This window comes from Rattus norvegicus, chromosome 4 (genome assembly GCF_021556685.1).
Source record: "Rattus norvegicus strain SHRSP/BbbUtx chromosome 4, alternate assembly SHRSP_T2T, whole genome shotgun sequence".
Lineage (NCBI taxonomy): Eukaryota > Metazoa > Chordata > Mammalia > Rodentia > Muridae > Rattus > Rattus norvegicus.
The window spans coordinates 157,585,462-157,712,249 of NC_141537.1; the positions used below are offsets into that span (position 1 = coordinate 157,585,462).

At 43.3% G+C, this 126,788-nt stretch overlaps 1 non-coding gene and 3 pseudogenes across 1 annotated transcript; 3 read left to right on the forward strand and 1 right to left on the reverse strand.

Moving 5' to 3' along the window:
• Nucleotides 33,620-52,954, reverse strand: A2ml1-ps1 (alpha-2-macroglobulin like 1, pseudogene 1; annotated as a pseudogene).
• Nucleotides 65,598-65,882, forward strand: LOC147995053 (alpha-ketoglutarate dehydrogenase component 4 pseudogene; annotated as a pseudogene).
• A 7,186-nt stretch (nt 65,883-73,068) lies between these two features.
• On the forward strand, nt 73,069-73,135 carry Trnaa-agc5 (transfer RNA alanine (anticodon AGC) 5). Its single transcript has one exon. It is a non-coding gene; the product is annotated as a tRNA-Ala (tRNA).
• A 9,525-nt stretch (nt 73,136-82,660) lies between these two features.
• On the forward strand, nt 82,661-83,205 carry LOC120102380 (small ubiquitin-related modifier 1-like; annotated as a pseudogene).
• The last annotated feature ends 43,583 nt before the right edge of the window (nt 83,206-126,788 follow it).

Below are 126,788 nucleotides of genomic sequence, written 5' to 3' on the forward strand. Positions count from 1 at the left end.
CACAGTCTTGCACCACAGGCTACCTTGTTTCTCCCCACCCTGGATAGGAATCATCACTCAGGTGCCACAACATACTGCCACCTGTCAGTCACTTAGCAAACTGACTCCAGGTCATGGCTTTATCAAGTTATTCGGGGTCTCTTATTAGTTATTAGTTATTAGTCTCTTTAATAAATAATAATAATTAAACCGCCTCACAAGGAAGCTCAATGACCATTTCATAGAGCTTAATAGAAAAACAAGGCAAGCAAGCTATAAATCTCTGTGGCTGCTGAGTGGAGGAAGCTGGAGAAGAGTAAGCCAGGCTTTTGAGTCAGGGTCAAAAAGGCCGGCATGTTCAGCAGTGGAGGTCAGTGAGCAGCTGCCCAGTGGAGGGGGAGGGTTGGGAGAGTCAGAGACCAGGCAAGAAGCCTAGAATGTCAAGGAAAGTGGAGTAGAACAGGAAAACAGTACTTGGGCTTTTAGAAAAGGACAGAGATTTAAAAAAAAAAAAAAAAAAAAAGCTTTTTAAATTTAGAACTCAAAAGGCCAGCAGGCAGAGAGGCAGGTGGGTCTCTGTGAGTTCCAAGACAGTCAGGGCTACACAGAGAAACCCTGTCTCAAAACACACAAACACAAAGCTGGCAGACTTAGCAGTGGAGATCCATCCAAATGCTACTGCTTTGGTAGGGGTTTTTGACAAAGCTAAATAAACACATTATCTCTTTAAGAGGATAGTTATTTCTCTGGTCTTCTGTGCATCTTCATGTGACTCAGCTTTCCCCAGGGTTAAACTTTTGGACAGATGATGGACAGGTCCTGCTGGATTAACATTTTTGTTGTTTGGGGTGTTTTGAGACATGATCTAATTAAGTAGCCCTGGCCTAGAACTCAATCCCTGCTTCTGCCTCCTGAATGCTGGGATTGAAATTGTGAACAACCATGCGGGGGTGTAGGTGTCCAGGCGGCTGAATTAATTCTTAAGGGAGGAGACAATAGTATGTGATTAATTTTTTAATCTTTGGAGCAGAATTAAGAACAGTTGTGAAGTTTTCCTTCCTAGTGTTACTGGAGAAATGGGAGGTGGAGAGCAAGGCTGGCCATGAGGGAGGGGTTATCCTCAATGGCCCCCAAGGCTATCAATCCCTATCTAGATACCCAGCATTCCTCTCTCAAGAGCTGAAACCCTAAAATCATATCTGAGATAGGCTGATATCATAGGGGATTTCACCATGGAAATCCAGAGCTCCAATTTCAAAGCTGTCTCTAACAGGGACAGGGTCTGATGGAGCAGCCTCATCACAGCTTCCAGGCAGCTGTGATGTCAGAGAGTGATAAGAAGCCAGAGTTCCTTCTGGTGCTCTTGTCTCCAGCCAGGACAGGCCCGAGGGCATTTCCAGCTTCTGGACAAGGATAAGAGTGAAACCTGCCTGAGCAGTATCTGTATCCTCTACTCTCCCTGGTCACAGTCCCTGTCTTCAAGAAAGCCTTCTCTAGTAACCTAACACAGCTCAGCGCCGAGGACTTACCTCAGCCCACCTCATTCACTGTCTCATACCATCCGAAGCAGATGAGGGCAGTAAAATAAGACAGGTCAGACTACATTTGCATGACCTTCCTTGAAGCACGCGATTATGATTGGTCCGTTTTATAATGACTAATCTCTTACTGTATCAGCAAGTGACACTATCATGTTACATATGTATCAGGAACAAACAGCGTATATAGGGTTCTGTATTAGCTGCGGTTTGTTTCCAGCAAGCATGAGATGTCAGAGAACATGTCCCCTATGGATTAGCGACCAAGACTTTATTTTTAAAAGCCACGGGGCTAGGTGTGGCATATTGTAAGTCTGTGCTAATAAACAAGAGCACAGGAATCCTCTCCTGTGGCAGCTTTCGGTGATGTGAAAAATAATTCCGAACTGTTCTTTTCAAAAAAAGGTAGGTTTACAAATTTACAATGAAGGTCAAAGACTTCATGTTGATGCAGGAAGCAGTATTGAAGTCAGCCCACATGCATTTGAGAAATTTGTGTGTTTCCAGAATTAGTAAGAATGACTGACAGAGGCAGGTGACTGGTCTGAGCACAACTGGTTAGTGACCCACATGAACCATAATCTTCAGGGTTGTCTTTTCACAGAGATGGGAATTTGAAACACTTGTTTCAACAGCGACAAAGATGAAACACGTGTATCTATAAAATAATCTATACCCCACTCTGAGTTATAAAGGGACTGTGTCCATAGGAAATCAATCAAGTGATGAAGCCCAGACAGAACCAACAGAGAGTAACTTCCGCCTTCTAGTTCCAACATCCAGGTAATTGTTTTAGCAAGTAAAAATCTGAGTAACTGTTAGAGTTGCTGGAATCAGAGAGATTCCAGTCACAGCAGGGCTGTCTCCAGCCTAAGCTCAAGGGTGATAGTTTATCGGTGTTTCCAGCCAACTCGCTTCCCCCTCACCCAAGGCAGAAACCCTGGGACTTTCATCCATGCATCACCCCCTACATCTGATCCATCCTTTCAGGCAAAATCAGCAAGGCTGTGTTGCAGATCTCCTAAGAGACTCTGTGTGGATGTCCATCGAGGCAGATGAGACACAAAGCCTCCTCCCCCTCCTGGAGTTTGTATTACAGTGAAATAGAAGAGGTAGAAACTGCATACAGAACCTCAGGTCTCTTACTTGATGACCAACTCAACAGTCAGGCCTACTGCTTCTTAGACGCTGACCAATGCAACACTCAGGCCTGCTGCCTGTTAGATGATGACCAATGCAACAGTCAGGTCTACTGCCTCTTAGATGGTGACCAACTCAACAGGAGAAAATGCTAAGGGCTGTTGTTGGGAGAATTGAAGGCTGAGTCTTAGTGTTTAAGAGAGGTGACCAGGAAAGAAGACCTTACAGAGAAAGCAGCATCTGAGAAAAGATGTGACAAGGAGCAGACAGACTAGTCAGCAGTTAAAAGCACTTGCTTTTCCAGACATCCCCAGTTTGATACCCAGCACCCATATGATGACTCAAAATCATCTCTACCTCCGGTTCCAGGGAACCCAGGACCCCCTTCTGACGTCTGAGGATACCAGGTACACTCATGGCCCACAGACATATATGCAGATAAACACTCATACACACAAAAATAAGTATGTCTAAAAGGGATTTTTGTAAAGAAAAAACGTGGCAAGGCTGAGAGGAAGGCCTGTTTGTCTGCCCCCAGGCAGAGGGACATATTCAGTGGGCTAAAGAACAAAAATCAATATGACCATACCAAGTGACACAGGAAGCCCTGGAAAGGAGGTCAGAACCAGAGGAAAGTACAAATTATACCAAGAATTACTAGATAATTCAATGTTTAAAGAAGGGCCTAGACACTCACAGGACAAAGGAAGAGCATAAGGGATAATACTGAGAGAAGCCCAGAGATGTCCCAGAGATGCTGACCTGACCTGAGGGACAAGGATGAACTCGGAAATGACCGAGTGTCCTTGCTAAAGGTCATCCTTATTCCCCACGAACCCTCACCCCATTTCTCCATAACCTCATGTCTAAGATGGGATGATGTTTTAGGGTATTAACATGGAACCTCAGACCAGTGGCTCTCCAAATAAAATGCACCCTGAAGATTCAATTCATAGGCTGGAGACATGGCTCAGTGGTTAAGAGCACTAGGTATTATTCCAGAGGACCCAGGTTCAATTCCCAGCGCCCACTCACTATTCGTTGACTCCCAGTAAGAGCAGCAGAAGCTCTAGGTATCCCTTAAAGTCCCTTAAAGTATACAGTGTCTGTCCCCTAATGAACAAGTCAGTAGCTCTACTCAGAACAATTTACTGTCCCAGTGTACATCCGTAGTGTGGTTTGTTGTTTGAGATGGGGTCTGAACTAGCCTTGAACCTTATAAGGCTATAAGGTTTATGCTAACCTTGATCTCATCTTTCTGCCTCCCTAGTACAGGCACGCACCAACATGCCCAACTCCCCCTCCCGTGTGTGTGTGTGTGTGTGTGTGTGTGTGTGTGTGTGTGTGGTGTGTGTCCTGTTTACATTCATGTGTATGCACACGTGTGCATGAGGAGACCAGAGGTTGACTCTGAGTGTCTTCCTCTGCCTCTGCCCATGTTACTTTTTGAGGCAGGGTCTCTCACTAAACCTGACTCATTAATTGGTTAGACAAGCTGGGCCGCAAGATACAGGAATTTGCCTGTCTTCAACCCCCTCACCCCCATCCAAATGTTGACTTCTGTGGTCATGTATATTAAATACCTCTGCTAGCTGATTTTCATTTTTTTAATCAATTTAACTTTCTCTTATGTCCTGAGAGCTCATTTTTTGGTACCTGCTTTAGCTTTGGAGTTTGTCAATAGGCCTGTACTTCTGAGTGTTTTCTGAGATGCTTGCCTAGAAACCCTTAAAAGAAGCCAGATCCAGAGAGGAAACACAGTAAATAGGACCTTGCAAGTCACTGACTCAAGTTAGAAACAAGTTAGAGATTCTAGGAAAGAAGATTGAAATTTATCAAAGTCTTCAGTTGAGGTTTAACCCAGCCAGCCGAGGAGTAAAAGAGTTTTCAGGAGAAAATAATCAATATCTGTCTTTAGCACACTTAGTTCTCAATGCCGCAGTAGACGTGCGGGAAAAGTAGAGAGCACTGCCCGTCTTGCAAAAGCTTACACCGTGGTAAGGTAGAAGATGAACGGCTGCAGCCAAATCAACATGCACATTTTGGATCTAAATATAGTAAAACCATGATACAGTGTCACTGGGTGGTAAGTGCAAGCCAAAAAGAAGGTCCTGTAGGGCTGGTTGGTTCTATTAACGCTCTTAATCTTCTCAAGCTTTCACTGAAGAAGCACTGCTTTCTCCTCTTCAGAGATGAAGGTCCTGAGTCAGATTAGAACGAAGAACGAGGTTCTTCTAAGCACATTCTAAATCCTTTGTGCCTTTGGTAGATTGAGGGAGGCTTCAAAGTTTGTCACAAATGTCCCTTCTGAGCACATGGTGGGATCACACTTCCCCACCTCCCTGAACTCTGGTCCATCCATGTGTGAGCGAGCATGAGGCACATCACTTCTGGCAGAAGCATCAAGAGTCCGCGCATGGTACTGGTTTCCTCTTTCTCCTGACACAGCACGTGTCACGTGAGGTGTGATGTATTCCTATGAGGGTGCCTGTTCAGTCCACCTTCCATTCTCAAAGAAGAAGAAAGAGGAGGAGGAGGAGGAAGAAGAGGAGGAGGAGGGGGGAGGAGGAGGAGGAGGGGAGGAGGAAGAGGGGGAGGAAGAGGAAGAGGAGGAAGAGGAGGAGGAGGAGGAGGGGAGAAGGAGGAGGAGGTGGAGGAGGAGGAGGAGGGGAGGAGGAGGAGGGGGAGGAGGAGGAGGAGCAGAAGAAGAAGAAGAAGAAGAAGAAGGAGGAGGAGGAGGAGGAGGAGGAGGAGCAGAAGAAGAAGAAGAAGAAGAAGAAGGAGGAGGAGGAGGAGGAGGAGGAGGAGGGGGAGGGGGGAGAAGGAGATTCACAGCCTCCATCCAAACATCTCAATAAAAATATAGAATGAGGAGTATAGCATTTGTATACAAGCACCAAGTGTTGAGGCTTGGATTTTAAATGTCTCCTGAGACGTGTGTGTCCAATCAAAGCTTAGTCTTCAGCCTGGGTATTACAGGAAGTTGTAGGACCTTTGGGAACTGGGACTTACTAGAGAGCAGTGATGTCACTGAGTGTGGGTCCTGAGTGCAGGTCCTTGTAGATAAGACTGGGATCTGGGCTGTCCTGTTTTCTGGGCCACTACAAGGTGAACATCTTTGCTCCAAGGCAGGTTGATGCTCTCCTTGCTACAGACGCAAAAACAACAGTGCCAACCAACCATGAATCCAAATAAACCTTCGGTCCCTCAAAGCTGATCTTATCAGCTATGGTTGTCATGACAACGTAAATCCAGCACAGCAAGGCTTGAGATTATTTACTCTGTTTTTTTTTTTTTTTTGCTTGTTTGTTTTATTAGTTTTTTTGAGATGGGATCTCCCTATGTGGCCTTGAACTAACAGTCCCCCCATCTCAACTTCACCAGTTCTGGGATTACTTGCATGACAAGTCAACCCTATTTATTTTAACAGTTTAAGCCAACCAGCCTTGACTAGTTGGGATTTGACTAGTTGACACTTGTGCTGGCTTAGTTCTGTTGTTGTTTGTTAGTTTGTCAACTTGACACAAGCTAGAATCATCTAAGAGAAAGGAACCTTAGCAAAGGGAATAAAATGCCTCTGGGGCTGGAGAGATGACTCAGTGGTTAAGAGCACTGACTGCTCTTCCAGAGGTCCAGAGTTCAATTGCCAGCAGCCATAGGGTGGCTCACAACCATCTGTAATGAGATCCAATGTTCTCTTCCGGTGTGTCTGAAAAGAGTGACAGTGTACTCACATACATAAAATAAATAAATCTTTAAAAAAAGCCTCTATAAGATTGAGTTGTGAGCAAGCTTATGGGGAAGGTTCTTTTTTTGTTGTTTGTTTTTTCTTTTATTTTTGACTTTTTCACTTTACATCACGCTCACTGCCCCCTCCCAGCCACTCCCTCCCACAATCCTTCCTCCCTTCCCCCCTTATCCTCAGAGAGGATAAGGTCTCCCTGGATATCACTCACCCTAGTACATCAAGTTTCTGTGAAGTTACGTACATCATCTCCTACTGAGGCAAGACAGAGCAGCCCAGCTAGAAGAACAAATCCCAGAGAGAGGCAACAGCTTTTGGGAGAGCCCCAGCTCCAGTTGTTCAGGAACCACATAAAGACCAAGTTACGTATCTGCAACCTATGTGCAGGGTCCAGCCCTTGTATGTTCTTTGGTTGATGGTTCAGACTCTGAGAGCCCCAAGGGTCCAGGTTAGTTGACTCTGTTGGTCAGCCTGTGGAGTTCCTATCTCCTTTAGGGTCCCCGCAATCCTTCCTCCTATTCTTCTACATGGAGGTCTCCAACCTCCATGTACTGTTTGGCTGTGGGTGTCTACATCTGTCTGAGTCAGCTGCTGGTTGGAGCCTCTCAGAGTACAGCCATGCTAGACTCTTATCTGTAAGCATAACAGAGTATCATTAACAGTGTCAGGGATTGGTGTTGGCCCATAGGATGGGTCTCAAGTTGGGCTGGTTATTGGTTGGCCATTCCCTCAGTCTCTGCTCCATCCCCTGTCCCTGCATTTCTTGTAGACAGATAAATTTTGGGTCAAAAGATTTGTGGGTGGGTTGGTGTCCCTATTGCTCCACTGGGGTTCCTGCCTGGCTCTAGGAGGAGGCCTCTTCAGGTTCCATATCCCTAGTGTTGTAAGTCACAGGTAAGGTCACCCCCATTGATTCTGGGGGGGGGGGGATTCTTGATTAAAGATTGATGTGGCCTCTGACAATTGCAGCTGGTGGTACCCTTAGGCAGTGTTAGGTCTCAGGCTAAGACACATGTAGTCCCGGGGTACATAAGACAATAAACTGAGCAAGGCAGGAGGAGCAAGTCAGCAAGCATCACTCCGCCATAGTGTCGCTTCAGTTCCTGCCTTGCGTTCCTGCCCTGACTTTTTTCAGTGTTGAACTGTGGTGGGGACACTGTTTGGTGAAACAAACCCTTTCCTGCCTAAGTTTCTTTTTTATCTTTTCTTTTCTTTTTAAATCACAGCAATAGAAACTCTATTAAACTCTTTAAAATGTCTCAGTGTAGACCTTCTATCAAAATTTGGAGGCCTCAGGTGCCTGCAATAAGTGAGGAATAAGTGCACGCTAAGGACCAGTTAGTGAGCAGTGAGGAAGCTTCCTGGTGATGAAAAGTCTGGGGAGAAGTCAAATGTGTGTAACGTGGCTATTGGACTTTGTGATCTTACAACTCTAGAGAAAGGAAGGAAACATGATTTTAGGCTCATGCAGTTGGATCTGACAAGGACAACAAGGAAGAAATGACCCAAGCAAAGACTAACTCTCCTTGGTTTGTTTTGGTCTGTTTTAGTTTGGATTTGATTTTTTTCAAAGATAAGATCTCATGACCTCAAATTCATGATCCCCCTGCCTCTGTCTCCCTAGTGCTAGAAATACAATTGTACGTCGATGTGACTGTCTACCAGATGAACTTTAGTCAGAACAAAAGCAGATTAAGAAAGAGAGAGAGAGAGAGAGAGAGAGAGAGAGAGAGAGAGAGAGAATGCCTTGTGTATTGTATGGATGCATCACCTGTCAATCAAAAAGCCTATAGCCTATGGCTTAGGCAGGAAATGGGAGGTGGGACATGCTGGAGAAGAAAAAAATTCTGGGATAGAGCCAGATGCAGGAAACTCGGCCCTGGATGTTGGGAGGAGACAGACAAATGGCACCTGAGCACAGGTAACCAATCACGTGCTAGAATGTAGGTAAAATACATGAGTTATTTTAAGTTCCGATCTGCTCAGAGAAGAGCCTAGATACATGGCCAAGGTATTTGTAAATATATTCTGAGTCTGAGTCTTATTTCTGGGAGCATGGGGCTGGGAGAAAGGAGTGGGTTCAACTTCTGCAATCATGTATTTGGAGACTTGTAGGCAGTTTTGTAGAGTAGGACGTGAAGAATGAAGTCTAATTAGACCACGGCTTTGTGGTAAGATGGAATCAAAGTGCAATCGTTGTAGGCTTGGAACGGGTTCACGTGCTACTCAACAGATCCTTTCCCTGAGATACTTAGATAAAATGGCTCAAGGAAGAGCTGTCAGGCAGCTTAACCAGCCCAGCATACCTGTAATTAAATTGAGAAAGAGCTAGGAGATGAAGGAAATATAGAGGCAATGACTGACACACAGACCCCGAGAAGAGTGAAATAGTCTAGAGTCTGACTACGTTCTGAAACCGTGGGCCAAGATGAAGAAATCTAAGGCTAAAATAAAATGGCTGTTGCATTTTTAACCTTCTATACTATAAAAACTGTCCAGCAACCCAGTGGCCAGTAGCAAATCAGCATGACACCCTGAAATATGCCACTCTGGCACAAGGGTTCTTTTGAGCTGAAGGCAGTTGAGGAAAAACAAGCCAGAGACAACCTCTCCTCCGTCCCCGAACCCAAGAAAACCAGGCTTCAATTTCTGAGAAGGCGTTTCCTTTTCTATAGCAGGAAGAGAAGAATAACCCTGTCACCAGAGTTGAACATGGCAGAACAGTCTACACAATAAGACTCCCAAATTACCAAGTTGCTACAAGATAAAGCTATACAATAATAATAATTAATAATAATAATAATAATAATAATAATAATAATAATAATAATAAAATGAAACACTGTGTCTCTTCCAAATTAACTGATTTGAAAAAAATAGTGGCACGTCTTAGCATGAAGCAGAGTGTGGCTTACTTTCTTTGATGATGGCAGCATAAAATATTTCAAAACCATTTTTAAGAGTTTGGCATTATCTCGCAAAATCAGATTCAAGAATCTGGTCTAGTCAATGCAATGACATGAACCGAGAATATGACAGGCAGTAACATGCAGTGCTATGGATGGATACTAAGTGACTCACAAGATATGAGACTCAAAGGATGCAGTGCTGCAGTGTAGTTCAGTGGTTATCACTCCCTCTCGGGCTCAGGGGCCTTGGTTCAATCCTTAGCACTGTAAAGAACACACAAAACCAAAGACTTGTCTACTGACACCAACTTCAAAACCACACCAATCTTCCATATTTGGAAACACAAACATGGGTACTGTGACGGTTTGCATATGCTCAGACCAGGGAGTAGCACTATTAGAAGGTGTGGCCTTATTGGAGGAAGTGTGTCACTATGCATATGGGCTTGGAGACCTTCATCCTAGCTGCCTGAGGATGCCCAGTCTATTCCTGACAGCCTACAGGTGAAGAGGTAGAACTCAGCTCCTCCTGCACCATGCCTGCCTGGGGGCTGCCAGGCTCCTGCCTTGATGATAATGGACTGAACCTCTGAACCTGTAAGCCAGCCCCAATTCAATGTTGTTCTTTATAAAACTTACATTGGTCATGGTGTCTGTTCACAACAATAAAACCCTAAGACAGGTACTAAAACTATAGCTAAACCAAGGTTGCGATGCTGGCCAAATAGGAAGTGTGAAGATATTGCTTACCTCTGAGGATGGCAAGGGTTGTTTTGGTTTGGTTTTGGTTTTTTGTTTGTTTTATTTTGTGTTTTTAACATTTTATTCTCTGTGAGTTTGATTGACATCATGCACCCCGAATTCCACTCATCTCCCCATCCTCTTATATCTGCCCTCTGCCCTTGCAACAACCCCCCCCCCCGCCCAAAGTAAGTAAAAACACAAGAAATTTTTAAAGGGGAGAACTGGGTGGTTAAGAGTACTGTCTGTTCCTCGGGGGTCCTGAGTTCTAATCTCGCAATCACATGGTAGTGAAAGACCCCCCTCCCAGAAAGGGAATTGTACAAGCCCAAGGCCCTCAACTATAGAAGTAAAAAGTAAGTTTTTAGATATGTGGGACAAGCTGACCCAACATTTAGACAAAATAGCCCAGAAAAGAAAACAAAATGCAGAAACCAGACTAAATTATGGGCATTGCTCCATGGGCCACCTGGCAGGGAAAAAGAAACAGTCCCTGACCCCCCGGGAGACCCGACCACCATGTGCTTTTTGCTAACTCATTGTTATGATTATAGCCAAAATAGGTGATGTACACGTATGTTTCATTTACTCCACCAATCACATCCCTGTAACCATGCATCTGCTTCTGTAAGCCTGCTTCTGCTCCCCAAAATACTATAAAAAGCCCACCCTGGCTCTGCTAGGCGCGCCAGTCTTCTGAATTGACTGGGACGCCCACAGATACCTGTGTATCCTGATCAATAAAAATCCTCTTGCACATTGCAGCCTGTGGACTCGGACTGGTCATTGGGGCTTGAGGATCTCCCTCCTGAGGGAAGATTCTCGCTGAGAGTCTTACAGTAGTTCACAGCCATCTATTCTGGGTCTGATGCCCTATTCTGGTGTGGGTATGCAGGCAGATGTACATGCAGATGGAGCACTCGTGTGTAAAATAAATAATCTCTAATTAAAAGAAAAGAATAGAAAAGAAATACACTTAAACAAGCAAAGCATAGAAAACATCTCGTCACAGAAGCTGCCGCTTTGAATCTGCAGCACTGGCTGGCCCTTTCACTTGCTCCAGCTGTTCATAAACGAGGTAGATTTTGGGGTGGGCCAACTCAAATCTCTGGAGAACTATGCCTGGATGGCAGCTGAGTTGGTCAACCTGCCAGTTTTCCTGTACCTGTACCACCAGGGCAAGCTCTCCAGGACCACCAGGATGCACTCACCCAGTGCTGCAGCTAGCAGCACATGCCACCCCACTCACGTGCCCAGGGATGGCTCACTGGCACCTGTGTTTCCCAGGTGACATGCAGGGCCCACTTTCCTGAATGCAGCAACTGGCTAGGGGCAGAAGCAGATCTCCTGTTCTTGCTACCTCAGGGCGAGCACTCCTGACTGCATCAGGTAGTGAGGGTGAGGAAGGCATCTACCCCTCACACAAGCCACCTCATGGCATGGGAGTGGCGGGCCAGCTGTCCCAGGGTTACACTCTTGGGGGGGCTGGCTCACCATCGAGGCCAGCTCTACTGTGCTGCCCAGGTGAGGTGTGGGGCCCACTTTCTCCTGAGTGCTGAGACCTGTAGCAAGTAAGCGTTAGGGCCAGCTCTCTAGCTCTCATGAGCCCAGGACCAGCTCTCCCGACTGTCAAGGTGGTCGTGGGTGAAGGGAGGGAAGGACTTTTATGGTTGAGAGAAGCACAGGGATCTGGGTCACCTACCATCTCTATGGATATAAGGAGTTTGTTACGTTGCCAAGTCAGGGTTCAGGCACTCTTCTTTGGTAAAAGTAAACTCTCGACAGACAGCATTAGAAACTAGGTTATAGCTAATATCTGCTCATTACTCACATTTGTGACAAAGGCAGTAAATCCCTGGGCATTTTCAAGATCACAATAGGAAAGGAAAGAGGGAACCAAATATATAGTCAGATGTCAGTATGGTATCTTTGTATTTTAAGGGGAAGTTTTTTGGTTTGTAAAACAGTTCCCTTAAGGAATTGTCTTAGTTGGGGTTTTATTGCTGTGAAGAGACACCATGTCCAAGGCAATTCTTACGAAGGAAAAGGGCTGGCTTACGGTTTCCAAGGCTTGGTAGTCCATTATCATCATGGAGGGAAGCATGGCAGTGTGCAGGCAGACACGGTGCTAAAGAAGGAAGCAATTGTTCTACATCTTGAACTGAGGCAGCCCAAGGGGACTGTGTCTCACACCTGGCATAACTTGAGCATAGGAGAACTCAAAGCCCACCCCCACAGCAATACATAACACTACAGCAATACACTTCCTCCAATAAAACTACACCTACTCCAACAAGGTCAGTCTCCATTGGGCCAAGCATCCAAACGTGTGAGTTTATGGGGACCTTATACATTCAAATCACCACATTCTACTCCTTGGCCCCCACAAGCTTGTAGTCATAATATAACACAAAATACATTTAGTATAACTTCAAAAGTCCCCATAGTCTTATTACAGTATCAACAATGTTTAAAACTCCAAAGTTCAAAGTCTCTTCTAGGATTAATGTACTCTCTTAACTGTAATCTCCTATTAAATTAATGATAATGATGATGATGATGATGATCACATACTTCCAACATATAATGACATAGGATATATATTACCATCCCAAAATGGAAGAAAGGGAGTGTAGTAAGGAAATATTGAACCAAAGCAAGACCAAAGCCAGCTGGGCAAACTGGTTCTATAACCCCTTTCACCTACCTTTGATTCTAAAGACAGATCCACATGGCTTAAGCTGTCAAGTTCTGCTACTTGCTAGGCCTGGAACACAGCTCTCTCATTTAATTACCTGTTTTCAGTGGTTTCCTTCACTAGCTAAGTTTGGCTGTTCTGGAACTTTCTCTGTAGACCAGGCTGGCCTTTACCTCAGAGATCTACATGCCTCTGTCTCCTAAGTGCTGGGATTAAAGGTATGTACCACCACACCTGGGCCTAAGCTTTTCTTTAATTCCTTTTCACAGGCTGGGTGGGATCTTGCCCCAAGGTCACCATTTCCTTAATTCCACTTAATATCTCTAATCTACTTATTTCCTAGAACACAGGCTTTAGCTCCAATCCACTTTTTTGTGCCTCTTTAATCCTTGAACCATACATTTTGTATATTTTTTTTCTCAGTGTGCTCCTTTTCATCAAAGCACTCTTCATACGAGAGTGAACCACAGGACAGAGTCTATATTAAGCTGTTTTGACTTTTCCTTTGCCAATGCAATTACTCTAAGTCTCTTTGTCTTAACCCCAGACAGATTCTTTGGACAAGGGAAAAAAGCAGCCATATTCTTCACCAAAGCACTGTAAGAATGATCTCTAGGCAACAGTAAAATTCTTCTCCTCTGAAATCTCTTGAGTCAGGCCCCCGGAGTACCCTTACCACCACTGCTTTCCATACTTCTACCACGATGGCTCATTAAAACCCACTTAAAGCTTTCCACTGTTTTCCTAATCCAAAATTCTAAAATCCACATTCCTCCAAACCAAACTATGGTCAGATCTATCCCAGCAATTCCCCACTCCTGGAACCAGCTTCTGTCTTAGGGTTTCATTGCTGTGAAGCGACACCATGGCCACAGCAACTCTTATAAAGGAAAACATTTCATTGTTTTAGAAATTTAGCTCATTATCATCCTGGTGGGAATCATGGCAGCATAAAGGCAGACACGATGCTAAAGAAGGAGCTGTGAGCTGCCCCCAGACCCGGTGAGAGAGAGACCCAACCGCCTGGTCAGGTGGGCACTCCTGAGGCTGCAGAGCGGAAGAGACCACCAACACTGCTCACCCCTGCCAACATCCCTGGCCCAAGAGGAAACTGTATAAGGCCTCTGGGCTCCCGTGGGGGAGGGCCCAGGAGCGGCAGGACCCCTGCCTGAGACACCACCGGAACCTGAAAGAAACAGACCGGATAAACAGTTCTCTGCACCCAAATCCCGTAGGAGGGAGAGCTAAACCTTCAGAGAGGCAGACAAGCCTGGGAAACCAGAAGAGACTGCTCCCTGCACACACATCTCGGACGCCAGAGGAAAAAGCCAAAGACCATCTGGAACCCTGGTGCACTGAAGCTCACGGAAGGGGCGGCACAGGTCTTCCTGGTTGCTGCCGCTTCAGAGAGCCCGTGGGCAGCACCCCACGAGCGAACTTGAGCCTCAGGACCACAGGTAAGACCAAATTTTCTGCTGCAAGAAAGCTGCCTGGTGAACTCAAGACACAGGCCCACAGGAACAACTGAAGACCTGTAGAGAGGAAAAACTACACGCCCGAAAGCAGAACACTGTCCCCATAACTGACTGAAAGAGAGGAAAACAGGTCTACAGCACTCCGGACACACAGGCTTATAGGACAGTCTAGCCACTGTCAGAAATAGCAGAACAAAGTAACACTAGAGATAATCTGATGGCGAGAGGCAAGCGGAGGAACCCAAGCAACAGAAACCAAGACTACATGGCACCATCGGAGCCCAATTCTCCCATCAAAACAAACATGGAATATCCAAACACACCAGAAAAGCAAGATCTAGTTTCAAAATCATTTTTGATCATGATGCTGGAGGACTTCAAGAAAGACGTGAAGAACTCCCTTAGAGAACAAGTAGAAGCCTACAGAGAGGAATTGCAAAAATCCCTGAAAGAATTCCAGGAAAACATAAATAAACAAGCAGAAGCCCATAGAGAGGAGACACAAAAATCCCTGAAAGAATTCCAGGAAAACACAATCAAACAGTTGAAGGAATTAAAAATGGAAATAGAAGCAATCAAGAAAGAACACATGGAAACAACCCTGGATATAGAAAACCAAAAGAAGAGACAAGGAGCTGTAGATACAAGCTTCACCAACAGAATACAAGAGATGGAAGAGAGAATCTCAGGAGCAGAAGATTCCATAGAAATCATTGACTCAACTGTCAAAGATAATGTAAAGCAGAAAAAGCTACTGGTCCAAAACATACAGGAAATCCAGGACTCAATGAGAAGATCAAACCTAAGGATAATAGGTATAGAAGAGAGTGAAGACTCCCAGCTCAAAGGACCAGTAAATATCTTCAACAAAATCATAGAAGAAAACTTCCCTAACCTAAAAAAAGAGATACCCATAGACATACAAGAAGCCTACAGAACTCCAAATAGATTGGACCAGAAAAGAAACACCTCCCGTCACATAATTGTCAAAACACCAAACGCACAAAATAAAGAAAGAATATTAAAAGCAGTAAGGGAAAAAGGTCAAGTAACATATAAAGGCAGACCTATCAGAATCACACCAGACTTCTCGCCAGAAACTATGAAGGCCAGAAGATCCTGGACTGATGTCATACAGACCCTAAGAGAACACAAATGCCAGCCCAGGTTACTGTATCCAGCAAAACTCTCAATTAACATTGATGGAGAAACCAAGATATTCCATGACAAAACCAAATTTACACAATATCTTTCTACAAATCCAGCACTACAAAGGATAATAAATGGTAAAGCCCAACATAAGGAGGCAAGCTATACCCTAGAAGAAGCAAGAAACTAATCGTCTTGGCAACAAAACAAAGAGAATGAAAGCACACAAACATAACCTCACATCCAAATATGAATATAACGGGAAGCAATAATCACTATTCCTTAATATCTCTCAATATCAATGGCCTCAACTCCCCAATAAAAAGACATAGATTAACAAACTGGATACGCAACGAGGACCCTGCATTCTGCTGCCTACAGGAAACACACCTCAGAGACAAAGACAGACATTACCTCAGAGTGAAAGGCTGGAAAACAACTTTCCAAGCAAATGGTCAGAAGAAGCAAGCTGGAGTAGCCATTCTAATATCAAATAAAATCAATTTCCAACTAAAAGTCATCAAAAAAGATAAGGAAGGACACTTCATATTCATCAAAGGAAAAATCCACCAAGATGAACTCTCAATCCTAAATATCTATGCCCCAAATACAAGGGCACCTACATACGTAAAAAAAACCTTATTAAAGCTCAAAACACACATTGCACCTCACACAATAATAGTGGGAGATTTCAACACCCCACTCTCATCAATGGACAGATCATGGAAACAGAAATTAAACAGTGATGTCGACAGACTAAGAGAAGTCATGAGCCAAATGGACTTAACGGATATTTATAGAACATTCTATCCTAAAGCAAAAGGATATACCTTCTTCTCAGCTCCTCATGGTACTTTCTCCAAAATTGACCATATAATTGGTCAAAAAACGGGCCTCAACAGGTACAGAAAGATAGAAATAATCCCATGCGTGCTATCGGACCACCACGGCCTAAAACTGGTCTTCAATTACAATAAGGGAAGAATGCCCACATATACGTGGAAATTGAACAATGCTCTACTCAATGATAACCTGGTCAAGGAAGAAATAAAGAAAGAAATTAAAAACTTTTTAGAATTTAATGAAAATGAAGGTACAACATACCCAAACTTATGGGACACAATGAAAGCTGTGCTAAGAGGAAAACTCATAGCGCTGAGTGCCTGCAGAAAGAAACAGGAAAGAGCATATGTCAGCAGCTTGACAGCACACCTAAAAGCTCTAGAACAAAAAGAAGCAAATACACCCAGGAGGAGTAGAAGGCAGGAAATAATCAAACTCAGAGCTGAAATCAACCAAGTAGAAACAAAAAGGACCATAGAAAGAATCAACAGAACCAAAAGTTGGTTCTTTGAGAAAATCAACAAGATAGATAAACCCTTAGCCAGACTAACGAGAGGACACAGAGAGTGTGTCCAAATTAACAAAATCAGAAATGAAAAGGGAGACGTAACTACAGATTCAGAGGAAATTCAAAAAATCATCAGATCTTACTACAAAAGCCTATATTCAACAAAACTTGAAAATCTGCAGGAAATGGACAATTTCCTAGACAGATACCAGGTACCGAAGTTAAATCAGGAACAGATAAACCAGTTAAACAACCCCATAACTCCTAAGGAAATAGAAGCAGTCATTAAAGGTCTCCCAACCAAAAAGAGCCCAGGTCCAGACTGGTTTAGTGCAGAATTCTATCAAACCTTCATAGAAGACCTCATACCAATACTATCCAAACTATTCCACAAAATTGAAACAGATGGAGCACTACCGAATTCCTTCTACGAAGCCACAATTACTCTTATACCTAAACCACACAAAGACACAACAAAGAAAGAGAACTTCAGACCAATTTCCCTTATGAATATCGACGCAAAAATACTCAATAAAATTCTGGCAAACCGAATTCAAGAGCACATCAAAACAATCATCCACCATGATCAAGTAGGCTTCATCCCAGGCATGCAGGGATGGTTTAATATACGGAAAACCATCAACGTGATCCATTATATAAACAAACTGAAAGAACAGAACCACATGATCATTTCATTAGATGCTGAGAAAGCATTTGCAAAATTCAACACCCCTTCATAATAAAAGTCCTGGAAAGAATAGGAATTCAAGCCCATACCTAAACATAGTAAAAGCCATATACAGCAAACCAGTTGCTAACATTAAACTAAATGGAGAGAAACTTGAAGCAATCCCACTAAAATCAGGGACTAGACAAGGCTGCCCACTCTCTCCCTACTTATTCAATATAGTTCTTGAAGTTCTAGCCAGAGCAATCAGACAACAAAAGGAGATCAAGGGGATAAAGATCAGAAAAGAAGAGGTCAAAATATCACTATTTGCAGATGACATGATAGTATATTTAAGTGATCCCAAAAGTTCCACCAGAGAACTACTAAAGCTGATAAACAACTTCAGCAAAGTGGCTGGGTATAAAATTAACTCAAATAAATCAGTTGCCTTCTCTATACAAAAGAGAAACAAGCCAAGAAAGAAATTAGGGAAACGACACCCTTCATAATAGACCCAAATAATATAAAGTACCTCGGTGTGACTTTAACCAAGCAAGTAAAAGATCTGTACAATAAGAACTTCAAGACACTGAGGAAAGAAATTGAAGAAGACCTCAGAAGATGGAAAGATCTCCCATGCTCATGGATTGGCAGGATTAATATAGTAAAAATGGCCATTTTACCAAAAGCAATCTACAGATTCAATGCAATCCCCATCAAAATACCAATCCAATTCTTCAAAGAGTTAGACAGAACAATTTGCAAATTCATCTGGAATAACAAAAAACCCAGGATAGCTAAAGCTATCCTCAACAATAAAAGGACTTCAGGGGGAATCACTATCCCTGAACTCAAGCAGTATTACAGAGCAATAGTGATAAAAACTGCATGGTATTGGTACAGAGACAGACAGATAGACCAATGGAATAGAATTGAAGACCCAGAAATGAACCCACACACCTATGGTCACTTGATTTTTGACAAAGGAGATAAAACCATCCAATGGAAAAAAGATAGCATTTTCAGCAAATGGTGCTGGTTCAACTGGAGGGCAACATGTAGAAGAATGCAGATCGATCCATGCTTATCACCCCGTACAAAGCTTAAGTCCAAGTGGATCAAGGACCTCCACATCAAACCAGACACACTCAAACTAATAGAAGAAAAACTAGGGAAGCATCTGGAACACATAGGCACTGGAAAAAATTTCCTGAACAAAACACCAATGGCTTATGCTCTAAGATCAAGAATCGACAAATGGGATCTCATAAAACTGCAAAGCTTCTGTAAGGCAAAGGACACTGTGGTTAGGACAAAACGGCAACCAACAGATTGGGAAAAGATCTTTACTAATCCTACAACAGATAGAGGCCTTATATCCAAAATATACAAAGAACTCAAGAAGTTAGACCGCAGGGAAACAAATAACCCTATTAAAAAATGGGGTTCAGAGCTAAACAAAGAATTCACAGCTGAGGAATGCCGAATGGCTGAGAAACACCTAAAGAAATGTTCAACATCTTTAGTCATAAGGGAAATGCAAATCAAAACAACCCTGAGATTTCACCTCACACCAGTGAGAATGGCTAAGATCAAAAACTCAGGTGACAGCAGATGCTGGCGAGGATGTGGAGAAAGAGGAACACTCCTCCATTGTTGGTGGGATTGCAGACTGGTAAAACCATTCTGGAAATCAGTCTGGAGGTTCCTCAGAAAATTGGACATTGAACTGCCTGAGGATCCAGCTATACCTCTCTTGGGCATATACCCAAAAGATGCCTCAACATATAAAAGAGACACGTGCTCCACTATGTTCATCGCAGCCTTATTTATAATAGCCAGAAACTGGAAAGAACCCAGATGCCCTTCAACAGAGGAATGGATACAGAAAATGTGGTACATCTACACAATGGAATATTACTCAGCTATCAAAAACAATGAGTTTATGAAATTCGTAGGCAAATGGTTGGAACTGGAAAATATCATCCTGAGTGAGCTAACCCAATCACAGAAAGACATACATGGTATGCACTCATTGATAAGTGGCTATTAGCCCAAATGCTTGAATTACCCTAGATCCCTAGAACAAACGAAACTCAAGACGGATGATCAAAATGTGAATGCTTCACTCCTTCTTTAAATGAGGAAAAAGAATACCCCTGGCAGGGAAGGGAGAGGCAAAGATTAAAACAGAGACTGAAGGAACACCCATTCAGAGCCTGCCCCACATGTGGCCCATACATATACAGCCACCCAATTAGACAAGATGGATGAAGCAAATAAGTGCAGACCAACAGGAGCCGGATGTAGATCGCTCCTGAGAGACACAGCCAGAATACAGCAAATACAGAGGCGAATGCCAGCAGCAAACCACTGAACTGAGAATAGGTCCCCTATTGAAGGAATCAGAGAAAGAACTGGAAGAGCTTGAAGGGGCTCGAGACCCCAAAAGTACAACAATGCCAAGCAACCAGAGCTTCCAGGGACTAAGCCACTACCTAAAGACTATACATGGACTGACCCTGGACCCTGACCCCATAGGTAGCAATGAATATCCTAGTAAGAGCACCAGTGGAAGGGGAAGCCCTGGGTCCTGCTAAGACTGAACCCCCAGTGAACTAGTCTATGGGGGGAGGGCGGCAATGGGGGGAGGGTTGGGAGGGGAACACCCATAAGGAAGGGGAGGGGGGAGGGGGATGTTTGCCCGGAAACCGGGAAAGGGAATAACACTCGAAATGTATATAAGAAATACTCAAGTTAATAAAAAAAAAAAAAAAAAAAAAAAAAGAAGGAGCTGTGAGTTCTAAATCTTGATCCAAAGGCAGTCGATGAAGACTGTGTGCCACACTGACCATAGGAGACCTCAAAGCCCACCCCAACAGTGTCACACTTCCTCCAACAAGGCCACACCTACTCTAACAAGGCCACACCCACTCTAACAAGGCCACACCCACTATAACAAGGCCACACCCACTCTAACAAGGCCACACCTACTCTAACAAGGCCACACCTACTCTAACAAGGCCACACCTTCTAATAGTGCCAAGGATCCAAACTCATGAATCTATGGGAGCATACCTATTTTCAAAACACTACAGGAAGTAATCAACATAAGAACTGAGAAAAAAACATATGAAAATGACCTTGGGATGGGTAGGGAGGCAAAGTGAGACAGGATTTCACCATATAGTCCAAACTGGCCTCAAATTCATGACTTTTCTCCTTCATCCTTCCAAGGAATGAACTAGGAATGAATTCAGGGTCTCATCCTTGTAAGCACAAGCTTTAACACTGAGCTGTAGCCCAACTCTTAGTAGGAATGCCTTTACTAGTAAATTTTTATGTCATTTTCTCCTTGTTCTGATATTTACATTTCACTTCCTTCCGTTAGGAATGGAAGGTGTTTTATATAGTTAAGTGAAATTACTTAATTCTCCTGTGCTGTGGTTGGGAATCATATCTGAACAGACAAGTGAGCATCTCAGGATCTTGTTGAGTAGTAGGTTATAGAGCATCCATTGACTTCCTGAGGTTGGCTCTTTGGGATAAGACCCAGGAGTCATTAGGAGTTAGGCTCTAGAAGTTTGTATGAGTTTTCATCACTGGTAACTAAAGTTCTAAGAGGTCAGGTCAGATTGTTAAAGTGAGAGAATTTTGGCTTTGATTTTTGTCTCTTTTGTCTCTTCTACTCTTCCACCTTCTCTGACACATCAGCAAAGACAAGTCACCAACAAGGAGCAAATATCATCTTTCTTAAGAGCTGAAAAGGGACATAAGAGGGGGGTAGTGGCATTGCTGATTTGTCATAGTGTTGTTAAGATGATGAAGTACAAAAGGTTCCAGTGGAATTTTGGTGAATGTAGAGTGGTTATTGTAAGAGGTTCAAGACCAGACCTGTGACATCACTTGGAGGTTAAGAAGTCTATCTTAGTTTCTGTTCTATTGCTATGAGAAGACATCACGAGCAAGAAAGTTTATAAGAGAAAGCATTTAATTGGAGTTCTGCTTACAATTTCGGAGGGTTAGTCTATGATCATCATGGCAGAAGCATGGTGACAGGCAGGCATAGCACTGGGGCAATATCTGAGAACTCACATCTGATCTAAAAAGTTTGCAGGGAGAGAGAGAGAGAGAGAGAGAGAGAGAGAGAGAGAGACTGGACCTGCCTGGCACAGGTTTTTGAAATCTCAAAACCAACCCCTAGTGATACTTCTCTTCCAAGAAGAGTATACCTCTTAATCCTTCTTAAACACTGGGAACCAAACATTCAAGTATGAGCCTGTTACAAAGAGCCCATCAGAAATGGCTGCTCATACACACTTTGTATCCAACTGAAAGTCCTTATTCTAGTCAACAGAGACTACAAGTGTAGTGCAGACCGTTTCGAGTAAGGAATTTGTAAAAGGCAAAAACCATATCCTTCTATTTCACCGAGGAGCTGAGGGGGGAAGGTTTCGTACAAGCAAACAGTTTAATGGAAGCTAAGATAGGTTATTTGGGCATTTGACTTCAGGTTCCTTGAATAGAGTTGGGTCATTTTCCATGGGATTCTCCATCAAGGAGATCAAACCCAGTTAAACCCAAAGTGGCCCCAACAAGAATGCAAGATGAAGGAGCCTCTGCACTGCCCTTTTTTCTGTCACAGGCCTATGGGAAGCCATTCTTGTTCGAACTACCACATGTCACTGGTGGTAGGAGACAGGTGCCAGTATCAGTGGAATAGTCAATACATGGAGCTCTGTGGTCTACAGTCAGGAAAATGCAAACTATATGAGACGAGTAAATAATCATGGCTGAAACGGGTGATTAAGCCAACAAATAGATGAAGAGAGTCAGTAACCACAAAATGAAGCTTCCTGTCTGCTCTTCCTGAGGAACCATCCCTCAGAGATACTTTGTCTTAAATCAGATGAACCTTCTGCTAGTCTTTTAGCTGCATCTCATGCTATCCCCAACAGACAGGCACAGACACAACCCTTTCCCAGGGTCAATCAGGTATCCCCCCTGGTCTCTGTCAACATGTCAAGATCATGGTGGTTTGGGAGTAATGCTGAGGCTAGGGAAGTCATCCTTAAGGACCTCAAAGGCCACTGAGGTGTTGTCCAGTACCTGGAACATCAATATAACGGTCGAATACATTACTACAACCCTATCCAGGTACTAGCTCCAGTTTGTCCCTCTGGGTTGAGCCCTGTCTGCAGCAGCAGTGACTGTCCCTCGGGAACCCACTCTGATAACAGATGGTAGGTGACTACTGTTAGAAAAGTAGTCCTGTGTCACATAAAGGATCACCAAAGCACAATGGAAATATCTCAGCAAGACAAACCTTTACTCTTGGTCAGGAAGGGTGCACTACCCAGACAAGGAGAAGAACATCCAAGGTGGGATGTGTGCTTGGTTCTTATTCTAATGCGGGGGGTGGGGGCGACTCTGTTTTTCCCTCTTGGCTGGAATCTGACCTCACAGTCTTTCGTGACTGCCTAGTTTCAAAACAATCAGTTCAAAGGAAAGGGGGAAACTGGGAAGGGGGTTGTCAATGAAGTTGGGAGAATGCAGCACCGGCTTTGTGTAAACAAAAGCTTTACAGGGTGGAGGGGGTGCTAAAACATTTGCATAAAGGTTTTATGAGAGGGGTGAATTCCTTTTCTCAAACCAAAGTTTTACAGTGTTTGACAGAGAAGACAGCTATTTAACGTCTCTTACACCAGAAAAGAGACACTTAACAAGTACCAATTGTTTTAGAGAGGAAAGGGACTTCCTAGTACTGTGTATTTTAACATGTTAGCATGAGTGGGAGAAAGTGAGGAATTAAGTGAGTCAGAACAGAAGATAAGTTTAGGCTGTTAGACGGAAGGTGAGGAGAAGGGTGCACAAAGGAGTGGGGAAACTGAGGTGAGAGGAAGACATAGGGTGGGGGTGCGGGTGTAAAGACATGAATTCGGATTTCATATAACAGGTCAACTTCTGGGTTTTTGGAGGTGTAACAGGTGTAACAGAGAGGAATGGGGCCTAGGGAAGAGAAAGAAAGAGAAAAAAAGGAGGGAGGGAGAGGGGAGAGAGAGAGAGAGAGAGAGAGAGAGAGAGAGAGAGAGAGAGAGAGAGCGAGAGAGAGAGAGAGAGAGAGAGAGAGAGAGAGAGAGAGAGAGAGAGAGCGAGCGCATGGGAAGCTGGGAACACCTACTGCAGTGACCTACCTACCACACTCTGGTGAGAAATAGCTACAGGAGAGGAAAGAGAGCTGGCAGGGTCCAAGGTGATGGGCTTGAACATTCTTTCCTCTCCTAGGCTTTTTCTCTCTGATCTTGATCTGGGCTGTAGTCATTGTCGATATCTTACTAATCCTGTTCCCCTGGGGGTGGGGGGCCCAGCTCCCATTGTGTATAGACTGCTCCCTATGCTGTGGCTAGCTGAGGGGAAAAAAAAAAACCCGCCATCCCGGCCACAGGTGCTGTGCTCTCACAGGGGCTGCAGTACTCAAACTGGTTAGAGTTTGTGCTCAGCTCCCACAGCATCTCCTTTCCCCGCTGGGATGCTGATGGCACCTGTGGTGTGTTAATCCCACCAGGTGAGGAGGAAACCACCACAGACCACAGCTTTTGAGCCAAATCTGGGGCAAGCTTTATTAAATACTAGTCAGAACAATGGACACTGGCTGGGACCATCCCCAGAGTATGGCACCAAATTACACTCGTCAGATGCTTACAATGGCAAACCTTACAAGGCTACTTCCTGCTTTTGTCCAGTCACTGGCAAGCACACGCCCTGACATAGTCCCTGTGTATGTCTACCTATGCAGTTGAGACAACCAAGCAAAACGCAAGGCTCGTTATCTTACAGGAACAACAGCTCCCAGAATTCCAGGAAGCTGTCTGTCCTTGAGGAAGTGAGGCTCACGGGTTAGAGGCATTTTTGTTCTTTAGGTCTCTTATGCACAGTAGTTTAAACTTAGAACATCACTTTAGCCATCACAGTAGAAGTCTCTGGCAGTCCCTTCTATGAAATCTCTGTTAGTATATCTCTTGTAGATTTCCTGATAGGAGTCTTTCAGCCTGTTTGGCTGTGATTGCTGAAGTAAGACTAGTCTGATGGTGGAGAAAGCTTTTAGTCTGATGGTAGAGGGTTTTTGGAGACTGGAGTAGTTGGTGGAGTGGTAAAATATCCCAGCTTAGGGGGTTGGGGATTTAGCTCAGTGGTAGAGCACTGGGTTCGGTCCCCAGCTCAGAAAAAAAGAAAAAAAAACATCCCAGCTCCCTCTGTTTACCAGTCATTCGTTCTGATATGACTTCTAGTCTCTGTACCCTCAGCTGGCCCGGAATTCACTATGTAATCCAGGCTGGCCTTAAACTCTTGGGCCAGAATCTTCTACATTCTTAGCTCTTTAAGGTAAGTATTATTTCTCCTGTTTTACAAAGGAGGAATTGGGCTGTAGGTAGATTAGACACTTAACATTCCTTTGCTCTGTACATAGACATATTGTGATTTGAATGTGAAATGTCCCCGTCGGCTCATGTGTTTGAATATTCGGTCTCTAGTCAGTGGTACTGGGTTCATTAGGAAGTGGAACCTCACTGGAGAATATGGATCCCTGTGGGGAGGGGATGGCATGGGGGGCCCCAGGGAGAAGGTTGTGGATTCATAACCAGGCTCCATTCCCTGTTCATCTCTATGCTGAGTATAGCCACGGAGCTACTTACCTGACCGAGGTTTTTTTTTTTTTTTTTTTTTTTTTTTTTTTTGGTTCTTTTTTTCGGAGCTGGGGACCGAACCCAGGGCCTTGCGCTTCCTAGGTAAGCGCTCTACCACTGAGCTAAATCCCCAGCCCCACCTGACCGAGTTTTAATTTTTATTTTGAGATGAGGTCTCACACAGGTGCGCAGGCTGACCTTTGAACTTTCCATGTAAGCCTCAGATTTGTGATCATCTTGGCTCAGCCTCCTGAGCAGCTGAGGTTGGTGCCATTTGACACTACATTGGCTTAGAACATCCTTCTCTAGCTTCAAGCCAAGTCTGATAGAGCGTCACTCAACCAGTATTTGTTCTATTGCTCTGACATACACAGTGTCCTCTGGGTCAAACTCCTGAATGTGAGCCCTCTCTGAGACTTAACGTGAGCCCTTTCTCTGTTATCTGCCACAGCACGGTCTGTCACTTCTGCTTTTAGTGAGACACACAGTGACCAATGGAAGAATAGAGAGCCTACGCTTGAGAGATCATGTGCTGTCTTGAGGTAGAAGAAATTCTGTCTGGTAGGCAGGAAGGAGCAGAGCCTTTGAGGCCTCCAATCAGCCTAAGGAAAAGCTGGCTACTCACACATTTTTTTTTAATTTTTTAAAAATTTATTTATTCATTTTATGCATATGAGTATACTGTCTCTCTTCAGACACACCAGAAGAGGGCATCAGATCCCATTACAGATGGTTGTGAGCCACCATATGGTTGCTAGGAATTGAACTCAGGACCTCTGAAAGATTAGTCATTGCTCTTAACCCCTGAGCCATCTCTCCAACCCTACTCACACATTTTGAATGTATCTTGGGTCTCAAAGTCTCATTCCTCCCAGCCTGACCCTGGGTCTACCAGATGGCTGGCTTCTGGAACGCCAACCTTCTCTGTTCTTAGGCTGAAAGCTTGAATGGGTCTTTAGCTTTTCCCACACCCTGGCTAGAGAAGTTAACTGTTTGTTTCTTCCAGGAAGTGTTCAACTTTCATATATAACAATGCTCCTATTTAAGTGTCCATCCACCCACAATGACCAGGACCAGGTCTTCTTCAACAGCTGATCCCCCAAAGCACAATTTAGATACTGCTTTCTTGAACTGCTTCTGCCTGTAGCGTTCCCGATCAGGTTGTTAAGGAAACAGAGTCTGAGATACAGATTCGGAGACAGCCAATGTATTTCCTCAGATCAGCACTGACAGAGAAATGAAGCAAGCAGATTAGGGGAGAGAAGAGAGAGATGGATCTCAATCAAATACCACAAATACCATAAAGGGTCCAAGAGCTGAGATGTCTGTGAACAATGGTGCCAAATTGGGGCAAGAAGGTGGAGCCTTATCCCCTAGGTTAACCAGTTGTTGATTTTGTCTGTCCTTGGTGAATGGGCACAAGAGCTAGCAGAGAGTCTATGGCACCTCATCAACTATTAAGACTCCCAGCAACCAAAGGATTCTGTGTTTCTGGTGTGAGAGGAAGTGGTCCTGGGGTTGCAGGGCCGGTCACAGAGCTCACTGCGATTCCATTATTCAAGGACTATGAGACTGGAAATCTAGATGATCTAAAAGAATCTAAAGGGAAAACCAGCACAGCAAGTGAATTTGGCAAGGCTGATGGATTTGAGATCCAAATATCAAACACATGTAAGAATCAATACGACAGCACTGAAGTGTGCAGACGCCTGGAACTTTAATGTAAGATGCGTGACACTGTGACGCTGAAAACCGCAAATATTACTGAAATAAACTGAGGATTGCTTTAACACTTAGTGAAGTGAACATTTTAATGTCATAAAGATGTCAGTCATTTTCAGATCTGTACCTCGAAAGTTAGCCTCCCAAATTCCCATCAGGGTTTTTTTTTTGTTTTGTTTTTTTTTTTTTTTTGAAGAAATGAAACTGAATCAAACTCATATGGAAATTCAAACTGTCAGAATTTAGCCAGGCTATCTTAAAGAAGAATCATATGATTTGGGCAGGCAAGGGGGTTCAGCAGGCGAATGCACTCGTCACCAACCCTGATGGCCTGAGTTCAATCCCTAAGACCCACACAGTTGGAAAGAACCAACTCTTACAAATTGTCCTATGACTCCAGGCTTCCACTATAGTATTCACATGTGCACACACACACATACACAAACATATACACACACACATAATTAAAAACTACAATAAGCTTATACTTTTTCTGTTTACGTTTGTATTATTGAGCAAATTAATGGAAAACACTAAAACCAATAAAAAAAAATCCTTACAAGATTCCCCTCTTTGTTTTAAAAGTAGCACACTTGTGGACTAGGGGAAGGATGGTATTTCTATATTTGATTCTCAGTCACTTGGATAGTCACACAGGGAAAAAAGGCAGCATAAGCCTAACTCCATCATATGTAAAACTCAATTTTAGACTGTTTATCTAAACACTGAAATCAACACACAGATGTAAAAGTAATTCTTGGGCCGTTTTCTACTGCGTTTTGCTCTCAAATAACTTCAGTGCCTTTCTATGCCTGCTCTGGCCCTTTTAGCTCCTGAATAAAGACACAGACACCTGGTTGTTTTATTTAAAAACTGCAAGCACGAAGGACTGGGCAGATTCTGATCTATTCTAGCCTGTGTAGACCTTCGCTCTGATCCATGTGTCCTCACGGCCGCTTTTTCATTGAGATTTCATGGAGAATCCTCCAGGTCTCTCCACCTTCTTCACCTCCAGTGCCTCTTCTGTACTCTCTAATCTCTTTTGGGATCCCCTGACTAATCTTGGAAGTCCTGTCCTATCTCTACTGCCCAGCTAATTGGCTGATCAGATTTATTAACCAATCCAAGGTGATGGAGGACAATTTTTTACAGAACATTGAGACCGGAAATGCTTGACCAGGCCACTCTCCCAACTGCCCCAAGATGTCAGGGCATAGAAATCAGCATCTGAACACACGGAGTGCAGGTCTCTTCCTTCACATCTATTTCACACACGCAACAAGTGGCTATATAAGAACATTCCTAAAAAAAAACAAAAAACAAACAAACAAAAAAAAAACATTCCTTTTCTCCACTCAGAAACCCTAAAAATGTAAGAACAAGGAGGTTTTAAATCTGTTTAAAATGGATCCTGGCTGGTTGTGACACTGAACACCTTTAATCCCAACATTTGGGAGAGAGAGGCAAGCGACTCTCTGTGAGTTCAAAGCCAGCTTCTCTACAGAGAGTTCCAGGTCAGCCAGGAGTACATAGTGAGACTCCGTCTCAAAAAAGTAAAATAAAATAAATTCCGGGGTTGGAGAGAAGGTTCAATGGTTAAGAGCACTGACTGCTCTTCCAGAGGTCCTGAGTTCAATTCCCAGCAACCACATGGTGACTCACAACCATCTGTAATGGGATCCGATGCCCTCTTCTGGTGTGTCTGAAGACAGCTACAGTGTTCTCATTTACATTAAATAAATGTGTGTGCCTATATGCTCTGAGAGGAGGGGTATGGATGGGGGACAGGAGTTATGGTTGTTTCGGGTAGGGGTGTGGGTGGTACTGAACATAGAAAGCAGGGTTTCAGGCTTGCTACAGAAGTACTCTACTAACAAGGAGTGATCTCCTAAGACCTAGGACCCACACTGTCGGCTTCTCAGTCTCACTCCCATTCACTCCCTTACTTTCTTCTCTCTGCCTACCTCATGTTTTTTGTTTGTTTTCCTTTGCTTTTAAAGATTTATTTGTTTTATGTATATGAATTCCTGTAGCTGTCTTCAGACACACCAGAAGAGGGCATCAGATCCCATTAACAGATGGTTGTGAGCCACCGTGTGGTTGCTGCGATTTGAACTCAGGATCTCTGGAAGAGCAGTTGGTGCTCTTAACCGCTGAGCCATCTCTCCAGCCCTGCCTCAGGTTCTCATTTCAGTGTTTTTATACAATGAGGACACATTATGAAAAATACAACTTTTTTCAAACATTTAAAATATATGTGTGTGTGTATATGTGTGTGTGTCTTCACACACACCAGAAAAGCGAATCAGATCCCAGTACAGATGGTTGTGAGTCACCATGTGGGCACTGGGAATTAAACTAGAAGATCAATCAGTGATCTTAACCACTGAGTCATCTCTCTACCCACCCTCCTCCCACATTTTTTAAACCAATAGGAAAATTATTGCTTTTAAAAATCACACTAGAGGCTATAAAGGTGGCTCCGTGAGCAAAATACTTGCCTTCTAGACATAAGAAACTGAGTTCATTTCCCGTAACTCTTTAAAAAGAATCCAGATTGGTGCCTAACTCTTGCACCTTCAGCGATGGCAAGGTGGAGACAAGAGGGTCCCTGTGCTCACTGACCAGCCAACCTAACTGCTTAGTGAGTTCCAGACCAATGACAGACCATGTCTAAAATCTAAGGTAGAAGGTTGTCTTCTGCCCTTCCCCCCTTCCAATCCCCTGACCTCATGGAATAGGGTAAGACATAGATGCAGCAGGGTCAGACACACAGGTAGACAGACACATGTACTCATACACTCTCCAATACACTCATAATCCCATAGAAACCATCACACAAATGCCACTATTGAACTATGGAGATATCATGCAAGAGTGCACGATTTTGCAATGCAACACTTAGGAAACTGAGGCAGGAGGCTCTCAAGTTCAAGGCCAGTCTGAGCCACATAGCCAGACCCTGTGGAAACACACTTTCATGAAACAAATAAAAGCTTACCAGGACAATGACAGTATTAAAGGAGCATTCTTTCCCCCAGAAACTCCCCTTCAAAAAGTCCCTTCTCTCTGAATTGTACCACTCCGCCCCAAACTCCTCTCCCTGCCTGTTTCTCTGTGAAATGAATTGACAGGTTATACTTGGGGGATTTCAGAGGTCCTCATTCAGAGGAAAATGCTGCTTTAGCCATTTTTAGATGTCTCTGTGTGTCATGAGCACATTAGTTACAGGAACTTTCAATCAGTAGCATGCGTGTTACAGCAAATTATTAATAGCATCAGAAGCATCAGTAATCATCAGCTCCATGAGAACAATGGTCTTCTTTGTTCGGCAGACCACACTGAAGTGGGGCTGGAAAGATGGGCTAGTGTTTGGGAACACTGACTGCTCTTCCAGAAGACCTGGGTTCAATTCCCAGCACCCACATGGCTGCTCACAACTGCCTATAATTACAGTTTCAAGGTATCTGACACCCTCACACAGAAACATATGCAAGCAAAACACCAATATAAAAATAAATAAAGGCTGGAGAGATGGCTCAGTGGTTAAGAGCACTGACTGCTCTTCCAGAGGTCCTGAGTTCAAATCCCAGCAACCACATGGTGGCTCACAACCATCTGTAATGGGATCTGATGCCCTCTTCTGGTGTGTCTGAAGACAGCTACAGTGTACTTATATAAAATAAATTGAACCTTTAAAAAAATATCCAATAAAAAAGGTGGATGTTCCCTAGATATAACCACCATATGCCCTAAATTTTTCTGTGATAAACTTAATTTCATGTAGTTTTATTTTCCTTCCAATAAAGGCAATTAGTGAAAAACAAAAACAAAACAAAACAAAACAAAACCACACACACACACACACACACACACACACAAATAAATAAGTTCAAAAGGGGCGGGGAGGAAAGAAAGAAAGGAAAAAGGAAAGAAAGAAAGAAGGAAAGAAAGGAAGAAAGAAACAAAGAAAGAAACAAAGAAAGAAACAAAGAATTAAAGTGAAAAGGAGGCAGAGAACAGCTCAGAGGTGGGGAGTTTGCTGAACACTCAGGAGGCCTTGGGTGGGGCCTTAAACATTACAAGCAAACAAACCATTCTGGAAGATGAATGGGCCTGGCAGAGGGTTGGAAATGGAGCATGAATATTCAGAGTAAAAGTAAATTTTAGTTTGGTATAGTCTTGTCCGTTGGCTAGAAAATAAGAGTGACTTTATTCCCCCTGGAATTTGATGAAAATTTGAATTGTATCACATTTTAGACTGTTACTAGGTCCTTGAGAACTTCTAATTTTTAAGATTTATTTATTTATTTATTTATTTATTTATTTATTTATTTATTTATTTCACGTGTGTGAGTACACTGTCACTGACTTCAGACATGCCCATTACAGATGGTCATGAGCCACCATGTGGTTGCTGGGAATTGAACTCAGGACCTCTGGAAGAGCAGTCGCTGATCTTTACTGCTGAGCCATTTCTCCAGCCCCAGAGAACTTCTAATTTTTATTGAAATGAAAACAAGTTGAATTAAAAGAAATCTTAGCATTATAAAAAAAAGAATCTGGGCATATCGTATGCACTGAGGGCTTATTTTGTATGAGGAACATGTCTAAATGTTTTTATAGTTTTAAATACTTAATCCTCTAGCTAGCACTACAGGCTTAGCATGTAGTTAAGGGGTAGAGCCCTGGGTTCACTTCTCAGCACTGCAGATAAATAAATAAATAAATAAATAAATAAATAAATAAATAAATAAATAAATAAATAAATGAAAGAAAGCTTGAATAGTTCTAGCCAAATAACTATTTTTACCAATAACTCTTTTCACAGTTAAGGAAACAGAGACTGTCAATGTTTGCTCACAACCAATAGCTAAAATCAAGAGTTTGGTGTATGAGTTGGTTAAAGGTTTTGCTATTAATCGTGTAATTGTATTATTGTAATCTAGAGTTGCAATGATGCATGTGACTCCTGAGACTGGCCAGAAAGAATGGAGACAGGCTGACCGTGTAAGACCCATTCTAGAATCCAAAGGCGGAATGTTTCATGCTTCCATATATGATAAAATTGAAATAGTGGGGAGTATAAAGTTAATTAAAAAACATTTTCTTGAAACAATGTCTCGCCAGGCTAACCTCCAACTCCTGGAGATCCACCTGCCACTGCCTCCCAAATGGAAGGATTAAAGGTGTGTGCCACCACACCCAGCCAAATTTTTCCTCATTGTTTCTACCAGGTTCAATTCCTAACACTCTACCACCGAGCTATTTAGTCCATAGCACTACTGAAATAATTAAGTGTTCTAATATTGTAAAACTATTTAGAACTGTTGCCAGTGAAAAGTGAGACCCCAATCCATATATACATTCCTATTATCTGTTGTGCTATCAAGTGTAATTGAAACCAACACGCTGTATTTAACTTTTCATCTTAACAACTGATAACACATTCTAACATTTGATACAATGCTACTTCTCTTTACATTTTGTTTCCTTTCTTGAATGTGGCTACTAGAAATCTGAAATGGTGTGAACAGCTTAGGGTATTGGTTGGTGGGAGGATATTCTTCTGCAAGAGGGGCACCATGGTGCACCATCACTGAACAGACCCCCCACCCCAGTCTGTGCACTCCCAGGTCCTGAATGTCTATCCGTATGACACTAGGACATGCAGATTTGAAAGGAAGCCCGGGGGTACAATACAATCCAGCTCTTTGGTTAGTTCTAAGGGCCTACCTCTTCCAAGTAAGTGTTAAGTGTATCTTTTCCAGACTCAACCTTCTTCCTCAGGGGTTGCTACAGCAGCTGGATCTTAAAAGGAGGAAAGAGAGAGACAGAACCAGAGTCAGAACCAGAGTCTTGACTATCCCTGGGATAAAATATGTTATTCGGTTTTAAACTTCCCATATTTCAATTTCATCATGAGATATATACTAACTAGTATGTATTTTATTTTTGCACTACACCGTTGAACCCCAGTATGTTTACACACTGCCCTACATGGCCAGCATGACTCTGCTCTCTCTGGCCACTTTTTAAAAAAGATTTATTTATTTATATATGAGCACACTGTCGCTGTCATCAGACACACCAGAAGAGGGCAACAGATCCCATTGCAGATGGTTGTAAACCACCAAGTGGTTGCTGGGAATTGAACTCAAGACCTCTGGAAGAGCAGTCAGTGCTCTTAACTGCTAAGCCATCTCTCCAGCCCCTCTGGCCACTTGCAAGTGCTCCAGAATTAAAAAAAAAAAAAAAAAAAAAAAAAGTTGAGGCATGTAGGCTAGGTGTGCAGTATTTGAGTAGCATGTGCAAGAACCTGTGTTCCATTCTCAGCACAAGATAAGAACAGGGAACCCAGACTGTTTTTATATCATATATCTAATGAACCTCAGCAGCCCTCTCAGATGGTCCTATCTTGAATTGCAAATGTGTGCATGTGTGTAATGGATACACAGAACAGCGCAACCTCACCAGGTTTTGTTTCATTGATATCAAGAAGATAAGAGATAGTTAAATGGAAACAAACGAAGTCATTTACAACCTGGTTGGTACCCTCCACGGGACTGACCCCAGATAGCATGTTCACTTCCACAATGGCCATGTTGGATGAGCTGTGGCCCCACGTAACTGAGAGTAGGAAGTAGACTCTGCATCTTTACACACGCGCGCGTGCGCGCGCGCGCGCACACACACACACACACACACACACACACACGCACACGCACACACACATGTGGGCATATGCACATCCCCAAGTCCCTCTCCACTCACAAACTCAGTTCCAAGACCCAGGCGCCCCCAGCTTTCCTTGCCTGGTACTAACAGTAAGAGTCAAAGACAGAGGGGAAATGTATCGTTCACAACTTGTTTTCCCCGTTTCCACCCGAAGGCTGAGGGTCTCTGTGATTTTGGGAGGGAAGATGTGGTATGTCAGCACTGTCTGGTAGAAAGAGATAGATGACCAAATCAGAGTAAGGAAGGCCTTCAAATCTGTACACCTCAGACTCGAGAAAAGACAAAGAGAGGGAGGTGGGAGGGAGGGAGGAAAAGGAGGGGGAGGGAAGGGAAGATTCCAACGGAGGCGGGAGGGGAGAGGAGGGACAAAGAGGAGAGGGAGGAGGTAGTGAGAAATTGTATTTGAGGGAATAATATACCGACACTCCTTTTCCTTGTACTCCATTCTCGTGGCTCTCTGCTTGCCTGCACACAGACACACCCTGGCCCGAGACTCCACAGTGCAGGACTCAGGACTGCCGGGTAGCGCCCCTGCTGCAGTACCCGTTGATTGGCGTCTATGCTGAAAGTGTGTTGACATTTTTCAGAAGATTTTATAACCATGCTGACTTTCTCCGATGGCGTGAAGGCAATCGCAGGATACCTGGCAAGTGCTCGGAGGGCAGCTGTAATTCCCTGAAGTAAAGCAAGCATGCATGCTTCCTGTTGTGTGAGCCATGAGAGTTAACCTGAGGACCCTGCAGCCTGGCGGCTGAAGCAGATTTGGGTGACAGCGCTTCTAAGTATATAGAAAATTATAGTCACCTCTTCTATGGAAGCTGTTATGGGAACCCAGACAACTTACGCACATAGAAAATCATCATTAACGAACTGTTATTGAACAGTACTAGGTCATATGGCCATTCTGGTAAACTCATACTTAGAAATAGAACTTAGCTTCGAATGGGTTATTTCTGGAAGCAAGCGAATAACGGGTCACGGTATGTTTATAGCCCTCTCATTGGAGCAGGAACCAGCACTGAGGTGAGAGTCCTAGAAAATGCATACTTCTAGGACTTCTATTTATTCTGTAGTCACCTGTGCGAGGACGTCTGGCAGGCTGGTGAGAGTACAAGAACTCTTGGACAACCCTTCCCTTTAGTCCAAGGCTTCTTAGCTACCGGGATACATAATTCTATTGGGATACATAATTAGTGGGATGATAATTCTTTTTTAAAAATGTTTATTTATGTGAGTACACTGTAACTGTCTTCAGATTCCATAACAGATGGTTGTGAGCCACCATATGCTTACTGGGAATTGCACTCAGGGCCTCTGGAAGAGCAGTCAGTGCTCTTGACCGCTGAGCCATCTCTCCAACCCCAATAATCTTTTCTTTAGCTCTGAAGGAGACAGACCATCACTAAGAGTGTATCATATTGTATAGCTTGAAGCTTTCCATTTCAAGACACAATTTATATAAATTACTATGAAGAGGAAAAGAATGAGGTACTCAGTAAAACTTGTTATAGTCTACTCTCTACTGTGAGAATTTCTACGTGCTTGACACCGTAAAATACACAGTATGGACTAAAGATCCTCACTCTTCATATCCTCAAAAGACCAAACATATTCTGACAGCATTACTGCCCTGTGAAGTAGGAAGGTGGGGCTGCCGTGTGGAGGCTGCAAGCTTCACCTGTGAAGCTATGTCTACCGTTTTGAGAGCAGAAGCCACGGGACCATTGTTTCAGCTTCCCAGAGCAAGTCAACAGAAGGCCTTCCCACTGGCTGAAGACCCAGGGTGTGTGTGTGTGTGTGTGTGTGTGTGTGTGTGTGTGTGTGTGTGTGTGAGAGAGAGAGAGAGAGAGACAGAGACAGAGACAGAGACAGAGACAGAGACAGACACTAACACACGCAGACAGGGGAGAGGGAGGGAAAGACAGAGAGACACAAGCAGACAGACACATACAAAGAGAGAGAGCGACAGACACACACATACACAGAGACAGGGAGACAGAGAAAGACACACACACACACACACACACACAGAGAGATTTCTTGTAACTGCTAAGGATTTTAGTGAAAACAATTCTGACAGATATGTGTCACTGAGAGTTCTAAAGATTTCTCTTACTGATTGGCAGAACATTGATACACACACACACACACACACACACACACACACACACACACACACGGTTAAGCAACAGGCAAAATGTCCCCGAGAGCCTGGAGTGTAGCCAGCAGGCAGACTGTGTGCTGAGCAGGTACAAGGCCCAGGTTTCAATCCCCAGCAGGAAAAAATGAAAACAAATAAAAACCATTTTCAAAACATCAAAAGAAGCTCCCTGAAATAAGAAGGCACAGAGCCATATTTTTTCTTTTTTTAATAAAAAGTCAGTTAAATTGGCTGGGTGAGGTTGAACAAACCTATAATGACAGCACTAAGAGGCAGAGGCAGGAGTTCAAGGCCAGCTTGGTCTACATAGTGAGTTTCAGGACACTCAGGGCTACACAGAGACACCATGTCTTAAAACAAACTCAAAGAACAACAACAAAAAAAAAACCCAAACCAAAAAAACAAAAACAATCATATTTAAATTCAAATCTTTCTCCTAGGTCTCCTTTACATGTTATACATTAATACTACTGACACTAATTTCAATAAATTAATTTATAATTTCCATGAAGAGAAGAGATACACTTTCTTCTTCATTAAAGTGATTTTTACATGTTAGATATTTTTAATTTTCAGGATAATGTACTCTGTTCTAATAAACTGCATGTGTGTGTGGGTATGTGTGTATGTGTATGTGCGTGTGTGTGTGTGTGTGTGTGTGTGTGTGCACGTGTGTGTATAAGCAATGAATGCTCTGTGGATCAAGCTGTAGAGGAATTTTAATCCAGCAACATGGGTGCTTTGGCAAGGGATCACATCCAAAGATTTTCTAGGTCTATATGATTTAGCCAGAATGCAGACATACCCCAAATTATAGTATGATCTGGCTGGAATATAAGAATGCCCTTAGAACACACTTTTAATCTCTAATAATGAAGGTAAGGGTAGTTTGTAGAAGGAAGCAGCCTTGATTGAAAATGACTTCTAATTGAGGGGCAGACGAAGTGACAAATCAGAGTAAGATTTGACAGAATGAGTCAGAGATAGCATACGTCCAACTCACATGAGAACAGCACAGAAAACAGAGGCTCCTTAAGAGCAGAGAGACAGAGACAGAGTGACAGAGAGACAGGTGTAATATGAGGCCAGGCTGAGCAATTCAGTCAGAAGCCAAAAGAAGCCAGATTGAATCAGTCAGGTTGGAAAGTAGTTTATGCTAGAACAGCTGAGTTGAACCAGTCAGCCAGAGTTCAGAAAGAGCTAGGCAGGGTGGGTTTATTCAGCAGTGAGCCTCCAAGACAACAATATCATCTGGAGGACAAGTTACATTTATTTGAACCCAAGGCCTTGCCCAGGCTAGACAAGTGCTTTAGTACCGAGCTATTTTGAGCACCGAGATTGCTTGTTTGTTTCTTGAGCCTGGCTATCTCTGTGTAGCCTGAGTTGTCCTAGAACTTTCTCTGTAGACCAATTCTCAAACTCAGAAATCTGCCAGCCTTTGACTCTCAAGTGCTGGTATTAAAGGCATATACCATCACTGCCAGGCTTCTAATTTTTGATACACTTGAACTTATCATAAATTGTCCCTTTCTTCTTTATTTCCTCCTGCTACTATGAAACAGTCTCCTGGTCTCTCTCTCTCTCTTTTTTTTTTTTTTTCAGAGCTGGGGACCGAACCCAGGGCCTTGCGCTTGCTAGGCAAGCGCTCTACGACTGAGCTAAATCCTCAACCCCTCCTGGTCTCTCTCAAGTCCTGGGTCTCCCAGTGTTAGGATTAAAAGCGTGCACCATGATGCCTGGTTCCTTCCTTTATATGAAATGTGACATGGCTTTCCTTCTATACTGTGAACATTTGGAGTAGAGATCTTGCTAACTTTCTAGTACCTGCAATAGTAGAAGGAGTACGCCTATGAACCCCCGATTTTCACGTGGACAGATCCACGTGAAAGTTTTATAATTTGTTAATATATAAATTTTGCCATAATTATGGACATCCTATTTACATGATGTCCTGGTTTGGTTCCTATTGCTATGATAAACACCATGATCAAAAGCAATTTGGGGAGGAAAGGGTTTATTTGGTCTATACAACCCAATTGCAGTGCATCCTTGAGGGTAATTAAGGCAAGGACTCACACAGGACAGGAATCTGGAGGCAGGCACTGAAGCAGAGGCCAAGGAGGAATGCTGCTTATTGGCTTGCTCAGCCCGCTTTCTTATACCACATCAGACCACCTGCTCAGGGATGGCATTTCCCACAGTGAGCTGGGCCCTCCCACGTCAACCATTAAATAAGTAGACGTGCTACAGATGTGCCTACAGGACAATCTGATGGAGGCATTCTCTCCATTGAGGATCCTTCTTCCTAGATGGCTCTAGCTTGTGTCAGTTGACAATTACTTACCAGAACACATATAGGAATACTCTACAACAGTGCTTCTCAACCTTTGAGTCATGACTCCTTGAAGGGGGTGTCAAATGACCCTTTCACAAGGGTGGCATATCAGATATCCTGCACATCAGATATTTACATTACAATTTACAACAGTAGCAAGATTACTGTTAAGAAGTAGCAATGAAATAATTTTATGGTTGGGGGGGTCACCATAACTTGAGGAAGTGTATTAAAGGGTTGAGGCATTAGAAAGTTTGAACATCACTGTTCTAAAGGGGAAAACTGAATTCATTTGGTACCATTCACATTGTAACAGGCCGCCACCCTTAGCATAACAGACACCATGTTAGAGACACCATTCTGACCCTAAAACCCAGCATGATGATGGGAGCAAAAAAGAAATGACCATGTTCTTCTCTCCACAGCCTCTGGACATCTTTACCTGGACCACCTAGATGCCACACAGCTGTGCGCATGAGGTCTCTGGGATTCAGATAGAAGAATGAAGGATATCATAAAAAATAAGAAATTCTTAAAAGGAGTTACATTCTATTAACACATAATAGCTATGATTTAGTGAGTGATCACTGTGTGTCCTGGGGAAAAACAATAAGTTTGACACATTAACTACCTTTAAAGAGCCAGGAGCTAGAAAGAAGGTTCACTGGTTCAGAGGTCTGATTGCAGAGGACCTGAGTTCAATTCCCAGCACCTATACGGCGGCTCACGATAATCTGTAACTTCAGTTCCAGGAGATCTGATGCCCTCTTTCTAACCTCTGTGGGCACCATACAACATGCAGACAAAATAACCATATGCGTATACCCAAACAAAGAAAAGGGGTTCACAGCCAAAAGGACAAGCATTAGGAAAGAGTTACATTTCTTACAAGCAAGTCTAATGCAGTTCTCTCACACTGGGCCTGTACAAGATGCAGGAGCTCGAGAAAGCTTACAGGCCATCTCAAGGGGTAGTGGGATTTTTAAGCACACACATTGCTAGAGATGACGAGTGACGTAACAACACTGTCATACTTAATACTTAAGTTCATCAACTGTGCATACATTTTCCCCCACGTAAGCGTGCTCCCTCAGACACCCGGAGTGCTGATACTTTCTCTGGGTTATACCTAATGACACAGTCTACAGCCCGTAAGCGAGCTAGCCGGATACTGTGGCTCGTTCTTGTTCCACACGTTAGGTCCACTTTAGGTCTATAAACATGTACGTGGCATCAACTGTATTAAAGGAATTCAGCAGACACAGGAAGCAAAAAGGCCCGACCCATGTTTTCAGAGTGAAAACCAATCTCATCCTTTTGGCGCTGGAGGAAATGACGGCAGTGTCAGAGCTTCCGACACATCTCAGTCACAACAGAGAAAGTGACTGTAAGGAATGAGAGAATGAAGTAGTGAACGGTGGCCTGGATCCTGCCGGGTGTGAGATGTTGTGGTGGCAACTCTGTGTCACATAGTCTACCCCGCATGTCAGTCCCGAGAGATGGTTACAATCAATGTTTCACAGAGGAGCAGAAGCCTGGGGTTGTCTGTGAACTTGAGCAGGTCATGTAGAGGTTCAAGGGCAGGATGGACGCATCAAACTCCATGTTTCCTCCCACTGTTCTCCCCAAAAAGTGAAACGCACTATTTATGTGACCTTCCCTAACTGAACACAAATGCTTCATAGTTGAATGGCTGCAGCAAACGTTTTATCTTTTTTCTACCCAGTTTATGGATAACTTAAACCCAAATGCACGTCAAATATCTGTAACATCGAGCTTCCTCCTGCCCCAACTCCTTTCTTTAAAAAGAGATATATTTTATTAGTGTGTGTGTACGTGCATGTGCGTGTGCATGTGCGTGCGCGCGCGCGCGCGCAAGTATCTTCAAAGACCAGAATAGTATGCTAGATCCCCTGGAGCTATACCTACAAGTATCTTTGAGCCAACAAACATGGTTGCTTGGAACTAAGCTCTGGTTCTCTGGAAGAGCAGAATGTGTTCTTGACCTGCAGCCCCAAACCGTGCTTCATTTCAAGCTAGGTTTACAACCCGTTCTATGGCAATGCTGTTGCACAGGGTTTGACTTTCTTCTTTCATCCCATCAGTCCAGGGATACTTTGTGTCCATGTGTTGCCTCTAGCCCACCTCTTCCTTTCTGAGCAAGTCTACCACTGCTTATGCAGAGCAGTAAGTAAGCCTCAGTGGAGTCAGGAACGACTTCACAAGGAGCTTGAGGGAGACATGTTCTGAAGCTGTCTCTCCTGTGACCACAGAGGAGACATGAAATGGGTGGTGTAAATCATGGGATTCTGAATTGTGCTCTGGAACTTAGGTTTTCCTATACCCAGTGCTTTCCAGTACTTTCTATTGGTGGCATGCAGAGGTGTGCTCAACAAATTCATAGTGACTTTTGCCGAAAATAAATTTCCTTTTTCCCCCCTTCTTCTTCTTCTTCTTCTTCTTCTTCTTCTTCTTCTTCTTCTTCTTCTTCTTCTTCTTCTTCTTCTTCTTCTTCTTCTTCTTCTTCTTCTCCTTCTCCTTCTCCTTCTCCTTCTCCTTCTTCTTCTTCTCCTCCTCCTTCTTCTCCTCCTCCTCCTCCTCTTCCTCCTCCTTGCCTCCTCCCCCTCTTCTTATAATCCTGTCCTTCAGTTCCTTGATCCTATTAGGACTAAATTCATCTTCCCTTCTAGTCCTGCACTTTCTTCTGCTTGGTTTGTTTGTTGGTTGGTTGGTTTGGTTTAGTTTGGTGACAAGATCTCTCCCTGACTAGCCTAGAAGTCACAGTTAGACTAAGTTGACCTCAGACGTGTGTTCCTCCTGCTTCTGCCCTCAGTGGGATCACAGGTGGTGCCATCACACCGAGCATAATTGTCCTTTTGGCTATGAAAATCCTGTTGCCCAAGGGACATCTTCCCAGGCATGCTCTCAGGTCCACCACCTTTAGGGCTATGAGTTTTCTCCTTTCCCAGGCATGCTCTCAGGTAAACCCACCTGTTGGGCTGTGAGTCTTCTCCATAAGACTTTGGGCTGCATGATACAATGGAGTGAGCATCAGAAGAACAGCATGATGGGAACAGAGGCAGGGAGGACAGGGAGGAAGCCCTTCCCCCTGTTCCCATGGCTTCCCTCAGAATTTAAGAGAGGGGAGATTTTCTTCAAAGCATAGAAGGACTTTGCTTCAATCCAGGGATGGGCTCTTTCCATACATTTCTTTCTAGACACAGCCTACATTTAGGGGCAACATTAGAAAGCAACTCAGAGGCTTAACAATGGGGTTTATAATGGAATAAAACAGCAACTGATGGGGTCATGAATTTTAATAAGGAAAGCTAACGTTCATTTGGGTATTTGCAGTAAGCCAGTCTTCACACTGAGCACTTTTACAGGCTGTGGGTACGGATTAGGCAAATAGCTAAAACAGTGGGCCAAGGGAGGACATCACAGAAACTTCCAGAGTGGGGGTGGAATATGTGGGCTGTGAAGCTGGCTGGCAGGATGGGGCACTGAGAATCCTGTGGGGTTGTCTTCTCCATCTCTGATACCACACCTGGAAGACCTTGACAAGGACTGTCCCTCGGCTGTGACTTGACGAGAGTGTCACTCCAGCCTCTGTAAGGGACAACTCCCTTCCGGCCACAGAGTTCATTGCCTTCTATCCTCTTTGTAATGTTAGTGAAGTTAACACGACCTGAGGGGAGATAAGGGAAGGGAAGGTATCAGTCACAATAATCAGAGGGACCAATGAGGTCTCTTCTCCTTTAGAATCTCAGACTGGCATGGCCTGGGATCTGGTCACAGTGCAAACTCAGAGGCCTGGTGGGCAGCCTGGATTCTGCATTTCTCAGATAGTCCTGGGTGATGCCCACGAGGAAGACAAAGTGTGAAAAGTGACTTCTAAGAGTACAGGAGCCCTGCATTTCGATGGCTATCTCCTTTGAGGTGAGGGATGGATTGAGTGACATCATTGAGTAGGTTAGGGGTTTTTTTTGTTTGTTTGTTTTGTTTTGTTTGTGTTTTGTTTTTTGTTTTTTTCTTTTTCTTTTTCTTTTTCGGAGCTGGGGACCGAACCCAGGGCCTTGTGCTTGCTAGGCAAGCGCTCTACCACTGAGCTAAATCCCCAACCCCTAGGTTAGAGTTTTATGCTGTTGTTTTGGTGCTGAGAATGGAACTAGGGGCCTTGTAACACATCCTAGGCAATCACTCTACCATTGAAGCAGATCCCCAATCCAAGTGACTCGTATTTCTCTCCGTCTCCTCTTCTCCTCCTCTCTCCCCTAGTCTCCTCCTCTTCCTTCCAACTTCTCTCCCGCCCATCCTTCCTTCTCCTCCAATGACAGGCCTCCTTCTATCCTGTACCTGCCTCACCTGTGACATCATCCTACAGAGACAGAGCATAAGTAATAGGTAATCTCTTCTTCCTATTATACAAAGACTACAGGTTCTCTCTAGGGTACGGACTTGCCGGCTCTGTAGAAAGACATCTGCTTTGTGATGAAGTAGCCCAGAGAAGACTCGCGTGGTGAGCTATGGAGGAACTCCAGCTGACAGCTGAAGCCAAGAACTGTGGCGTTCAGTCCATGCGCCTGTCACTTCAGAGGCTTTGAAGTGAGCTTAAAAGCAAATCTCCTCTCCTGTCTTCAGGTGAGACCACAGCTAGACAGCTTTATTAGAGACCTGGATGCCATACAGACCAGGTGTGGTAGCATATGCCCATAATCTCAGCACTCGGGAGCTGGAGGCTTGGATCAGAAGTTCAAGACTATCCTCAGCCACGACATCAATTTGAGGCCAACGTGGAATATGTGTGACTGTGTATAAATAAATAAATGTTTGTTCTTCTAACCCACTGAGCTTTACAGTGGTTTATACCTAATACACCAAAAGCCATATTTTGATCGCAGGTATTTACTCCAGGAGATCAGCCGGTGGGTTGGTATGAAGATTACACATTACACGAGTCGATACAGGGGCTGGAAGGATGGCTCAGAGGTTAAGATCACTGGCTGCTTTTGTCGAATACCCTGGTTCAACTCTCACTACAGGCATGGTGCCTCACATCCACCTATAACTGCAGTTCCAGGGATCTGATGTCCTCTTCTGACCTCTGCAGCATCCTGCATGCACATGGCACCACACTCAGGCATGCACACATTACACATAAAAAAAAAAAAAAAGTAAATATTGTGAGAGGATATTTGATCACACTGTGAACCCTGAGGTTGGGCTACTTGCTGAAAAAGCGATTTCTGGTTGTGGTGTGGCTCAGTCTTAGCTCTCATTTCATCCTTCCGGCTGGAATTCAGACATGCCCTTAGTACACACCTTTAATCCTGTTTGAAAGTGATGTCTAACGGAATGGCAGACTAAGTGACAAATCAGAACGATTTTACAGGATAGGATATGCCCAACTCTCATGAGGCAGGAGGACAGGAAAAAGAGGCTACTTACGAGAGCAGTGCAGAAAAGAAAAAGGAAAGAGAGAGGGAGAGAAAGAGGTAGAGAGAGAAGAGGAGAGGAAAGGAGAGGAGGGGAGAGGAGAGGAGAGGAGAGGAGAGGAGAGGAGAGGAGAGGAGAGGAGAGGAGAGGAGAGGAGAGGAGAGGAGAGGAGAGGAGGCAGTTTTACCAGAAGAGTTTTACAGAAACAGATTAAAGAAAGAACAAGCTAGACACAGGTGAAGACAGAACAAGCCGGAGAATAAGAAGGAGCCAGAAGATTAGAACATATCACCAGAGTTAGTTTGAGGTCAAGCAGAACAATTCAGCTGGTTCAATAGAGTTCAGAAAGAAAAAGAAAGTGTGAGCTTCTTCAACAGTAAGTCTCAGAGGTTGAAAGCATTCTAAGCCTAAAAATGATTGTACAGAGGCTTCAAGTTTCCAGGACTAGGCCTAGTTAGCAGACAGAGGCAGAAAGCCTCAGAGATGGCAACTACAACAGGAGAATAAAAGATACTATTACAAAGTATTTTTTTTTTTTTTGGTTCTTTTTTTCGGAGCTGGGGACCGAACCCAGGGCCTTGCGCTTCCCAGGCAAGCGCTCTACCACTGAGCTAAATCCCCAGCCCCTACAAAGTATTTTTAAGAAGTGGGTAAACCCATTAAAGCACCTGTCCTGTTGAGTCTTGTCCTGTTATAAGTCCCCGAAGCTCCCTTTTCACACTCAGAATATTTGAGAGTGGATGGATTTGTTTGGACGTCTTTTTGGGCTTTTGCCCATTTATTTATTACACAGTCTCAGAAAGAAAGGATAGAGGCAAATAAAAGGGAGGAAAGCAGGGAACAAGCAAATGCACAGGAAATACAGAGGTCTCCAAACCCTGCCAGCCTCCCCGCCCGTCCAGTCCTCGATCACCCAGTTTGACAGGTCTTTGCTTCATCAGTGCACAGGCAGCTGGAGGTCAGACAATCTGCCCGTGATTTTACATGGTACTCAGTTGATGGGGTCACGTGGCTCTGAATCCGAATGATTAACCTAAATGATTAGGAGATAAAAGATAGGAAGGTGGAGCGTCCTCGGAAGGCTGGGTCAGGACCTCAAGTTCAAGTCCCGCCTGGGCTACAGGGCGAGTTCGAGGACAGCGGAAGCAACTTTCTGGAAACTCTATCTCAAAATAAAAAGTAGGCTGGGAGGTGGGAATGGGATGAGAGAGGGTAACGGGAGGCGGGAACGATAAAAATGTATTCGTGTATGGAACTGTTAAAGAATAAATATAAATTTAAAAAGTGCTCAGTGGTAGAGCATTTGGTTAGGGGTCTTGAAGCCCTGTGCTCAACTTACGTATGAAGGAAGGAAAGAAGGGAGGTGGGAGGGGGCATGGGTGCGGAGGGAAGGGTGCTGTAGGTATAGAAGATAGTACTAGGGAAACTCGGAGCCTGAGACACCAACATGGCCTCTCCAGGGAAATCTGGTATGCTTCTAATTTAGGGACGGACTTGTGGTGTGGACCTAAGACTGCAGGGCTGCCCTGCTTCCGGTATCCTCACTCTCACCCCAATGCAGTCCTTTAAATAACCGAAGACTATGGTAGGAAGGAGGAAGGATTTCCCACGGACGACTGAGGCAGCGTCAGGTCAACAGAGAATATGGCGGAAAGCAGTCAGCCTAGCTGACGCCTCTGGGATGGGAGATGTAGACTTTGATAGCCTTCCACTCAGTGATGGCACTGGGAGCTGTGCTGTGGCCTCGATCACCATGTTTCCCAATAACACTCAAGAACCTAAGTGAGGTTAGCTGGGGGGGGGCCGGAGCCGGGGGTTGGGGGGCGGCGCAGGAGAGCCTTCAAAAGAACTGGTCTACAAAAGGAAAAGGAGAAGCCTCCGCACCGCACGTGAGTCCTCGGGTAAAGGAGAGATTCAGACAAGACAGAAGGGATAACACGACTACATGGCTTGTGGCTTGTCAAAAAACGGGAACGCGGTCGTGTGGATTTAGGGTGAGCATGCAGTCTGCGCTCTGTGGGTGTGGAGTCTGTTAGCCAGGGAGGAGTTCCTGACACTAAGATTTTTGAAACGACGATCCTGAGTTTCCTGCAGACTACACCCACAGCCAACGACTTTATACGAAACTTAATGGAAACAGTTCCCACAGCCAGGTCTCTGGGAAGGACCGGGAGTCCTCTGAGAACCCTGTCTGCCGGCGACCGCGATGCTAGCCCAGCCTTCGGGGCAATACCGCCATCTGCTGATGAGGCTAAGAAGAAATCACTGGAAAACAGAAGACTCCCATTATGATCCTGGCGGCTAGTAAGACATTCAGAGCCAAGCAGAGAACTCATACAAAGAAAAGGACCACCACGGAGAAGAGAGGTCAGAAAGGCCACTAGGGATGTGCGGACAAAGAGCTGTGGCCAGAGACTGAACAGATTAAGGTTCCAGGCTTCAAAGGCTCTTCCTGGAGAGACATTCTGGAAATGTCCTGCATCTACCACACAGAACCAATCTGAAGCGACAGACTCCGTCTGAGAGCAAAAGAAGCTTTAAGGGTCCTGGGTTCCACAGCATGGCAGTGCTGTACTGTGGAGGGTGGTAACTGCCGTCTCCTGGCTTCTTGACTTCGACATCTAATAAAGTTTTCAAGCGCATGTCCTGATAATCACCAAAAAGACTAACAAATGAAGAGTCATGGTGCCTTATCTTACTAACACATGGACAGCCAAGGATTTCCATCCTTAAAGGTTTGAACCAAAATATCCTTTTCTTATTGATGATGAAATTTTTGAATATTACCCAGTATTCCCTTGGAGACCAGACTAGGTCACTTGTGGTTTGGTGAGCAGCTCAGTGACAGAAAGCACACCTAGGTCCTGTCCCCCAAACCACAAGGAGAGGGAGACAACATTGCATAAGACTTCAACGTGACTAATGAGGCCTAACTAGCTCAGCCATAAATTCTTGAAAAATAAAGATGTTTATGCTTTCTACAAACGGTAGTCACTGCGTCCTCAGAATTTGACTTGTGAGAGCAGAGACCATACTTTAAGGTTCTCCCGAACTCACAATCATTTACCCACCCCCAGCTCTGGTATGACTTTAGGAGGTGGGGAGAGGATGAAGAGGAGAAGGAGAAAGAAGAGGGGAGCAGGAGGGGGAAGACCAGGAGGAGGATTGGGGAGGTGGGGGTGGAGAAAAAGATTTCAGCATAGATCTAAACACTAAAGATTTTCTCAATGACAGGTACAGTGTGACAACCAACTTTCATATTCTCTTTACACTGTGCTGAACTCCAACTCCATAACACACAAGATCTTTCTCTTTTCCTAACTCCTCCCTCCCTTCCTTCCTTCCTTCCTTCCTTCCTTCCTTCCTTCTTTCCTTCCGTGTGTGTGTGTGTGTGTGTGTGTGTGTGTGTGTGTGTGTGTGTGTGACCCTGGCATCCTGAACCTTGCTTGTTCTCTTGTTCTGTAGACCAGAGTGGCATGGAACTCAGAGACCCGCCCGCCTCTGCCTCTGAAAGGCTGGGTCTAAAGGCTGTGTCACCGCTGCTCGGCCTGAATCATTTCTTTACTCTCCTCTCCTGCCCTCTCACCTGATTGTCAGAGCACATCTCCATGAAGAACTGCATTTCGTCAGCTGTCACAGCTCTGCTGGGAAGTGTGCTGGTGATGATGAGGGAAGGGGGAGGGGACAATCTGGAGGTGAAGATCAGTGAGAGAGGGAGCAGGAGCCTTTCAGGCCGGAAATAGAAGGGGGGCAGAGGAAACAAGAGCCATATGTTCACCTACACAAGCCATTCTATACACACATCTGCTCTGCTCCAGTGTCTGGTGAGGCCTCTCCATTCTCTCGTTCCCCTCCAGTTGCCTCTGTACATAGGAACTATTCTCTAGGACTGTGATGTATCTCTCTCCCAGAAGTGTGTGCACTCTTTCACCTTTCCCTTGAACCCTCAGGTGTTTCTGTCCTCCATCTGTGAACTCCCTTTCCCTGATGACTAATGAAAAGAGAGGAAAAAAATCCAAAGCCCAGAAGTCAGTTTCTTCCCTCTGGAGCCTGCCTAGGGTCACGTCTGTATTTCCCCATGAAACCACACTTTTTACACTTCCAGAGCCTGAGTAGCACCTCACCTAGCAGCCATCTGCTTGTCAGAGGCAGGGTGCTGCCCACAGGGCCTGATGATGACTGTTCTCCAAGTGGATGCTTGGCTGAGAGCCAGAATGGGTGTTGGACAGAAACAAAGGACAGACAGCATAAAAGACAGCATAAAAGCATACCCCACGGCAGCTCATTCTCAGGAACTTCTCTAGGATCTCCAAGTTTTATTGTTTTACAATCCTCTAGTCATAGAGTCAGCAAAAACCAACCTCCCAATCTTTCTTTATGTGGTGGTTCAATGAGGTGGAAATGGATCTTAGGCTGTCCAGAGCTGAGCCAACATCTGGCTCTCAGGAGGAGAATGTTACTTCCCACACACATCCTGTGTGCTCTCACCTGAATTAGAACCCAGTGGCTTCTGTCTCAGCAGACTGGCAGTCTTGATCCTACTAGCACTCACTGCCAGTTCTCAGCTGCCTACCTGACTCTCAGAGCTCCTCAAGTCCCGTTCCCGGCCCCATTCCTACCTCAACTATCCCAGGCCTTCCCCGACCCTGGTTCTCAGGACCCTGTCTCTAGCCTCACTGTGACTTGTTACTTTCTGCACACCTCTCCTCATTCTGCTGGTTCAAGACCTTTGTTTTTAGCTGCAGGAGACAGAAGTAACTGGAATGATCCAGAGGAGAGGATGTCATAGAAATTGAGAAGTTAAGGGAACAGAAAGTCTCTGGTCACCCCTCCGAAGGTTTATTTGAGTCTAGTTCCTTCTGTCGCCATGAGTGGCCAGTAACTTGCTTGTCTTTACCGACTGCTTTTTTTTTTTTTTTTTTTTTTTTTAAGGTTTACTTATTTATTTTATGGAGTACATTGTCGCTGTCTCCAGAAACACCAGCAGAGGGCATCAGATCTCATTACAGACGGTTGTGAGCCACCATGTGGTTGCTGGGATTTGAACTCAGGACCTCTGGAAGAGCGGTCAGTGCTCTTAACCACTAAGCCATCTCTCCAGCCCCTACCGACTGCTTTCTACCTACCAGTTTGGGACTGTGCTTCTCTAATGAGGCTGCAGTGGATGTCAGTTTTCAGTTTGCTTTAAGAATCTAGTCCAGGGGGTTGGGGATTTGGCTCAGTGGTAGAGCGCTTACCTAGGAAGCGCAAGGTCCTGGGTTCGGTCCCCTGGGTTCGGTCCCCAGCTCCATTAAAAAAAAAAAAAAAAGAATCTAGTCCAGAAGCGGGGCAATAGCGGCGAGCACCTTTAACTCCTACACTCGGGACGCAGAGGCAGGTGGATCTCTGTGAAGTCAATGCCAGCTTGATCTGTAGAGCCATTTCAGGACAGGCAGGGCTACACGGAGAAACCCCCGACCCAAGCAAACAAGCAAACAAATAAACAGACTAGGTTCCAGGGCTGGAAGGGCCCAGAACTCACAGAAAGATACAAGGAGAGAACCAATTCACAGAGTTGTCCTCTAGAATCTATATGATCACCAAACACACAGACACAGACACAGACACAGACACAGACACAGACACAGACACAGACACAGACAGAGAGAGAGAGAGAGAAGAGAGAGAGAGAGAGAGAGAGAGAGGAGAGAGAGAGGAGAGAGAGAGGAGAGAGAGAGAAGAGAGAGAGAGAGAAGAGAGAGAGAGACAGAGAGAGACAGAGAGAGACAGAGACAGAGAGACAGAGAGAGACAGAGACAGAGAGAGACTGTACTATATGTGTCTGTGTATATACCTGACAATGAAGGACTAGGAGTGCAGCTCAGTGGTGGAGTTCAATCCTCAGCACTATCAAAAATCAACTCAAATTAAAAACTAAGTGATGGAATACAGAAGGAAACTGTTTCTGAGCCCCACAGTCTCCTTCCCTCCCTCCCCTCCTCCTCACTCTCCCCACTTCAGCCCTGGTTAATTTCTCATTTTGTTTTCTTACACAGTTACCCTGGGTTTCTGTTCAAAACTTCTCTGTCTTCAGTCCTTTCCCTCGTTTTACTTTAAGATGATGCAACCCAGGTGCGAGCAGGTCAGTGCGAACACTGAACACATCGCAGCACCCAGTCTTCATGGCTACTGAGGCACAGTGAATCATAACTGTGTTAAGGATTAAACGTGTGCTGCATGAAAAAACCTAGCTGAGAAAAATAAGAGCGTGAATGTCTTTCATTTTGTGTGTGTATGTGTGTGTTTTGAGACTGGATGTTGCCTCGGAGGTCAGTCTGACCTTGAATTTGCAATCAATCCTTCTACCTCTGCCCTCATAATACTGAAACTACAGGCAGGGACCACAGGCCTAGCTGGGTTTTGTTCATTGTTGAAATGGGATTTGTGCAGCTGGGGCTGTCCTTGAACTTCCTGTGTAGCCAAGAATGACCTTTGTCTTAGTTAGGGCTTATATTGTTGTGAGGAGACACCATGACCAAAGTGACTCTTACAAAGGCAAACATTTAATCGAGGCTCGCTTACGGATTCAGAGACTCAGTCCATTATCATCAAGGAAGGCAGAACAAGAAGCAGGGCAGCATGCGGGCAGACATGGTGCTGGAACTAGAGCTGAGAGTTGTACATTTTGATCTGAAGGCAATTAGGAGGGACTGGCATTCTGAGGCAGACTGGAGGAATCTCTCTTCTGCAAAGGGTGGAACTTGAGCATAGCAGGAGACTTTCGAGGACATCTCTACAGTGATGTGATGTCCTTCCTCCTAACAGTACCACTCCCTGTGGGACAAACACTCAAACCATTACATTCCACTCCCTGGCCCCGCCATGGGCTTGTTCAAACACACCTATTCAAACCACCACAACCTTGAACTTCAAGGTTTGGGGATTCTAGGTCTATAGCACCACACCCAGCTTCCCAATGTCTTAACTTTTTAAACATGTCTGTAAAATTGTGCAATTGTGCACATCCCCTGCACTCCATCTCCATCCCGGCTGTCTCTCATCTCTGGCTGACCTCCCTCTCCCACATCCTTTCACAAGCCCTCATTTTCCAACTCACATAGTAGGAGAAGGTGATTTCTTGGTCAGGACTTGTATCCTTTGGATCAATGCAATTGTGCATTAGTGTATCCTGGGTCTGGATATCTCACCAGACCACTTAGCTACTGGATGTCTAGGAAGTTTCGGGTGGTGGTGTAGGAGGGATGTAGGCGCAGATGGGCATTTTGGTAGCAATGAAGGGGCAGAGAGAGAGAGAGAGAGAGAGAGAGAGAGAGAGAGAGAGAGAGAGAGAACCAAAATGTCTGGATTATATATTGAAGAACTCCTGGAGGAAGGGCAGCCCAGCCCAGCCCCTGGGCTGGAGAGTTCAGGGTAGAGGGCAGGATATGCTAGTCATATCTTGTAGGTACTTGTAGTACAGGTAGGTACTGAGGGATGCTGGGAGAATTTGGAGGTCAGGTCCACTTTGGTTTGTAAACTAGGCACCCCAGCTGCTCATCCTGGGCCTGAATCCCAACACTTTGGATTATATACCACATTCTTCAGTTGGAACTTGCCCTGGAAGGAAGAGAAGAAAGGAGTAGGGAGGGGGAGAGGGGGAGAGCAGAGGCGAGAAGGAGTAAGGGAGATGGAACAGAGCTCTTCCGTTCTCTCCAGTTGTCACTTCCTGAGAATGACAGGTGACAACTGGGCATCTGGCTAGAGGCCCAGCCAAGAACAGATGAAGAACCTCTGACGTGGCGTGTGTAGTGACGCTGTGATGTGGAAGCCAGGGCTGGGAGGCTGGATTACAGTTGTCAAGTACTGGGTAGTTGTGAGTGATCTATCTACCTTCAGGAGGCTGGTGCCTGCTGGGTAGAAGATAAGCATGACCAAGACTGTACTTTAGGGGTAGGAAAACTAAGTATAGAGTATGAGGAGGTTGAAAATCGTTATTTCTGAATGCAATGATTGACTGAAGCCCGGAATAAAGGTCTAACTACAAGAATTGTGTATGCTTGCTTAAATACCATGGCGGGATAACTGCCACAAAGGCTCTATTTTATCATATTCCTGCACCAGGTAACTTCTTCTAGAGCATCCTCTCTGCCTGACTATGTGATTGCTCCATATCTCATTGATGGCTACAGGGTGTTAGCACACGCTGACCAGAGACTCAGGAAACTCCTAGTGGGTCAGCTCTGGTTCTCGTACGTCATCGCTGCTGTAAGCATAGGCACGGGCTAGCGGGTTGGGATAGGAGAGACAGGTGGAACACCGGCTTTCAGCCAGCAGCTCACAAACATATACAAAAGTCCACTAAGATCGACTGCCCAGCTGACCACTGTGGATGGACAAGTGCTTTCCGTTCTCTCGCAGTGACCTGTGTGCTTCGTGGCTTTCACTGCACAGCTGTCATGCTAATAACTGACATAATCAGCCTTCCTTACTAGTCATCTAAAATCCACAGGTCTCTTGGTGCTTGGATCAGAAATGGTCCGCCAAAGGCCGTACGCTGAAGGCTTGGTTTTCCAGCCTGTGGCACTACTGGGAGGGGGAATAATCATCTTTGATGACAGGAAGTGAGGTCTTGAGAGAAGGGATACTGACCACACACACACACACACACACACACACACACACACACACAATTCTGTGAGAACAGTAGGATCACATTTCCATAGACTAAAAACTGTGAAACCATGAACAGAACTAAACACTTCCTCTTTTAAAGCTGGTTTTTAGAAGTTTTGTCAGAAAGGTGGAAAACTGACCAACGAGAGCCACCTTTACAAGTAAGAGGGAAAGGAAGGAGGGAGGCTTCAGTCAGACCCACTGCCCTCCCTTCGTGTACAGCATCAGTCAGAAATGAGGATGAACTTATTTTTGTTTCTGTTTTTTGAAACAGGATCTCTGTGTAGTCCCAGCTTCCTGGAACTTAACCTAGAGACCCCGCTGGCCTCAAACTCAGAGATGCATCTGCCTCTGCTGGGATTAAAGGTGAGTACCACCTCAAGTTTAAGAGTAGTGTGTAGTGACTCAGATACGAGGATTTTCATGCCATTAATACTAAAAATAGGAAGACTCTGAGGAAAACCTTCTGCGGGGCCATCAAATGACTGTTTTGGAGTTACAAGCCAAGGGAAAATAAAAAAACAATCTTGATTCTCCAGGGGAGGCTCCTCTCTGACATGCTCTCCCCATCCTCCTGGGACTGATAGGGGTTGTGGAGTCGGGGGAGGGGCGGAGGGGCGGGGGAGGGGGAGGAGGAGGGGGAGGGGCGGGATCGGGAAGCTTACCTCCAGAGAACTGCCTGTGGAATACCAGGTGACTGTATCCAGTGTGAAGGGAAGAAGGCCATTGTTGTCAATAGTTGGGCTCTGCTTGGTGGGTCCATTTACGTTGTAAATCAACAGGAATACTGGATAATTCTTGAGGAAAGTCATCCTGGCTTCTAACTCTGACTTGAGGGGTGAAAGTTCTGGGGTTTCAAAGTCAGGTCAGGAGGAAGGTGCGGTATCAGGCAAAGTGAAATGACAACAGAAACTCCAAGAACACATTCTGGGGCGGGAAAAAGCGTAGGAAAAGGCAGATGTGGTTCAAGCTTGAAGAAACACACAAAAGTTGTTGGTTTGGGTTGGCTTTAGGAGTTCTTACGGAGCCCAGGCTGGCCTTGAACTCATCACAGAGCCAAGAATAACATTGAACTTCCCAATGCTGAGATTTCAGTCAGACATTGCCACGCCTGGATAGTGGGATTCCGAGGATCAAGTCCACATCTGGCTTTGTGCATGGTGAGCGATACTCTGACAACTGAGTTACACACCCAGGCTAGAGCACAGAGAGTAACACCCTGATGGAGAACTCCGCTTACTGTATAGTTAGTTTAACCCTTTGCTGGCCCAGGGTGTGTACATCATTTGATTTTATTTAGTTTAAATGTTTACTTCAGTAGGGTCTGGCTATAAGGCCAGCTGGTCTTAAACTTGAGGAGTGTGTGAGTGTGTGTGTGTGTGTGTGTGCGCGCGCGCGAGTGCGCGTGCGCTTGTGTGATGTGTGTACCGTGGCGATGGAGCTGATTCTCTCCTTCCATCATGTGGGCCTCAGGCATTTGACTCAGTTCATTGGGCTTAGTGGCAGGTTCTTTTATCCACAGAGCTATTCATTGGCCTCTCCTGGTCTTCTTCCTTCCCTCTGGCCTCCGCCTCTGCCTCCGCCTCCGCCTCCGCCTCCGCCTCCGCCTCCGCCTCCGCCTCCGCCTCCGCCTCCGCCTCCGCCTCCGCCTCCGCCTCCGCCTCCGCCTCCGCCTCCGCCTCCGCCTCCCCGTTCCGTTCCCCCTCCCCCTTCCTTCCTTTCTGACCAGGCTGGCCTCAAACTCACAGAGATATTACTGCCTCTGCCTCCCAAGTGCTGGGATTAGAGGTGCATGCCATCCTCCAGCTGTCACTCTTTATGACTCAAGCAGCACCCCTCTTACCTGTGCCTTCCTCCACCATCAAAGTCACAGTGTCAATCCAGTGAGGTTGAAGGTGGACACGGGCCTCACAATTTCTCCACAGCCCTGAAAGACCTTGAACTTTCAATCCTCCTGCCTCAGCCTCCAGAGCTATTGGGTAGACCGGTCCGTGCCACCAGACCCAATGTTCCTTTCGTTCATTTCCTCAGGGGAATCAATGTTGTACTCCATGCAGAGTAGAAACTGAATCCATAATCTTGACTAAGTTGATAACAGAGAGTGATTATAATTTCGACCATGATTCATGTTTCCAAGCGGCATCAAATCACCCATATAGCCCCTTCCCCTCACACTCTCTCAAGGCCTCCATCCCTAAAGCGTTCAGTCTCCATCAGCGGACTCAGTGCTGGTTAAAAACATGAACGAACAATCCCTTCCCCTTGATACTTTTGATGATTTTATATCAAGACCAGGCCCAAAGGCTTTGACTTGCTCGTTCCCCACCTACAGTATCCTCCACACTGGAGGTGCTGCTGGCCTTGCCCTCAGCCACTGTCACTGTCAAAATGCCCAGCATTCCTGTGCCCGTAGGAAGGGTAAGTCTACAATGCCTTGCTGAGGTCTCTCCCAGCTACTGTGCAATCCTGTTATTTGGGTCCTGTGTCCAAGAAGGAGAAAGCACACGATGTGTCTTCTGTTTGGCTTCCTGCTCTGCATGGCAAAAAACAGGGGCCGAATTCTACACCTTGCTCCCCAGGCTCGGATCCAAGAAAAAGAGGTAGGGTTTGGAGAGACGGCTCAGCAGCTAAGGCCACCTGGGTTCAATCCCCAGCACTGACAAAGTGGCTCACAGCCATTTGTGATTCCATTCCCAGGGGATCCAATGCCTACCTCTCACCTTCCAGGACAATAAAATAATAAAGATTATTTATAAGAAAATAGCTCCCTGTATGATTTATGATTTTATTATCGTAAATCCAGCCTCATTAATGAGAAAGGGGTCTTTGAATTCTTGTAAGCATCATCACTGGCTTCAGAAAGTAGAGAGGCCTGAAAGTCCTACTCCCCAGGAGTATTTACCCTGTTTAGTCCTTCATAAGAAACAAGGCTGAGGGAATTGGTTGTAAACTGCCCAGAATATGGATAATTCTATAAAAAAACAAAAGTTGATGAGGTACAGCGACCTCATACTTTGAGACGTTTCTCGAAGGGATCTGAGCTGTTGAGCTACTGAGTTTCTACGATGAAAGCTGTTATTTCACCTGACACAGACAACACGTCTGGTTATATGGACAGTGCACAGACAAGTCACCAGAACCAGAGGTGAATACAGTCATAGCAGGGCCTGATGTCCTAGCTACAGAGGTTTCCATCTCAGTGGACATAAGACCTTGGGAAGAGCGTGTGTGGGTGGACCTGTGGCTTCCAGGTGCTGGGGTAGAATCCTGCAATTCTGAGCCATGATGAATAGTTCCTGCCTTTAACTTGGCACCAAGCTCTCATCCATCTCTTTGCACAGACCCCAGGGAGAAGGGCAGCTGCCATTTACCTCAGCTCCCCTGTAGAGTACTGAAAATGGAAGCCAGAGTACCAGTTAGTACTCTGTAAGCACAACCACACAGGGGAATCCTTTTCCTTCAGCCACTAGGTCTCCTCTACCTGGTTGTTTTGTGCCCTGAAAAGAGTTAACACTGAGGTCAAAGACTCACCAACTAGAGAAAGAGAGAGGTTTTCTCAGAGGGTTGCAAGTCTAAAAATGTTTGTTAAAGTTTAAAAGTGGCCACTAAAAGATCGTGTACAGTGTCCTCTAAAGGTGGTTGGTAAATGAATGCTGACACTGTGTGTTTATAGTTACCGGCTCAGAGAAAGTACAGTTATTCAAAAGAGGAAACTAGTTTTCATCTAACTCCCCAAAAGTGGGGTGAGATCAAGACAGTGCACACCTTTCATTACTGGAAAAATTCCACGTAATTCTGATCCTCCCGAGACACGAACACAAGTGGCATAATGGTGGCAAGTCTTCAAGAGCCACAAAAGGGCTAGCAGGATGATTCAGTAAAGGCATTTGCCACCAAGCCTAGGACCTGAGTTTGAACCCCAGCACCCACAAGGTGAAGGAGAAAACTGACTCTTCCTCTGACGTTCACATATGCATCGTGGCGTTCACGTGTGCACCCCTAAAAGTGTAACTTAAATAAAAACTTAAGGGCCAAAAGCTAAGATCAAAGTGACATAAATTTGCCACATATCTTCACAGATCTGAAGATATTAAGACAATCAGGAGGCAAATACCACTTTTATTAGTACACAAAGCCACAGGGTCTAGACAAAGACAGTCAGAAAACAAAGTACTTTCTTAACACAGGGGTCAAGGGTCAGGGAAGAGGCCAGTTAGCCAGAAATTCCTGGGAGGAACTGAATGAAGCATCATCAATTCATTTTGGCTATATTTTATTATATTTACTTATTTATAGTGTGTGTATGTGGGGGTACATGTGCATGTGCTTTTATGTGTCTGGTACATGTGTATGTGTGTGTGTGTGCTTGTATGTATGTGTGTATTTTGTATGCATGTGTTTGTGTGTATTTATGTGTGTGTATGTATGTATGTGTGAGTGTGTGTAGTATGCATGTGGTATGTGTGCATGCACTTGTGTGTGTGGAAGTGTGTATAGTGTATATATGTGCTGTATGTATAGTATGCATGTGGTGTCAAGACTTTGGGTCATCAGGCTTGGCAACAAGTACCTTTACTCACTGAGCCATCTCACTGGCCCATTTCAGCTGAATTCTAGTGATCTGAGTGCAAAATACTGTGTTCTTTATTTGAAGGTGAAGGAGTGTGATGGCATCTCATGCCGCTCGGGCTGGTCATCCACCCAGGAGATAGCCTGGAACTTCTTATTCTTCTGTCTCGTCCAAAGTATGACATTACTATGTTCCTTAAACTTGTCATTTCTTCCTTTGGGTTCTTTGTAAAATTCCTTTTGTTAATGTCAGTGCTAGACCTATGTAAATGGAATATTGAGGGAAAAATCATTTTAGAAGAGAAACCAAGCCCACATCCCTTTAAACAATCTGGGCAGAGGAAAGTCTAACAGCAGTAGCTAATGATCAACCTCCAGAGGGCAGTAGAACCTAATTAAGCACTGGCTGAGACTGCCCCTGGAGTTTCGAAATCAAAACCCCATAGCATACCGAACAATGCTAGAAATCAAAACCCCAAAGCATACCGAACAATGCTAGAAATCAAAACCCCAAAGCATACCGAACAATGCTAAAGAGATGCGGGTGACAGGAAAGAGACCCTATAGGACGCTCAGAGACTCTAAGTTGGGAAACAATGTAATTATGGTCGCCAATCAATAACAAGCACACAGGGGCGGGAACCTCTGAAGCCATGGTGACAAAAACAGGGAAGAAACACCGTTCTTGCATTTAAGTTCCGCTCTAACACCCGAAGACTCCAGTGGGGCATCCAATAGGTAAGGACCAAAAAAACCACAACTTTCCTGGAACAAGATCAAACCCATTATCAAAAGTTACGGTCTGCATGCGGCCCTGTGATGGAGTGCTTGCCTACCGTGGGTCAGCCTTCCTTCCCTCTCCAGCAACGCGAAAAATATGCGTTTTAGGAAAAGACACAATGTTAAGGACTGAGTTGGAGGAATATTGAAGTGTATTTGCCAAGTGTTACCATACTTTTAATTTTCCACGTTTAATGTTCCCAGAAGAAAACCGACTACTTTATAAATCGCCTTATCTTGCCTCTTAATTTTTGTTTACTTGGTTTTTTGTTTGTTTGCTTGTTTTTTAAGACAGGGTTTCTGTGTGTAGCTCTGGCTGTCCTGAAACTCAATATGATGACAAGGTTGGCCAAGAACTCAGATATCTGCTTGTCTCTGTCTCTTGAATATGCTGGTATTAAAGGCATTTACAACATTTAATTAAGAGGCATTGTGAATGTGTGTGTGTGTGTGTGTGTGTGTGTGTGTGTGTGTGTACATGCTAGGGACAGAACCCAAAAACCCAACCACTGTACTACATGTCTTAATGTCTTAATATTTGAACTGCAAAGCCACTTGGTATTCCTCAAGAGAAAGTCTTTAGATTTTTTTTTCTTTTAGATTTATTTACTTTATGTGTATGAAATTTTGCCTGCATGTATGTACGTGCACACATCAGGTATCACGCTCATGTAGGGCCTGCTGAGGTCAGAAGAGTGTGTCAAATCCCCTGGGACTGAAGTTACAGATGACTGTGAGCTACCAAGTGAGTGGTGGGAATTGAACCCCAGTTCTTTGGAACGGCAGCAATGCCTCTTAACCACTGAGACATCTTCTCGTAGCCTAAAAGGTCTTTTTAAACATAAGCAAATACAACTATCTCTTGGAAACGTTATCCTGACTGACTTGTGGACGTAAGGCTGAAACCCAGCTTCCCACCTATGCAGCTTCCCACACGGACATGGCTTTGTGTTTGTGGTGTGGTGCCTGAGGCTCCTTCCCGCTTGCATTCTAAAGCCTGCAGCCCTGTAGCCCCTTCTCTTCATTCTCAGCTGTTGGAGCACCTTTGCCACTTCCGGGCTAAATTCTTACCTTGTCCTTCACTGGAATGAGGTTGCTATTCATGGTGATAACTCTGAAAACACTAGAAAAGAAGTGGGCAACCCTCTTTAGCAACGAGAGTTTCTCCTCCCAGAATCTCCCCTCCGCCTGTTTCATTTCCTCACACATATTTCTGAGTCAGGAAAACCCCATTAGGTTGTGGAGAAGCGAGGCGGTTTTATTTTTTTAGTGTGAGAGAAAGGTGAAGCCCACGGTTTCTCAGTTTCTCTCTCCAGGGCTCCTGAGTATAATACTTGAGAGTGCAATGCCTTGCAAAATGAAATGAACAAAAGAATGGGGGTTCTAGCCAAACTCTAGACACTTTCTCACCCATGAGAACCACTCCCCGCTTTCTCTTCTATTAGATTCAGTATGTCCGGTTTCATGTTGAGCAATTTAATCCACTTGGATTTGAGTTTTGTGCAGGGATAAATATTGGTTGGTTTGCATTTTTCCATGTGCAGACATCTAATTAGACCAGCACCATTTATTGAAGATGCTTTTTTCCCATTGTATGATTTTTATTTATTTTATTTATTTATTTTTGGCTTCTTTGTCAAAAATCAAGTGTCTGTAGTCTTCTGGGTCTTTGATTCTATTTCACTGATCAACCTGTCTGTTTCTATGCGACTGCCATGGGTTTTGTTTGTTTTGTTTTGTTGTTTTATCACTATTGTTCTGTAGTACAGCTTGAGACCAGGGATGGTGACATCTCCAAATGTTCTTTTATTGTTCAGGATTGTTTTAGCTACCCTGGGTTTTGTTTTGTTTTGTTTTTCCATGTGTTTAAAAATTGCTCTTTCAAGGTCTATAAGAATTGTGTTGGAATTTTGATGGGAACTGTATTGAATCTGTAGATCACTTTTGGTAAGATGGTCATTTTTACTGTGTCAATCCTACCTATCCATGAGCATGGGAGATCTTTCCGTCTTCTGGGATCTTCAGTTGCTGTCTTGAAAGACTTCAAGTTCTTGTCATACAGGTCTTTCACTTGCTTTGTTAGAGTTACTCAAAGATATTTTATATTATCTGTGGCTATTGACAAGGTGTTGTTTCTCTAATTTCTTTCTCAGCCCATTTATCATTTGTATAAAGGAGGGCTACTGATTTTTTTTTTTTTGAGTTAGTTTTGCATCCAGCCCTTTTGCCGAAGGTGTCCATCAGCAATAGGAGTTCTCTAGCAGATCTAGGAGATCACTCATGTATACTATCATACCCTCTGTGAATAATTACAGGAGAATGGATGGGACTCAAATATACTGTCCTGAGTGAGGTAATCCAGACCGAGAAAGACACGAATGGTATATACTCACTTATAAGTGGATATTGGCCATAAAGTACAGGATAGCCATGCTACATCCACAGACCTAAAGAATCTAAGTAACAAGAAAGACCTAAGGGAGGATGCTTAAATCTTACTCAGAAGGGGAAATAAAATAGACACTGGAAGTGGATGGAGAGAGGGAACTGGGAGGGGACAAGGGGTGGGGATCAGGTGTGGAGAGAGCTGGGAGAGAGAATGGAAATCAGTGATGGTGGTGGGGACATCTCTGGGACAAGCTGGAGACCTGGGACAAGGGAGGTCCTGGGAAGTTAGGGGTGACCCTAGCTGAGACTCCTAGCAGCAGGTGGCCTGAAGTTGCCACCTCCCGAGGTCAGGGGGGACTTCCAGGGGAGGGAGGGACACCAACACACCCACAAAACCTTTGGCTCAGAATTTGTCCCGCCTACAGGATTTGCAGGAATAAAGATAGAGCAGGTTTCGAGGGAATGAGCAACCAATGACTGGCCCAGCTTGAGTCCCACTCATGGAAGAGAGCCAGCTCCTCACACTGTTAGTGATACTCTGCCATGCTCAGAGACAGGACCCACCCAGCATTACTGTCTTCTGAGAGGTTTCATCCAGCAGCTGATAGCAACCAAAGCAGAGACCCATTGTCAAACAATACACCGAGCTCTACTGAAAGATTAGGGGGAAGGATTGAGGGAGCTGGAGGGGTCAAGGACACTATAAGAAGGTCTACAGAATAAACTAACCTGGGTCCATGGGGGCTCACAGGAACTCAACCACAAACCAAAGAGCCTGTGTGGGATGGACCTAGGCTCTCTCTACATATGTAGTAGCAGATGTGCAGTTTGGTTTTCATGTGAGTCTCCTAACAATTGCAGTGGGAGGGGCCTGTTTCTGACTCTGTTGTCTGCCTTTGGATTCCTTTTCTAGGCTGCCTTCCCTGGTCTCAGTGGGAGAGGATGTGTTTAGTCCTGCCAAGATTTGATAGGCCAGGGTGGGTTGGTACCCATGGTAGGAGCAACCTCTTCTCTGAGGAGAAGAGGAGGGCGGTTGAGGGAGGGAATGTGAAGGTGGAACTGGGAGGAGAGGTGGGAGGGGGTCTGCAATCAGGATATAAAGTGAATAAATAAAATAAAGGGATAGAAAAAAAGACAACACTTGAAAAAGAGAGGCAGTATTATTAAAGGTTAGGATGAACTGAGTTTTTTTTTTTTTTTTTTTTTTTTTTTTTGGTTCTTTTTTTCGGAGCTGGGGACCGAACCCAGGGCCTTGTGCTTCCTAGGTAAGCGCTCTACCACTGAGCTAAATCCCCAGCAGGATGAACTGAAAGGGATGGGAAGACAAGGGAATTGTGGGTAAGCTCCCACCTGGAACTGAAGTTTAAGGGAGTCCAGATTAGAAACCCAGCTGAAGGGGTTGGGGATTTAGCTCAGTGGTAGAGCGCTTGCCTAGCAAGCGCAAGGCCCTGGGTTTGGTTCCCAGCTCCAGAAAAAAAAAAAAAAAAAGAAAGAAACCCAGCTGAAGCTCTATAGTGGAAACCATATTTGAAGTCAAGACTACGGAGCAGACTGGGAGAAAACCCGGAAGTGAGGGAGAAAACCCGGAAGTGAGGGAGGAGACCCGGAAGTGAAGGATTAGCATTCCAGTCTAGTCTTATTTTTTTCACTTACTGAATCTGAAATACAGTGGGAGTTCATCAGTCCAAATTGGTCTAGCAATTTCTGTGTCTTGTCCTGACCTCCAGGGTAATAGTGAATATTACATCACAGTTCTCAGATCCAGACCAACCTTCTGAGTAGAGGGGAAGGCAAGCCGAGCTGGTATTGTTGCCAAGTACTTTTTCTACTAAGAGAGAGAAAAAAATTATTCAGAGCAGTGGTGATTCATTCTTCAATTAAAAGCTAATCTCTTCCTCTAGACGCATCCAGCATTGAGCTAGGCTGAGTAAACCCTTGCCTTCATGCACCTTATTTTTATAATAAAGGAGAAAGAGACACACAGTACATAATCTCGGTGCCCAGCTCTAAACCTCCCCACTCCCCGGTGGCCATCACTCAATGCCCAAGCCTGGCTGGAATATCCAGGACGAAATTAGGTCTATGACGAAATTAGGTCTATCACAGGGAACAGGATACAAAGAGTCCACACATTTCCATGCTTTAATAGCGTCTTCTTTTTTTTTTTTGTTTTTGTTTTTGTTTTTTTTTTTTGAGAGAGAGAGAGAGAGAGAGAGAGAGGGGTGGGGGGGGAAGGAGGAGGAGGAGGAGGGGGAGAGGGAGAGGGAGAGGGAGAGGGAGAGGGAAAGGAGAGAAGAAGAGAGAGTAATAGCGTCTTCTTGTTGTTAAACTCAAGTTTAGTGTTTCAGCTTTTCATCGTAGGAAAAGAATAAAGAAAAAAGGAGAAACAATAAGTAAAGTAAGTCATGGGTTTGTCTTTCCTTGTTTACGCTAAGAAAGAAAAAAAAAGCCATTGACCTCCGATCAGCTCTGACACCCATAACTCACAGAAAGAGCTTGCTGCCACCACCACTAGGACCAGTGTTTCCAGTAGAAGGGGGAGAGGGCGGAAAGACTGCATTTCTGTGACTGAGCCAGAGTCCCCAGGATCAGCAACCGGAAATTCTGATTGCCCCCCCCCCTCACTTAAATCCTAAACACCCAGGCTGGTAGAGCAGGGTAGAGCCACTGATCCTTCCTTCTCTTGACTCTAGAGCATTCCTAGTGGTTCAACCAGTCCTTAACACTAGTTTGGGGAGAGGCTAAGTATTTCCGGAAGACAAGCTGCAGAACACATCCTGTACACCTCCTTTAATTTCTGGGTTCATTTCAAATTCACATTCTCTCTTGATCCCCTTCACCTCTACGTCATTCTGTTCAGCACAGTGGGGAACACTGACATCCCACCAGTGCAAGGTGTCAAGTGCCACAAAGCTCGACAGGGGACAGGCAGGAGGAGGAATAGGCAGGAGGAGCAGAAATTTAACACCAGCCTTGACTGAATTTTGAGTTTGAAGCCATGGATTATATGAGATCTTGTCTATAAAAAAGAAAAGAAAAGAAAGAAAGAGAGAGAGAGAGAGAGAGAGAGAGAGAGAGAGAGAGAAGCAATGATCCTCTATATCTAATTATGAACTTCTGTTTTTCTTTTTTTTTAACATTTATTTATTTTATATATGTGAGTACACTATCACTGTCTTCAGACACACCAGAAGAGGGCATCAGATCCCATTTCGGATGGTTGTGAGCCACCATGTAGTTGCTGGAAATTGAACTCAGGACCTCTGGAAGAGCAGTCAGTGGTCTTAACCACTGAGCCATCTCTCCAGCCCCCGTTTTTATTTCATCATGCCTGGTTTATGTGTTTCTGCCTGGTTTATGTGTTTCCAGCCATCCAATCCAGGAGTCTGTGGGTGTTGGGCAAGCACACTGTCAACTAAGCTCCATTCACAACCTCTAATTTGGAGTTTTTAAAGTTTTAATGCTACTTAGTATTGCTGTGAATGTGCGAAAATAGGAGCATATATAGGACAGGAGAAAAGAATACATCGTATGGCCTGCTGTGAACAGTTTGGCCTTGTGCAGCAAAAGTCTTTAAGATGTGCGTGTTCTTTGCCTCCTCATCTCCTAATCTGAGAACACATCTTACAGGGGGAGGCAGGAGAAGAAGCAGCCACTTCATTTCTTCTGTGTTCTTTCTTTATAATACAGGTTGTATGGGCTATACAAATCAGTGAGGGTACTTTTCTGGTCCAATGACTGAGCCATAGCAAAGCAATCTAAACAAAAGGAGCTTCTGGAAACTGGCACTTTGGACATGAAGAAAGAATGGGAAGAACCAGAAAAATGGCAAACTGTTTATGATCTGGGCTTAAGTTGTCGGGGCTCATCTCTCCAGAGTCCCCACTCTCAAGTCAGACTCCTGTGTCACACACTTAAGCTTGCCTTAAGAGCCGCTGGGTCTTCCGTGCACGCTCTTCCAGTTCTGTGACTCCAACTGAGGAAAGCTTTGCTCCTCCACCCGCTTGCTCCACTTTGAATCAGTCATTGAATCCCAGCATTCACATAGCAGCTCACAACCATCACTGTGAGAGGTGAGTCCTGGCAGCCAAGGTGCTATGCTGAGCAGGGCCTGTGCCTCCTGCTCTCTCCCAGGCCAGGCTGATAGGGCACCAGGACTGGCAACCTAGCTAGACACCCAAAGAAAGCAGAGACCATTACCCAGAGGAGGCAAGTTGGAGTGAGATGCCTGGAAAATACGACATTCGGTCTACACAGTGCCTAATAATACAGGCTTGGTTGAATAAACTGTCATTTATGTATTATGTAATTGTCAAAAAATAATGCTCCTTGGGCCGGGGAGATGGCTCAGCAGATAAGGGGCTTGCCATCAAGCCTGATGACCTGAGTTTAGTCCCTGAACCCACATTGTGGAGGGAGAAGAATGACTCCCAAAGCTTGTCCTCTGGCCTCCATATGTGCACCTTTGCATATGTGCATGCGTGTGCATACACACACACAAACACACACACATACAATAAGTAAATGCAAAATAAAATCCCTTTTGATAACAATAATTTTAAAATTACTTCTTAGGCCAAGAATCATTCCCAAACATATTATTCCAGCATTCAGAAGGCTAAGGAGGAAGGATTTCAAGTTCAAGGTCAGCTTGGGATTCATAGTAAGACTCTATCTCAAACATTAAAAGAAAGATTAAAGTCAGAAATATTGTTTTATAGGGCTGGAGAGATGGCTCAGCGGTTAAGAGCACTGACTGCTCTTCCAGAGGTCCTGAGTTCAAATCCCAGCAACCACATGGTGGCTCACAAACATCTGTAATAGGATCTGATGCCCTCTTCTGGTGTGTCTGAAGACAGCTATAGTTTACTCATATACATAAAATAAATAAATCTTTTTTTTTAAAAGTCAAAGGACAACTTTCAAGAGTCAGTTCTCTTGAAATATTTGAATGTAGGTCATCAGGCTTGGTGACCAGCTGTCTTGCTGTCTGAGCCTTTTCACCTGCCCTCAAATACAATTTTCAAATGGGAGGGGGACATCAAGGATGTACATGTACCTCAGCGATAGACAGCTTACCCCACAAGTACACAGCTATAGGTTGATCTCCATACCACTCTAACAAAAAACAAAACAAACCAAAAAACAAAATTAAAAAATTAAAAAAAATACCCAAAAATGTAATAATGTATACCAAAAGAAGAAAACAGCAACTTTTTCCTTTGTGAAAATACAAGGCAGTCGACAGTATAAGAATCAAAGACAATCTAGATATTAGCGCTACTAAAGGAAGGCTCAAAGATATACAGAAATTGTATGTTAAAGGAGCTAATGAAAAATATGGGTTGTGTGCATGAACAGGTAGGGAATTTCAAATGAATGATGGAAGTTATGGAAATTCTAGAAAATAAAAACACAGGCGGGCATGAGGCCATGGGTTCAACCTCAGCTCAAGAAAGAGGAGGAGGAAGAAGGGTTGGGAAAAGAGGAGGAGGAGGAAATATTAATACAGCAGAAGAGATAAACAGCTCCCACAAGCCCACCAGGAAATTTAGTTCATGAATCACAGAGATTTTCAAAGAGATATATATCAAAATAAAATATACCTAAACACATACTCAAACTGTTAAAACATTGAGGCCTAAACAGGAAATCTTAAAGGTGATCATGGAAGACAGACATGCTACATATAAACACATGAAGATAAGGACTCAAGCTATGGCCACAGGGGTCAGGATGGGCAGCAAGATGGCTTCTGCCAGCAGGTTGTGCAGTTAGTGAAGCCACATGATCCGTTAATAAGGTTCCCTAACAGAAGAGATAACAGTGCCTCAGAAGCTTTGGGATCTGCTGTGCTACCTTTCCATACCTCTGTAATTGCACAGCATTCTAAAGGAAGTCTGTGCCCAGATTTGCTGATGTATCAGGAGCCATCAGACACTGCAGAAATAATAAAAAACATTGCATACTTCAGACATACAAAAGTAAACCTTGTCTCAGGAAGAAATGGAATTTTTCTAGCATAGAGATCCAGAGTGATCATTGTGGCTGCTGTTCATTATTTACGACCTGAGTGAATATTCTGTAAGTGTAGACGTTCCTGGTGGCCGCTTGTATCTCCTATGTTATGTATCAGTCTATTATCGTCATGCCATCGCATGGCAGCATCCAAGCAGGTGTGGTGCTGGAGGAGCTACATCTTGTTCCAAAGGCAAACAGGAGAAGACTGGCTTCCAAGCATCTAGGAGGAAGGTGTCATTGCCCACTCCTACAGTGACACACTTCCTTCAGCAAGGCTACACCTACTCCAATAAGGCCACACTTCCTAAAAGTGCCACTCCCTGGGCCAAGCATACTCAAATCACCACAGATATTCTAGACTAGAGTGTGGGGAGAATGCAGCCTTTCTCTCAGTTAATTTATTAGTAGTAGGAATATAGCATACTGGTAAAAAAATTTTTTTTTCCTATGTCCCTGTCCCAGGGTCTGTGATCCATTGTTCTAAGAATTTGGATATTGCATGAGTCAAATTCTCAGGCGGAACCTTTGTTGCTGGTCCAGGGATGGTGCCGTACTACTAAATATAAGAGGGAGCAGTGGGCAGAAAGACCTCCTGGAGTTTAGACCGGAAGTCTTCAGAAACCCCACCTCTCCCTCTCTGTCAGCCAACAGAGAGAGGCCAGGAAACTGTTTTCCATCTGTTCCCCCCCAGGACGTCTCTGAGCTTATTATCCTCATTATCAGCAATTTTAGACTGGGACTCTGCTCCCCAGAGGGAAAGGAAAATAGTAACCGTGTGGGGTGGAAGAAACAAGGTGCCGGAATTAATGAGCCCTCCGTGGAATGAATCCAGATGTGTTTTCCTTTAACGGGAAAAGAGTTACTTCAGAACTATGAGGGGTTGTTTCAAGGTCTTATTGTGTGTAATTTTCTTCTGAAACACAGCCATGTAAGCAGTGATGCATAGTAAAACAATGGACGCTAAATTTAATTCACACCTGAGGGTCTTTGAAGACCCAGAATGTGACACAACGCTCTCCCCTGGGAGATGTTTGGAGCCCAGGTAGACTGTGTTTGGCTAATTCTGTCTCCCAAGAATTGTATAGTACTTGGCACCTGGAAACTTTCAATTAATATTGACACACTGTGCACACACTTGTACACACACACACACACACAATGTACGTGTGTGTGTGTGTGTGTGTGTGTGTGTGTGTGTGTGTGTGTGTGTGTACGCCCATGCATAAGACTGGTTATGCATGACATAAGGGTCTCTTCAGAGCCTTGTTAAGCAAACTCTGGGGAAGTTGTTTCCACAATCCAAGAGAACCCCCTTGGTATTTCTTCTAAGTCCCCCGCCACATACATCTGGCAGGCAGGGCAGGCATGCTCACGATAGTGCTGTTTACTAAACCCAGAGCCCTCGAGAGTCTCCCTGGAGGCTTTGATTGATTTGTGCACAAGGGAAAGCTATTGCATCCAATTAATGTTTTGATATACACCAAGTAAATTCTCAAGTAAACACTTGCTGACTACAAATAATCTTCCTCGTAATCTTATATGAGGGTTTACAAAACATGAAGTTGAATTTTTTTCCCCCTAGAACATATTCCAGAGTTTCTTGGTTTACGTTTTTGTAGTGCTGCGAGCAAGCTTGGCTCATACTAGACAAGGTCCCCAGTTCCTTTATCTAAATAAACCCTTCCATCCTGTACTCATGGAGCATGGAGCACGGCAGCTCTGTGATGCTGTTCTTGGTTGTCAACTTGTGGATTTAACTAAAACCCAAGCAGCTAGGCACACCTGTGAGAAAGGTTTTCTTTTGTTTGTTTTGTTGGTTTTTAAAATTCATCTGAACTGGGAAGACCCACTTTTAATTTTGATCTTTTGAGGGGGAAGATCTATCTTTAATCTGGGCCACACCTTCTGCTGGCAGCCTACTTAAATGACATCAAAGAAGAAGCTCTCTTGGTCTGCTTGCCCTCATTCTCACTGGCAAGTCCATTCCTTCACTAGGATTAAAGACTACATCTTCAGGATTCTTCCATATACTGAAGACTAGCCAAGACATCTAGCTTCATGGATTGAACAACTATGGATTCTTAGACCTTCCATTGGTGGACAACTATTGTTGGACTAATTGGACCATGACCTGTAAGCCATTCTTTATGTATGTACATATATGTGTATCTATACATCTATATAGATTTGTAGGTATATATGTGTACACGGGTGTATATTCACATGTATTCACATGAATATGCACACACACACACACACACACACACACACACACACACACACACACCATTCTGTCAATTTTGTTCCTCTAGAGAACCCTGATGTATATAAGTTCTATTCAATGATAGAGTGTCTCAGGTGACAAATGAAAAAGGTAGAAGTTTCCTACAGTTCCACTATTAAAGAAATCAAATGGTCTAAGAGACAGGGATGTCTGACATGGTTTAAGTATTTCAGAATGTAGAAAAGTTTGTACAGTCTTATCTATCAATTTTACTTTTGAATGAAATACTGAGCAATGTCAAGAGATATTCTGTAAAGGAGTTGGTTTACATGCTTTTGTTCTGGGTATCAGAATTCCGGATTCAGCTGAAGAGATGGGGAGCATGGTGGAGGTGCACACCTTTATTAGAAACACCAGGGAGTCAGAGACAGAAGGATATTTGTGAGTATGGGGCCAGTCTGGTCTACAGAATGAGTTCCAGGACAGCCAGGGCTACAGAGAAATTCTGTCTCAAAAAACAAAAACAAAAACAGGGAGAGAGAGACAGAGACGGAGACACAGAGAGACAGAGACAGAGAGACAGACACAGAGAGAGTGTGTTTGTGAGAGACAGACAGAGACAGACAGACAGACAGAGATAGAGATAGAGAGAGAGAGTGTGTGTGTGTGTGTGTGTGAGAGAGAGAGAGAGAGAGAGAGAGAGAGAGAGAGAGAGAGAGAGAACAACAGAATCTGGCTTCAGAATTTTATCATATTTATTTGGAAGGCCTTTTCTACTGGGACTTTTATTGTCAAAAATACATTTATAGAAGAAGAAATACATCAACTCTGTGTTATCATAATAGTATATTGTCTTATGCTATGGTTTGGGTAAGTCAGTCTATATTACTTACTTTTCTTGTCACTATAACTAAAGCAACTGAAAGAAGGAGGCTGGACCTTCCAGGGTATAGTCCATCACCACAAAGAAGTCATGGTCTCTGCAAGTTGCAGCAACTGGTCACATTGTATCTGCAGACCAGAGATGGGACGGGAGGGGGAGGGGTGTTAGGCATGCTTTCTAGTTTTTATGTGTTCCGATTTCCCCAGCTCATGGAATGATGTCACTTGTATATAGCATGGGCCTTCCCACCTCCATTCACCCAATTACAAACTCACTCACAGATAAGGTGAAAGATTTGTTCCTACGATGGCTCTAGATCCTGTCAAGTTGAAAAGCATTATGAACCATTAAGTTTGCCAAGAGTCCATGTTTAAAGGTGGCTTTATTGAGAGGCTGAGACACTTTTTAGAAGTAGGTCTGACTGGGAGGTTCTTAGGTCACTGTGGCATGTGCTCTTGAAGATGTAGGGCCCTAGCTTTCCTCTGGTTTCTGCCATGAGATGAGTTTAAGCAGTTTGCTTTACCACATGCTCTCTGTCATTTCTATTCCAGCAGGCCACCAGATACTCAAAGAATAGGACTTCCCAGACAAGACAGTTTTGGACAGGAAGCTCTGAAACCATCAGCAAAAATGAAAAATTTATTTTTACACATAAACTATCTCAGGCATTGTGCTATCTTTGTTATATTGACAGAACACTAACATATAGTGTATATCACCTTAGGTATAACTGTTGCATATGTTCAATTTGTAATTGTTATTTAGATGTATTATTATACATTTCCAATTCATCCTTAGTGGTGTTGAGCACTTGGGATTTCTGGAATAAAACAGTAGATTAGAAGATCCCTTCATATAGCATAATGGTCGAAAAGAGTCAGGATGCTGGGCGTGGTGGTGCACATCTTTAATCTGAGCACTCTGGAGATAGAGGCAGGCAGATCTCTGGCCTACAAAGCAAGTTCAAGGACAGCTAGAGCTACACAGAGAAACCTTGTTTCAAAAGAAAAAGAGAGGGCTCCACCCCAGTCCCACAACACCCAGAGGAAGAATCCCAGGTGCTCTAACATGCCCAGGATCACAGGAAAGGCCACAACAACTGCCCCAACACCAAGAGTAACTGGGACCCCTGGGATACAGGGAGGCAGGAAACCCCACCTGGCCAGTTTGAACCTTCACCAGAGCAAACCTGGGGTGCTGGCTCTACACCCACTCCTACAACACCCAGAGGGAGCCTAACTCCCAGGTGCTCTGAAATGCCCAGGATCACAGGAGAGGCCACAACATCTACACTAACACCCAAAGTAACTGGATCTCCCAGGATCCAGAGATGCAGGAACCCCCACTCAGCCAACGGCATGGGTTCCTTCCAGTTTGAACTTGCACCAGAACAGACCTGGGGTGCTGGTTCTGCATTCACTCTTACAACACCCAGAGGGAGCCTGACTCCCCGGTGCTCTGAAACCCCCAGAATCACAGAGGAAGTTCAACTCCCAGGAGATCATACACAACCAAGAGCACTGGAGCTCTTACACACTTAAGAACACAGTTGAGGTCACATTTTTCCCAACACCTAGCATAACTGGGACCCCCACAAGAACCAGGGACACAAACCCCTGCCCAACCAGAAGCATGGGTTCCTTCCAGCTTGCACCTGTGCCTGGAGTAAACCTAGGGCTCAACATCCTGAGAAAGCTTGACCCCCCGGAGCTCTGACACAACAGGATCTCAGGAACGTGGTCCCACCCAGATTTCAGGATCCCAGAGGCACCTTTACTACCAGGAGCTATGACATACCCAGGATCTCAGGATCACAGGATCCCAGAAGCACAGGATCCCAGAGACAACTGCACTCTGAAGAGGTCTGACACAACCAGGATCACAGGAGGGACAGGCTCTAGTCAGAGAAAGCAAGGGCAGGTAGCACTAGAGATAGCCAGATGGCAAGAGGAAAGTACAAGAACATAAACAACAGAAACCAAGACTACTTGGCATCACCAGAACCCAGGTACCCACTATAGCAAGTCCTGGATACCCCATCACACCAGAAAAGCAAGATTTGGATTTAAAATCACATCTTATGATGCTGATAGAGGACTTTAAGGACATAAATAACTCCTTTAAAGAAATACAGGAGAACACAGGTAAACAAGTAGAAGCCCTTAAAGAGGAAACACAAAAATCCCTTAAAGAATTACAGGAAAACAGAACCAAACAGGTAAAGAAATTGAACAAAACCATCCAGGATCGAAAAATGGAAATAGAAACAATAAAGAAATCGCAAAGAGAGACAACCCCAGAGATAGAAAACCTAGGAAAGAGATCAGGAGTCATAGACTCAAGAATCACCAACAGAATTCAAGAGATAGAAGAGAGACTCTCAGGGGCAGAAGATATCAAAGAAAACATTGACAAAACAGTCAATGAAAATGCAAAATGCAAAAAGCTCCTAACCCAAAACATCCAGGAAATCCAGGACACAATGAAAAGGCCCAACCTAAGGATAGTAGGTATAGAAAAAAGCAAAGATTCCCAACTTAAAGGGCCAGTAAATATCTTCAACAAAATTATGGAAAAAAAACCTTCCCTAATCTAAAGAAAGAGATGTCCATGAATATACAAGAAGCCTAGAGAACTCCAAATAGACTGAACAAGAAAAGAAACTCCTTCTGTCACATAATAATCAAACCACCAAATCCACAAAACAAAGAATATTACAAGCAGTAAGAGAAAAAGGTCAAATAACATATAAAGGCAGACCTATCAGAATTATACCAGACTTCTAACCAGAAACTATGAAAGACAGAAGATCCTGGGCAGATGTCATACAGACCCTAAGAGAACAAAAACGCCAGCCCAGGTTACAATATTCAGCAAAGTTCTCAATTAACATAGATGGAAAAACCAAGATATTCCATGACAAAACCAAATTTACACAATATCTTTCCACAAATCCAGCCCTACAAAGGATAATAGATGGAAAACTCCAACACAAGGAGGGAAACTACACCCTAGAAAAAGCAAGAAAGTAATCTTCTTTCAACAAACACAAAATAAGATAGCCATACAAACATACACTCTTAACAACAAAAATAACAGGAAGCAACAATCACTTTTCCTTAATATCTCTTAACATCAATGGACTCAATTCCCCCAATAAAAAGATATAAACTAATTGACTGGATATAAACAGGACCCAGCATTCTGTTGCATACAGGAAATGCACCTCAGTGACAAAGACAGACACTACCTCAGAGTAAAAGGCTAGAAAAAAGTTCCAAGCAAATGCTCCCAAGAAACAAGCTGGAGTAGTCATTCTAATATCAAATAAGATTGACTTTCAACCAAAAGTTATCAAAAAAGATAAGGAAAGACACTTTATACTCATCAAAGAAAAAAAATCTACAAAGATGAACTCTCAATTCTGGCCATCTGTGCTCCAAATGCAAGGGTACCCACATTCATAAAAAAAACTTTACTAGGGCTGGAGAGATGGCTCAGCGGTTAAGAGCACCCAACTACTCTTCCAGAGGTCCTGAGTTCAATTCCCAGCAACCACATGGTGGCTCACAACCATCTGTGAAGAGATCCGATGCCCTCTCCTGGTGTATCTGAAGACAGCTACAGTGTACTTATATATAATAAATGAATAAATCTTTAAAAAAAAAACTTTAGTAAAATTCAAAGCATACATTGCACCATATACAATAATAGTAGGAGATTTCAACACACTCTTATCAATGGACAGATCATGGAAACAGAAACTAAACAGAGACACAGTGAAACTAACAGAAGGTATGAACCAAATGGATTTAGCAGCTATCTATAGAACATTTCATCCATATATATATATATATATATATATATGTATGTATGTATGTATGTATGTATATATATATATATACCTTCTTCTCAGCACCTCATGGTACCTTCTCCAAAATTGATCATATAATCGGTCACAAAACAAGCTTCAATAGATAAAAGGAGATTGAAATAATCCCATGCATCCTATCAGATCACCATGAACTAAGGCTGGTCTTCAATAACAACAAAAACAACAGAAATTCCGGGGTTGTGGATTTAGCTCAGCGGTAGAGCGTTTGCCTAGCAAGCACAAGGTCCTGGGTTCGATCCCCAGCTTCAAAAAAAAGAAAAGAAAAAAAAAAACAACAGAAATTCCATATACACATGAAAGCTGAACAATGCTTTACCCAATTACTTCAAGGAAGAAATAAATAAAGTAATTAAAGACTTTTTAGAACTTAATGAAATGAAGGTACAATATACCAAAACTTATGGGACACAATGAAAGCAGTGCTAAGAGGAAGATGTATAACTTCGAGTGACTCCAAATAGAAAGTGGAGAGAGAATACACTAGCAGCTTGACAGAACACCTAAAAGCTTTAGAATAAAAAGAAGCAAATACACCCAAGAGAAGTAGATGACAGGAAATAAACTCAGGGCTAAAATCAACCAAGTAGAAACAAAAAGAACTAAACAAAGAATCAACAAAACCAGGAGCTGGTTCTTTGAAAAAATCAACAAGATAGACAAACCCTTAGCCAGACTAACCAGAAGGCATAGAGACAATATCCAAATTAACAAAATCAGGAATGAAAAGGGAAATACAACAACAGAAACTGAGGAAATCCAAAAAGTCATCAGATCCTACTACAAAATCCTATATGCAACAAAACTGGAAAATCTGGTTGAAATGAACAATTTTCTAGACAGATACCAAGTACCAAAGTTAAATGAGGATCAGATAAACCATCTAAACAGTATCATAACCCCTAAAGATAAAGCAGTCATAAAAGTCTCCCAACCAAAAAATGTCCAGGACCTGTTGTTGTAAAAATATAAAAATTTAAAAAAAAAGTAGGTTGTCTTATATCTGTACTAGGTCTGGCACTGAGATGCCCCAAGATATCTGCTAGATATCCTGGCAGAAACACATCCCAACTCCGAGGCAGCCCAGTGTCCCTTGCCATTGCACACTTTCCTACACTCAAACCGTCACATAAAAGAACACATAACACAATAACCTTTGACCCAGTTGGTAAAATAGGGCAGGTACAGGATAGAAGGAGGCCTGTCATTGGAGGAGAAGGAAGGATGGGTGGGAGAGAAGTTTGAAGGAAGAGGAGGAGACTGGAACGAAAAGGAGAAGACACAGGAGGGAGAGGGTGAGAAGCCATGGCACGTGACGTTAAGATTCTGCTCTGTGTATTTACAAGTTGTTATTAATGCTCTTAAGGGATGGATGGTACTGGGCTTTGTATGTTCAGGTGGGCTATTATATCTTATCAATTGGGTCAAAGGTTATTGTTTTTGTGTGTTCTTTTATGTGAAGGTTTGAGTGTAGGAAAGTGTGCGGTGGCAGGAGACACTGGGCCGCCACGGAGTTGGGATGTGTTTCTGCCAAGATATCTAGCAGATATCTTGGGGCACCACAGTGCCGGACCTAGTGGGGATAAAAGACAACCATACTCTTTTTTTAAAACTTTTTATGGCCTGAGACACCGCCGGAACCTGAGGGAAACAGACCGGATAAACAGTTCTCTGCACCCAAATCCCGTGGGAGGGAGAGCTGAACCTTCAGAGAGGCAGACAAGCCTGGGAAACCAGAAGAGACTGCTCTCTGTACATACATCTCGGACGCCAGAGGAAAACACCAAAGGCCATCTGGAACCCTGGTGCACTGAAGCTCCCGGAAGGAGCGGCACAGGTCTTCCTGGTTGCTGCCGCTGCAGAGAGCCCTTGGGCAGCACCCCGCCTGGTGAACTCAAGACACAGGCCCACAGGAACAGCTGAAGACCCGTAGAGAGGAAAAACTACACACCCGAAAGCAGAACACTCTGTCCCCATAACTGACTGAAAGAGAGGAAAACAGGTCTACAGCACTCCTGACACACAGGCTTATAGGACAGTCTAGCCACTGTCAGAAATAGCAGAACAAAGTAACACTAGAGATAATCTGATGGCGAGAGGCAAGCGCAGGAACCCAAGCAACAGAAACCAAGACTACATGGCATCATCGGAGCCCAATTCTCCCACCAAAACAAACATGGAATGTCCAAACACACCAGAAAAGCAAGATCTAGTTTCAAAATCCTATTTGATCATGATGCTGGAGGACTTCAAGAAAGACGTGAAGAACTCCCTTAGAGAACAGGTAGAAGCCTACAGAGAGGAATCGCAAAAATCCCTGAAAGAATTCCAGGAAAACACAATCAAACAGTTGAAGGAATTAAAAATGGAAATAGAAGCAATCAAGAAAGAACACATGGAAACAACCCTGGATATAGAAAACCAAAGGAAGAGACAAGGAGCCGTAGATACAAGCATCACCAACAGAATACAAGAGATGGAAGAGAGAATCTCAGGAGCAGAAGATTCCATAGAAATCATTGACTCAACTGTCAAAGATAATGTAAAGCAGAAAAAGCTACTGGTCCAAAACATACAGGAAATCCAGGACTCAATGAGAAGATCAAACCTAAGGATAATAGGTATAGAAGAGAGTGAAGACTCCCAGCTCAAAGGACCAGTAAATATCTTCAACAAAATCATAGAAGAAAACTTCCCTAACCTAAAAAAAGAGATACCCATAGGCATACAAGAAGCCTACAGAACTCCGAATAGATTGGACCAGAAAAGAAACACCTCCCGTCACATAATAGTCAAAACACCAAACGCACAAAATAAAGAAAGAATATTAAAAGCAGTAAGAGAAAAAGGTCAAGTAACATATAAAGGCAGACCTATCAGAATCACACCAGACTTTTCGCCAGAAACTATGAAGGCCAGAAGATCCTGGACTGATGTCATACAGACCCTAAGAGAACACAAATGCCAGCCCAGGTTACTGTATCCTGCAAAACTCTCAATTAACATAGATGGAGAAACCAAGATATTCCATAACAAAACCAAATTTACACAATATCTTTCTACAAATCCAGCACTACAAAGGATAATAAATGGTAAAGCCCAACATAAGGAGGCAAGCTATACCCTAGAAGAAGCAAGAAACTAATCGTCTTGGCAACAAAACAAAGAGAATGAAAGCACACAAACATAACCTCACATCCAAATATGAATATAATGGGAAGCAATAATCACTATTCCTTAATATCTCTCAACATCAATGGCCTTAACTCCCCAATAAAAAGACATAGATTAACAAACTGGATACGCAACGAGGACCCTGCATTCTGCTGCCTACAGGAAACACACCTCAGAGACAAAGACAGACATTACCTCAGAGTGAAAGGCTGGAAAACAATTTTCCAAGCAAATGGTCAGAAGAAGCAAGCTGGAGTAGCCATTCTAATATCAAATAAAATCAATTTTCAACTAAAAGTCATCAAAAAAGATAAGGAAGGACACTTCATATTCATCAAAGGAAAAATCCACCAAGATGAACTCTCAATCCTAAATATCTATGCCTCAAATACAAGGGCACCTACATATGTAAAAGAAACCTTACTAAAGCTCAAAACACACATTGCACCTCACACAATAATAGTGGGAGATTTCAACACCCCACTCTCATCAATGGACAGATCATGGAAACAGAAATTAAACAGAGACGTAGACAGACTAAGAGAAGTCATGAGCCAAATGGACTTAACAAATGGACTTAACGGATATTTATAGAACATTCTATCCTAAAGCAAAAGGATATACCTTCTTCTCAGCTCCTCATGGTACTTTCTCCAAAATTGACCATATAATTGGTCAAAAAACGGGCCTCAACAGGTACAGAAAGATAGAAATAATCCCATGCGTACTATCGGACCACCACGGCCTAAAACTGGTCTTCAATAACAATCAAGGAAGAATGCCCACATATACTTGGAAATTGAACAATGCTCTACCCAATGATAACCTGGTCAAGGAAGAAATAAAGAAAGAAATTAAAAACTTTTTAGAATTTAATGAAAATGAAGATACAACATACTCAAACTTATGGGACACAATGAAAGCTGTGCTAAGAGGAAAACTCATAGCGCTGAGTGCCTGCAGAAAGAAACAGGAAAGAGCATATGTCAGCAGCTTGACAGCACACCTAAAAGCTCTAGAACAAAAAGAAGCAAATACACCCAGGAGGAGTAGAAGGCAGGAAATAATCAAACTCAGAGCTGAAATCAACCAAGTAGAAACAAAAAGGACCATAGAAAGAATCAACAGAACCAAAAGTTGGTTCTTTGAGAAAATCAACAAGATAGATAAACCCTTAGCCAGACTAACGAGAGGACACAGAGAGTGTGTCCAAATTAACAAAATCAGAAATGAAAAGGGAGACATAACAACAGATTCAGAGGAAATTCAAAAAATCATCAGATCTTACTATAAAAACCTATATTCAACAAAACTTGAAAATCTTCAGGAAATGGACAATTTCCTAGACAGATACCAGGTATCGAAGTTAAATCAGGAACAGATAAACCAGTTAAACAACCCCATAACTCCTAAGGAAATAGAAGCAGTCATTAAAGGTCTCCCAACCAAAAAGAGCCCAGGTCCAGACGGGTTTAGTGCAGAATTCTATCAAACCTTCATAGAAGACCTCATACCAATATTATCCAAACTATTCCACAAAATTGAAACAGATGGATCACTACCGAATACCTTCTATGAAGCCACAATTACTCTTATACCTAAACCACACAAAGACCCAACAAAGAAAGAGAACTTCAGACCAATTTCCCTTATGAATATCGACGCAAAAATACTCAACAAAATTCTGGCAAACCGAATCCAAGAGCACATCAAAACAATCATCCACCATGACCAAGTTGGCTTCATCCCAGGCATGCAGGAATGGTTTAATATACGGAAAACCATCAACGTGATCCATTATATAAACAAACTGAAAGAACAAAACCACATGATCATTTCATTAGACGCTGAGAAAGCATTTGACAAAATTCAACACCCCTTCATGATAAAAGTCCTGGAAAGAATAGGAATTCAAGGCCCATACCTAAACATAGTAAAAGCCATATAGAGCAAACCAGTTGCTAACATTAAACTAAATGGAGAGAAACTTGAAGCAATCCCACTAAAATCAGGGACTAGACAAGGCTGCCCACTCTCTCCCTACTTATTCAATATAGTTCTTGAAGTTCTAGCCAGAGCAATCAGACAACAAAAGGAGGTCAAGGGGATACAGATCGGAAAAGAAGAAGTCAAAATATCACTATTTGCAGATGGTATGATAGTATATTTAAGTGATCCCAAACGTTTCACCAGAGAACTACTAAAGCTGATAGACAACTTCAGCAAAGTGGCTGGGTATAAAATTAACTCAAATAAATCAGTTGCCTTCCTCTATACAAAAGAGAAACAAGCCGAGAAAGAAATTAGGGAAACGACACCCTTCATAATAGACCCAAATAATATAAAGTACCTCGGTGTGACTTTAACCAAGCAAGTAAAAGATCTGTACAATAAGAACTTCAAGACACTGAAGAAGGAAATTGAAGAAGACCTCAGAAGATGGAAAGATCTCCCATGCTCATGGATTGGCAGGATTAATATAGTAAAAATGGCCATTTTACCAAAAGCAATCTACAGATTCAATGCAATCCCCATCAAAATACCAATCCAATTCTTCAAAGAGTTAGACAGAACAATTTGCAAATTCATCTGGAATAACAAAAAACCCAGGATAGCTAAAGCTATCCTCAACAATAAAAGGACTTCAGGGGGAATCACTATCCCTGAACTCAAGCAGTATTACAGAGCAATAGTGATAAAAACTGCATGGTATTGGTACAGAGACAGACAGATAGACCAATGGAATAGAATTGAAGACCCAGAAATGAACCCACACACCTATGGTCACTTGATTTTTGACAAAGGAGCCAAACCCATTCAATGGAAAAAAGATAGCATTTTCAGCAAATGGTGCTGGTTCAACTGGAGGGCAACATGTAGAAGAATGCAGATCGATCCATGCTTATCACCCTGTACAAAGCTTAAGTCCAAGTGGATCAAGGACCTCCACATCAAACCAGACACACTCATACTAATAGAAGAAAAACTAGGGAAGCATCTGGAACACATGGGCACTGGAAAAAATTTCCTAAACAAAACACCAATGGCTTACGCTCTAAGATCAAGAATCGACAAATGGGATCTCATAAAACTGCAAAGCTTCTGTAAGGCAAAGGACACTGTGGTTAGGACAAAACGGCAACCAACAGATTGGGAAAAGATCTTTACCAATCCTACAACAGATAGAGGGCTTATATCCAAAATATACAAAGAATTCAAGAAGTTAGACCGCAGAGAAACAAATAACCCTATTAAAAATGGGGTTCAGAGCTAAACAAAGAATTCACAGCTGAGGAATGCCAAATGGCTGAGAAACACCTAAAGAAATGTTCAACATCTTTAGTCATAAGGGAAATGCAAATCAAAACAACCCTGAGATTTCACCTCACACCAGTGAGAATGGCTATGATCAAAAACTCAGGGGACAACAGATGCTGGCGAGGATGTGGAGAAAGAGGAACACTCCTCCATTGTTGGTGGGATTGCAGACTGGTACTACCATTCTGGAAATCAGTCTGGAGGTTCCTCAGAAAATTGGACATTGAACTGCCTGAGGATCCAGCTATACCTCTCTTGGGCATATACCCAAAAGATGCCCCAACATATAAAAAAGACACGTGCTCCACTATGTTCATTGCAGCCTTATTTATAATAGCCAGAAGCTGGAAAGAACCCAGATGCCCTTCAACAGAGGAATGGATACAGAAAATGTGGTACATCTACACAATGGAATATTACTCAGCTATCAAAAACAACGAGTTTATGAAATTCATAGGCAAATGGTTAGAACTGGAAAATATCATCCTGAGTGAGCTAACCCAATCACAGAAAGACATACATGGTATGCACTCATTGATAAGTGGCTATTAGCCCAAATGCTTGAATTACCCTAGATGCCTAGAACAAATGAAACTCAAGACGGATGATCAAAATGTGAATGCTTCACTCCTTCTTTAAAAGGGGAACAAGAATACCCTTGGCAGGGAAGAGAGAGGCAAAGATTAAAACAGAGACTGAAGGAACACCCATTCAGAGCCTGCCCCACATGTGGCCCATACATATACAGCCACCCAATTAGACAAGATGGATGAAGCAAAGAAGTGCAGACCGACAGGAGCCGGATGTAGATCGCTCCTGAGAGACACAGCCAGAATACAGCAAATACAAAGGCGAATGCCAGCAGCAAACCACTGAACTGAGAATAGGTCCCCCGTTGAAGGAATCAGAGAAAGAACTGGAAGAGCTTGAAGGGGCTCGAGACCCCATATGTACAACAATGCTAAGCAACCAGAGCTTCCAGGGACTACCCACTACCTAAAGACTATACATGGACTGACCCTGGACTCTGACCCCATAGGTAGCAATGAATATCCTAGTAAGAGCACCAGTGGAAGGAGAAGCCCTGGGTCCTGCTAAGACTGAACCCCCAGTGAACTAGACTGTTGGGGGGAGGGCGGCAATGGGGGGAGGGTTGGGAGGGGAACACCCATAAGGAAGGGGAGGGGGGAGGGGGATGTTTGCCCGGATACCGGGAAAGGGAATAACACTCGAAATGTATATAAGAAATACTCAAGTTAATAAAAAAAAGAAAAAGAAAAAGAAAACTAAGCTTTAAATCCCCGGAAAAGAAGGCAGGCAGAGTCTCACAGTGGCATCTGATTGTGATCGCTGGAAATGAGAAAATTCGAATACAAGTCCTTCTCAAAATGGGTTCATTGAAAAATTACTATCAACAAGCTAAGTAGAGTGAGTACAAATAGAAGTGCCCAGGCTTTGTGCTAAATGAGCAAAACTATTCCTTGTATGTTGGAAACATTATTTTAAAATGGAGATGGGGTAAATACTTCAAAAAAAAACTTTTTATATTTTTACAACAACAAGGACCAGATGGATTTAGTGGAAATTCTATTAGACCTTCAAAAAAACCCTAATACCAATACTCTTCAAACTATTCCACAAACTAGGAACAGAAGGAACACTACCTAATTCGTTCTATGAAGCCACAATAACCCTTCTACCTAAAACACACAAAGACTCAACAAAGAAAGGGAACTTTAAACCAATTTTCCTTATGAATATTGATGCAAAAACACTCAATAAAATTCTAACAAACTGAATCCAAGAACACATCAAAACTATCATCCATCATGATCAAATAGGCTTCATCCCAGGGATGCAGGGATGGTTCAATATACGGAAATCCATCAATGTAACCTACTATATAAACAAACTAAAAAAGAAAAGAAAAAAAAACCCCACGTGATCATCTCATTAGATGCTGAGAAAGCATTTGACAAAATTCAACACCCTTTCATGTTTAAAGTCTTCAAAAGATCAGGAATTCAAGGCCCATACCTAAACATAGTAAAAGCAATATACAGCAAACCAATAGTCAACATCAAACTAAATGGAAACTTGAAGCAATCCCACTAAAATCAGGGACTAGACAAGGCTGCCCACTCTCTTTCTACTTATTCAATATAATACTCAAAGTTCTAGTCAGAGCAATTAGACAACAGAAGGAGGTCAAAGGGATACAAATTGGAAAGGAAGAAGTCAAAATATCACTATTTGCAGATGTTATGATAATATACTTAAGTGACCCCAAAAATTCCACCAGAGAACTCCTAAGTCTGATAAAAATACTTCAGCAAAGTAACTGGATATAAAATTAACTCAAACAAATCAGTAGCCTTCCTCTACTCAAAGGATAAACAAGCTGAGAAAGAAATTAGGGAAATGACACCCTTCACAGTAGTCAAAATAATATAAAATACCTTGGTGTGACCCTAATCAAGCAAGTGAAAGATCTGTATGAAAAGAACTTGAAGTCTCTGAAGAAAGAAGTTGAAGAAGATCTCAGAAGATAGGAAGATCTTCATGCTCATGGATTGGCAGGATTAATATAGTAAAAATGGCCATCTTGCCGAAAGCAATCCCCATCAAAATTCCAACTCAATTCTTATAGAGTTAAAAAAAAAAGAGCTCTTTGCAAATTCATTTGGAATAACAGAAAACTCAGGATATCAAAAAATATTCTCAACAATAAAAGGACTTCTCATCCTCCCTGACCTCAAGCTGTATTACAGAGCAATAGTGATAAAAACCGCATGGTATTGAAACAGAGACAAGACAGACAGATCAATGGAATAGAACTGAAGACCCAGAAATGAGCCCACACCCCTATGGACACTTGATTTTTGACAAAGGAGCCAAAACCATCCAATGGAAAAAAGACCACATTTTCAACAAATGTGTGCTGGTTCAGCATGTAGAAGAATGCAAATTGATCCAGTCTTACCGCCTTATACAAAGCTCGAGTACAAGTAAATCGAGGACCTCTACATAAAACCAGATACACTCAAACTAATAGAAGAGAAAATGGGAAAGAGTCCCCCACACATAGGCACAGGTGAAAAGTTCCTAAATAGAATACCAATGGCTTATGCTCTAAGATCAAGAATTGACAAATGGGACTCATAAAATTGCAAAGCGGTTGTACTGTGGAGAAGAGACGTATTTGTAAATCTCAGAGTGCAGTTCTGCCTGCCAGAGGTCGCTGTGGTACAGAGACCCCCGGGTGAATCCACCATCACCATGTCTGACCAGAAGCAAAACCTTCAACTGAGGACTTAGGAGATAAGAAGGAAGGAGAATATATTAAACTCAAAGTTATTGGACAGGATAGCAGTGAGATACATTTCAAAGTGAAAATGACAGCACATCTCAAGAAACTCAAAGAGTCACACTGTCAAAGACAGGGAGTTTCAATGAATTCACTCAGGTTTCTCTTTGAAGGTCAGAGAATTGCTGATAATCATACTCCGAAAGAACTGGGAATGGAGGAAGAAGACGTGATTGAAGTTTATCAGGAACAAATGGGGGAGGGTCACTTGATGGTTTAGATAATTCTTTTTATTTTTTATTATTTCCTTTTCCCTCAATCCTTTTTTACTTTTAAAAATAGTTCTTTTGTAATGTGGTGTTCAAAATGAAAATTGAATAATGGCACTCCATCACTTAGAACATCTGGTAATCTGAATCCTAGTGGTCAATATTCATTATTGGTTGTTTTTGTTGTGCTGATTTTTGGTGATCAGACCTCAGCTCCCTTAACATTGCCCTTCTTCCTTTAAGAGATTTCATGTGTGCACAGAGAGGCCACCCTTTCCAGGACTGTGCATTTTCAGGGTTGTGATGACAAAAAGGTCGACCAATGGGAACTTCCCTGTAGCCTTTCAATGGTCCTGTAGTTCTGGCTGTGGTTGCTTTACTCCTGGACTATGATTTTCAGTGGGAGATGGAGATTTTTCAGAGAACCGAACTGAAAAATGACCTTTTCTCAGCTTGAAGCTACTTTTAAAATCTGAGGGTCTGGACCAAAAGAAGAACATCATGTTTGTAGTCAAGGTGACAGATACAGTGAGAGTAACAGCTAACTCCAAAGGTGGCTTCCCTGGAGAAAAAGAAAGTGCCTTGAGCAAGACAGTATTGTCAGAAGATCACAGGAAAGTTCTAATCTTCATCAGTAGTTAATAAGAAAGTTACTCATACAGAAGTGTACGCAACAGACAATGCTCCTTTTGATTCTGTTGTACTTTTTGGCCTGGGACATGGGTTTTCAAGGGATATCATCTGTACTAGCTTCATTAAAATAAACAATATGTAAAAACCGTAAAAAAATATTGCAAAGCTTCTGTAAGGCAAAAGATACTGTCATACTGTCAATAGGACAAAATGGCAACCAACAGATTAGGAAAAGATCTTTACCAATCTTACATCCAATAGAGAGCTAATATCCAATTTATTCAAAGAACTCAGAAAGTTAGACTCCAGAGAACCGAATAACCCTATTAAAAATGGGGTACAGAGCAAAACAAAGCATTCTCAACTGAAGAACATGGAATGGTTGCTAAGCACCTAAGGAAATGTTCAACATCCTTAGTCATCAGGGAAATGCAAATCAAAATGACCCTGAGATTCCACCTCTTTCCAGTGAGAATGGCTAAGATCAAAAACTCAAGTGACAGCAGATGCTGGCGAGGATGTGGCGAAGAAGGGACACTCCTCCATTGTTGGTGGGATTGCAAGCTGGTACAACCACTCTGGAAATTAGTCAGGTGGTTTCTCAGAAAATTAAACCCAGGGATACCTGAGGATGCAGCTATTCCATTCATGGGCATATACCCAAAAGATGCTCCAACATATAACAAGGACACGTGCTCCACTATGTTCATAGCAGCCTTATTTATAATAGCCAGAAGCTGGAAACAACCCAGATGTCCTTCAACAGAGGAATGGATACAGAAAATGTAGTACATTTACACAATGGGGTACTACTCAGCTATTAAAAACAATGACTTCATGAAATTCTTAGGCAAATGGATGAAACTAGAAAATTTTATCCTGAATGAGGTAATTCAATCACAAAGGAACACACATGGTATGCACTTACTGGTAAGTGGATATTAGCCCAAAAGCTCGGAATACCCAAGATACAATTTACAGAACACATGAAGCTCAGGAAGAAAGAAGACCAAAGTGTGGATGCTTCAGTCCTTCTTAGAAAGGGAACAAAATACTCACAGGAGGAAATACGGAGACAAAGTGTGGAGCAGAGACTGAAGGAAAGGCCATCCACCCACTGAACCACTGAGGATCTATCCCATATATAGTCACCAAACCAAGATACTATTGTGGATACCAAGAAGTACTTGCTGAAGAATCCTGATATAGCTGTCTCCTGAGAGGCTCTGCCAGAGCCTGACAAATACAGAGGTGGATGCTTGCAGTCAACCATTTGACTGAGAATGGGGTTCCCAGTTGAGGAGTTAGAGAAAGGACTGAAGGAACTTAAGGGGTTCACAACCCCATACAAAGAACAATATCAACCAACCAGACCCTCCAGAGTTCCCAGGGACTATACCACCAACCATAGAGTACACATAGAGCAGCCCATGGCTCTAGCCATATGCATATGTAGCCGAGGATGGCCTTGTCAGGCATCAATAGGAGGAGAGGTCCTTGATCCTGTCCAGGCTCAATTCCCCAGTGTAGGTGAATGCCAGAGTGGGGAGGTGGGAGGGAGTGGGTGGGTAGGTGTGTGAGCACCCTCATAGAAGCAGGGGGAGGGAGATGGGATAAGGGGTTTTCAGAGGGGAAACCAGCAAAGAGAATAACATTTGAAATGTAAATAAAGAAAATATCCAATAAAAGGAGAGAGGGAGAGAGAGAGAGAGAGAGAGAGAGAGAGAGAGAGAGAGAGAGAATAAGTCAGGATAATAATGAATAGATTGTCTTTTTTTGTTTTTAATGCATGTGAGAATGGAGAGATGGCTCAGCAGTTAGCATTGGCGGCTTTTTCAGAGGAACCATATTCAACTCTCAATATCTCTGCAAAAGCTCATAACTGTTTGTAACTCTAGATCTGGGGTATCCAAAATCCTCCTCTGGCCTCCGCAGGCATGAAGCACACATGTATAAACAGGCATACATGCAGAAAAATCATCCATACACATAAAGTAAAATTATATATATGCATATGTGGTGTATGTGTGTAACACTTTCCAAAACCTCTGGGACATAATTAAGAGACAAAAATCTTACATCTCTAGAAGAGTGAATTAAACTAAACTAAAATCATAGAAAATCTATTCAATGAAATTATAATGAGCATTTTCCTAAGTGTAGAGAAAGAAATCAACATTCAAGCTCAAGAGTTATATTTTTAAAGTAAAATACATCAGATTTTATTATTCCAACGGAAATGAGAAAATGCATTCTCTCAAAGACAATGGGATCTTTTCATAACCTTAATTTATATAGCCCAGTCTCTATTCAGTTTCATTAAATTCTTTGCTGTTAGATACCATGTGTGGTGGTTTGAATATGTTTGGCCCAGGGAATGGCACTATTAGGGGATGTGGCCTTGTTAGTAGGCATGGGCCTTGTTGGGGTAGGTGTGGCCTTGTTGAAGGAAGTGTGACACTGTGGGAATGGACATCTATCTATCTATCTATCTATCTATCTATCTATCTATCTATCTAAGTACACTGTTGCTGTCTTCAAATACACCAGAAGAAGGCATCTGATCCCATTACAGATGTGGTTGTTGGAAATTGAACTCAGGACCTCTGGAAGAGCTGTCAGTGCTCTAACCATGGAGCCATCTCTCCAACCCCAATAATTATTTGTATTTTAAATTCATTTGTGTTTTGCCTGCATGCACATATGTGTAAGGATGTCAGAAGTCTTGGAACTGCAGTTACGGACAGGTATAAACTGCCACTTGGGTACTGGGAATTGAACTTAGGATGTCTGGAAGAGCTTCAAGTGTTCTTGACTGCTGTGCCATCTCTCCAACCTGGGATGAACTTTGAGATTCTCCTCCTAACTGCCTGGAAGAGACAGTCTCCTGGTTCCCTTCAGAACAAGATACAAAACTCTCAACTCTTTCTCCAATGCCATGCCTTCCTGTATGGTGCCATGCTTCCTGCCTTGATGATAATGGACTGAACTCTGAGACTGCAAGCCAGCCCCAATTAAATGTTGTCTTGTATAAGAGTTGCCTTGGTCATGATGTCTCTTCACAGCCATGGAAATCCTAAGACACCATGTGCTTATTGGGGACTGGGGACTGGACTCTCATTATTCCTTTGCACTCTGTGTATGCATCTTGCTTGATGGGAAGACTATCCATTCAGCTCACAGAAAAAGGAAACAGGAGTCAAGGGAAAACAAAACCAAAAACTAGGATGTGTCTTAAAATAAACTTCTCCAGTTGCATTTTAAAATAGCTAACAATTGTCCCTAACGCTTATCTGATTTCTTCTCTCTGGTACTCTCTAGAGACTTTTTGAAACTCAGGTAGCAGCGCAAGACATTATATCCCCAAAGGGAGAAGCGTTAGTTAGCCTTCTGCTGTTCATTCTGAATGCAAAAGACAGATCCTTAAGCCTTTTTGTTATTTATGTTATGATGATTAAGGGGATTTATATCAAACTAGCAGGTTGAAAATAATGGAAACACACAAAGACCCCTGTAGTTAGGTATCACAGATTTACCTGTTTTAACCAAACCCAGTTTTAGTCACTCTTAATAACCCTCCAGTCCACTTTTTCCTTCTGCATTGATCCTTGTTTAAGTAGCTTGTCAATGTTGGGAAGCCCTAACCCTTTATAGAGGGATTTTAGTCTAACAACATGACTTCTCTGATCCATATCCAAAGATTTTCTAGGTCTGCGTGATCTGGCTATAATGCAGACATATCCTTAGTAGACACCTTTAATCTCCCCAGCTGGAATCCTTAGTACATACCTTTAATACCAAACAATGATGTCTAACTGAGGGACAGACAAAATGACAAATCAGAAAAAGATTTGACAGAATAAATCAGAGATAGGACATGCCCAGTTCTCGGGAGAAAAACTACTTAAGAGCAACTCAGGGAGGAAGTCCATTCAGTTCTGTCAGTTGAGTTCAGTGAAGGGGAGCAGACTTTGTTCATGCGTTCACGCAGCTCAGTGCAGGTCAGCAGAGTTAGTGGAAGCCAGAGAACAGGAAGATGCCAGAAGATTAGAACAAATGCCAGAGTTGGTTTGAGGCCAAGCAAAACAATTCAGTGAGAAGCTGAGAGAAGCCAGATTGAGTCAGTCAGCTTGGAGAGGAGTTTGAGTCAGAACAGCTGAGTTGAACCAGCCAGACAGAGTTTAGAAAGAACTAGAAAGAGTGAGAAGTAAGACAACAATTACATTAGGCGAATAAAAATTACTTTTACATCTGGTGCCTAACTTGACCAGAGAGGAAGAAAGCCCTCCAATGTTGCAGGAAGCTGAGGACATCTTACAGAAATGTCACAGAGGACAGGAGACCTCTTACAGAAAGCCACAGAGGATAAATTAACCTAGGCCCATCTCCAGAGAAACATCAGTTTTTCAAGTTTGGCTGGACTCTCAGGCAGACTTCAGAGACCTGGAGCCCAGAGTAAGAAACGATGGAGGAGCTTTGGAGACAGTGAATCATAGTATACCACCTAAAAAGACAAATTTAATTATATAGACAAACTTCCTGCACTAAAACTCCATTCCAGATCCCTTAACACCAAAGGTAGGGGTTAAGGGGATAGAAAAGTTATTTGGAAAGGTTATTTGGAAAAGTCCTCATAGTGGACTGAAGAGATGGCTCAGGGGTTAAAAGCACTGACTGCTCTTCCAGAGGTCCTAAGTTCAATTCCCAGCAACTACATGGTGGCTCACAACCATTTGTCATGGGATTTGATGGCCTCTTCTGGTGTATCTGAAGACAGCTACAGTGTACTCACATACATACAATAAATAAATCTTTAAAAAGAAAAGGCCATCACAGTACTCATTGCAACTGCCCTACTTTCAATTACAATCCCTATATATTTCTTTTCCAAAAAAGGTTGAAAAATAGCTGTAAAATTAGGTATGATAGTACAAAGTCTTGAGAGACAAGAGACAGTGGAAAAAAGAGAACAGGAAATGCTTATTCATGAACCTAAGGCAGCTAACAAAATTAAGGATCAAGATAGACAACTCATTGAACCTATGCTACTACCTCTTAATGAAACTGAGCAAAGGTGACTACCCCCGTTACCTGGGAACAAATGCAGAAAATAGTAAAAATTCAAAAAATGAATTATCCTTTTGAAATACAAATCTTAAACATTTTAAAGAAGCAATAATAACATATGGAATGTGAGGTAGATGTTAAAAACCTGGGCTAGGGGCTGGGGATTTAGCTCAGTGGTAGAGCGCTTACCTAGGAAGCACAAGGCCCTGGGTTCGGTCCCCAGCTCCGAAAAAAAAAAAAAAAAAAAAAAAACCCTGGGCTACCCAAAGCAAGACTGGAAAGATTTAGGAGCAGCTGTACTGGAAGCTGGCTCTCAATTACAATAGCTGATATGGTGGCAAGAAGAAGCTGCAATTATAGAAAATTATAATAAGTCTAACGGTCTTAATGTGGTGAAAGATCAATCGTTAGATGAAGGCCAATTTGCTGATTTAAGACAGCAGATGCAATGTGATAACTATTATTATGCAATGCACTTTAATAGCGTTAACAATCTACGGCAAGGTGAAGGAACAAGGCAAAGTGTCTAATTCATTCACAAAGAATATGCAAACCCCAGACAGACTTTTTACTGACTTCTTACATAGATTAACCTGAAGTGGAAGTTTCTGGTTTCTTAGGAGACTCAGTTGTGTCATGTGATGTCTTTCTGGAAACTGTCTGATGAGAGGATGGTTCTGCTGAAGCAGACACATGGGAGGACATTTTGTGGAGAACAGAGACAAGCAGTTTTTCTGGAACTGCCTGGCAAAGAACATGTGATGTTTTGCTAGAGCAGATACTTGAGAGAACACGTGATATTTGGAAAGGGTATAAATATATCCCATCAGACAGTGAACAATGCTGTCTGGCATTGGTTCGCCTTGCCACTCTTTGCTGATCATTGTTTGCTGTGATTCCATAGAGAGAAATGCACCAAAGAACTTCTGGTGCTGTGCCAGCAGCTTCCTGCTGCTTCCGAGGACTCAGGAAGATTGGAAGAGCCTCTCGGTTTCTTCTGTATCAAAATGCAGTTGCTGATTCATGAATGGTGTTCATGAGTGAATTCAGCAGCCACTGTTGATTCTGTAAACTGAACTATTGATATATTCTGACAACACACATTGGATTTGCCCTAAAGACCTATTTCTAAACAGGTCCACAGGTCCACATCTTCCTTCGCCTTATTAACCTTTCTACCACATCTGGTGGGTGGTGGACTAAAAGGGAGGTTAAAACATTTAAGTATACTTATTAAAGTTGGTTTTGAAAAATATGTCTATATTAATGCCTGCTCTGCAAAGGGCAATATCAGATCCAAATTCAAGGCAGATATTAATCAGAAACTTTAGCTTTCAAAAATGCAAATTCAGAATGTAAAAAACATTCTTAGACCATGTACTCATGGATGAATGGACTACAACTACTGCTGATATTGACCCTAATGACAGTGTAACTGGACAAGCAATGGTCAATAATCCTAGACCAAAAAGCCCATTGTTTTATCTATGGGAGACAAGGTCATTTGAAAAGGGATTGTACATTAGGCATTCCCAGAGACTTCTCTAGAAAATCTCAGCCTTCTGGGATCTGTAGAAGGTGTGGTAAGGGTAGACTTTAGACAAATGAGTGCAGATCACCAAGAAATCTGTGAGGTAATCCCTTACTGATGGGATTAATTTACAGATCATCCTGTAACTATGGTAAACTCCCAAAGGGGGTTTGCTTGTACCCTGGCAGCAAACATCACAACCCAGGAATTTCCTGACAGCAATCCACAGTGCAATTAGAGAAAACTAAACTCAGTATTGGAAACCTAATGCATGCTACGAAAGGAAGCAGTGCCCTAGACTTAGCCACAAGTAAAAATCTCACACTATCACTAAAAATTCCGTGTTATAAAGTACCCACTAGAGTTCATGGACCTCTACCCCAAAGACAATAGGAATGGTTTTAGGAAGAAGTAGCCTAACATCTCAAGGATTCATGGTGTATCCAGGAATTATAGATGAAGGCTTCAATGCAGTTTAAAGCTGGAGACAGGATTGCTCAGTTTCTACTGCTTCTATACCTCAAAGACAAAGCAATTGAAAGAACAAGAGAATTCGGAAAGACAGGATTTGGTTGTTTGTTTTGAAACTGTTATCAATGACCAGAGACCAAAATTAAAATTAGATGGTATTGAAATTGAAGGTTTGGTGGACAGGAACTGAAATAACTATAGTCTCATGAGAATCTTAGAATCCACATTGGCCCCCTCAGAAGGTATCTACACAGTTTGTTGGGATTGGAATATTATCCTAAGTAAAATAAAGAGTGAGACAAATTAAATATGTGGGACCAGAATGTCAAATAGGACAATCAAAGCTTTATGTTGTAGAAATAGCCATAAACCAATAGGGAAGAGTCCTACCACAGCAATGGCGAGCTCAGATTACTACTCCCTCAGTCTCAGAAAATGGATACATATTTTAAGTGACACTGTGTATTGACATCTTATGTAATATGACTGATTGTTTAACAATCTTAATAGGTACTTCAATAGGTAAGAAGCTCAGCTCACTGTCATGGAGCCAGGCATAGAACGTGAGTACCTGTCTAATTTAAAAGGTAAAAAAACGCTAGCTTTTGATACATATGGATTAATAAAGATCTAATTGCACCTTGATAAATGGAAAGGGGGAATGAGATTAGCTAAACAAACAAACAAAACTGCTGAGTTAGATAAACCTTTACACTTTAAAGATGTTTTAACATCAAAATGAAAGTCAGGGAGTGTGTTCTGTTGGGGAAAAGGTTTTGTCTATATTTGCACAGGTAATAAAAGACTATGGATTCCATCAAAATTGATAAAGATCTGATTTGAATAAGAGAAGCTTCAGTGGCTAGAGGGATGGCTCAGTGGTTAAGAGCACTGACTGCTCTTCCAGAGATCCTGAGTTCAAATCCCAGCTACCACATGGTGGCTCACAACCATCTGTAATGAGATCTGATGCCCTCATCTGGTGTGTCTGAAGAAAGCTACAGTATATTCATATACAGAAAATAAAAAATAAATCCTTAAAAAAACAGGAACTTGGAACCCTTTAAAAAATAAAGAAGAGAGAGAGAGAGAGAGAGAGAGAGAGAGAGAGAGAGAGAGAGAGAGAACTTCACATGAAAGGCACAACTCGGGCTGGAGAGATGGCTCAGCGGTTAAGAGCACCCGACTACTCTTCCAGAGGTCCTGAGTTCAATTCCCAGCAACCACATGGTGGCTCACAACCATCTGTAATGGGATCTGATGCCCTCTTCTGGTGTATTTGAAGACAGCTACAGTGTACTTATATATAATAAATGAATAAATCTTTAAAAAAAAAAAAAGGCACAACTCCAGGAAGCAAGGAGGAGACTCAGAAAGACAGCAATGCAGATGATGCAGACAGTTGAGCCCCACTGCATGGGGACAGCTCAACAAACCAGCTGAAGAAAGACAGATTGTTCATCAGACTGGCAGACAAAAATCTATATGCAGAAATGACATTTGCTGAAGGACAGATGACCAGGATTACAGTTATGAAGGACCATAATATCAACAGATCTTCATGAGGACATTTGTAGGGTTAGTGGGGTTCCACATCTGCTCTGCCAAGGGCAGAACATTGACCAGCTTACGCCACGCAGTCCCAGTAGGGTGTTGGTCTGTAGGGAAGCCCTAGGACACCACTCCAGGGGTGGAGGAAGCACAGCCTAAGGTGCAGGACCGCCGGAGCTGACTCAGGGTCCCCAGGGACTATCTGGTTCTCAGGTTCTTGGACACCCAGGTGCAGCTTAGCTTGGTGGCAGCAGTTGCTGGGAGCACAGAGAGGTCTTTTACAGGAGATTAGACAGAGGCTGTATAGGTGAAGGTCTTCTCGGTGGCTCCCCATGGTAGATCCTAATGAAAAGAGGCAGTCCATTGTTTTAAGGTATTTATTGTCATATGGAAAGTGGATGAGTAAAACCATAGCCCACTTCTCAGGTTATGAGGTTAATACCTTTTGCAGGGAGGAATGCCTGGGAAGCAAAGCTTATTGGCTAAGCCCTCCAAGCCTTTAGGTACCTCCTTAAAATGGAAATCTGTCTTAAGCCTACATGACTACAGGTCCCTTACATGTGGATGGGTATTGCCCTTAGTGACCACAAATCTATAGAGGGCAGAGGCCAGTGACAGGGCCTGGTGCCCAGGAATAGGCAAAGTGCCTACCATCCCTTTAGGGTTTGTGGGGTTTTTAGCCTTAGCTCAACTGGGAACCAGGCTACACTTCATGGTCCCACAGACATTAGGACTGTTGAGTTTCTGGGATTGGTAATTGGTTTTGTTGTAATAGACTTTGTAAAAATCTGTGTATGATTTTTAGCATAGACAGAAAGATATAGAGGGATTTTAATCCAGCAACATGACTATTCTGATCCTATCCAAAGACCTTCTAGTTTTGTGTGATTTTGCTGGAATGCAGACATACCTCTAGTACAAACCTTTAATCCATCTAGCTATAATCGTTTAGTACACATCTTTAATCCCCCCAAAATGATGTCTAATTGAAAGGCAGACAAAAATGACAAATCAGAGAAAGATTTAATAGAATAAGTCAGAGATAGGATATGCCCAACTCTCATGAGAAAAGCTATTTAAGAGCCCCTCAGGTGGTGGGGGCTGGAGAGATGGCTCAGTGGTTAAGAGCACTGACTGTTCTTCAAACAGGTCCTGAGTTCAATTCCCAGAAACCACATGGTGGCTCACAACCACCTGCAATTGGATCTGATGCCCTCTTCTGGTGTATCTGAAGACAGTGACCATGTATACATATACATAAAATAAACAAATCTTAAAAAAGAGCCCCTCAGGGAGAGTCAGTTGAGTTTAGTGCAGTGGAGCTGGGACAGTCAATTGGGAGTCAGTTCAGTGGGTGCAGTGGAGTTGAATTTGTTCATGGGTTCATGCAGTTCCCTCAAGGTCAGCAGAGGTAGTTAAATCCAGAGAATAAGAAGGAGCCAGAAAATTAGAACAAATTGCAGGAGCCAGTTTTAGGCCAAGCAGAGCAATTCAGTGAGATGCTGAGAGAAGCCAGATTGAATCAGTCAGCTTGGAGAGGAGTTGAGCCAGAATAGCTGAGTTCCCTGGGACATTGTTCTTGGCCTCTAGGAGAATTCACTCCTTCTCATCAGTAAAGAGGACCTGCAAAAGCTGCTGACAGTCATCCCAAGTAGGCTGCTATGTGAAAAGAATGGACTCTATTATATTAGTGAGAGCCCTGGGTTATCTGAGAAGGGTGGATGCTGAGCTCTCCAGTTATAGAGGTTAGATGTGGGAAAAGGCTGGTATTGCATGACCTGATTCCCTGTTGCATCTGCAGGCTCCAAGGCCCACAGCAGGAGGGCCACAAGTGTCAGGGATGCAGCTCTACGTCTTTGTGTTCCCATGGCAGGACCCGCATACTCCTCTAGGGGTGCAGGTAAAGGGGTGCAGGGACTGGAGCTGGTTGAGCCGCAGATTCTACTTGGGGCTCCAGCGGCAGGCTAGGAGCAAGAGCAGGCAGATAAGAGGTCAGAGGATCAAGTAAGAGGAGGTCTGCAGTTCCTGATTCCTGGAGAACCTCAGTCTTTTTCCCTGAGCCAGCCAGTGGCTCAGACTGAGTCTTAAAAGTCAGAATCCTGCTAGAGAGAAAAGGGTGGACCCAAGCAGGAGGATTAGTTATAAGCTCTTTCAAAACAAATCTTTCCCCTGCCATGGGTGAAATACATACGGATCTGGCAACCTTGCTGGCCCAAGCTGGAACCAAAGTCTTGGCGACCCCACTGACTCAGCCTGGAACCAGAGTCTTGTTACCAATGTTCTCTGAGCCATCCTCATGCTTGCAAGCATGAACAAAACCAAAAGCAGAACACAAAGAAGCTAGATAGAGGAAGCACAGACAACCGCCGTACTTGCTCAAACCTTCAACTCTTCTAAAGGAAAATATTTAATTGGGGTTGGTTTAGAATTTCATAGGTTTAGTACATTATCTCCATGGCAGGAAGTATGGCAGTATCCAGGCAGACATAGCGCTGGAGGAGTTGAGAGTTCTACACCTTGATCCACAGGCAGTAGAAGAACTCTGTGCCACATTGTGGATAGATTGCGGATAGCCAGAGCATAAGAGACCTCAAAGCCTGTCCCCACGGTAACAAGCTTCCTCCAACAAGGCCATACCTCTTCCAACAAGGTCACACCTCCTTCAACAAGGCCACACCTACTCCAACAAGGCCATGCCTCCTAATAATGCAACTCCCTGTGACCCAAGCATTCAGACATATAAGTTTATGGGGGCCATACCTATTCAAACCGACACATATTGCAAATAAATATTCAGCAAGTTTTGATGTACTCTGTCATAAAACAAACAGTGCTTGATATAAAGGAACACATGGTTTTAATATTCCACTCTCTGTAATAGATAATGCATGCACAAAAATTAAAACCAACCAACAGACTAAAAATATTTTAGCATTATTCTGTACTATGGATCAAATGAAATAAACAAATACCTGTAGAATATTCTATCCTACAGCTATGGGATACACATTCTTAGTAGCTGGCTATGAAACTGTGAAGTGGAAATTTCTAGTTCTTTGGAAAGTTAGTTATGTCAAATGATATTTTTCTGGGGCACACAGATGAAAAGTTGTCTTGCTAAAGCAAACAAGTGAAAGACTGTTTTCATGAAGCACACACAGGTGAAAGGATGTCTGGATCTTGCAGACACATGAAAGGATGTTTGAGAAAAGACTATGAATATGACCCCACAGACAGTGGGAGAAGAGCACTGAGCATTGGTTTGCTTTGCTCCGCCTTGCTATTCTTCAATAACTACACACATCTATTGGTGCGCTTTACATAGTGTCGTTGAGATCAACTTGGGATGACTCCAACACTGAGAGAAACTCGACCAAGAACTGCTCTTGAGGTTCCTGTGGCAGCTTGCCACATCAGCGGCCTCGCCTCAGGCTGATTGGCAAGCCTGATGGTTTCTTCAGGATTGAACAACAGCTGCCAGTTTGTGCCTGATGTCTGCTTGCTGAAAGGACTGGACTGTAGCTGCTGGTTTGTACCTGTTATCTACCTGCTTAGAGGACTGGTTTGCAGCTGCAGAATTGAATTTGGTGTTTGCTACAGGACTGAACTGCTGCCCAACAAGACCAAACTCGCCCCCAAAGAAGTATTGCTGAACAGGTCCACTTCCCCCACATCCTAATAACTTTTCTCTTCCACGACTTCTGCTGGGTGGTGGGCTAAAAGAGATGTTGAACCCTTATTAAAAGTAAGTTGCAATACGGCCTCTGGGATCCCGTAGATAAGGGCACTGGAGCAGCAGGTCCCCTGCGCCCGAGACACCGCCAGAACCTGAAGGGACTGACCGGATAAACAGTTCAAATCCCGTGGGAGGGAGAGCTAAACCTTCAGAGAGGCAGACACTCCTGGGAAGCCAGAAGAGACTATACTCTGCCCATATTTCTGACTCCAGAGGAAAACACCAAACACCATCTGGGACCCTGGTGCACGGGCCTCCCGGAAAGAGCAGCACAGGTCCTCCTGGTTGCTGCCCTCTCGGGGAGCTCATAAGCAACATCCCACGAGCAAACTTGAGCCTCAGGACCACAGGTAAGACCAACTTTTCTGCTCCAAGTGACCTGCCTGGTGAACGCGGAACACAGGCCCACAGGAACAGCTGAAGACCTGTAGATAGGAAAAACTACACGCCCGAAAGCAGAACACTCTGTCCCCATAACTGGCTGAAAGAAAACAGGAAAACAGGTCTACAGCACTCCTGACACACAGGCTTATAGGACAGTCTAGCCACTGTCAGAAATAGCAGAACAAAGTAACACCAGAGATAATCTGATGGCAAGAAGCAAGCACAGGAACCCAAGCAACAGAAACCAAGACTACATGGCATCATCGGAGCCCAATTGTCTTACCAAAGCAAACACTGAATATCCAAACACACCAGAAAAACAAGATCTAGATTCAAAATCATATTTGATCACGATGCTGGAGGACTTCAAGAAAGACATGAAGAACTCCCTTAGAGAAACGCAGGTAAACATAAATAAACAAGTAGAAGCCTATAGAGAGGAATCACAAAAATCCCTGAAAGAATTCCAGGAAAACACAATCAAACAGTTGAAGGAATTAAAAATGGAAATAGAACCAAAAAGAAAGAACACAGGGAAACAACCCTGGATATAGAAAACCAAAGGAAGAGACAAGGAGCCGTAGATACAAGCATCACCATCAGAATACAACAGATAGAAGAGAGAATCTCAGGAGCAGAAGATTCCATAGAAATCATCGACACAACGGTCAAAGATAATGTAAAGCAGAAAAAGCTACAGGTCCAAAACAAACAGGAAATCCAGGACTCAATGAGAAGATCAAACCTAAGGATAATAGGTATAGAAGACAGTGAAGACTCCCAGCTCAAAGGACCAGTACATATCTTCAACAAAATCACAGAAGAAAACTTCCCTAACCTAAAGAAAGAGATGCCCATAAGCATACAAGAAGCCTACAGAACTCCAAATAGATTGGACCAGAAAAGAAACTCCTCCCATCACATAATAGTCAAAATACCAAATGCACAAAATAAAGAGAGAATATTAAAAGCAGTAAGGGAAAAAGGTCAAGTAACATAAAAAGGTAGACCTATCAGAATCACACCAGACTTCTTGCCAGAGACTATGAAAGCCAGAAGATCCTGGAAAGATGTCATACAGACCCTAAGAGAACACAAATGCCAGCCCAGGTTACTGTATCCTGCAAAACTCTCAATTAACATAGATGGAGAAACCAAGATATTCCATAACAAAACCAAATTTACACAATATCTTTCTACAAATCTAGCACTACAAAGGATAATAAATGGTAAAGCCCAACATAAGGAGCCAAGCTACACCCTAGAAAAAGCAAGAAACTAATCATCTTGGCAACAAAACAAAGAGAAGAAAAGCACACAAACATAACCTCACATCCAAATATGAATATAACAAGAAGCAATAATCACTATTCCTTAATATCTCTAAACATCAATGGTCTCAACTCCCCAATAAAAAGACATAGATTAACAAACTGGATATGCAATGAGGACCCTGCATTCTGCTGCCTACAGGAACCACACCTCAGAGACAAAGACAGACACTACCTCAGAGTGAAAGGCTGGAAAACAACTTTCCAAATGGTCAGAAGAAGCAAGCTGGAGTAGCCATTCTAATATCAAATAAAATCAATTTTCAACTAAAAGTCATCAAAAAAGATAAGGAAGGACACTTCATATTCATCAAAGGAAAAATCCACCAAGATGAACTCTCAATCCTAAATATCTATGCCCCAAATACAAGGGCACCTACATACGTAAAAGAAACCTTACTAAAGCTCAAAACACACATTGCACCTCACACAATAATAGTAGGAGATTTCAACACCCCACTCTCATCAATGGACACATCATGGAAACAGAAATTAAACAGAGATGTAGACAGACTAAGAGAAATCATGAGCCAAATGGACTAACAGATATTTATAGAACATTCTATCCTAAAGCAAAAGGATATTCATTCTTCTCAGCTCCTCATGGTACTTTCTCAAAAATTGATCATATAGTTGGTCAAAAAACGGGCCTCAACAGGTACAGAAAGATAAAAATAATCCCATGCGTGCTATCAGACCACCACAACCTAACACTGGTCTTCAATAACAATAAGGGAAAAATGCCCACATATACGTGGGAGTTGAACAATGCTCTACTCAACGATAACCTGATCAAGGAAGAAATAAAGAAAGAAATTAAAGACTCCTTAGAATTTAATGAAAATGAAGGTACAACATACCCAAACTTATGGGACACAATGAAAGCTGTGCTAAGAGGAAATCTCATAGCTCTGAGTGCCTGCAGAAAGAAACAGGAGAGAGCATATATCAGCAGCTTGACAGCACACCTAAAAGCTCTAGAACAAAAAGAAGCAAATACACCCAGGAGGAGTAGAAGGCAGGAAATAATCAAACTCAGAGCTGAAATCAACCAAGTAGAAACAAAAAGGACCATAGAAAGAATCAACAGAACCAAAAGTTGGTTCTTTGAGAAAATCAACAAGAGAGATAAACCCTTAGCCAGACTAACGAGAGGACACAGAGAGTGTGTTCAAATTAACAAAATCAGAAATGAAAAGGGAGACGTAACTACAGATTCAGAGGAAATTCAAAAAATCATCAGATCTTACTACAAAAGCCTATATTCAACAAAACTTGAAAATCTGCAGGAAATGGACAATTTCCTAGACAGATACCAGGTACCGAAGTTAAATCAGGAACAGATAAACCAGTTAAACAACCCCATAACTCCTAAGGAAATAGAAGCAGTCATTAAAGGTCTCCCAACCAAAAAAGAGCCCAGGTCCAGATGGGTTTAGTGCAGAATTCTATCAAACCTTCATAGAAGACCTCATACCAATACTATCCAAACTATTCCACAAAATTGAAACAGATGGAGCACTACCGAATTCCTTCTATGAAGCCACAATTACTCTTATACCTAAACCACACAAAGACCCAACAAAGAAAGAGAACTTCAGACCAATTTCCCTTATGAATATTGATGCAAAAATACTCAATAAATTTCTTGCAAACCGAATCCAAGAGCACATCAAAACAATCATTCATCATGATCAAGTAGGATTCATCCAGGCATGCAGGAATGGTTTAATATACGGAAAACCGTCAACATAATCCACTATATAACACACCGAAAGATAAAAACCACACGATCATTTCATTAGATGCTGAGAAAGCATTTGACAAAATTCAACACCCCTTCATGATAAAAGTCCTGGAAAGAATAGGAATTCAAGGCCCATACCTAAACATAGTAAAAGCCATATACAGCAAACCAGTAGCTAATATTAAATTAAATGGAGAGAAACTTGAAGCAATCCCACTAAAATCAGGGACTAGACAAGGCTGCCCACTCTCTCCCTACTTATTCAATATAGTTCTCGAAGTTCTAGCCAGAGCAATCAGACAACAAAAGGAGATCAAGGGGATACAGATTGGAAAAGAAGAAGTCAAAATATCACTATTTGCAGATGATATGATAGTATATTTAAGTGATCCCAAAAGTTCCACCAGAGAACTACTAAAGCTGGTAAACAACTTCAGCAAAGTGGATGGGTATAAATTAACTCAAATAAATCAGTAGCCTTCCTCTACACAAAAGAGAAATAAGCCAAGAAAGAAATTAGGGAAACGACACCCTTCATAATAGTCCCAAATAATATAAAGTACCTCGGTGTGACTTTAACCAAGCAAGTGAAAGATCTGTACAATAAGAACTTCAAGCCTCTGAAGAAAGAAATTGAAGAAGACTTCAGAAGATGGAAAGATCTCCCATGCTCATGGATTGGCAGGATTAATATAGCAAAAATGGCCATTTTTCCAAAAGCAATCTACAGATTCAATGCAATCCCCATCAAAATACCAATCCATTTCTTCAGAGAGTTAGACAGAACAATTTTCAAATTCATCTGGAATAACAAAAAACCCAGGATAGCTAAAACTATCCTCAACAATAAAAGGACTTCAGGGGGAATCACTATCCCTGATCTCAAGCAGTATTACAGAGCAATAGTGTAAAAACTGCATGGTATTGGTACAGAGACAGACAGATAGACCAATGGAATAGAATTGAAGACCCAGAAATGAACCCACACACCTATGGGCCCTTGATTTTTGATAAAGGAGCCAAAACCATCCAATGGAAGAAAGACAGCATTTTCAGCAAATGGTGCTGGTTCAACTGGAGGTCAACATGTAGAAGAATGCAGATCGATCCATCCTTATCACCCTGTACAAAGCTTAAGTCCAAGTGGATCAAGGACCTCCACATCAAACCAGCTACACTCAAACTAATAGAAGAAAAACTAGGGCAGCATCTCGAACACATGGGCACTGGAAAAAATTTCCTGAACAAAACACCAATGGCTTATGCTCTAAGATCAAGAATCAATAAATGGGATCTCATAAAACCGCAAAGCTTCTGTAAGGCAAAGGACACTGTGGTTAGGACAAAACAGCAACCAATAGATTGGGAAAAGATCTTTACCAATCCTACAACAGATAGAGGGCTTGTATCCAAAATATACAAAGAACTCAAAAAGTTAGACTGCAGGGAGACAAATAACCCTATTAAAAAGTGGGGTTCAGAGCTAAACAAAGAAATCACAGCTGAGTAATGCCAAATGGCTGAGAAACACCTAAAGAAATGTTCAACATCTTTAGTCATAAGGGAAATGCAAATCAAAACAACCCTGAGATTTCACCTCACACCAGTGAGAATGGCTAAGATCAAAAACTTAGGTGACAGCAGATGCTGGTGAGGATGTGGAGAAAGAGGAACACTCCTCCATTGTTGGTGGGATTGCAGACTGGTACAACCATTCTGGAAATCAGTCTGGAGGTTCCTCAGAAAATTGGACATTGAACTGCCTGAGGACCCAGTTATACCTCTCTTAGGCATATACCCAAAAGATGCCCCAACATATAAAAAAGACACGTGCTCCACTATGTTCATAATAGCCTTATTTCCAGAAGCTGGAAAGAACCCAGATGCCCTTCACCAGAGGAATGAATACAGAAAATGTGGTACATCTACACAATGGAATATTACTCAGCTTTCAAAAACAATGACTTTATGAAATTCATAGGCAAATGGAGGGAACTGGAAAATATCATCCTGAGTGAGGTAACCCAATCACAGAAAAACACACATGGTGTGCATTCATTGATAACTGGCTATTAGCCCAAATGCTTGAATTACCCTAGATGCACAGAACACATGAAATTCAAGACGGATGATCAAAATGTGAATGCTTCACTCCTTCTTTAAAGGGGGAACAAGAATACCCTTGGCAGGGAAGAGAGAGGCAAAGATTAAAACAGAGACTGAAGGAACACCCATTCAGAGCCTGCCCCACATGTGGCCCATACATATACAGCCACCCAATTAGACAAGATGGATGAAGCAAAGAAGTGCAGACAGACAGGAGCCGGATGTAGATCTCTCCTGAGAGACACAGCCAGAATACAGCAAATACAGAGGAAAATGCCAGCAGCAAACCACTGAACTGAGAACAGGACCCCGTTGAAGGAATCAGAGAAAGGACTAGAAGAGCTTGAAGGGGCTCGAGACCCCATATGAACAGCAATGACAAGCAACCAGAGCTTCCAGGGACTAAGCCACTACCCAAAGACTATGCATGGACTGACCCTGGACTCTGACCTCATCGGTAGCAATGAATAGCCTAGTAATATCACCAGTGGAAGGGGAAGCCCTTGGTCCTGCTAAGAATGAACCCCCAGTGAACGTGATTGTTGGGGGCAGGGTGGTAATAGGGGGAGGATGGGGAGGGGAACACCCATAAAGAAGGGGAGGGGGAGGGGTTAGCGGGATGTTGGCCCGTAAACCGGGAAAGGGAATAACACTCGAAATGTAAATAAGAAATACTCAAGTTAATAAAAAAAATAAATTAAAAGAAACCTACTTATATTTAAAAAAAAGTAAGTTGCAAAAAAAGTTTGCCTTTGGAACTATCTCTCAAACAGATCACATTGTAGACTGTAAAAGAAATATAAGAACTGAAGTTCAAGTGGATCAAGGACCTCCACATAAAACCAGACACATTGAATTAATAGAAGAGAAAATGGGAAAGAGCCTCAAACACATGGGCACAGGGCAAATTTTCCTGAACAGAACACCAATGACTTATGTTCTAAGATCAACAAAGGACAAATGAGACCTCATAAAATTGAAAAGCTTCTGTAAGGCAAAGGACACTGTCAATAGGACAAAATGGCAACAAACAGATTGGGAAAAGATCTTTACCAATCCTACATCCGATAGGAACTTGAGAAATTAGACTCCAGAGAACCAAATAACCATATTTAAAAAAAGGGGTACAGAGCTAAGCAAAGAATTCTCAAATGAGGATAATCTTGAATGGCTGACTAGCACCTAAAGAAATGTTCAACCTCCTTAGTCATCAGGGAAATGCAAATCAAAATGACCCTGAGATTCTACCTCACACCAGTGAGAATGGCTAAGATCAAAAACTCAGATGACAGCAGATGCTGGCAAGGATGAGGAGAAAGAACACTCCTCCATTGTTGGCGGGATTGCAGACTGGTACAACCATTCTGGAAATCAGTCTGGAGGTTCCTCAGAAAATTGGACATTGCAATATCTGACGACCCAGCTATACCATTCCTGGGCATACACCCAAAAGATGCTCTAACATACAACAAAGACACATGCTCCACTATGTTCATCGCAGCCTTATTTATAATAGCCAGAAGCTGGAAAGAACCCAGATGCCCTTCAACAGAGGAATGGATACAGAAAATGTGGTATATCTACACAATGGAATATTACTCAGCTATCAAAAACAATGACTTTATGAAATTCATAGGCAAATGGAGGGAACTGGAAAATATCATCCTGAGTGAGGTAACCCAGTCACAAAAGAACACACATGGTATGCACTCATTGATAAGTGGATATTAAGCCAGAAGTTCAGAATACCCACAATACAACTCACAGACCATATGAAGCTCAAGAAGAAGGAAAACTAAAATGTGGATGCTTCAGTCCTACTTAGAAGGGAGAATAAAATAATCACAGGAGGTAGCAGATGGGAGAGATTTGAGAGGAAGAAAGGAGGGGGAGGGGAAAGGGGGGAGGATCAGGTATGGAAGGAAACAGGAGTGATACACAGAGGTCAGGAAATTGAACAGAGGTATATCACAATGGGGGACGGGGAACTGGGGGTAGCCACCAGAAAGTCTCAGATGCCAGGAAAGTAAGAGGCTCCCAGACCCAACAAGGATGACATTAGCTGAAATACCCAACAAAGGGAACGGAGAAGCTGTAGAGACCATATCCAGAGGTTAGGCATGGCCTCTGGGTGTGAGGGATGGGGCCATCTACTCATCTCCAAAATTTTAATGCAGAATTGCTCCTGTCCAAAGGAAATATGGGGACAAAGAGTGGAGCAGAGACTGAAGGAAAGGCCATCCAGAGACTGCCCCACCTGGGGATCCATCCCACATACAGACACCAAACCTAGACACTATTGCTGATACCAAGAAGGGCTTACTGACAGGAGTCTGATGTAGCTGTCTCCTGAGAGGCTAGGGCAGAGCCTTACAGATACAGAGGTGAATGCTTGCAGCCAACCATTGGACTGAGCACTGGGACCCCAGTGGAGGACTTAGGTGAAGGACTGAAGGAGCTGAAGGGGTTTGCAACCCCATAGGAAGAACAACAATATCAACGAACCAGACCCCCCAGCGTTCCCAGAGACTAAACCACCAACCAAAGAGCAACCCATGGCTCCAGCTGCATATTGCAGCAGAGGATGGCCTTATTTGGTTTCAATGGGAGGGGAGGCTCTTGGTCTTGTGAAGGCTCAATGTCCCAGTGTAGGGGAATGCTAGGGTGGGGAGGTGGGAGTGGGTGATTGGGTGGGGGAGCACCCTCACAGAAGCAGGGGGAAGGAGGGTGGTATAAGGGGTTTGTGGAATAGGGGGGAACTGGGAAATTGAAATCTAAATAAATAAAATATCCAAGAGAGAGAGAGAGGGGGGGGGAATATAAGACAAAGCTGATTTCTGTATTTTAACAAATCATACTAGAATAAGACCAGAGATTGGACTGGGGAGATAGCTCAGGTGAGTAACAGTGCTGACTGACCCTGGATTTGATCCCCAGAAACCAGATAAGAGTGGATGGAAAGAACCATCTTCAGAAAGCTGTCCTCCGATTGCCATGGTGTGTGCATGTGTGTGTTATGTAGTTGTTTTCAAAGAGTAAGGCCAAAAAAAAAAAAAGACAAATACATAAATTACAAACACATGGGGAATGAGCGATCCTGTCTTGAATAACCAGTGAGTTACTGAAGAAATCGGAGGAAAATTTAAATCCCTAGGATGAAGTAAAGTGAAAGCACACTCTGTCAGAACACTGGGGTGCAGGCAAGACAGCTCTCGGAGTTAATGTGCTATTGTTGGAATCTGCGGTGTGTCACAAGGCTCATGCATTGAACACGGTGTCATCAGAGGCTGGCACTGTTTTGGGGAGGTGGTATAGCCTTTAAGAGGTGTAGCCTTGGCCAGGCAGTGGTGTCCACATCTTTAATCCCAGCACATGGGAGGCAGGTGGAGCTTTTCGTTTGAGGAGTTCCAGGAAAGCCAGGGGCCAGGGCTACACAAGGAAACTCTGTCTTGAAAAAAATAAAACAAAACAAGAAAAAATGTGCAACCTTGCTGGGGAAAGTGAGTCACTGGGGAACAGGTTTTGAGGATTGTTACCCAGTCCTGTTTCTGGCCTGAGCTTTTTGCTTTCTGGTCTGTTGAAATGTAAAGAAGCTAGGCCACACCCCACAGGCACTGTGAACTCTCTTACGTGCCATGACTTGTACCCCCAAACTAGGAACCCCAAGTAAGCCTCTCTCCCTGAAATTGCCTCTTTTGGGTACTCTGTCACAATGATGAGAGATGTGACCAATAGAAAGGACTATGGCTCTGCTTACATTAGAAAGTCGGAGAGATCACAAGTAAACAGTGTAAGGACACCCCAAGGCCTTAGAAAAAACAGAGCAGGGCTGGAGAGATGGCTCAGCGGTTAAGAGTTCTGACCTCTTTTCCAGAGGTCCTGAGTTCAATTCCCTAACAATCACATGGTGGCTCACAACCATCTATAATGAGATCTGGTGCCCTCTTCTGGTGTGTCTGAAGACAGCGACAGTGTACTCATATAAATAAAAATAAATAAGTCTTAAAAAAAAAAAAAAAGAAAGAAAGAACAAGCCAAAGCCAGCCTTAGTTGTGGAAAGTAAGAGTCAGGGTTGGGCTAGAGAGAAGGCTCAGGAGTACATATTGCTCTTCCAGAGGACTCTGGTTAATTTTTTTCAAGAAAAAAAAAAAATATATATATATATACTGGGCATCGGATCTCATTACAGATGGTTGTTAGCCACCATGTGGTTGCTGGGATTTGAACTCAGGGCCTACTAGAAGCGCAGTCAGTGCTCCTAACCACTGAGCCATCTCTCTAGCCCCTCTGGTTGATTCCTAACACCCGTATCAGGAAATTCACAGCTGCTTATAACTTTGGCTCCAAGGAAACCAATGCCTCTGGCCTTTTTGAGCAACACCTGCGTTCACACACACACATTCCCATACACAGATCCGGTAAGTTTTTGGTTTTGTTTTGTTTTGTCTTTTTTAATAATCAAGGCATGAATTAATTACACAGAGACTATAAGGCTATAAAGACTTCTTTGGAAAACCTAAGCAAGACCAACAGACTCTTATCCAAACTAACCAAATGAAAGGAAATATCCAAGTTAATAAAAGCAGAGGTGGAAAGTGAGACACAGCCATGACCTGCTTGGCTTTGGGACTGACCTGACTGAACCAGTGTGGAATGAAGACACCACAGCCAAGCACACAGAAAAGCTGGGATCAGGGCGACTGTGTACAATGATGGACGCACACCAGCAGCCCTGAAACCCCTTGTATACAGCGGAAGGAAGTGGCAAATTTATTATATACACAAGAATGAGGCCATGAAATAGCTGATCTCTGTAGGAAGTCTCTGTAGGGGATCAGTCTCAGGCTGCAGTCATCCTGGAGGACAAAGCTGTGGTTCATATTTTCTCCACACACCCACAACGTCTGGACCTGCACCAGGGGAGACCTTGCCAGCTCCATTGGTCTGAGGCATTGAGGTCCTTGACACAGCGCTGGTCATGCCAGTAATACACACTCATTCAGGACTCCATCCACTACACACAGGACATTATAACAGATACCAATAAATTCAGAGGGACATTAGGTCATATTTTGAAAAGCTTTGGGGCATCACAATCCTCCATCCGTCGTCAGTACACTCTGTGCTTCTGCCAGTTTATGGATCCAGAGGTGAGCTCGCAGCCTCCTGCAGCACCTGCCTGCCTGCTTGTTGCCATGCTCCATGGGTGGTGGGGTCACAGACTCTAACCCTCTGAGACCGTAAGCCCAATTAAATGCTTTTAAAATAATTTGCCTTGGTCATAGTGAATTGTCACAACAATAGAAAAGTAACCAAAACAAACCCAATAAAAGCTTACAAGACAAAAGGGAAGTCAACAATATACTTAAAGGGGAGCATTTCCTTTAGAACCACGGAAACACAAAAATGTCCACTCTCATTCTATGTAGTACATGAAGTCTTATCTACAGTCACAGATCAACAAAAGTAGGTAAAAAAAAATTATTCGAATAAGAAAGGAAAAGTTGAAATTATCTCCAGATGATATGACTCTAGACCGAAAAGACCATAAAGACTATAGTCCTGAAAAACACTTTTGGCAGAGTAGCAGGATACAAAATCAACATACAAAAATTGCCAACTTTCCTCTCGGTATAATGGCAAACTCACAAAGGAAAATGTCAGGGGGAAATGTCACTAACAAAAATGAAAAGTATATATTCCTACAACATCTTCATGTCCCCATATATCCGCACATATTTGAATAAGATAAGGACGTGGACCAGTTCTGTGATGAATTGAAGAAACTGAGACAAACATTAGCAAATGGAACGATTTCTCCTATTCAACAGCAGTGGAACTCATATTGTGAAAATGGCTGCTGTACTTAAATCAATATATAATTCAACATAACTTCCGTAAAGATGCCAACAAGTTCTTCTCAAACTAGAAAAAGTATCCCGAATGATATGGTGATTCAGCAGAGCCTTGCCGTTTCTGTTGGATCAAGCCTCAGCTACTGACTCATGCTTGGTGTTTGCTCTTGAACTGGACTGCTGGTATCCTGACCAAGAAGCCTGGAATCACCCCATGGAACTACTTCCAAACAGGTTCACACCTCCCTTTTCCTATTACCCTTCTTTTCCCCCTACCTCTGGTCGGTGGGCTAGAAGGGAGGTGAAAGTGTTTGAGAACCCTAAATAAAGTAGGTTTTGAAAGGTCTAAGCACACAGGGAGGGTTTCTCTGTGTAACAGCCCTGGCTGTCCTGGAACTTGCTTTGTAGAGCAGTCTGACCTGGAACTCACAAAGATCCTCTTGCCTCTGCCTCCCAAGTGCTGGGATTAAAGGCATGTGCAGTATGAATCAATTTTAACCAATTATGTCAAATCCTCAGCCCCAGCCACCTACCTTTCAACCAAGGTCCCTAAAAGCACACACTGGATAAGAGCCAGTGTACCTGGGAAACTGGATATCCATCTACTGAAAACTGAAACTAGTTCTCTATGTTTCAGTCTGTTTAAAAATTGATGAGAAATGGGCTGATCAGCTAAACACAAAACTGAAACTGACAGGGGAGACTAGGGGATGCGCTTCAAGGCAGTATGCGTACACAGGGCCTTCTGAGAAGAACTCCGATAACTCATAAGATGATAGTAAAACCTGAGAAAGGAGACCACATGAGATTAAAAAGCTGCCACATAGCAAAGCAATCAACAGGACAAAGAAACTATCCTTGCCAACTTCTGACAAGGGAGGAAGACCTAGAATCCATAGAGAACTAAAAAAATCGAGCATGCACACACATGTGCACACACACAAATGACAAATAATCCAATCAATAAACGGCCAAATGGATTAAATAGGCAGGAAGAAGAGGAGGAGGAGGAGGAGGAGGGGGAGGAGGAGGAGGAGGAGGAAGGAAGGAAGAACTACAAATGGCTTTTTTTCCCTGATGGCTTTGAGCAACCTTAGCCACCAGGAAAGTGAAAATTTAAAAAGTGTTATTCTATCTCAACCAGACAGAACGACTGTAACCAAGAAAATAAACTGCACCCTATACTGGGAAGGACACAGAAGCTGTGTGCACAGCTGAGGAATGGGAGATGGGAAGTGGTATAGCCGCTGGGGAGGTCACTATGGGGGCTTTGCCAAGAACTAAAAGTAGAACTACCATGTGGTGTAGCTATAGCTCTGTAGGTATATTCCCCAAAGAATGTAAGCCACCGTCCCGCAGAGGTCACTGTGCAGCCATGTTTGCTGAAGCATTCTTCACAATAGCTAAGACATGGACTCGGTCTCCATGCCCATCAACAGACGTGTAGAGAAGAAAAATGTGACATATATTCACATCCTAGGAAGAGGAATATAATTATGTCTTTTGTGGAAGATGGGCAGAACTGAAAGTCATCATGTTAAACAAAACAAGCCGGACTCACAAAACAAAATATGTGTTCTCTCTTATGCAGAATCAAGATTCACACACACAAACACACAGAGATACACAGAGACACACACATAGACACACACACACACATACAAACAGATACACAGAGACACAGACACACACAGAGACACATATAGACACATGCACTCACACAGACACAGACACACACTCAACACGTGAGTGCGGACTGTACTCTGATAAGGTTTCCCTCATTCTTCTATCTCCTCCCCCCACTGAAGCCTTTCCTCCCAACAAGCCAGTTTCTGCCCTAGTTTTTTGTTTGTTTGTTTGTTTGTTCCTGTGATAAACACCATGGGCAGAAGCAACAGCAAGGGGAAGGGTTTATTTCCGGCCTCTTGTCTCAGTTCTATCTCACCATCTATCAAGGAGGAAGAGCAGGGCAGGAACTGAAGACAGGTGCTAAAGCAGAGGCCATGGAAAACAGTGTTTACTGGTTTTCTCCCCTTCGCTTACTCAGTTGGCTTTTTTTTTTCTTTTTCTTTTTTTTTTTTTTTTCCATCTTTACTAACTGGGGTATTTCTTATTTACATTTCAATTGTTATTCCCTTTCCCGGTTTCCGGGCCAACATCCCCCTAGCCCCTCCCCTCCCCTTCTTTCTGGGTGTTCCCCTCCCTATCCTCCCCCCATTACCGCCCTCCCCCCAACAATCACATTCACTGGGGATTCAGTCTTGGCAGGACCAAGGGCTTCCCCTTCCACTGGTGCTCTTACTAGGCTATTCATTGCTTCCTATGCAGTTGGAGCCCAGGGTCAGTCCATGTATTGAGTAGTGGCTTAGTCCCTGGAAGCTCTGGTTGGTTGGCATTGTTGTTCATATGGGGTCTCAAGCCCCTTCAAGCTCTTTCAGTCCTTTCTAAGATTCCTTCAACGGGGGTCCCATTCTCAGTTCAGTGGTTTGCTGCTGTTATTCACCTATGTATTTGTTGTATTCTGGCTGTGTCTCTCAGGAGAGATCTACATCCGGTTCCTGTCAGCCTGCACTTCTTTGCTTCATCCATCTTATCTAGTTTGGTGGCTGTGTGGAGGGCCACATGTGGGGCAGGCTCTGAATGGGTGTTCCTTCAGCCTCTGTTCTAAACTTTGCCTCCCTATTCCCTCCCAAGGGTATTCTTGTTCCCCTTTTAAAGAAGGAGTGAAGCATTTGCATTTTGGTCATCCTTCTTGAGTTTCATGTGTTCTGTGTTTCTAGGGTAATTTGAGCATTTGGGCTAATAGCCATTAATCAATGAGTGCGTTTCATGTGCGTTTTTCTGTGATTGGGTTACCTCACTCAGGATGATATTGTCCAGTTCCATCCATTTGCCTATAAATTTCATAAAGTCATTGTTTTTGATGGCTGAGTAATATTCCATTGTGTAGATGTACCACATTTTCTGTATCCATTCCTCTGTTGAAGGGCATCTGGGTTCTTTCCAGCTTCTGGCTATTATAAATAAGGCTGCTATGAACATAGTGGAGCATGTGTCTTTGTTATATGTTGGGGCATCTTTTGGGTATATGCCCAAGAGAGGTATAGCTGGGTCCTCAGGTAGTTCAGTGTCCAATTTTCTGAGGAACCTCCAGACTGATTTCCAGAATGGTTGTACCAGTCTGCAATCCCACCAACAATGGAGGAGTGTTCCTCTTTCTCCACATCCTCGCCAGTATCTGCTGTCACCTGAGTTTTTGATCTTAGCCATTCTCACTGGTGTGAGGTGAAATCTCAGGGTTGTTTTTATTTGCATTTCCCTTTTGAACGTTTCTTTAGGTGTTTCTCAGCCATTTGGCATTCCTCAGCTGTGGATTCTTTGTTTAGCTCTGAACCCCATTTATTTTATTTTATTTTATTTTATTAACTTGAGTATTTCTTATTTACATTTCGAATGTTATTCCCTTTCCCGGTTTCCTGGCAAACATTTCCCTACTCCCTCCCCCTCCCATTCTTTATGGGTCTGAACCCTATTTTTAATAGAGTTATTTGTCTCCCTGTGGTCTAACTTCTTGAGTTCTTTGTATATTTTGGATATAAGCCCTCTATCTGTTGTAGGATTGGTAAAGATCTTTTCCCAATCTGTTGGTTGCCGTTTTGTCCTAACCACAGTGTCCTTTGCCTTACAGAAGCTTTGCAGTTTTATGAGATCCCATTTGTCAATTCTTGATCTTAGAGCATAAGCCATTGGTATTTTGTTCAGGAAATTTTCTCCAGTGCCCATGTTTTAGAGATGCTTCCCCACTTTTTCTTCTATTAGTTTGAATGTATCTGGTTTGATGTGGAGGTCCTTGATCCACTTGGACTTAAGCTTTGTACAGGGTGATAAGCATGGATCGATCTGCATTCTTCTACATGTTGACCTCCAGTTGAACCAGCACCATTTGCTGAAAATGCTATCTTTTTTCCATTGGATGGTTTTGGCTCCTTTGTCAAAAATCAAGTGCCCATAGGTGTGTGGGTTCATTTCTGGGTCTTCAATTCTGTTCCATTGGTCTATCTGTCAGTCTCTGTACCAATACCATGCAGTTTTTATCACTATTGCTCTGTAATACTGCTTGAGTTCAGGGATAGTGATTCCCCCTGAAGTCCTTTTATTGTTGAGGATAGTTTTAGCTATCCTGGGTTTTTTGTTATTCCAGGTGAATTTACAAATTGTTCAGTCTAACTCTCTGAAGAATTGGATTGGTATTTTGATGGGGATTGCATTGAATCTGTAGATGGCTTTTGGTAGAATGGCCATTTTTACTATATTAATCCTGCCAATCCATGAGCATGAGAGATCTTTCCATCTTCTGAGATCTTCTTCAATTCCTTTCTTCACAGGCTTGAAGTTCTTACCATACAGATCTTTCACTTCCTTGGTTAAAGTCACACTGAGGTATTTTATATTATTTGGGACTATTATGAAGGGTGTCATTTCCCTAATTTCTTTCTCGGCTTGATTCTGTTTTGTGTAGAGGAAGGCTACTGATTTATTTGAGTTAATTTTATACTCAGCCACTTTGCTGAAGTTGTTTACCAGCTTTAGTAGTTCTCTGGTGGAACTTTTGGGATCACTTAAATATACTATCATATCATCTGCAAATAGTGATATTTTGACTTCTTCTTTTCTAATCTGTATCCCCTTGATCTCCTTTTGTTGTCTGATTGCTCTGGCTAGAACTTCAAGAACTATATTGAATAAGTAGGGAGAGAGTGGGCAGCCTTGTCTAGTCCCTGATTTTAGTGGGATTGCTTCAAGTTTCTCTCCATTTAGTTTAATATTAGCTACTGGTTTGCTGTATATGGCTTTTACTATGTTTAGGTATGGGCCTTGAATTCCTTTTCTTTCCAGGACTTTTATCATGAAGGGGTGTTGAATTTTGTCAAATGCTTCCTCAGCATCTAATGAAATGATCGTGTGGTTTTTATCTTTCAGTTTGTTATATAGTGGATTATGTTGACGGTTTTCCGTATATTAAACCATCCCTGCATGCCTGGGATGAAGCCTACTTGATCATAATGAATGATTGTTTTGATGTGCTCTTGCATTCGGTTTGCCAGAATTTTATTGAGTATTTTTGCATCAATATTCATAAGGGAAATTGGTCTGAAGTTCTCTTTCTTTGTTGGGTCTTTGTGTGGTTTAGGTATAAGAGTAATTGTGGCTTCATAGAAGGAATTCGGTAGTGCTCCATCTGCTTCAATTTTGTGGAATAGTTTGGATAATATTGGTATGAGGTCTTCTATGAAGGTCTGATAGAATTCTGCACTAAACCTGTCTGGACCTGGGCTCTTTTTGGTTGGGAGACTTTTAATGCCTGCTTCTATTTCCTTAGGAGTTATGGGGTTGTTTAACTGGTTTATCTGTTCCTGATTTAACTTCGGTACCTGGTATCTGTCTAGGAAATTGTCCATTTCCTGCAGATTTTCAAATTTTGTTGAATATAGGCTTTTGTAGTAAGATCTGATGATTTTTTGAATTTCCTCTGAATCTGTAGTTATGTCTCCCTTTTCATTTCTGATTTTGTTAATTTGGACACACTCTCTGTGTCCTCTCGTTAGTCTGGCTAAGGGTTTATCTCTCTTGTTGATTTTCTCAAAGAACCAGCTTTTGTTTCTGTTGATTCTTTGTATAGTCCTTTTTGTTTCTACTTGGTTGATTTCAGCTCTGAGTTTGATTATTTCCTGCCTTCTACTCCTCCTGGGTGTATTTGCTTCTTTCTGTTCTAGAGCATTTAAGTGTGCTGTCAAGCTGGTGACATATGCTCTCTCCTGTTTCTTTCTGCAGGCACTCGGCGCTATGAGTTTTCCTCTTAGCACAGCTTTCATTGTGTCCCATAAGTTTGGGTATGTTGTACCTTCATTTTCATTAAATTCTAAGAAATCTTTAATTTCTTTCTTTATTTCTTCCTTGACCAGGTTATCATTGAGTAGAGCATTGTTCAACTTCTATGTAAATGTGGGCGTTTTTCCATTATTGTTATTGAAGACCAGCTTTTGCCTGTGGTGGTCTGATAGGATGCATGGGATTATTTCTATCTTTCTGTATCTGTTGAGGCCTGTTTTATGACCGATTATATGGTCAATTTTGGAGAAAGTACTATGAGGTGGTGAGAAGAAGGTATAGCATTTTGGTTTTGGATAGAATGTTCTATAAGGATCTGTTGAGTCCATTTGGTTCATGACTTCTCTTAGTCTGTCTATGTCTCTATTTAATTTCTGTTTCCATGATCTGTCCATTGATGAGAGTGGGGTATTGAAATCTCCTACTATTATCGTGTGAGGTGCAATGTGTGCTTTGAGTTTTAGTAAGGTTTCTTTTATGTATGTAGGTGGATATCCTTGTATTTGGAGGATAGATATTTAGGATTGAGAGTTCATAAAACTCTCAATTAACATAGATGTAGAAACCAAGATATTCCATGACAAAACCAAATTTACACAATATCTTTATACAAATCCAGCCCTACAAAGGATAATAAATGGTAAAGCCCAACATAAGGGGCCAAGCTACACCCCAGAAAAAGCAAGAAATGAATCATCTTGGCAACAAAACAAAGAGAAGAAAAGCCCACAAACATAATCTCACATCCAAATACTAATATAACAGGAAGCAACAATCACTATTCCTTAATATCTCTCAACATCAGTGGACTCAACTCCCCAATAAAAAGACACAGATTAGCAAACTAGATACGCAATGAGAATCCTGCATTCTGCTGCCTACAGGAAACACACCTCAGAGACAAAGACAGTCACTACCTCAGAGTGAAAGGCTGGAAAACAACTTTCCAAGCAAATGGTCTGAAGAAGCAAGCTGGAGTAGCCATTCTAATATTGAATAAAATTGATTTTCAACCAAAAGTCATCAAAAAAGATAAGGAATGACACTTCATATTCATGAAAGGAAAAATCCACCAAGATGAACTCAGTTGGCTTTTCTATACACCTGAGAACTACTTCCCCAGGAACAGCATTTCTTCTGTGTCCTGCACCTTTTACAACAATCAATTTAGAAAATGTCCTCAGGCTTGTCTGCAGGCCAATCTGATGGACACACTTTCTCAGTTGGGGTCCCTCTTCCCAGGTGACTTCAGCTTGAGCCAAACAAACAAACAAACAAACAAACAAACACCTAACTAGTATTCTCCTACAAACATGCCATGTGCTTGTGGTGTGCGTATATGCCTACATGTGTGTGGTTTATTTGTGGTGTGTGTGTATGTGTGGTGTGTGTGTGTGTGTGTGTGTGTGTGTGTGTGTGTGTGTATGGTGTGTGTGTGGTATGCATGTGTGGTTTATTTGTGGTGTGTGTGTGTGTGGTGTGTATGGGTGTATGTGTGTGGTGTGTGTGTGTGTGTGTGTGGTGTGTGTGTGTGGTATGCGTGTGTGGTTTATTTGTGGTGTGTGTGTATTGAGTTTAATTTGGGACTCTTGTTTGAGTAGGAGGCTTACTTACTTTCAGGCTCTTAAAATTAGCAACAGCCACCACTATAGACTTAAGAGATTAATTTTAGCTTATATAGTAGGTCGTATCTGTAATCCAAGTACTTGAGAAACTGAACCATGAACAACCCTGGATAGGCAGGGTAGAGAGAGGGAGAGACAAAGGTCTTTCCATCTTCTAGTGTCTTCCTCAATTTCTTCAGTGCCTGGGGGGGGGGATGGAGAGAGAGAGAGAGAGAGAGAGAGAGAGAGAGAGAGAGAGAGAGAGAGAGAATGTTTTTTCTTATCTAGAATGATTCTTCCAGACTGAGGCTGTGGCTCCATAGTAGAGTACTTGCTTAGCACTCAGATGCATAAAAAAACAGACAATAACAGTGGCCTTCCCTTAGAAAAAATGTGAATGTTACACACGTACAGTGCACTGGGTATGTGAGGGTGTGAATTGCATATGTGGGTGTGTATGTGTGCACTGGGATTCGAACTCAGTGCCTTGTGCATACTATCGATCACTCAACCACCCAGCTGCACTCCCAGCCCAGTGGTCCCAATCTTTACCAGTCAATGAAACTAAAATAAAATGGCTTTGTTCTAATGAAGCCGTTCTCAAACTTCCTAATACTGAGACCCTTCAATACAGTTCCTCAAGTTGTGGTGAGCCCCAACCAGAAAGTTATTTCATTGCTACTCCATAACTGTGAATTTGCTACGGTTATGAATTAGAATGTAAACATCTGATATGAAACCCTCGCGCGGGGGGTGCGACCCCTTGGTTGAGAACCACTGTTCTAATGTATCCTTCCATCTTTGCATTATCCCAGGTTTTCTTGACGTTGAATTTGCTTTGTTGCTGAGGATGAACTTTATTTCCTGAGCCTCCTGCAAAGTGTTGAGATAACAGGCAGGGAATACCACATCCAGTTTTATGTAGTGCTAGGGGCACACTCAGACACTCCTTCATGCACTAGGCCAACAGAGCCACATTGCCTGCCCTCCATATATTTCATATTTTCTTCTAAGGCAGTCTGCTCAACTATATTATTTTCTCACTTCCCCAATCATTTCCATCTCTCACAAATACCACTGGCCTTATGCCTGTTAATGTGTATTTTTGTTCTCTGTGATGTGGTTTCAGTAAGTTCCTAATCCACTTCACTTGGTGGCACCCCAAGAACACCCTGATACCTTCAGCCAGGGGAATGGAACTCGGGATAGCCATGTTTTCATTCTCTTCAGTTTAGCAGGGACAGGAAGCAAGAGGCCCCTTTCAGGCTCGCTTCAACAATGCTGACTCAAGACTGCATCTGGAGAACTTGGGTCACAACCAAAGAACAATGTTAGAAAAAAAAAAAGGAAGAACCAGTGACACTTGGCCGCTCCTTGATCTCTCTGTGTTCTCTCTGTGTCCCCTCCACCCCTGAGTCACTACAGGCTCAGCTCTGTTTACTTTTCCTCCTCAGCGTGCCAAAGCTCACAAACAAATGCGTCAGGGCAAGAGGGGTGGCTGGAACACTCCACCCAAGCCTAGACAGTGGTAGGAGAACCTACGGGGCACTCCCCAAAGAGAGAAAGAAAAGGAAGTTTCTGTTGAAAGACAGAAAGAGATACAAGTAACACTAGTGGGTTACTCTGTGAGAGAAAGATACTTTGTCACTCAACATTTCTTGAACAGTGTTGCAGGTTAAATTATGTTCCCTTCCCTAAATTCACACTGAATCTTACCCACAGTTACCTGATAGGACACTGTACCTGGAGGCGGGTTCAACCTGGAGGCTTGTCCCGAAGGTTAACTTTTTGAGATCGTTTCTTCCACATCTGTAAAAAAAAAAAGAGTTATTCTGGAATTTTTATCCGGATTGCATGGCGTCTGTGGATTGCTTTAGCTAGAATGTCCGTTTCAACGGTATTCATTTCTCCAACCCAGGAGCACGGGAGGTCTTTCCAGGCTGGTCTCGAAATCAGACTCCCCAGCTTCTGCCTGCTGAGTGCTGGGATTAATGGCAAGCACCACCCCACCCGGCCATCTTCATACTTTGAATGGACCATCCCATTTCCTTCAGCTTGGGTTTTGCTCTCTGAGGTGTATTTGTATCTTCTTTGAGCTGCCTGAGCAGAGTTTAACTTGTTCTTTTTAATTCTTGAGAAGTTCATCCAGGTCATTTCCATTGGGCGCCATTACTGTGGAGTTGGCAGTCTCGGGGAGAGACACGTTACTGTGGTGTTCCATGTTGCTTTTTGTGCTGGGGCTTGCACATCTGGGCACTTTATTGGTAGAGCACTTCTGTTCAAACCCCTGCTGTTGTCTTTTTTTTTTTTTTTTTTTTTTGGTTCTTTTTTTCGGAGCTGGGGACCGAACCCAGGGCCTTGTGCTTCCTAGGCAAGCGCTCTACCACTGAGCTAAATCCCCAGCCCCACCTGCTGCTGTCTTTTAAGTTTTACAACTCTTAGTCTTTTGCATGTGGCTTCTTTAGAGTTTTATTGCTGTGAGGGGACACCATAATCAAGGACAACATTTAATTGGGGCTGGCTTACAGGTTCAGAGGTTCAGTCCATTGTCATCATGGTAGAAGCATGACAGTGTCCAGGCAGGCATGGTGCTGGAGGAGCTGAGAATTTTACCCCTATCCTGAAGGTAGCTAGGGTTTCAAAGCCCACCCTCACATTGACACACTTCCTCCAACAAGGCCACACCTCCTATTAGTGCCAGTCCCTGGGCCAAGCATATGCAAACCACCATAGCACGTATTATCAGAGCTCAGAGAGGTGTCATGTCCCCATAGCTGGCTGGAGTTACAGGCTATTGAGAGCCACCCAACCCTGGTGCTGGGAACCCAAATCAAGGCATCTGCAAGGGTAGTACAGGCTGTAACTGATGGACCATCCCTCCGACCCTCACATTTCTCTCAGTGGGGATGTAATTGGTGTTTAGGAGAAGACCAAGTTATAGGGTGAATAACATGTTATTTTCTTCTGTGGGACTGGTACTGATGTTACAGTTTCATCTTTCAAGACTCCACTGTGGGTCCTCAAGATCACCAGGTCAGTACAAACCTGGTCCTCTCATCCACTGGACTCTGGTAGGACTCTTCAGTCAGCTCATTTGATCCTTGATCTACCTCTTATATCTGGTGTAGTTTGCCAGAAACCTAAAAATATTATCAATTCCAGAGTCTAGGGTTTCACCCCCGAGTTTTGAAAATCCAACCTATGTGCACCCTCTGAGCTAGCCCTGGGTCCATTACTTTGTCTAGACAGAATGTACCCATGCTCCAGCTCTGACCTGGGTCTATCGCGCCTTTCTGTGCCCTAATATACCTTTACACTTAAGTCTCTGTTACACTCCCTAAAACCCATTTGTTTTCTTGGACCAAACTATATTAATTTGCCAGACCAATAGTAGTCTTTAGGGCAGAATTTGGATCAGTAGTAGAGAAAGGAAGCCCAGGGGCTGTAGAAAACTTTCAGTGTTAAGAGTCATTTCCTTAAGCACTGGGCTGGTAGCTGTCTCCCAACCTGACTGACAGCAGCTCTTGGGAGTTAACAAAGTATCTGACCCTCAGACTTCTGGGAAGTTTTATGCTGAGCCTGCTGGTACAAAGTCAAACAGTCCTCTGAGGAGGAGGGAGTGAAGATGATTATAGGAAAGACAGAAAGATGACTCAGAGACAAAAGTTAGACATCAGGAGCGCTGCAGGTCAATACCACGCCAGCCTCAGTGTTTACATCTCTTAGCCTTTTTATACTTTACAATGCCATGGGAAACAAAGTCACAAGCTGGCAAGGACAATGGCTGACACACATAGGATATCTGGTCCCATCGAGAGGCCTCCCTGTAACTTCCACCAAGATTAATAGAACACTCAGCCCCTTGCCTTGAGCCTCACGTGTATCCAGGTGTCAGCAGGCCAAGAAATCAGTCAGCAGACCCTGATCTGCCTTGACGCTGCCTGACAGGCAGGCTTTTGCAGAAGCAGGCAAAAATGGCCCTCAATATCATTTCACATCTGTAGGCAAGGGTAGGACCTGGGTAATGTCTGTTTCAATTATAGGGGCTTATACTGCCCTTAATTTTTAATTCCGGGCAAAGAGAAAGCAATGGGGAGAGGCAGTGCTCATCTGCTTGTCTTGGCTTACGACCCTCCCTTATAAACGGGTGGTCAACACCAGTGCAGGGAAGTGTCTCTTCCTGTCCCTAACCAGACTTCTCGTGAAGTCCCTGGAAAACAAACATCCAGGATGTAGTGTTGCAGCAGGACTGGAAGGTGCAGACTGAGGCCAATTCTGCCCATGAACAGACACCGGGAAGTCCCCTGCTTCCATTTATTTTCTCAGTCTGATGAATTCAGGGCAGATTAGGACAGAGCATCCCATGGGTCCCTAACCATGAGAAGGTTCTGTCTGTTTGTTTATTTGCTTGTTTTTGTTTTTGTTTTTGTTTTTTGTTTTTTGTTTTTGAGAAATAGTCTTGGCTGGCCTGGAACTTACATGGTAGACCAAGCTAGGCTGAACTTGCAGGTCCACCTGCGTCTGTCTCCCGAGTACTGGGGTTAAAGATGTGCACCACTACCACGAGGTGAGTAAGTGATGTTCTTGATCCCTCTCAGCACCCAAAAGACTGCATGGAACCATCTGGAATTCCACTTCCAGGAGATCTGATGCCCTCTTGTGGCCTCCTCAGATACTGCACACATGAAGTTTTCAGACACATGGAGTCAAGACACTCAGATAAAGTAAGAATAATTTATTTTCTATAATAAAATTTTAATATCGAGGAAGAGGTGGCAGGGCATATTGATAACTAGTCATTAGCATGATCCTAACAGAATTGCCCCTGTAAAACTGCACTTCTCTTACTTTCTTTCTTCAAATCTACATCCCTTTTAATTCCAGAATACAGCGAGTGTTCCACTGGCCGTCTAGAAAGGTATGCCCAACTTTCTAACATTTGCTAACCCTCTTTATGTTGGTTATCATGTAACCAGGTCCATTTTCCCTGCAAAGCGCCTTTGGTTTTATTGTCTTAATGTGTATGGCTGTTCTTAGTCTTCAGACAGGTTTTGACTGTGCAGCACACTGGCCGTCCAAACACTATCGTAGAGCAGGCTGGCTTTGAACTCAGAGATCTGCCTCTGCCTCTGCCTCTGCCTCTGCCTCTGCCTCTGCCTCTGCCTCTGCCTCTGCCTCTGCCTCTGCCTCTGCCTCTGCCTCTGCCTCTGCCTCTGCCTCTGCCTCTGCCTCTGCCTCTGCCTCTGCCTCTGCCTCTGCCTCTGCAGTGCTGGGATTGAAGGTGTGCCCCACCATGCCCAGCTACAAAGCTGAAATTTAGATGTAACTCTAACTGAAATTCTCTTACTATGTCTGTCAAATAATTAGGTCAGATATTGAAGACTCAAGTGCAGAGACCATCGGTCGCTTTTACTGGCTTCCTTATGAACTCCTCGAGCTGGGAAACCTCTATAGATGTCCTCTGAGAATGATGTATTTATACTATAGATCTGTCTATATGGCTCAATCAGACAGCAAGTCATCTAGCTCTCCATACAGGAAGTGGTCTAGAATGGGGGTGACCCCCTAAGCTAAAACATAAACTGAATCTGTTCCTTGTGGCCAACACATACTTAACACAAACATATGTTGATTTATTAGAGACTAGCTAATATTAGCATTGTGCTTTCGCTTAAATGGATTATCTTAGAGATTTAGGAATGAGATCGGTGAATACAGAGAGAATATCTAAGACTATAGAGCACGGCTTTGGAATTCCTGGCTTTGGAACTGAGCTACACCGAATTCTTGGCAGACTCTCTTCCCTTCAGGCTTCTCCTTATGATCTCATACCCTCGTTAACTAAGCCCAAGGTTTGATACTATTTCCCAAGTGTATGTTCAAATATTCAACTGATTTTATTAAACAAGTGCAAATGACTTTGCTCCTTACGTTGGTACTTCACAGGTCCCAGATGTTAACTGGACCTGACAGTTCCTTACCTCTGCCACATCCATCCTCCTCCAGCTGTCTTAGGCCAGACCCCAGGAGAATTCCTGCCTATGCTGGTAGAGAAGAGCAATCGTTTTGTGTTTTTTTTTTTAACCCGTGTGTTTTCTATTTATTCTGATGATTATGACCACATTTTGAAGTTCCCTGGAGACCTAACTGCAGTACAATCCCTGTTACTCTCCCTGGCTTTCCAGGTGCTATTCTTTTCCTATATGTAGCTTTGGCTGGCTTCGAACTCACACTGTAGGCGAGGCTGGCTTCGAACTCGTAGGGATCCAACTGTTTCTGCTTCCTGAGGACAGGGATTGAAGACGCGAGCCACCACTGCCTGACCAGGTGCTAATTTTCTTTCTTTTTTTTCTTCTTTTTTTTTTTTTTTTTTTTTTTTCGGAGCTGGGTACTGAACCCAGGGCCTTGCGCTTGCTAGGCAAGCGCTCTACCACTGAGCTAAATCCCCAACCCCCAGGTGCTAATTTTCAAACACAAGTCCACAGATTCCCAACACAGAGGCTTACTTACGTCTCCAGGTATGGTAATGTGTTCAAATAATTTTCAATTGGTCACCATAATTAAAGGTGCTAAAGTAAATGTCCTTTCTTGTACTAGAATTATTTGAATGCATTTAAAAGTAACAAGATTTAGCAAAAAGGGAGATTTCTTAAAACAAAACCGGCAGCTATATACGTAGCTACACCAAGGTAAATTATACCAGAAACAAACATGGACTGTTGCCTGCTATTTAAAATGTTGAGAGAACAGTATACTTGCTTGTGTGACAAGCAACGGGATACCAGCTACAGAACACTGCTGCTGTGATGATCCAATTTGGTTAAGAAGTCATACACACAGCTGTGGGGGCATAGCTGCAATCCCAACTCTTAGGAGACAGAGGCCGGAAGGTAAGAAGTTCAAGTGTATCCTCAATTACATAGTGATTTGAGGCCAGCCTTGGCTACATCAGACCCTGACTCGAAAACAGCCCCACATACAAGAAATAGTTGTGAGCCAGGCGAGCAATTCTTGTACCCGAGAAATGGAGCCAGTTGAATCAAGAGTTCAAAGCCAGCCTCTGCTCTGCTATACATTGAGTTCAAGACCAGCCTGAGATGCAAGAGATACAGCCTTCAAAAGAGAGAATATGTGTGTGTGTGTGTGTGTGTGTGTGTGTGTGTGTGTGTGTGTGTGTGTGTGTGTGTGTGTGTGAATGAAAATGCCAGGGGTTGGGGATTTAGCTCAGTGGTAGAGCACTTGCCTAGCAAGCGCAAGGCCCTGGGTTTGGTCCCCAGCTCCGGGAAAAAAAAAAAAAAAGAAAATGCCAAAAGCGATTTCCTCTAGAGCAGTGGTTCTCACCCTTCCTATGCTGCAACCCTTTAATACAGAGTTCCTCTTGTAGTGGTGACCCCTCCAACCATAAAGTTATTTTTGTTGCCACTTTATAACCATAATATTACTACTGTTAGAAATCATAATGTAAATATCTGTTTTCTGATGGCCTTAGATGATCCCTTTGAAGAAACATCTACTCTCAAAGAGGTCGTAGCCCACAGGTTGAGAACCACTGCTCTAGGGTACAGCCAACAGGAAGCAAGTAGTAGCAATTTGGTTGTAATATATTTTCTCCTGCTGAAAACTGTTTGCCTACCATAAATACCGATGACTTCCTGTAATAAAACTCATTGAGAAATAGTGGGGCTACAGTGTAACGTCCCCTCCCCACTCCCATATTAAAGATACAGCTACTAAGTGACCCAGAAATTGCACATTTGAGTATTTACCCACAAGAACTAGAATTAGTTTTTTTAAACCATATATGCGTTCTCATGCTTCTTGTGCGATCTTTTAGCACAGCTATGGGACCAGCCTCAAATTCATTAGCAGATGACAAGAATTTCAAAAATTCACTATATTCATGGAATGAGATGAGAGATGACTAAGTGTTAACATTTTTTATTGCTTGTTTTGGGTGACAGGGTTTCTCTGTGTAGCCCTGGATGTCCTGGAACTCACTCTGTAGACCAGGCTGGCCTCGAACTCAGATATCCACTGCCTCTGCCTGATGAGATATAATTAAGCTTTTAAAAAAAAAAAAAAAAAGGAGGGGTTGGGGATTTAGCTCAGTGGTAGAGCCCTGGGTTCGGTCCCCAGCTCTGAAAAAAAAAAAAAAGGAAATGCTTGCTGGGCTACTGTGGTGAGCAGTGGAGGCACAAGAGTTTAATTTCTACATTCAAGAAGGCGGAGGCAGGTAGATCCGAGAGTTAGAGGCCAGCCTGGACTACATAGAGACCCTGAATCAAAATAAATAAATGTTAAAAATGCATGTGCGCACACACACACACACACACACACATATGCACGCACGTGCACTCATACATGAAATGCTATGACAGGGAATACGACATCCTTAGAGGATATAAGGACAGGGGCAGGGTGAGGTGGCCGAGGCTGGGGCAATGGTAAATGAACTGACAAGCAATGAATGGATCTATGTTTTAGTTTCACAGGGAAGTTTTAGAAATCTGCCACATAGTACATGCATATAGCTGACACTGTTGTTACAAACACAAAAGGCCCACAGAAATATCAGGTTCTTGTTAGATCAAGTTGAACACATATTTAAAATTTTAAAATATTTCTGTGCGTGCACTCCTGCCTGCATCCATTCTACAGTGCCTATGAAGCCAGAAGTGTGTGTCATCTGATTCTATAGAGTTGGGAGTTACAGGTGATTGTAAGCTACCTACTATGGCCGCTAGAAACAGAACTCAGGTCCTCTGCAAAAGCAGCAAAAGTTGTTAAACACTGAGTCAGTTTTTCCAACCCTTTATTTTTCAATTTTTGACCAAAAAAAAAAAAATGTGCCAGGCATTTTAGTGGATACCTTTAATCCCAGCACTCTGGAGGTAGGTCTCTGTGAGTTTGAGGTCAGTGGTCCACGGAGCCAGCTCCAGAACGGCCACATAAACAGTGAGACCCGGTCTCAAAAGTAAGTAATAAAGACATGTAGTTGGCTAGCTGGCTTCCAGCTTCTACTTTTGGAATCCACTTCAGACCCAAAGAACAATTTGATGTCAGACATCAGACCAGGTAATACTACACAGACTAGGTAATACTGGGTTGTACAATACACATATAATCTGATTTAGTAAAAATGTGGGTTCTCTTTTTTTCTATCGAGAAACAGAAATGTTCCCATCCCTGGGAAATAGACATTTGTGAGTTCTCTCTCTCTCTTTTTTTTATCAAGAAAGAGAAACAGAAATGTTCCCACCCCTGGGAACATTTAGTTTTGCTTTGGGGGGTGGTTTAATCTTTGATATTCAAGTTTGTTCCACAGAATATCCTTCAACCATCTATACAGTTTTTTTTCTCTCCATCTTTATTAAATTGGTTATTTCTTATTTATATTTCAATTGTTATTCCCTTTCCCGGTTTCCAGGCCAACATCCCCCTAACTCCTCCCCTTCAATAAGGGTGTTCCCCTCCCCATCCTTCCATTACCACCCTCCCCCCAACAATCATGTTCACTGGGGGTTCAGTCTTGGCAGGACCAAGGGCTTCCCCTTCCACTAGTGCTCTTACTAGGCTATTCATTGCTACCTATGAGGTCGGAGTCCAGGGTCAGTCCATGTATAGTCTTTGGGTAGTGGCTTAGTCCCTGGAAGCTCTGGTTGGTTGGCATTGTTGTTCATATGGGGTATCAGGCCCCATCAAGCTCTTTCAGTCCTTTCTAAGATTCCTTCAACGGGGGTCCTGTTCTCAGTTCAGTGGTTTGCTGCTGGCATTCGCCTATGTATTTGCTGCATTCTGGCTTTGTCTCTCAGGAGAGATCTACATCTGGTTCCTGACCATCTATACAGTTTTAGTTAATTACAATCAACTGTGGTTAGAAAATATGAAACGGAATATTCTAAGAGTCAACAGTTCCTAAGTTTTATTATTTTTTGGAATGTTAAGCCCCTTGAACAAGGCAGGTGTGCACTCTACCTCAGAACCACACTCCAGACCCATTTCCTAAGGTTTAAGTAGCACACTTTTGTATCAAGACAAAATCTTGTCGTTCTGCCGTCCAACCTAGAAAAGGGCTGAGATGACCCTGTGTCCCACATGCCCACCTTGTGTACCACCTGTTTGCTCAGGTGGTAGCCATCTTGGTTACTAAGCCAACTGCTTTATCGTTCACTGCTTGTATCTCAGGAACCTTTATTTTACAAGGGAATGGCCCAAAGCACAAGAATGATAGTGTACAGTGGTATCATGACACAAGACACAGAAAGACTAACTCTGGTGCTGAGAGGCCTCCGGTTATACACAAAGACCAGAATATACACAGTAATTAGTACTACCTGCTGTTTCAGGCATCCTCTGCAGTTCTTGGGACATAATTATGGATAATGTATTACAAAGCCCATTTTATCTGTGATGTGCTAACTGGGTAGAATGAGCATAAAGTAGCTACTGTGTATTCTTGGTAGTTGTAAAATTGACAAAGATGTAGGATTCTGTCATTGCTCTAATATTTTAGGAGGCCAGTGGTCAAGGGTGTGCTGGGAAATGCCCTACAAAGTGAAATAAATATGACTACACTTTCCATCATGTGCTACTAGGAAACAAATACTACTTGGTGATCACTCTGGGTACAGAGGTAATACACTGCACCCAGAAACAATTCTTCATTCTTTCTTTGTACTCAGTGATTAGGAGACATTGCTAAGTTTGAGAAAGGGCAGGAAATTCTAGGGGAGATGCCAATGGTTTTGCAAATTGGACTGTATGCATCAAATCCCAAGAGGATGCAAAACAGCAGCATAATGGCACAGGGAGTACCAGAGGATTCTGAAGCCATGGGGGTTCCCTATGTGTGTAATAGTCAGGGGTGAAACCTGGTTGCCATGGGCATGCAGCACCCAGGTCTCTTCGAAGTGGATGGGACTAGCACCAGGTTGACAGACGCTTGCACCGTCAGATCAGGCTTCCTGAGGCACAGCAGTCATTCCTGCCAAGTCGTACTAGAGCATCCTAATGAGTAACCTGCTCAGACTGGCAGGCTTGCATGCAGATAGTCTGTTCTCTCTACACCCCAAAAGCATTCCTGTCTGCTGTTTCTCCCTCTTTGTATCTTTTCCTCAGAACTGTTACCTCTTGACTATTCAGTTTCTTGACTATTCATTTATCGGCTCTTATGTCGTCATCTACACTATGTGTGGATTTTACAACAAGACTGAGGGCTGTTGCTGCCTAGAAGCTGACTAGAGGGAACTATCAAAACCGAAAGTAAACAAAATCCCCCTGAATCTGTCAAAGGTCATGTGTTTCTAATAAAGTTGACATTTACTGATTTGATGTTTTGGTACTTTTTGCTTACACTTGGGCATCATAGGGTGGCTTTCTATTTACGGGTTCAATTGGACTAACGTCATGAGATGTCAACTCTTAAGATGTTCTATCACCAGAGGTTTATAGGCCACTTCCTAAGACATCAATCTGCCCATTCAACAGATGTTTTCTACAAACGGGGCCTACAATGGCTTCTGCACTTTCCCTCATATTAACTTCAGAGCTGTCACATTGCTGGGTCTGGGATACTTCTCACTGGACTGATAATGGCTACCTGAGGGGTACACTATCTATACTGTTGGGCGTGACAGCTAAACCTCTGGGCATGCCTGCGAGGGATCTGCCAGACTGGGTTAACAGAGGTGAGAAGCTCCCCCATCCTCACCCTTACAGATAAGGGCAGCACCAGCCCAGTGGGTCCTGACCAGCACTCATCTCTGCGTCCTGATAAGGAGGTGCCCTGAGCAGCGCTCCTCCCCTTCCTCGCTGTGGTGAGCTGCTGGGTTGGGTGCAGTCACAGCAATGAGGTAACAAGTCCACAGGGTGTCTCATCACCCCATTGTTTTTCCAGAACACTAAACATGCTTCTATCATGTAATTTCCAGACCT